The sequence below is a fragment of the Lycorma delicatula genome, chromosome 3, assembly GCF_047948215.1.
Source record: "Lycorma delicatula isolate Av1 chromosome 3, ASM4794821v1, whole genome shotgun sequence".
Lineage (NCBI taxonomy): Eukaryota > Metazoa > Arthropoda > Insecta > Hemiptera > Fulgoridae > Lycorma > Lycorma delicatula.
In genome coordinates this window covers 26,841,477-26,942,478 of record NC_134457.1, presented here as the reverse complement: position 1 = coordinate 26,942,478, position 101,002 = coordinate 26,841,477, and the positions used below count along the sequence as shown (strand labels likewise).

At 33.7% G+C, this 101,002-nt stretch overlaps 1 pseudogene; it reads left to right on the top strand.

Moving 5' to 3' along the window:
• Positions 1-6,998: 6,998 nt before the first annotated feature.
• LOC142321475 (cAMP-dependent protein kinase type I regulatory subunit-like) lies at positions 6,999-88,268 on the top strand (annotated as a pseudogene).
• The last annotated feature ends 12,734 nt before the right edge of the window (positions 88,269-101,002 follow it).

Sequence of the window (101,002 nt, the reverse complement as noted above, 5' to 3'; positions counted from 1 at the left end):
TGATGCTTGTTTTTTTTTCCTGTTTAGACTATAAACTGTTCTGGTATTACTTCAGAAAATATGTTTGAGTGTAAATGAAATGTTGCCACTTTGGCTCCCAAAAAAACTAGTTTTGTTAGTTTATTTACAGGTCTTATGTGTATATATATATTATACGAGACAGAGGAAAAAGCAACGAATGCCAGTTTTTTCAAAAAATTAATGTAAAACATTTAATTTTATTACAGCAGATTCCGTTTATTAATTAATTTTACACAATTTTTCTTTTTAAGTTGATTTATTTCAATAAACTACAGTATTATAAAAAGGACATTTCTATTTTAGTGGTGAAATTAATTAAAATTTAATGTTAATTCATTAATTAAGCTAACAAAGTGGGAATATTGAATTCTTTCAGATATTTCTCTTGATTATTGTGTTACTACAAATGAATTGAAACATGATACTTGAATACTAAATTTAATTTTTAATTAAAAATTTTAAATGAATTGTATTACAATACAACAATTGTAATATTATAATCATGATTTTTTACATACATTGCACATTTCCAGTACATTTAAATCTTCAAATAAACTTACTGCAGTCATATTTGCTAAATTTCTAGGTTAACCTAAACTTCTAAAAGATTTTACAAGATTCAGTATTGAATTTTGTTATTTATTAGAATTAATTAGATAACTTTATATCCTTCAGGATTAATGTTCTCAAAATATCTCAGGAATTTATAGCTACAGTTTAACCTTATTTAACAGTTTTTTATAGATTATAACCTACAAACAATTTTTTTTTTTTAAGAAACACACAAATATTAAAAAATAAAAAAATAAGCCGTAACAATAAAGATAAACTTTGCAGTAAAGAGCTCACAACAAACAAAGAACAAAGGAAAACTAAATATTATAGACAAGAGATTAATGCATAAACATTATTGGTTTCTTCTGCTAAAGCATGGATTTTCTAGTTTTCTTTTCGCTGCTACTTATTGAACAGGAATAATTCATAATATTTCATTCTTCTAAAACAATAAAGGAAATGTACAGAAATAAATTGCTAGATAACAAGGTAATGTCAGATTTAAAAACTTTGTAACATTCAATATTTTTTCCCTGATTTCCGTACATTACACATTAGCCTACATACTAATTAAATTATAACAAATGAGATGAAAACTATTTGCTGCATGTAATATTTCAATTAAATTTATTAATTGTAATAAAAAAAAACAAATGTTTGTTTTGTAGTATTGTTTAATAATCTCAAATCATTAATTATTTTAGGTATGATATTAAAGAATCAGTTTTAAGAAATTATGATTTGTAAAACACAACTATTTTATTAAGGATGAATATTGAGTATGAACAAAATACATTAACCAGTAAATTTATTTGTTTAGAAATGCCCAACTATGACTTATCTTTTAAAATATTTTTTTATTAACAAATTTGTAGCACCAATAAAACAATTTATGGTTACATTAGATATGTTATGAAACTAAATATAACTTGATATAAAGCACAAATACAAATTTCTAAATTTGTGATAGAATTCTGCAATAATTTGAATAGGTAGTTTATTATATTGTGAATTTACAATTAAACCGGTTAATGTAGAGTTATTAATGTAAAAGTATTTTTTTTTTTTTTAAGTACTTTTCTTGATCAGTATGTTTTTAATTATATTAAACAGTTACAAGTTGCAAATATCATTAACTGAGTTGGTGTAATTTTCAAAATATATTTAATTTTATACAAAATTAACCTAACAATACAAAACTACTAATTAACAATTTGAAAACTAACCTAATAATTTCAATGTTAATTTAAAAGTTTTTTCTTTTAAATACTTTTCTTGATCAGTGTACTGTTTTTAATTACATTAAACAGTTACAAGCTGCAAATATCATTAATTGAGTTGGTGTAATTTCCAAAATATATTTAATTTAATACAAAACTAACCTAACAATTCACAACTAACTAACAATTTGAAAACTAACCTTTTTTTTGGTCTTCAGTCATTTGACTGGTTTGATTCAGCTCTCCAACATTCCCTATCTAGTGCTAGTCGTTTAATTTCGCTATACCCCCTACATCCTACATCCCCAACAATTTGTTTTACATATTCCAAACGTGGCCTGCCTACACAATTTTTTCCTTATACCTGTTCTTCCAATATTAAAGCGATTATTCCAGGATTCCTTAATATTAGGCCTCCCTTCTTTTAACTATATTTTTCCAAATTCTTCCTTCTTCATCTATTTGCCGCAATACCTCTTCATTTGTCACTTTATCCACCCGTCTGATATTTAACATTCTCCTATAGCACCGCATTTCAAAAGCTTCTAATCTTTTCTTCTCAGATACTCCGATCGTCCAAGTTTCACTTCCATATAAAGCGACACTCCAAACATACACTTTCAAAAATCTTTTCTTGAAATTAAATTAATTATTGATGTAAACAAATTATATTTCTTACTGAAGGCTTGTTTAGCTTGTGCTATTCAGCATTTTATATCGGTCCTGCTTCGTCCATCTTTAGTAATTCTACTTCCCAAATAACAAAATTCTTCTACCTCCATAATCTTTTCTCCTCCTATTTTCACATTCTGTGGTCCATCTTATGTTCTTCAATTGTTACTGTTGCTGTTTGGTTCCTGTATATGTTAGCAATTGTTCTTCTATCTCTGTATTTGAACCCTATTTTTTTTTAAAATGCTGAACATTTTATTCCAGTGTACGTTATCGAATGCCTTTTCCAGGTCTATAAACGGCAAGTATGTAGGTTTGTTTTTCTTTAATCTTCCTTCTGTTATTAATCTGAGGCCTAAAATTGCTTACAGCTTTCAAATCCTAGTAAAGCCAGTTATTTTTACACGGATTTGAATACTAGATTGTGGGTACCGGTGTTCTTTGGTGGTTGGGTTTCAATTAACCACACATCTCAGGTATGGTCGAACTGAGAATGTACAAGACTACACTTCATTCACACTCATACATATCATCCTCATTCATCCTCTGAAGAATTATTTAAACGGTAGTTACCAGAGGCTAAACAGGAAAAAGAAAGGAAAGTTAAACAATGAAAAATCTCCATATCATATGCCTGAATATCATATGTCCAAACCATTAAATCATCTTCACCCTTAACTAATTCTCGTACTTACGTATTAACGCCACTGCAGCTATAGCTTTATTTAAAAACAAACTAGTCAATCGGATTTCGGTGGATTAACATTAATTGGATTTCAGTGCTATAACATTAAGGTTATATTATAATAAGTTGTATATATTATGTATATTTAATGTTAATTATAAGAGGTTAGCAAGCGAAGCGAGCGTAGGATATATTTAGTTAGGTTATTTTGATATACGTACGATTTGTCAGTACACGACTATTGCTGTTTGGTTCCTGTACATGTTAGCAATTGTTCTTCTATCTCTGTATTTGAACCCTAATTTTTTTAAAATGCTGAACATTTTATTCCAGTCTATGTTATCGAATGCCTTTTCTAGGTCTATAAACGCCAAGTATGTCGGTTTGTTTTTCTTTAATCTTCCTTCTACTATTAATCTGAGGCCTAAAATAACTTCCCTTGTCCCTATACATTTCCTGAAACCAAATTAGTCTTCTCCTAACACTTCTTCCACTCTCCTCTCAATTCTTCTGTATAGAATTCTAGTTAAGATTTTTGATGCATGACTAGTTACACTAATTGTTCTGTATTCTTCACATTTATCTGTCCCTGCTTTCTTTGGTATCATTACTATAACACTTTTTTTGAAGTCTGACGGAAATTCCCCTTTTTCATAAATATTACACACCAGTTTGTATAATCTATCAATCGCTTCCTCACCTGCACTGCGCAGTAATCCTACAGGTATTCCGTCTATTTTAGGAGCCTTTCTGCCATTTAAATCTTTTAATGCTCTCTTAAATTCAGATCTCAGTATTGTTTCTCCCATTTCATCCTCCTCAACTTCCTCTTCTTCCTCTATAACACCATTTTCTAATTCATTTCTTCCATATAACTCTTCAATATATTCCACCCTTCTATCGACTTTACCTTTCGTATTGTATATTGGTGTACCATCTTTGTTTAACACAAAATTAGATTTTAATTTATGTAACCGAAAATTTTCCTTAACTTTCCTGTATGTTCCGTCTATTTTTCCAATGTTCATTTCTCTTTCCACTTCTGAACACTTTTCTTTAATCCACTCTTCTTTCGCCAGTTTGCACTTCCCGTTTATAGCATTTCTTAATTGCCGATAGTTCCTTTTACATTCTTCATCACTAGCATTCTTATACTTTCTATTTTTATCCATCAACTGCAATATATCCTTTGATATTCAAGGTTTTCTACTAGTTCTCTTTATTCCGCCTAAGTTTGCTTCTGCTGATTTAAGAATTTCCTTTTTAACATTCTCCCATTCTTCTTCTACATTTTCTACCTTATCTTTTTTACTCAGACCTCTTGCGATGTCCTCCTCAATAATCTTCTTTACCTCCTCTTCCTCAAGCTTCTCTAAATTCCACCGATTCATCTGACACCTTTTCTTCAGGTTTTTAAACCCCAATCTACATTTCATTATCACCAAATTATGGTCGCTATCATTGTCTGCTCCAGGGTAAGTTTTGCAGTCAACGAGTATATTTTTAAATCTTTGCTTAACCATGATATAATCTATCTGATACCTTGCAGTATCGCCTGGCTTTTTACAAGTGTATATTCTTCTATTATGATTTTTAAACTGGGTGTTGGCGATTACTAAATTATACTTTGTGCAAAACTCTATAAGTCGGTCCCCTCTTTCATTCCTTTTTCCCAGCCCGTATTCACCCGCTATATTTACTTCCTTGTCTTTTCCAATGCTTGCATTCCAATCTCCAACTATTATTAAATTTTCATCTCCTTTTACGTGTTTAATTGCTTCCTCAATCTCTTCGTATACACATTCTACCTCATCATCATCATGGGCGCTTGTAGGCATATAGACGTTAACAATCGTTGTCGGTTAAGGTTTTGATTTTATCCTTATTACAATTATTCTATCGCTATGCGTCTTGAAATACTCCACTCTCCTCCCTATGTTCTTGTTCATCACGAAACCTACTCCTGCCTGCCCATTATTTGACGCCTAGTTAATTACAATGTTATATTATTAATAAGTTGTATATATTATGCATATTTAATGTTAATTATAAGAGGTTAGCAAGCGAAGCGAGCGTAGGTTATATTTAGTTAGGTTATTTTGATATATTTTTAACCCACCGTGTTGGTCTAGTGGTGAACGCGTCTTCCCAAATCAGCTGATTTGGAAGTCGACAGTTCCAGCGTTCAAGTCCTAGTAAAGCCAGATATTTTTACACGGACTTGAATACTGGATCGTGGATACCGGTGTTCTTTGGTGGTTGGGTTTTCAATTAACCACACATCTCAGGTATGGTCGAACTGAGAATGTACAAGACTACACTTCATTCACACTCATACATATCATCCTCATTCATCCTCTGAAGTATTATCTAAACGGTAGTTACCGGAGGCTAAACAGGAAAAAGAAAGAAAGGTTATTTTCATATACGTACGATTTGTCAGTACACGAAGTCAACATAACCTAAACAGCAGCTGTTGCTGCGGCGGCGTGAATACATAAGTACCATAATTCTATATCTTTATCTTTTTGTTGTCGGCTAAGTTTCTTTTCTTCATCATGTTCAGTAAATTTTTCTTTGTTCTCTGTGATATTAGACTGATTCATATTTTTTCTTGTTTCACAAAGAATACATTGGTATAAAAAAAGAGATATTAAATTCGTTTTGGAAAATACTGTCATAAATATTGAACTTTGCAAAGTTTTCTTTGGTTGTAATACATTTTTCTTGTACATTTAAGCTTCCATCAACGTATTCTTTTTTTTTTGAGTCTTTGTATTAGTAATGAGAATGTATTCTCAGTAACGACTTCATGTGGTTACATATTCCATCATTTACAATTTCCTCAACAGATTTCTTGATGTGCTTACCCTGTCTACTAATTTCAACTGTCCTGGTTTATGGTTTTCTTTATAGTTGTCTGAATTACTTTATTATTTATTTTAAGAGCATTCATGAAAAATAATTTACACACTTAATATTTTTATCTTTCTATGAAGGAATATGTATAATTTAACGATTTAGCACTTTCGCTTGTGGCATATCTATATTTTGGCTCAATTATTGTCATTCTTTTTGATATATGTAATCCCTTTGACGATTAGCCTTCAATAGGACTGTAATAACTACTGCCTATGTAAATGTGAAATTTTATCACTGCGAGATAACCTATGTTTAGTATGGCAAGGTGGGTGTAATGTTCTTTCTGAAATCTCTTTACACTGACGGCGAGTCAGTGTAAAGAGATTTCATTGTTGGACATGTGGGAGTTCCTCCATGAGGTTGCGAAGTTCAACCCGTCATCGTTAGAGTTTTTTAATTAATCTGGGTTATACTGATTCCTATAGCGCCGCTGTGAGAAGTTTTTCCTGAGATAATGGCTGACCACCAGCCAGATACAAGCTCCAAGTGCTTTAAATGGTGGACAGGCACTAACTGGTGTACAGCGACTGAGGCATGACAGCCTAAATTGCTGTCTTTTATTTTATTAACTTTAATGACTTTTAGTAATTAGTAACGAGGGGTACGCCTCCCTGATCTAGATTTAGTTTGAAAAGTGAGCGGTTGGGACATATAAGCGGGTGGTGAATAGCACCCTGCTTAATGTGGCAAGAGAAATGCCAGTTAACCAATTACCAGAAGCACTAACATAACGTTTTCCAGAATTTCTCCTTAATTTTTGCTACATTTTTATTCCAGTCAGAACAATTAAAATTGCGTTTTCTTGATAATTCACCTTTTCCACCTTCCTTTTGTGGTGTAATTTCAGATGATTGTGTTATAGAATTCCTATTTTCATAGAAAAATGAGTTTCTAACTTCAGTGGTTTGTGTTGTAGGAGGATTTACTACCTTCATCAGAAGATGAGTTCATAGGTTCATCTTGAATATAGTCCTTATCCATGTCTTTGTCATCGCTATCACTTGAAGAAAACAATTCGGTTTCAGCTACTACATTTTGTTCTACACAACCTAAAATAGAAAGAAAAGGTACTTACATATTAACGCCACTGCAGGTACAGCTTTATTTAAAATTGAGTATTTATTTTTTTGTTGTCTTCAGTCATTTGACTGGTTTGATGCAGCTCTCCAAGATTTTCTATCTAGTGCAAGTCGTTTCAATTCGGTATACCCCCTATATCATACATCCCTAAAAATTTGTTTTCATATTCCAAACTTGGCCTGCCTACACAATTTTTTCCTTCTACCTGTCCTGCCAATATTAAAGCGATTATTTCAGGATGCCTTAGTATGTGGCCTATAAGTCTGTCTCTTCTTTTAACTATATTTTTCCAAATGCTTCTTTCTTCATCTATTTGCTGCAATACCTCTTCATTTGTCACTTTATTCATCCATCTAATTTTTAACATTCTCCTATAGTACCGCATTTCAAAAGCTTCTTATCTTTTCTTCTCAGATGCTCTGATCTTCCAAGTTTCACTTCCATATAAAGCGACACTTCAAACATATACTTTCAAAAATCATTCCGAACATTTTAATTATATCGCTCATGCTTCGTCCATCTGTAGTAATTCTACATCCCAAATAACAAAATTCTTCTACCTCCATAGTCTTTTCTCCTCCTATTTTCACATTCAGTGGTCCATATTTGTTATTTCTACTTTCATTTTGTTCTTGTTTATTTTCTTTTGTAGGACTTCATCCATGCCATTCATTGTTTCTTCTAAATCCCTTTTACTCTCGGCTAGAATTACTATATCATCAGCAAATCGTAGCATCTTTATCTTTCACCCTGTACTGTTACTCCGAATCTAAATTGTTCTTTAACATTATTAACTGCTAATTCCATGTAAAGATTACAAAGTAACGGGGATGGAGAACCTTATTACACCTTCTTTCTTATGTTCTTCAATTATTACTGTTCCTGTAAATGTTAGCAATCATTCTTCTATTTCTTTATTTGAACCCTAATTTTTTTAAAATGCTGAACATTTTATTCGTCTACGTTATCGAATGCCTTTTCTAGGTCTATAAATGTCAAGTATGTCGGTTTGTTTTTCTTTAATCTTCCTTCTACTATTAATCTGAAGCCTACAATTGGTTCCCTTGTCCCTATACTTTTCCCGAAACCAAATTGGTCTTCTCCTAACACTTCTTCCACTCTCCTCTCAATTCTTCTGATAGAATTCTAGTTAAGATTTTTGATGCGTGACTAGTTAAACTAATTGTTCTGTATTCATCACATTTATCTGCTCCTGCTTTCTTTGGTATCATTACTATAACACTTTTTTTGAAGTCTGATGGAAATTCCCCTTTTTCATAAATATTACACACCAGTTTGTATAATTTATCAATCGTTTCCTCACCTGCACTGCGCAGTAATTCTACTGGTATTCCGTCTATTCCAGGATCTTTTCTGCAATTTAAATCTTTTAATGCTCTCTTAAATTCAGATCTCAGTATTGTTTCTCCCATTTCATTCTCTTTGACATCCTCTTCTTCCTCTATAACACCATTTTCTAATTCATTTCATCCGTATATAACTCTTCAATATATTCCACCCACCTACTGACTTTACCTTTCGTATTATAAATCGGTGTACCATCTTTGTTTAACACATTATTAGATTTTAATTTATGTACCCCAAAATTTTCCTTAACTTTCCTGTATGCTCCGTCTATTTTACCAATGTTCATTTCTCTTTCCACTTCTGAACACTTTTCTTTAATCCACTCTTCTTTCGCTAGTTTGCACTTCCTGTTTATATCATTTCTTTATTTTTTGATGGATATTAAAAATTTCTTTGTTGGTAGTAAAAATTTATTGCTTGTTTTTTTCATATAAATGTTGCGACCAGTGTAAATTGTGTGTGGTGTGTGTGCATGCCCGCGCGTCGGTTGATTTCATTATAATTTGTGTTATGTTTCATTAAGTTAGATTATGGGTGAAAACCTAGCTCTTTGCGGATAGTTAGGGTTACTACTGTAGCAAACTGAATTCTTGAAATCGTCCGCTGGAAGAACAACATATTAGCAGTCCAGGATGTCTTGTAAATTAGAATTGAAGTACTAACCAAGGCAGGTAATAGAAATAAGCAATTGATGGTGTTAAAATAGCTTGTACAGTTTAGCCTTGATCTTTCAAATATCACATGAAAAGGGAAGCAATCAATAACTCAGTTGTAACTCTTAACCCAGAAATAACTTACAGAAAATTACATTAAAAGATTTTAGATAAGGTAATAAATTACATCCCTTTACAACTAATGGTTGTATAAATCCTGGACTGTCTCAAGGAGTAGCATCCTGAAAATTGAAGGATGTGAAATAAGAATAAAATTTCAATAGCTGAAGCCTCATTTAATAATCTAGTTCCCATAGTTAAACAGACTTAAACAATGTTTAATACAGTTTCACTGCATGTTACTGGAATCTATAATTGACAAAAAACTGCTGAAATAATTAAACTGAGGATATATAAATGTAATAAAATTTAATTATTATAATCAGCGAGTTAAACTATGAGAAAGTCATAATTATTCCAATTTAATCTAAATTTTTTTTCAAGAAGTGAAAAACACCTGAAGGTAGTATGATCTCTGATAATTTTTATTATCAGAATTTGCAGTTACAGAAAAAATACTATTTTACTGTAGGAGGTACATTTAGGTTCTAGTCTAAAATAATATAATCAAATGAAATAAAATAGTTAATTTTTTATGTATAATACATTATTAAGTTCTTCTGTTACAGGTGTCTGGTGGATTCTGGTGCAATTGGAAAAGTAGAAGATCGTAAAGTGACATGTACTATAACCAATCCATCTCGGTCTCTCACAGAAAACCATATTACTTCACTTGCTGATGGAACATACCGAATCGGTTGTTATACACCATTTGAAGAAGGTATTGGTTCTACTATATTAAGTGAATTTTTTAACAGTTATAAAAATTAGTTAATGTTCAAGGTTTTCTAAAAGGGTGAAGTTAACCGAATAATATAACCAGTTTATTGTTAGGTTTGTCTACATTTAAATAATAGAATGAAATAGATAAAAAAGAGTAAATTAATGAAATTAGGTATTTAAAAAAAACTTGAGAACCGTTTCCATTAATTGGCAGTATTTTCTGTAAATGTAAGTGTTAGATTACCTTTTCGTTGGATTTCTTAGAATATATTAGTACAAGTTCAGGAATGCATTTGTTAGCATGAATTATTGTTTACTGTTTTTACTTTACTTTTGATTTCATTATCTCTTCTTTTTTTTTAAATCAAAATTTCAAATTTATTTCAGTCGCCTTTCTCTTTTTGGTTTTAATTTTTATTGTTTACATAATGCATTTAATTAGAGTAATATTCACAATATTATTTATTTAATTAACTGCATATTCTGATGTACATAATAAACATTTCTGATTGAAGCATAGGTGTGTAAAAAGGTATGCTTACATTATTTATATAATTTTAAAAATGCTGCTTGTTAATAGAAAAGATTCAAAGTTGTCATTACAACTTTTCAAAACCACCATTAAATGAGTAAAAAATTGTTTCTGAAATTTCTACTGTCATCAAGAGAAACCATAAAAATATGTAACTTTGTATACATGACAATTTTTATTTGCAAAGATTTATTTGTGTGATTGTTGAATAAGTTCCTTTCTGAAGTGTTTTTATTGCTAATTTTTATAAAATCATATTTATTCTGTCATTCATTGTAGAGGAACATAATTGTGTTTTTAAAGAGAAAAAACATCCATTAATTTTGTGTTTTAGTAACACTTTTCTTTACATGGAGAGAAAAGTCAAATTTTCTGTTGTTTTAAGTTTGTTATTTTTGAATATTTTACTTATGTTAGATAAGGCGTGCAAGGTGATTTTTATTTGCTGTGGCCATACAATTTACACATGCACAGGGACATGAGGAAGTGATCTGTGTATTTGTTACAATAATTTGATAAATTCATTTTGTTATGTGTGCTAAATCAATTTATTATATTTGTCAACTTCTTGATGTCCTTGGAAGGTCAGAAGAGTTTCTGAAAGTGTTATGATGTCCATTCAGTGTAAATTTGTCTTGGCTTGCCATTAAAATTGTTTTGTTTGGAACTACCATATTTAAAGTTATCAACTGTTTAAAATTTATCTCCTTCAAGAAAAACAATGAAAAATTTGTTGTTCTTTCCACGGATTATCTAATAAAAATAAATCTGTGGTGACTGAGCTCTTTTATAATCTAAATTCGTATGAAAAATTATGTTAGAATCTCTTTTTTTATTAGTTACTCTCACTTACCCTCCTTTGTTACTCTTTTTACTCAACTCATGTCAAAAATTTTAGATTTCCTAACTCTTCATATTTAAGTAATAACATTGGGGAATAAAAAGTATTTTTTTTTTTTGTCCCTAGGAAGAAAAATATGTATTTCTAATAGTATTTTTTCTATTGAATTTAAATCTGATATCGGTTTTTTCCCATTACACAAGGTTTCTGAGAGACAGGCATCTATAATTTCAAACATTTTAATACTTTTTGCATTCTTAATTACACAATATTCAAATATTTGACTCATCTAGAAAGTAAGAAATGATGATTTTCTGCTATATTTTGATTGTGCAGCATTCCTCTTGCTGGTCCAACAATAATCGGCCAGCATATTAGGATTCCATTTTCCTTGATACATCTTTTCCATAGCTGAAATCTGATGAAAGTGTACCTCATTCTCATTGCTCACTGTGCCAAGATTTTCTGGGAAGAAATCTAGGTGTAAGTGCAGGAAGTGTGCCTTTACGTACATAGTATAACCCAAATTTTTAAAAGATCATTGACAGTATCACGGTAATTTTCCTCCTTTCGATTTCCCAAAAAACTCTTGAGTAACATTTTTGAATGTTTGCCAATCTGTTTTCTCTGGTGGATTCAATATTTCCTCAAACTTTTCATCATGCATTAGTGGTCATATTTGTGGACCCACAAATATTCCTCCTTTAATTTTTACATCACTAATTTTAGGAAACTTCTGTTTTAAGTACATGAAACCACGAGTATTGTCCATGACCTTGACAAAATTCTTCATTAATCTTAGTTTGATGTGTAACGTAGGTAGATGCACATTTTAAAGATTACACAATGGGTCATGTTTCACATCTTTCTGTTCAGGAATGAGTGATTCGCGTTTAGGCCACTTTTTTCTAAGGAAATGGTTTTGTCTGTCCCTACTATCCCATTTACACAAAAAAACAGCAGTACTTTCTGTAACCGAGCTGCAAACCAAGAATAAGTGCAATTACCTTCAAATCACCACAAATATTCCATTCATACTCTGAATATTGAAGCTTTTCCAATATAAATTTAAAGTTTTCATATGTTTCTTTCATACTAGCAGAGTTAGCCGCAGATACTATAGGAATTTGTTGCCATTATGCAGAAACAACTTTTAAACTAACTCTAGAGTATTCGGTGAACAAGTGCCATTCTGTTTGTTTATGTTCATTACAAAGTGTCTCCATAAGAAAAGAAATGCCATTATAAAACACTAAGCCATTTTCTTCAGAAAAATAGTCTTTAAATTCAGAATAACGATTACGATAAGTACATATCTTTGTATTCTTTTGAAGAAGATTCCGTCCTTTTAGCTGGGAAGCAAGCATTTCAGACTGTTTTTTTGGATAATTTTAAATCTCGTATGAGATCGTTAAGATGATTCTCTTGAGTCAGCAAATGAGGGTCGGATGAACTGCTTTGTTCAAAAATTGTATCACCAGAATCTGTTTTTTTTCTTCCTTACTTCCATCAGACTTTGAGCTCACTTCATCTAATGTCACATGCTCTGGAGGCTTTAGTATGGGCAATTCTTTCCAGTGTGGAACTGGTCTTATTGCAGATTGCAAGTTAGGGTACACCACTGTATGTTTTGATTTTGACGTAATCCCTTTAATATTTATTAAGCAGAAATAACAGTCCGAAGAGTGATCTTTGGGTTCTCCAAGAAACAGGGGTAAAAATTTGGTTGTAATTAATTTATTGATGAAGTACAAAGAATAGCTATATCCAGGTCCTTTGCAAAATTTTGCCACTTGAACTCAACAAAATATGAATGGAATAGATAATAAGTCGGGATCTTTCCTTTTAACACAAAATGTTTAATTTTAGTAATTTAATGTTGATGCTAATATGTTTTTTATTTTAATGTAAATTACAGTCTTACATATACCTCTGCTTGCTTTGCTTGCTCCGAGTCTTATCTTTTTGTAATCTGTTTGGAAGTATAATATCGTGCCCGAATCGCTTTGTTTTCAGTCATTTGACTGGTTTGATGCAACTCTCCAAGATTCCCTATCTAGTGCTAGTCTTTTCATATCAGTATACCCCCTACATCTTGCATCCCTAACAATTTGTTTTACATATTCCAAACGTGGCCTGCCTACACAATTTTTTCCTTCTACCTGTCCTTCCAATATTAAAGCGACTATTCCAGGATGCCTTAGTATGTGGCCCATAAGTCTGTCTCTTCTTTTAGCTATATTTTTCCAAATGCTTGTTTCTTCATCTATTTGCCGCAATAGGTCTTCATTTGTCACTTTATCCAACCATCTGATTTTTAACATTCTCCTATAGCACCGCATTTCAAAAGCTTCTAATCTTTTCTTCTCAGATATTCCGATTGTCCAAGTTTCACTTCCATATAAAGCGACACTCCAAACATAGACTTTCAAAAATCTTTTCCTCACATTTAAATTAATTCTTGATGTAAACAAATATATTTCTTACTGAAGGCTCGTTTAGCTTGTGCTATTCGGCATTTTATATCGCTCCTGCTTCATCCATCTTTAGTAATTCTACTTCCCAAATAACAAAATTCTTCTACCTCCATAATCCTTTCTCCTCCTATTTTCACATTCAGGGGTCCATCTTTGTTATTTATACTACATTTAATTACTTTCGTTTTGTTCTTGTTTATTTTCATGCGATAGTTCTTGCGTAGGACTTCATCTATGTCGTTCATTGTTTCTTCGAAATCCTTTTTACTCTCGGCTAGAATTACTATATCATCAGCAAATCGTAGCATCTTTATCTTTTCACCTTGTACTGTTACTCCAAATCTAAATTGTTCTTTTACATCATTAACTGCTAGTTCCATGTAAAGATTAAAATGTAACGGGGATTAGAAACATCCTTGTCGGACTCCCTTTCTTATTACAGCTTCTTATGTTCTTCAATTATTACTGTTGTTGTTTGGTTCCTGTAAATGTTAGCAATTGTCTTCTATCTCTGTGTTTGAACCCTAATTTTTTTAAAATGCCGAACATTTTATTCCAGTCTACATTATCGAATGCCTTTTCTAGATCTATAAACGCAAAGTATGTCGGTTTGTTTTACTTTAATCTTCCTTCCACTATTAATCTGAGGCCTAAAATTGCTTCTCTTGTCCATATACTTTTACTTTTTCTGAAACCAAATTGGTCTTCTCCTAACACTTCCTCCACTCTCCTCTCAATTCTTCTGTATAGAATTCTAGTTAAGATTTTTGATGCGTGACTAGTTAAACTAATTGTTCTGTATTCTTCACATTTATCTGCCTCTGCTTTCTTTGGTTTGGGCTTCTTTCCGCTTGTCGGGAAGTGGCTTTGGTGAGGGTGCTTTTGGAGCCGGGAAGGGGTTCTGGTTCGGTCGGCGGTTGTCGGCTTCTTGATGGTTTTCGGCGGGTTGCTTCGGGGGGCTGGTTGTGGGGCGGCTCTGGGGATGCATCGATGTGAGATGTCTTTTTAGTCGAAGCCAGTATGGCTTCATGAAGGTGGATTCACCGAGGATTGCATCTTGAATGCACATGCCGAAGTGGAAGGCGCCGACTGTGGATGTGTTTGGCAATTTTTTTTGACATTGAGGCGTCATTTCCTTCTTTGTATTGGAGTTGTATCCTCTATCAGTAGGAGGACCGCAATGGTACTGTGCCCTGCAGGCCGTAGTTTGAGACTATTTGTCTAACTATTTGTCAGGCTCTGTTTGGAGATGCGCTGCTCTCTGTGGAAGGTCCTCATCGTGGGAATCCCGCAAGGTTTCGTTCTCGGTTCTCTGCTCTGTAGTTTGGTATTTGACGGATTTCTTTGGCTGACATTCCCGAAAAGGTTCGCGGCTCGTGCTTTCGCCGATGACTGTCTCCTGTTGGTTCGTGGTGGTTTGCGGCCGCGGCTTGCGGAACGGGAGCGGGCTGCTTTGACGACCGGTTAGGGCTGGATGGGTGTGTAGAATTTTGGGATTTCTGTGCCCAAAACGAAGTTTTTGGCACAGAAATCCGAAAATCTTGTAGACTGTGGTGAACCATCACTTCGGGATAGACGAAACCAGCTTTTATTATCTTATTTTGCTCGTCTCAAAGGACAGCAAAATCACCCGGCTTTTGACTCGTTCTTTAGAAATCCTAATTTAAGAAAGTACGAGGACCATCCACATTGTACTGCATCAGTAGGTGTACTGCATCACCCGACGTCTACTGCAGCATATAAATGTTGACACATCGTCATTCTTTCCAACGTATCGTTGCTCATATCCACCGCGGGGAATAAACCTTATAAATTTTACTTTTGACCTTACGACATACAATAAACAATCAACACTACCTATTGTCTTCCAGCAAATATTTCAGTGTGTTCTCTCCAAGATGAACCCAGACGCGGTGGTATACATTGATGGATGGAAACAAAACGGTACAGTTGATTGTGCATTTGTTGTCAATGAAAGAACTTATATGTGTTGGTTCTGTGTTCTGATTTTGTTATCCGAGTAGGAAGTCTTTTACACTCCCTATCGGAATTTCTCAAATTTTATTTGTTTTTTTTTTAAGTTGTAAGATTTTAGTGATATTAGTTGTAAGTAATTCTGTAAATATAATAGTTTTAAGTTTTATTTCACCGTTTTAATTTTTGCTTTTAACTCGGTTTTAATTTTTTATTATATAATTTTATATTAGTTTTAAGTTTTATTTAATTTTACTATTTTAGTTTTTAACCGAGTTCTAAGTTTTATGTTAGCGGTTTTATATTTTTTTATTTTTGTCTTTTTGTTATCCGAGAATGGGCGTTTTGCACCCATCTCGGACCTTGTTAAATTATATTTACTTTTGTGTTTACCCGTGATATTAGTTTTAAGTTTTACTACCTCCGTTAGATTAGTTTTTAATTTATTTTATTTTTTTCATAAAAAAATGATAACACATAGACGTTTTTTGCCCTCAAAAAACAAAAAAAAATTAATGCCTCTTTGAGAGGACGAAACAAGTGGTAATCAGAAGGGGCAAGATCAGGACTGTACGTAGGATGAGCCGGTACTTCAAAGTTGAGTTTCTGGAGCGTTTCATCAGTGCGGGCAGCAGTATGTGGACGGGCATTGTCGTGCAACAACACAAATACTTTCGACAGCAGTCCTCGGCGTTTGCTTCGAATCGCAGGCTTCAGCTTGACAGTAAGCATCTCACTGTAACGCGCACTGTTTATTGTCGTGCCCCTTTCCTCATAATGTTCCAGTACTGGGGTCTTGTGAGTCTCAAAAAACCGTAAGCATCAGTTTTACTGCGGGCGGTTGGGTCTTGAACTTTTTTTTTGCGGGGCGAATTTGGATGTTTCCATTCCATACTCTGCCGTTTACTCTCCGCCTCGTAACGATGTTTCCGCGTTTCGTCACCGGTGACGATTCTGTCTAAGAAGATCGTTCGTTACCGAACGAAATGTTTTTGGCAGATGTACAAGCGCGTTTGTTTATGCGACTGTGCGAGTTATTTTGGGGCCCGTCTTGCACAGACTTCATGAAACCCAAGTCTGCTGTGGACGATTTCATAGGCAGAACCGTGACTGATTTGCAGACGACGTGTCACTTCATCGATAGTTACTCGTCCGTTTAAGAAAACCGTGTCGCGTGCACGCTCAGTGTTTTCCTCATTTGTGGCGGTAAACGGTCGTCCGCTCCTTTGTCGTGCGTACCACTTGTGCGACCGTTTCACAAATTGCCCTGATGTTTGCTATGTTAGAGAACAAGATGAGGATAAAGGTTAAAGGTAGGCAAAACAAAATTAATCTTTTCTAATAACTGTTATTTAATTTGAGAGCTAGAAAATTTTGCAAATACATCTACGTAGCGATATCCCGTGTCATACTTTATAAAAGATTTGCATTCGGTAGTGTAAACGTTAATCGTGGAAAGGTGAGTTAAAAAAAGAATAACTTAAAAAAATTGTTTATTACTTTCTTAAATTATCGTATTTTAAATTACAGGTACAAACTATTGAAGCATATCTCTAAGCGAGGATGTAGAAAGTAATTTAATACAATTAATTGATCGGAATCTCTTCCTCGTGTTATTTATTTTAAAAACCTGACAAAGTAAAGTACTTCAATGAGATTTCCTGATTGCGGAAGACAATGATAATTAAGTCGTATATAATATCCGATTTCAAAATTTGTTATTCTTTTGAAGATATTACGGAATATGAAATAAGAAGACTTTTGTTTACGATTAAATAATTTAATTTGTAACAAAACCTATTTACTTAAAAAAATGTTGATATACAATGTAAAAAAATCATTATTACAAAATGATTTGTCTGTTGGCGGAGGCTGCATTAAATTTTCATATTGATTCTCTCTGCTCAGTAATTTTTTACCGGATAATTAAATAAATCTATTACACTACGCTAGTTGTGTTGTTAGTTTATCGCCCCGAGTGTTTTACCAGAATAGTTTCTTTTGCTTTGTTCGCTTCGTTCAAGCTCTTCTAACTAAATCGCTGACTTCTGACGTTCTCTTCAGTCTGCACGAATAAGTCAGCCGCTTATTCGGTTTAAGTCGTACTTGTATTAGGATTCCTCCACATACCGCACCGTACCGAGTCTGATTTTAGTACGTTCTAGTTGGAGTATTAATGTTTACGTGTATGCGTATAATTACTCTTACGTTATAAGAAAGTTCTTTATACACGAGTAAGTATATAACAAAGGGAAAATATTACTACCGATCAAAAATTCACCTTCTCCTCGAGTTTCGTATCGGCTATCCTCAATTATCCACCCTCCCAGTCTGTCCAACCTCATAAGCCCACGATTTGTATTACATTTATTGCCGCACGTATTAACAAAATTTGTAACTGAAGTTCACGTTGATTCTTGTCTCGAGTTTAGGATATTTCTAGCCAAGAAGTCGGTGCAGTTATGATTATTACGTTAGACTTTAGCAAGCGCGCTCGTACTTGTTCGATTACATCGTCGTTCTTCAGGTACTGTTATTTGGATCGTTTGGTATTTAATCTTTAAATTACATCGGCACATCGTAGTTAATCGAGCAGTGTTGTGCTACAATTGTCACCGTTGTAGTAATTACAATTCGGCTTCGTTATTAATCTTCTTGCGAACGCGTTAGAATTATTTGTTTTATCAAAAGATAAAATGAATCGTGCTTGTATGTTTCAACCGTTTTAGTATTTTACCGTAACGTAAACTTTGTAATCGGCGGCAAGACGTGCGTTAAATATTTCTAATGACAGAAACGGTAGCAGTGTAAGAGCAGGCGGTGCCGAACCTATATACAAATGCGGCCCGATACACGGTTGTAGGACTCTAACTAAGCTTTCATAAAATTTACTATTTGTTCGTGGATCTACTGAATTCTACGAGGCATTCTGGGAACACGAATTAAGTATTCATAACAACCCAGCTGTCAAATGGAGAAATTACAAGAAGTGTGCGCCGAAAAATGAAAAAATCAATTCGTGTAATCGGTGGCCCGGGTCTGACAGTACAAATCGACGAGTCTCTATTCGTAAGGAGGAAGAATAACGTCGGCAGAGTCCTTCAGAAGCAACGGGTTTTGAAGGGCTGTCCCGTGTGGCTGGGGTATATTACATTTCGCACTAGATAATCGTTCTGGAGATAGGTTATTGCAGAGTGTAGTGTACCAGATCGAATTATAATTTGTGATCGGTGGGTAGCATACAACGGGATATATATTTTGAACACGGTTAATGTGCAACCCACCGGGTCGGTCTAGCGGTTAACGCGTCTTCCCAAATCAGCTGATTTGGAAGTCGAGAGTTACAGCGTTCAAGTCCTAGTAAAGCCAGTTAATTTTACACGGATTTGAATACTAGAACGTGGATACCGGGGTTCTTTGGCGGTTGGATTTTCAATTAAACACACATCTCAGACTGGTCGAACTGAGACTGTACAATACACACTTCATTTACACTCATACATATCATCCTCTGAAGTATTATCTAAACGGTAGTTACCGGAGGCTAAACAGGAAAAGAAAGAAAGAAAGAAAGAAAGGTGAAAAATCCGCAGACCACCATCGATAAACCCGGTGTCACAAGTGTTGTATACACTCGTTCGTTGTGAATCGGCTTGTCGGTTTGCTTAGCATTTCTCCCGCCACCTCCTCATTCGGTCACCCTAAAGCATAAGACCGATTATCTGTGCCACAAACTGCTACTGAGCCGCGAAACAGTTTAGCGACCGGTGTCATAACTAGCTCGCAGAGCTAACCTAAAAGCGTGAGCGGAATAAGCGTGGTACTATACACCACTCGCTTGCGTTTCCCACCGCCCACTTGTCATACATCACTGTAGTGGGTAGGCGCACCCCGTCAACTACTAAAACATATATGACTATCAGTAATTGATTTATCTTGTTAAAGGCAGCGATTCGCTGCCACGCCTAGGTCGTTGAATGTCAGCAAGTACCTGTCCACCATTAAAGCGCATGGAGCCTTATTCTGGCTGGTAGCCAGCCGTATCTCTCGGTTAGCTTCCTACAGCAGCGCGATAGGAGTCTTTTCGCTTAGGTAAACTACTGATGTCGGTTGAATAAAGCTACCGCATCAAGGAACTCCCACACGGTCCGACAATGCGGCTCTCGCCACATTGACTTGCCGCTTGTGAGTGGCCGATTTTCCCCTTGACCTCTAAGTTCCATGGTGGCCTGAGTTCTGGCCCTCCCCAAGAGCTGGGCGATCGAATATCATGTGTTCGTTCGATCGGACCTCCCCGCAGTTGCACAGTTCATCAGCTGCCAGGTGGAGCCGAAACAAATATCGGTTTAAATTTACATTGTTGGAAAGCACTCGGGCTCCCGTCGCCCTTAAAAACGAAGGAGAGGCAAACCATCCCCCCAGATCCTGTATAAATCTATACAAGGACCTTCCTTTAGTTGTGGCGTGCCATTCTTGTTTCTATCGTGAGGCTGTAAAGCCTCCTCCGCAGGCAGGAGACGGGCAACTAATCGAAATTTAGAACCGGTGTATTGAGATCGATCCGCTCAGGTACAGGCCCGGCTCGAAACCGCATCTCAGATACCTTAGCCTCACTGCCTCTTCGCAATTTCCACGTGGCCGCCCGAACTTTCACCACTAAATCGGTTGGGAGAGCCTTTCCCGTTGCAATGGTAGCCTCGTAGGAGGTTGTTTTAAAAACACCAGTGCGTACAATTAAGGCTCTGCACTGGGCACTCCTTAAATTTTGAATAAGTGCTCGACTTCTTTCCACCTACGCGGCCAAACGGACGCGGCGTAAAAGGTCAAACCTTTGAAGACAGATCGGTACGCTATGTACAAATGACGGCCCGATAGTCCGTAATCCTTCCGAGCAATCCTCCTAAGCTTGTGCATCACAGAGACGGCGTCCGCTGCTACTTGCCTAATGTGATCGCTAAAACAGCAACTTCTCATCAAACAAAACACGTAGGTACTTATCGACTGGAACTCGACTGAGTACAAGCCTTTATACTTATACGGGGGTTACGATTGTATGGTAATTTGTCTACACCCTTGTAAGCATAAACTTCGTCTCGGGCACAGAAATCCTTAAATTTTGAATGTACATTCAGCCCTCTGCGAGTGACAAAGCCGCCTGCGCTCGGTTTTCTAGCTGCGGTCGTGAATTACCACGAACTAATAGGAGGCAGTCATCGGCGAGAGCCTGGGCCGTGACTCCTTCCGGGAATGTCAGTCCCAAAAATCGGTCGAATACCAGGTTCTACAGCAAGGGACCGAAAACGGAGCCCTGATGGCTTCCCCTGGTGACGGATTTTTCCACAACTAGGTGCGCATCCTTAAATAGAGCCGTGCGATCCGACAAGTAGTTCCGTACTACGGCCTGCAGGACTACGGGAACATTGCGGCGTTCCAACTCATAGAGGACAGAACTCCAACACAAGGAAGGAAATGCTGCCTTTACGTCGATAAAAATAGCCAAAACATATTTACAGTCGGCGTTTTCCACCTCGGCAAGAGCATATTTAAGATGTAATCCTCGATGCCAAGCCCTTTCATGAATCCATACTGGCCTCGAATTAGAAATGAGTTCATATCAATGCTTTACGGGGGACGCATATTCCAAAAATAGTACGACAATTTAGGGGGCAGCAAAAAATAAAACGTATCGTAGATTAGGCGCAGCAAAAGAATTTCTAGGCCGCTACTTAAGAATTCTTATGGCGGAAAAACGTGAAAACGGATAATCGCAATGTGTTTTAAGCAATTTACCAAGATATTGCTGTTTTTTGGCTTACGCAATAAATATTTGTGTTGTAATATATCAATATTTAATGTCTAAAATATTATCTCGATTTTAGCTGTCCATAATTTGTGTTTAATCGTTTTAATTTGTATTTTTTTATAGTTTAGAAAAAAACGTTAGGCCTTTTTTTGCACATTTATTATTAATTTCTTTAATTGTAAATTAACAATCTAAGAATTTTTTAAATATTTTCCCCAAAATGCCAGTACAGTGTTCTATAAATATTTTTAAAATGATTTATTCATTATTATACGCAATCCTGTCTTTGCGTACCGGTTTTAGAATATGTAATTTTATTAATGGCCTACTACTGGACGAAGGCTTCTTCCGCATTTCTCCGTATCTTGTTACACTTCTTTTTCTTTTCCGCTTATCTTTTTTTCTGTCTCTCCGATTTTTGTTCTTGATCTTACATTTTTATATGTAACTTCTGTTCATAGATAAAATCGGTTCTACGCAAGAATTAATAACTCAATCTGCTGTTAAATCGGAAGGTTCTTTTTCGTATATTTTAAATTCCAGACATCTTTTTACACGTTATTTATTCTTGCTTGGGTTTGTCTTAATATTTTCTGGCCGAGAAGATATTTTGGCCACGATAACTATATTTCTACGTATTCCATAAGAGAACATCTTCAGTGAGTTCCAGCTTGACATGTTCGTAGAATAGGTAGTGCAATTCTTTGTTTTTTTTCTTTTTACTTCAGTCTGTTCTTTACTTTAAGTCGATTTATAATTTCTTTCATTTCATTGAAATAGTTTGTTATATTTACATATTATTTTTAATTTTATTCAAACATTGTCTTATATGTAAAGAATAAAAAATTGTAACTGCTAGAAAAAAAAATTAAAAAAAAAAAACTGCTTCGTGAAATTCTACCGTATTTGTAACCACGACTTCACGATAGCACGAGTGGCCTCCCGTGGGTGAATTAAGAGACAATTTTAAAAAGTTACGATGTAAATTTGCCGAAGACTTAAAATGTTACTTTGGTACATAAATCTTTGAGACGGTTAAGTCTTTCGGTTTTCCAAATCCGGCGATTCGATTTTATATTAAAATCCGTATGAGATTTTTCATAATTCAGTAGTTTGTACGCATTTTGAGTAAAGTCAATCGGGATTTAAAACTTAACGTTTTCTGTTCCGTCACGTTTCCTGCGCGGTCGATTATCGCCTTTCCTTAACATTTGTGTCTTCTTCGGTTTGGCTTCTGTAAATCCAGGTAATGACCCGTTGGGTTTATGTACTCGCGCGTCGTTTGTATATCTGTTGGGTTTTGAAATGGCCTTTGGATCTTGTTCGGTGGCTGCATAGTAAACAGAACGGTACAGATATCTATAGACTGTAATGGGTTTTAAAATTCAGGTATTAATACTCGAAGATAAAATTGCGTTATAGTAATCTGTAAGAAGAGAAATAATTAATTTATTCTCTCAAACGGAAATTTGCGTGATAGGTTTTTGTAGGCTGTACGCAAACAATATTAATCTGGTCTAATGATAATTTCATTTTAACTTTTAAACTTATTTATATATACTAGCTAGATACTTAATTATTTAAGTCTTAACCGTACCCGTTATTAGAATTTATTTGCGTTTATTTAAATCGTTTAGATCTTTGGAAAATTAACATACGTTTATAATATATCAGATATTATCGTAAACTCTTTTTATAATAATGCTATTTCTTGGATCGCGTGTTTTGAATAATACAGTAAAAAATAACTAGTCATCGTGGTACGAACGAACTTCGCCTACAAGTCGAGTCAGATCGGTCAAATGAAATAATTCTGGTCGCATAACCTAACAAGACTTTTATGCTGTATAAAGTAAATCGTGGATCACAGTTACGGTAAAGAAGCAGTTACGTTAGGTAACTGACAACTGCTCTGTTCGGTAATTTTTTAGAAATGTAATTTATTTATGACGATACACGAAGCGTTGTCGCTAGATGGAAAATCAGGTTTATTATATTCGGAATCTATTTTAGTCGTATGAATAATTTCTTCGTGTATAAAAAAAAAAGAAAAAGCGTGAAATATTTTGTAACGAAGCCTTGTTTTTGTATTCAGTTGGCTGATTTTATTGTGCATAATTGATTTCAATAAATTACTGTGTGCGAGTTACTCAGGACTGCTTCGTATTTTAATATATTACTATAACTATTACATATTTTTTTGAAATAAAACGTACGTTTAATTTTTTTTTACGCTTCATTTTTGTACATTGTTATATAGAAATATTAAATATTATTTTGTTGTCGATACGTTAACAAATATAGTATTGTTATAAAAAAGTACGTACATATATTTTTTCTATCGGAAAAATTCCTAAGTAGAGATTGTAAATTAAATAGACTTAGATATATTTATTATTTAAAATACAGCTTGCGGTATCGACTCGTAAATTTTAGTACGGGCTCCTAGTCGAGATATAATCGACTAAAAATTATACTCGGTAACTATACCTAATTCAGTTAGCTTACAGAGTTCACGAGTGTTCAGGCGGCCGATTCGCAAGCTTCTCATGTAAATCCTGATGAATATAAAAGAAGCTATGCGACGTTAATATTCAGTAACGACGCGCTATTTTATTTTACAAAAAAACTATTCGTATATTTTAAAAGTAAACAAATAGACATGTTAAACGATCGATAAATATTTATTTTCTTGTAAACCCGTGAGTATTTTATTCATTGAAATTATTTATCGTTACGTAGTTTCCTTCGGTTTTTTAAGAATTATGAAATTGTCAATCGTCCACTAACAGAAAGAGTTCACTGATATTTTAGATTAAATTTCTATGATAATAAACAAATAATAAATTCAATTCGGTTTTCATCATCTGATAACGAGAAATCCATAGTGTTGTCAGTATTAAGAGAGGCTCAATTTTGTTTTCTACTATATTATCCGGTTCCCAATAATATCATTCAACAGTATCCGTTGCGTGTTTTATACAGTTTTTCCATTTCTTCTGGCCCGATAGCTTTTAAGCATAAATTTCTAACATTAAATATTTTAAAAGTATTATTTTCTAACGCTACGTAACTTTTAATTTGTCCCCAAATTAACTCATCGAGGTCATAAAGATAGGGAGGTAATCGAAGCACGATTTCGATTAGCACTGGATCTTCTGAACTCGTCGATTTTATACTCGTAAAAATTATTTTTAATTCGCGAAACCTTTTGCAGTAATAGTACCTTAACTTTATCTTCTTTCAAATTCACTCCTTTTGATTTAAGTCACATTTTTATATCGTTATTTTTTCTAAAACGCGGCTGTAATTTTTTCCTTTTTTACTTGCTTTATTTTAACTCGCAATGTTTTTAAATTTTTTTTTCATGTTTATTCCTCAAATCTTGCGTACTTAACTTAACATACTTCCTGGCAATTCAGTTACTAAGGTCGGGTGACAATACAATATTCCACCGTTACTTTTCCAAACATCCCCTGTACGGGGGTAAATTTGTAAAATGTATATAAGCGACAAAAAAAGTTTTGTTAATTTACAGTTGTCTTTCGGTAATCAAAAATTTCACCGTTTCGTTAATTTGTACAGTAAATATTTGGTTGAAAATTTGTTTGATATTTTATAAATTTCAATATATGATGATATCTTTTGAAATCCAAATTAACCTAACAATTAAAAATCGTGCAATCTATGTTAATAATTTGATTAAAGTACGACAAAAAAGTAGAAAGCAAGTATTTAAAAATTAAAAAAAAATCTTTGTAGTATTATTACGGAATGAAAAGGGGCTTTGTCTACGACAGCAAGCTAATTATCTTAATACATCGCTAAACCAGTTCCCAAAAGACTTGCCTCGTTCATCTCGTTGTGTTTGTTTCATGTAGGTGAAAAATCCGTAACCCACCGGGTTGATCTAGTGGTTAAAGCGTCTTCCCAAATCAGCTGATTTTGAAGTCGAGAGTTACAGCGTTCAAGTCCTAGTAAAGCCAGATATTTTTACACGGATTTGAATACTACAACGTGGATACCGGTGTTCTTTGGTAGTTGGGTTTCAATTAACCACACATCTCAGGAACGGTCGAACTGAGAATGTACAAGACTACACTTCATTCACACTCATACATAATCATCCTCATTCATCCTCTGAAGAATTATCTAAACGGTAGTTACCGGAGGCTAACAGGAAAAAGAAAGAAAGAAAGAAAGGTGAAAAATCTGCAGACCACCATCGATAAACCCGGTGTCACAAGTGTTGTATACACTCGTTGTGAATCGGCACACGACACGTGACTAAGAAGAATCATGACGAACACACAAAGGCAGCGTTTGTTTATTCTTTACTTGCAACCGAATACACCATACATACGTAAATAAACATAGACTGTACGATGACAGATGAATAACTCTTCAGTTTTTTCCGCGGGATAACTTCACTATGTCTGTTGTTTGAATTGGCTTTATCATTCATCAAAATGGATTTATGTATTTGCTGTACGTTTCATAGGGATATGAAATTTTAAGCGGATTGTAGGCCGATGTTTCTGCAATAGCTTCTTGTATTTTTAACGATTTCTTTTTTGAAAAATGTTACCGGGAAGTAACACCACCTCTCGCGTAATGATTCTTATTAAAATTTGCGCGCTTATATCTTTTCCAATTTATTTGTAGCGTAATCACTCGCTTCCTTATTAGGATTTATGTATCACTCGCTTCCTTATTAGGAAGCGAGTGATCTTTTTTAATGTTATTACATTAAAAAAGATCGACGGTGGTCTTACTTTATTTTTCGATCGCGTTTTGTATTAACGTAACCGATTTGATTTCACGTGTGAAAATTTTCTTAAAAACACAGAAGAAAAACGATAAATTTTACTGCACATCCTGATCGATTACTGTTCAAAACCGACTCGTTTTATAAACGTATGAAACGCGAAAAATTATTAAAAATATTCTTTAACCGTACAATAATTTATCGTTCCTGTAGCCCGATTTTAGAGTTTTTGTACCCAAGGCTTTTCACTGTTTAGACAGTTTTCCGATAGTAATTATTTCGGCGGAAATATTTTTCTTAATTAATTACGAAACTGTTACCTTCTTAAAATATAGGGTGTTCAAAATGTGACGCGATCGTTTGGAAGAATGTTTTCTTCTTTTTTTGCAGCATTAATTGACGAAAAATGGATTCCACAACGCACCAGAGAATATTCATTGCGTCCCAATACATTAGAGGTACCGTTATGCCCGGAGCCAGAATCCCTTTACAGAAAGGTACGGTGTGGATGGGCCAAACAAGTTCTGGGTGTGTTTGGTGTGCAGTGTCACGCGGGCGAATATTTATGATATTCTTTCACGGCCCGGCGAACGGTGGGCGATACATACAGAAGGTGAAACGATTTGTGAACACTACCTGCAGACCGGCTTGAGTGCACGTGGTTTCAGAAGGACAGTGTACGGCTTATACAGTCTACAACAATATGGCTTTCTTGGATCAGTGTCTTGATGGACGAGTGATTTGGGAAGGGTTGTGGCCCTCCTCGGTCTCCTGATTTATTCCCTTCTGACAATTTTTTTGCGGGTGCACCTTAGGGATGCCGCTTACAAAACACATCTTCACACCGTTCCCGAATCGCAAAGCGAAGTAGAGCGATGCGGCACTGCAATTCCTCAACAATTTGTGTTTAACAGCACGCACTGTCCTATTCAATTATGTGAATCGCATAATGAAGGCCACTTTCAACAACTATTGTAATTTACTCGTTTTCCTTTATCGTTGAGTCGCTCTTTGAACGCTATATGTAATAAATAAAGTTTTGGTCGGTTATTTCATTTAAAAATCTTCCTTGCCAAAATTTATATTTTTGTAATAGTGGCCGATAACCGGTTTGAAATGTCAGGTCCAAAGGTACGTAAACCGGGTAAGCGCAATAATCGCTTATGGGTTAATAAATTTCAGAAGAGTATTTTTAAGCGTTTCAATTCGGTTTAAAATCAGGTTAGGTTAAAAAGTCAATCGACAAACATAATTTTCTTTAACATGCTTTTTAAAGAAAAATGTCAGTTTTGTGATTAAATTACATAGGTTAACACTAAAGCGATCGGGCGGTAAAATAGGATTCTCGTGGTATTTTTACCGTTAAAATAAGATTTTAAACTTCATCCCTCGTCGGCATAGATGTAGCGCTAAAGTATAGTTTCGATTGTAACAGTATTATAGTGTTTCACAGTATTATAAAATCAAGATAAATGTGACAGATTTTTCATAGTTTTTCTTATGGGGTTAAAGGTCTTATGTATCGTAAACATGTATTTATTTAAATCTAGAATATTAACCAACCGCGTCGGTCTAGTGGTGAACGCGTCTTCCCAAATCAGCTGATTTGGAAGTCGAGAGTTCCAGCGTTCAAGTCCTAGTAAAGCCAGTTATTTTTACACGGATTTGAATACTAGATCGTGGATACCGGTGTTCTTTGGTGGGGTCGGGTTTCAATTAACCACACATCTCAGGAACGGTCGAACTGAGAATGTACAAGACTACACTTCATTTACACTCATACATATCATCCTCATTCATCCTCTGAAGTATTATCTAAACGGTAGTTACCGGAGGCTAAAACAGGAAAAAGAAAATTTTAGAATATTAAACCTTTTTTTATTCTGTTTTGAATGAAGTAAGAAATAAACCGGTTTTGTTATTTCGTACCTTTAAAAAATAAATCGTACTTATTTAGCGTTGTATTTAGATTACTCAGATGTAATAAATCGTAGGTAAAATTATTATAAGTCTTTTTAATGGAAAATTTATAACATTAAAGCTATTTCATATGATTTTACTTAGAATCACATTACATAAGGATGTTATTTAAAGTAGAATTTTATTTTTTAAGCTTCTTTCATGAGGCTATTTAAGATTTAAATTAATAAAAATATTCACGTAAAATACAAATTGCAATAAGATAGTTAGATTTAAATTATTTTTTAATTAATGAATAAATTTATATGTGTCCGCGCGTGTGTGTGTTACTTTATTTAATTTTTTTAAGCTTCCGCTTCTACGATAGACGTTGATAAAAAATGTTGATAATTTTGAAGTAATATATATTTTAATAAGCTTATAAGGTAAAATATCGTGAACGATCTTATTTTCTTTTCCAGTCGGTTTCTGTTAACGGATGTAATATTTATACCGTTAATAAAATGAAAAATGCCATCCCTAACCGGTGTTCGAACCCGGGATCTTCCGGATGAAAGGATGAGACTCTACCACCTCGCCGCGGAAGTCGGACAGTTAACAGGGCATATTAAAAACAAAGTACTTGGCGATTCAAGCCGGTGAAAATTTGTGTTCCGCTAAAAGTTTTTCAGATCAGGATAATTTTCCTTTGTTTTACCGAAGAAATGTGGAAGTTCTCAATTTATTATATTTTTTTAAGGCAAATTTTCAGTAATGAAATGAAATGAAATTTCATCCGTTATCAGAATAAGAAAGACTACCTCGATTTTTGAGTTATTATAAAATGCGTTTTTGTTTTCATATCGATCGAACAGGCATAACGGTACTAGTATAGAGATTTTTGTCTTAAATATTATTTAAGACTTATAATTTTTTATAGTCGGGAGAAAGGTTTACCGTAATATTTTATAGTTTTAGAAAATGTTATATCTGGCGCTTACTCCTAAGGATAACCTGTAAAGAAACATTTAAAATAAGAATGAAATATATTTATTACTTGTAAATTTCATATATTTTGTAGCGTTTCCTAGAAGAACGGTTTTTTAATTTACGTTTTGCTAATATTAGTTTTTGATTAATCATCTAGAATTAAAAATAAAATTGTAAGACGACTTCTATTATAAATTAGAAACGTAAGAAATATATTTTCTACTTTTTGGCTAGTGCCGCTAGGTTATTATTGTTCTTATTTTATTATTTTCTGATTTTTGTAATCGTTGGATTTCAGTAATTAGCAATAACAATTTCGTCGATGATAAATAATAGTAAATGAAATACTCCGTTTTGCTGATTTGTCAAAAATATATATATGATTTGTCAATAAAAGAATTTTTTTTTAGTATTTCAGTTTCAACATTTTCCTTTTTTAATATGAGGTACATAAGTTCTTATGAATCTACCGGAATAAAAAATTGAAACAATTTTTTATTTATTTTTGTCGATGAGAACAAACTATAGGAACTTTTTACGACTTGGGAATCGAACCCGGTATTAGTTAAAGCATATTACAGCAATTTATTTAATTTTTTTCGAAATAGTGCGATGAAATAAAATTAAAAAAAATACCATAAGGTATTTAACAAACTTGCCGTGCAATTTTGTAGAAATTTTAATATTCCGCCTTTTATATTTAATATAAAAGAAAAAATTTGATCGGTCTGTTATTATTATTATATATTTGAATTTTTTTTTCTAGAAACAATTTTTAATATTTAACACAAATATAATTTTAATTAGTCGATAACTAGACTTTTGTATATATGCACTCATATGTTGTATATTTGCATGTAGCATGAATTTATTTTTAATAAAGATTGTATAGGATACATTTTAAAAAATATATATATATATATATATACAAATAATAAAAAATTTTATCGTTGTATAGTATTATTTTATTTTATAATGAGAGCTTAAAAAATAAAATAAAATAAAAAAGTAATATATAAAGAAAGAGAGAATATTAAAAGAAGCCGATAGCGAGGAACAAAGTCTTGTTATTGAAGACAAGATTTACATGTTATTAATATGAGCGACTTTAATATATGAAGGATGGAAGAGCTGATAAGAAGAGAAAAATACGGGTGATACTCTTCTGACTTAAGGAATTTACGATATAAGAATGAAAAGAGAGAAAGGTTTTTGATAAAAAAATTTAAAAAAGAAGAGGATAGTAAAAGACTGAATCGACAGTAGAATTAAAAAAAAGCGGTAAGGTCCATTATTCACGGCTGAAACAGATACAGAACCTTGTACTATGAAACTGCAAAGAAGAATGTCCGCTAAAGAGTGCTCGTATTCTAAGATTCTTAACTTCCTTTCTTCTCGTGTGTTTCTGTCTTTTTTCTTGCTAGTAGACCGGGTTTATAACAACCATTATCCGTAATGTACGGATGGAACTCGTATTCTGACTTATCGCGTACACACAGTGCTATAGATTTTCTTTTCTTTTGAATAATTTTATTGTTTCTAAATTTACGATAATGATGTACACGTATACGTTGTTAAAACACGGTATCTTTATCTTTTTTTTTGTTTGTAATATTTTAAGGGTGCTTTTTATATGTATTTGTGCGCGCGCGCGTGTGTGTGTGTGTCCCTCTCTCTTTTTAATATATGTACACTTTAAGCACCTTGAAGATTACTTGAACATTTTTCTTTTCCTCTTTTTAGTCAGAAATGATAAATCCTTTCCTATCATGTAATCCGGATCAAACAGAGTAGATTTTTTTTGACGTAATAGCATAGATTAAAACAAAATCTCTTTCTAATATAATTTTTTTTTCATTTAATTTTACGTATTGCGTATACGTTTCTGTTGCAGGCTTTAAATACTATGTATGATTTTTAATTAAAATTTTTATTTCAAATACGTTGTAAAGATTTTTTAATATAAATATTAATAACTTAACTAGAAAAAAGGAGGGTCTATGGCCAGCCGCGAAAATGTTACACGGTTTATGTTTCATTAAACATGATTTTGTTATATGTTTTTGCCGATTGTAAGTAAATAACGTGAGCGGTTGGGACACGAACCCTGTAGCGTATGGCACCGCGCTTAGTTCGCTCGTGCTGTTAGGAAAGCTCTAGGTGCTATTAGGACAACACAGGTCGCTAAACTGTTTCGAGGCTCAGTAGCCGTTTGCGGCACAGACATTCGGGCTTATGCTTTAGGGGGACCGAACGGGATGGTGGTGGAAGAAATCCCAAGCAAACCGATACCCTAATAAAACGTCTAAAAAAGTTATTAAACTGAAAATCAACATCATAATTATCAAGAATTTCACTACAGTCGTGTTCATATAAATGTGACCTCGATTCATCGTAATCCAGAATCTCTTTAAAATCCTTTACCAAATTATTTTGAGTTTTGTCCTTAGGAATAGCTACAGTAACATCCCAAGATCATTAACGCGTCAGAATGACAGCGCTAGAAACATTGTCTTTATATAAAATTGATTTAAAAAATGTCATCGATACATGACGGTCTATCGTCTTTAACTAAGGAGCTGTACCCGTTTATACTAAGAATTTTTAGATATTTTTCACCGTTGTTATGTATTCTTTCATTAATATTTATATTAATATCGCCCGTTAAAACAGTATCGCTAGTAGGAAGAAGGTCTTCAAGTACTTTCAAAGTCAACTCGTGTCGGCTATATCCCAGATAGAACAGAAATGTCTGGTTTACTCTTCCACCGACTTATCGACACAAGAAAGTATCGAAATTGTTATCTAAACCCTTAATATTTTGGCGAATGATTATTCTGATTCGTTAAGAAATGACCGGCTCTCGTACGACAGCGTATTATAACTCTCCACCATTATCTTAGCAGAATTAAAAACACACATCCGTGGCCGTTAAAACTGACTCGACGTAGCGGTACGAGTATTTGTTATTTTTATCACAAGCGTCCTTTTTTCACACGCACTCACAGGTACATCACTCATGTACCCGCAATCAGTCGAGTACAGACAGACAAAATAACTCTCTCACGCCCACATATTACACTCGCATTCACAAAATCAAAAAGAAAAATCATCGATCTACCTATTCTGAGAAAAAAGTACCCGTATGAAGTCACTAATAAGTCGTAGGTTAACACTTCATTAATTACCGGTGGCGTATGAAAATGCTTAATTTGAAATATTACAGAAACATTTATCCAAATTCAGTAAGTTATACGTATGAATAATTTTAGAAAAACATTTTTTGCCCGCCTCTAAAAAGTGTTTTTGTTTTTTTTGTTTTTTGGCTCTAACACCTTTCATAAATTGCCAGATTTTTTCTTAGTTTCTCATCTTTGTATATGAAAATAATGCAACGTGACGCTTTTCAAAGAATTTTCTATTACTTTATAACAGATAGGAACAGTTTTGTCCGGTAACAGTCTCTTATCAGTAATAATTTTGTTCTGAGTTTCTCCAAGTGTTTACAGAATTCCGTGTATGTAGTAGAAGATGATATAAGTGTAGCCTGAATTTATTTTGTAAGAGCAGGAGTGTAATTTTCTGCCCGTCAGCGTTTATCTTCGTTGTTTAATCTAGCGTAAAATCAATTTAAATTTTTAATTACATTCATAGGTTCTTCACCGTTATAATTTTACGAGCTTGAATACTTTATGAGCTATTTGAATACTTTTTCCTTTTTAATGTAATTATATCGTACAGGAATATGTTATCTTGATCAACCGGCAGAAGAGTTTAACGTTTAGACGGTACATTGATTTACCCCATTATAACCGGTAGCATTTTCACCGTTTATACAACATAAATATAAAACTGTTCATCTCAGTAGCGCGAATTTAAAAATACGACAAAAAATTATAATATAAGTTTATTTTCAATCGTAAATTTCACCTTTCACATAGACAGAAAAAACTATTCAGTTTGTTCTGTTGGACCGGCTTATCTTGTCATGCAGACTTTTTAAAAGTAATTTCAAAGTACGGAATTATAAATTCAGACAATTAATATCGAAATCAACACTATCTTTCGGCTCGTTTTGTAACCTAACGTTATGACAGACAGGTGATTTTTTAAAATCGCGTTTATATCTTGGACTCGATAAGAAAATAATAATTGTTTTTTAAGTTTTTCTGAAATAATCGTCTTAATTTTTGCACTAGGATTGAGGTCGAGTGTTCTTCCTGAGTATTCTGTTTTTTTATCAAAGTCCATTTAAAGTTGGCATAAAGTATGTCAAGCGGCATAAAAAAATATTGATTTGATAGTTATTTATCGATTTCAATAAAACAGTAATTTTTTTTCATTTCAGCCTTAAGCTTCCGAAAAAAACAATTCACACATCTAATGTAGAGGTCGCTATTGCCGATCGGCTTATGCATTTGTGCACCGGCCAACCGTCATGAAAATGAAATAAATAATCTTGAAATCTTATAGGTCGGTTGCATTTTCCTTAGCCGATCGGTTTCTATAAATTTTCCACCTACGCTATCGGTGGTCCGCCATCTTGAAATCTTAGAATCGTAAATTTAACCTCCGGCTTTAACTTTTGAAAACATTTTTAGATTGCGGTATCGATCGCTTTTTATAAAAGTTATGTACTCGTATTTTCCATTCGTATTTTCTGAATTAAATACAAGGGCGAAAAATAAAAATTTTGCAATTTAAACCGGGTCCCCACTGATAGTCGGATGGTGCGTCGACAATCTACGAGGGCGGTCTACAAAGTAGTGAGACTGATTTTCGCAGGGAAATTTAAATCCGACCAAAGAAGGCAGTGTACAACTATCCGAATACACTGTTTACTTCCTGTGTCAATTTCAAGTCGGATTGTTGAAGTGATCGTTTGCGTAATGTCGGGTAATCGCTTACGGTGGGAAAAGATTATCGATCAACGTTATGCGATTCGGTTTGTGTCCATTAAAAAAAAATCAGCTTCCGAAACCTACGAAATGTTGAAAGAATCATTCAGCGATATTTCCTTGGCATGCCGCTTTTTTGGCCGGACAAGAGAGCGTAGAAGACTCGGCGAGAGAGGGTTGATTAATGACGTTATATTGATAAAAGCGAACGTCAATACGCAGCGCCGGTAAAGTCATTAGATGATCTTTTTTGATTGTGTAGGATTCGTTTACCGACATCACGTACCTAGACGGAACTCTGTAAATGCTCGCTGTTGCACCGATGTGATACGTTGATGTATTAAGATATGTTGACACGCTTAAAAAATAAAACGTCTTGGGGAAAAATTCAACTTATGTTTTATCACTATAATGCGCGCCGCCCCCGTGTTCTCAGATAGTCTGAGGTTTTTAATGGAAAAAAAAGATAGAATTTCGTGTTTGATATTGCGCTGGAAGCAGTGTGTTGCGCTGAACGGAGACTAGGAGGAACATGTAAATGCAGATTGAGAATAGTTTTTTCAAACTACATGTACATCTGTTAATTTTATTTACTATTTGGACTACCCTCGTGTATTATGAAGATGAAAAATATAATCTTGAAATGTTATTGGCCGATTAAATTCATAACCGGTAATTTATTCGAATTTGATTAGCGTTAGGTATTTTCCCGTAGGTTTGAAAAAAGAGTTCTTTGTCTATGTAATCGACAGTTTCGTATTGTATGAAATCATAAATTTCGGTTATCGGTTTGTTTCGTTTATTGAAACGATAGGAAAAAAAATTATTTGCAATATTTTATCACTTTCTCAGAAAATTTTTTTTTTTGTTTCTTAATTAAATTAAAAAGTACGAAAGTACAAATTCAACTTGTAACACAGGGATTCCAAGGTGTGCGCGTTTAGAGCCGCAAATTCCTCAAAGTAATGTAAAATTTGTTTTATTTATCTTTAGCCGGTACGAGTACTGTAATACTAAATCGGAAAGATCATATATTTATTTTTAAAACCATCAAAAATATGTTTTAGGATTAATTTTAAGACTATTTGTCGCCTAATTTTAACAATTTCCTATAATTTTGTAGATTTTTGGCAAATGATTTTTTTTTTTAATACTTTCTCGTCTAGTTAGCGCTATAGCTCTAGAAGGCAAAGTATTGTAATCGGTCCAATTTGGACGTACGCGGTTTTCACCGGATCTTGGCGTTTTGATGCTTAAGGAACCCAAAAAACCGGTTGGAAATTTACCGGATGTTAATGTTCGTATATAGGTGTGCGCGTGCGTGTGTCTGTTTGTATGGGTCCGGTGTTAGCCTCTAAATCACTTTATATCTCCAGAATTACGGGATCGATTTTGACCAAGCTTTGTCAGATTACTTCTATAAACGGGCCGTTGATGCCATTTAATTTTCAACTTTAAAGGTCAAGGAGGTGAGGCTGAAGAGAGGTGACGCTCTCAGTATTTCGAGATTTCGCTAAATTAAGATCGCATTTTTCTTAGGCGCATTTATTAACGATTAAATAATAATAATAATATTTACAAAAAAATATTTTTGCAAAATCGCACTCCCCCCCGACAAAATAATGCTGTTGTAGTCATATGCTACGTTGTGACGTTAAAGTGAGCGGTTGAATTAAATAAGTATTTTGGTGTACGTAAAAAAGTATTTTGGTCTGACCGGGTCTCGAACTCGATCGCCCGGTCGTATCGGTATTTGGTGCGTTAAGCCTCGCGGCTACATCAGTGTATCGACCGTACAAGCGAAATTTGTTCTATTTAAGTTATAAAATTACATTACTTAGTGCCGACCGTCGCCGCTAGTACCGCCACACCGCGCGAACTAAATACGGCATTGTGCGCGCGCTTTATTTACAATCATTGAATTAAATAAACGAAAAAATATTATATTTAAATAAAACGATAAATATCTTAAATTTAGTTGCGCGTGTAAATCGTGCATCAGAAACAAGCCGCAGTTGTAGGACTTTTCCGGAACGCGGCTTTTAGCTGCGCGTCAGGAAAGTCCTACACTGTGTTGTCAGCTTTAGAGTTAAGGTAGATTAGCCTCTACGCCTGTTAACTGTTGTCGACATTTTGTTATACGTTATTGTCGAACCGTAAATTTGTGTTATCACTTAAAAATTCCATTTAGTTTTCTATATTCTTATTTTTTTCTATTTCTTTTTTTGTTTTTTAAGTAAAAAAAATAATATTTGCATACATATGTATTACTTTATAAATAACATATACACAACGAAATAATAAATTCACAGAGCTAACTCAGATGTCGCAACTGACAGCCGGTTCGCAAATGCACACCACGCAATACGTGAGACATGCATCGCTATATCTCTGCGCCGAGAATATTAAATGTAATGCATTCTTAAAATCTTATCGGTTGAATTTTTGATTCGAAGGTTTTCACAAGCTTATTTGATGAAAACCGTTAGGTTCCTGTAATTTTTCATTTTTTTTTTATAGGGATGGATTATAGAGAAAATGTTTTTTCTCAGTAGGACAGAGACGTAACCAAGGGTACCTGTATATTTGGGGGTCTCCGATCGGTTATATTATTTGTAATAATATTTTTTAATAAATATAAATAAATCTGTTTTTCTAATTATTATTTATGATTTACCGCATTCTGTGTATTTTACGGGAAAGACCGACTCTTTTTAATTAAAAATGAGTTGAATATATCGTGTTTTATCTAAGAACTAGACTTTCAACAAAAGTTTATATTGCGAGCGCGATCGAGTTTATTTGGATAACTAGCGGCGGAATACTTTCCGAATTTTTTTAGTTTTGATTTTACGAGTTTCTTTTTTGATCTATTTACACAAAAGTATAAGAGCGGCTTTATTTATAAAGTATAAATGTAAGATAATTAAATTACGTAATTAAAACGCATTACGGTTTGTATTAACATTCAGAAAATATTACGAGGACGGTTGCGACTTCATCGCTTGGCAGGCGAAGCTCTTCCTGCGTGTTAAAAACAAAAGTTTACAATAAAAAGCAAAAAAAACCAGACATTATATTAATAACTTTAATGTAGTACATATAGGTGTTTTGAACTGCCGTTTTACGGAACTATAAATATTTTTTAATTTGTTTTTGACCGTTATGAAATTCTTAATATAAATAAAATTTGAATGTAATGTAGGAGATATTAGTGAATATTTATTAAAGGTGTTACGACTGATATTTGAATACAAATACAAGTAATTATTTTTAATTATATAAAATAAAGCAGAAACAAAATGAATATTGAGAAAAAAATAATGATTAGTTAAAGAAAATATTTTTTTTTTAAGCGACCATTAGCGCTACATTAATTAAACGTTGTTAAAATTAATAATTTTATCGTTAAAATTATCATTATAATTTTTAATATTAATTATATATTTATAATTTAATTATCTTATTCGTAAAACTTTTCTTCTTTTTTCGTTTCGTTAGAATCCCGACTAAAATTGTCGTAAAATGAAAGATGTGATCTTTTTCTTTCTTAGTGGAGTCCTTTACTCGTAGATTCACTGATAGCTGATGGAGTCGATTGTAATCTTTCAATATTTTCTGGGTCTTAAGATAGGTCTTCTTCGGGGAACAATATTCCAGTCGTATTTGAAACGAGTCTTATAATATACTTCTACATCTGAGCTGTATTTTAGTTTGCACATTTCACGGGCGGTTACGTCACCCGATTTAGTTTTTTTCTGATCGATTTAAAGTGAGAATCTAGTCTATTTATAGTGTGCCGGTGCTTGTTTCTTGTCATAGGTATTAGCGTGATGTAGAAAGATGTGCGGTACTTTGCGGCTCGAAAAAATGTTCTAAATTACTACGTACACACTGCCACCATCATCGCGTGTCATATTTGTAAAAATAAAACGATCTTATTACACCGTTCATTTTTAATCGAATGGCTTATAGGAAACATAACTTAAAGCGCCTGCCAAGGTTTTTTTTTCTCTTTGATAGATTCACCCGACGTCATCATGAACGGGACCGTTCATAAGGCGAATCGTGGCCCGATACGTCAGAATTACCTTCGCTCCATGCGAACAGATTTTCATCATTGTCAGTCCGTTCATCATTGTCAAGTCACTTCATCATCGTATGAAGTCTATTTATTGAAAATTGTGGGCTTACAATCTTCGGCTACATTATATCGGTGGCGCCAAAGTAACCGAATAGATCGTAGCGCTTGACAGATTCATCGTTAAAGTTAATAAGCGATACGTCAGAATTGTTCTTGGATTTCTTTGATGTTATTTTTCTGTACTCGATTTTCTTCTGGCAATGAAAATGGAAAATATTTTCCATTTTTAAAACACTTCTAAACATGTTTTCGTGGGGATGCGTTTCTGGTTTCTCTTCACGCAATTCTGTAATAGCTTTAAAGGTACGCGCTAACGATAGAAAAATGTATATTACGATCGAACGTGTAGACTCTATTATGATTTTCTGTAGCAGTGACTTCGCACTTTTGGTAGACCATTGAGCCGCTCTTTTATTTCATTTTAGGTAAACTATTTTTATTGTTTGTCTGTTAGGATTATTAGTCGGCACATTTTCTTTATCATCGTAGGCTTTATTTTTTTCACTTTTTATATCTTAAGATATCTTTACCTTTCTCCTCCCATATCTAATGTAACGAGGAGAAATTTTTGAGAAACCCTCACTTCTTCGTTTTACTTTTATCCGGAAAAGTTTCGTGGTGTTCCTTTGTTACAGATCGTTGTTTATTCCTCCGGCTTGTTCATCTTCATCGTTATCACTATTTTCACGTTTTATTTACCTCCTAATTGTACAAGCGGCCGGTCACAACAATTTTTTATCCCCGACGGGGAGTCTTATTCTTTAAAACTTCGGGGAGATTTTTTGTAATTAACATCCTGTCGGTCAATCTTCAGCGACTAATACGGCTGTTTTTCACGTTGATGTCGTTTGTAAGATACGGTTGATAATTGAACTTTATTTCGACTATGTCAAAATATCGTCGTTCTCTCTGATTTGAAAATATATAAACAAGTAATATTAAATCTTACTCGTCAAAGGTTTCTAATCGCGTCACGAATAGGTTGATGTGCTTCACCGCGGGTAAAAGAAGAAACAACTGTAAGGATGAAATATGTAATAACCTTTAAATTTTAAATTTTTAAAAATCGTTTGTTTTTTTTTTAAATTTCAATCGTAATATTAAACGGTTATCGCCCTTAAAATTTGTTCGCGGGAGGGGTATATCTCTTCGATCTGTTAATATTCATGCTATTTTTATCTCTGTTTTAGGCAAATGTTTATATTACCCGACCTAAACGTGATGTGTAAATTAAGTCAACGGTTTGGATGTTTTTTAAGCTTTCTATTGGAATCGCCTAAAACAACATCGGTTACTTGTACTGTTACTGCTCATTATGAAACGTTGTTAAAAATACATGTTTCGTAGCGATTATGCTGTTCATCGGTCGATTAGATGTATTATTTACTGTTTTCGTTTACCTATTTTTATTTATATTTTCTTATACGTATTTTTCCCATAGTGTTACGATGATGAAAGGATCGCTTAACGATAGAAGTTCTCTTTATTTTTTATAAATTTGTTTACGGCGTATCACGTTTTTCAGTTTACGTTATTAACTGTTTACATTAGCTTATTCATTTTTTACAAATTATTTCATTTTATTAATTTCTTTTAGGATTACTGTTAGAAGGATACTCGATAATACTGTGCTGTTCAACCGATAGGCGCAAAAGTCGATTTCAAAAAAAAATTGTATGAAAAGAAAGAATTGCAAAAGGAGAAATTTACAAAAAATGAATTTGAAAAAAGAGAATCTTTATTAGCAAAAAAATGCTAATGAAGGGTAATTAAAATTCAAGACAAAACGGAATTATAAATTTAAGAAATCGAGAAAGAAAATATCGTATAAAATAATAATATATTTATTTAAAAATTTGTTTAATTTCAAAAGAAAAAGAATAATAAACACGGTAAACCGTAACGATAATTGTGGGGTGGGAATAGTAAGGTGAGGGTTGGACTTCCGAGCTCGATGATTTTTGCTTCCTTGTAGAAAGTAAAGGAAGTATTGTAATCGCGAAAAATTTCGGTTTTCATATTTCAACGGAAATATCCATTTTGACTAGTTTCGGCGTGACCTTTGTAAGTACGTATGTGCGTATCTAACTAAAAAACGATTAGCAGTAGGATGTTGGAATTTTGGATTTAGGACTCTTGTAACATCCAGTTGTGCAGCTCCCTTTTTGATTGCAATCGATTGGACCAAAAGTATCCAAATAAGCCCAAAATCCAACAAAATTTGTATTTTGGACTTTTTCTTAACTACAGTAATAAGCCCTCGAGAGCTTTTCAACTATATATCGTAAGCGGTACTTATTTTCATCGGTTCCAGCATTATACCCAAATAAAAGTCTAATTAATGAAATATTTGGATCTTACAAGCGGAAGGCACATCGGTTCGAATCATACTTCATATTTTTTTTTTTTTAACTTTTTATTTTATTTAAATATATAGATTTATTATAATTATTAACCTTTGACTGTAAAAGAATTATTACGATAATAATTCAATAATAACAATAAAAAAAAAATATGAAAAAATATCAGAAGTTATTAATGAAATAGAATTTTATGTACTTTCCATTTTTTTAAATGTGTACATGTAATTGTACATGTAATGATATATTTTTTCATCCATCCTTGTCTAATTCATTAATTTTTTATCGGGTCCCTTTGCAATCCGTATTACTTTTTCTGTTTGCTGTACAAAGTGTAATTCTGTTTTTTTTTTGTAATCGTATCGTGGCACCTTTCTTAATTTTTGTCCATATGCGTACGTGTTGTATGTTTTCTGAATTGTGTTCGATATATGTACCGTTCGTTGCCCTGCACGTCTAGACGGTAATCCAGCTCTTTCCACGTATTCGCCAACGTGTCACGTGTAATGGATGCTATTGTCGCAACAATATTCTTCGAGATAAGCGTAATCACGAAACTGTAATCTGTAGATAATCTACAGTATATGGTATTCCGTAATATTGTGCTTTACCGTCCGATAAATAAATCCGTTAGTTTTTTTGATCCTTCAAAAAAAAAAAAGATTTTGTTATTTTTCAGTAATCTACTCGATTAGGTATTTGTATATTTTAAATAGCTTGTTCACCTCCAGTCTCCCGACTAATCGGTTGGCATCCACTAACGAAAATTTAAAGCGCTAGACGTTTAGGTCTGTGCCCTATACTGCTGTTTGTTTTAGGCATTCCTGTTTGTCTACTAGCATTCCCCCATATGCACACGCGCGCGCACGATACCGTAGTTGGTAGACTGAAAATATTGATCCCCGACATGCGTTAGCATTAGCGATAGGAAAATGTTTTCAGCTTACATTTTCCTGCATCTAAGTATGAAGAAAGCATTCTGTTTCAGATTTGCTGTTGTAGACTACGCGAGATAAATTTTTTTTTTGACTGTTTAAACTGAATATGATTATTTGTGTACCGCAAATATAAAAAATTAAAATGGGAAAAAATAAGGGAATAAGTAATTCTAACTACACTTTCAAATTCTATTGTAATACGATCAAAGACAGACTTTTTTCATTTTTTTTTTCAAACCAAACAAGCTATATATATTTCCAGTATATTTTAAATCGGTTTAATTAAAGTTAAGTTTGACAAAAGCTTTATAATGAATTTTTTTAATTACGATAGAAATCGATTTAATATTTTTTGTAGCTTATTGTTCATTATTAAGTTTGAATAAATTTAATTAAACTTTGACAATTATAAACTTAGTTAATTTGAATCTTAAACTGTATGAAGGTTTTTTAGGTCGATTATTTTGGTTGTTGTAACGGCTTATTAAAAGTAGTATATTAACGTGCTTTTTTATATATCACAAAGCATTTAATACATTTTTTTCTTTTATTATTAAAATCTAAGTACAGAAACGAATTTTTTTGTCTGATGTGACGTGATCTTGTCTTTCATTATTTCTATCTTAGCGGACTTACTTTAATCTTGTGCGTTGACTGATAAAAAAGATGTGAGTTTTTGGAATGAAGAAACAAAAAAGAGTAATGGAAACTGTCGGCTTAATCCGAACGAAGATGTCACAGAAAGTAATTGATTATCATTATTTCATATAACATTAGTTAGCGTTGCCAACTTTGAGTTCCAAAAAATCGTTTATATAAATGCTTCGTTATTTTATTAAAAAAAAAAAAAATTACGATGTAAAATATAATTACGTTGTAACAACATAATTGTTATATAATACAATATAAATTGATATTAATGAATGTATGCTACTACGTGTATAATAAGCTGTGATTTTAGGTAATAATTTCACATTGAATGTTACTGAAATAAAATAGCGTAATTCATGACATTACATAAATCATATTTTGGTGTAGTACATTAATTATCGTCTTTTGCTAAGATTTCATGAAATACATTTTAACTTAGTTGTAAAATATACCTCATTTTAATTGTGAACGGATGAAAATCTTCATGAAGCTGTAAACTTTTAAACCTTATAATTGAAAAAGGTTACAAGAATTCGGAGTAAAGTAATAGATATATCGCACAGATGTACCACTTTTAGGCGAATTTGTGTTTTTGTTATTTATTCATTAAGGAGGGATTTTGAAAAAAAAATCAAGAAATAGTAATCGAATCGTGTAAAACTTTAAATTACTTCTGAGAGATTTGTTTCAAACAAAGTTATTTCAAACAGAGGGAACGTTTTTTATTTGTTATCCTGTGGCAGAATAAGTTTATTGTACACTTTTGTAAGATTTTGTACAGAATATCTCAGGATACAAGTAAGTAAATAGGAACTAAAAAAAAAACTTACGTAGAAATAGTTTTCCAATATATTGATCAAAGTAAAAAGTATATATATTAAAGTTTACCTATTTTTTTAAACTGGTTTTTGGTAATGAGGAAAATAGTCTTTATAAGAGAGATAATTAAGCGTCTCAACATTATTGAAAATAGTCTTCCTATATATATATATATTAATTTTAATTTTAAAATAATTCTATTAATTTTAATAATTCTATTAAGACTGCTCTGATGTAGATAGAATAAATTGTGAAATTTCCAGAATAAATTTCACGAATTGTTATCTTTTCGGCTAAAAATGATCAACCTTCAATTAACCGTAATTGCTGTGTGAGAATTCGGGTTAATTCATAAGAGGCGCGGAAGTTGCTTAATAAAATTTACTAATATTTCTTTTTGATGAAATGATTGTAGATATTGTAAAAATGCTGAGAATGTAAAATGTAAAACTAAAAATAAGTTTTTTTTTAAAGTGTGAACTACCGTAATCCGATTACTACGTCGCATCTTTTATATCGGTTAGGTTTTGTAATTACATCTTTCCAAAGAGCGACCGACTTCCGAAATCCTTCTAGAATAAATTATTTTCCCTTTCTCTGAAAATTATATTAAGCAGGGTGGAACCGTACATTTTTTTATAGAACTAAATACTTTAAAAAGTTAAATTTTGTCTATCAGAGATAAGTAAGTTGATTTTTTTTATCGTTTTCGATGAGTTTTTAACAACATATTTAAAATTTATTTTATTTTTTATTTTCATTATTTTGACTGGGAACATCCTTTTGCGTGAATTTTTTTGAAGAAGATTAGATGAACGTAACGGTTAATGAAGGTTACTAGATGCGTAATGGGATTAGAACCCTACGTGGATTCGAACACAATAATTTTAATGTAATAGAGAAGTGAGGGGTCACAGAGAAGAGAACGGTTGAACGGGTGGATGAGAGAAAAGGAGTGCGGCTAGAATATGCTTTATATAGAGAAATCGATATATTTAGGAGAGACTTTTGCTTTGCTGCGGGACTTTAACGATTAATAATATTGAATGTTAAAAGGGAAATTCTTAAATCAGCAGAAGCAAACGTAGACGGAATAAAGAGAACCGGTAGAAAACTTTGGATTTCAGACGATATATTGCAGCTGATGGATGAACGTAGAAAATATAAGAATCTAGTGACGAAGAAACTGTCGACAATTAAGAAATACTATAAACAGAAAGTGTAAACTAGCGAAAGAAGAGTGGATTACAGAAAAGTGTTCAGAAGTGGAAAGAGAAATGAACATTGGTAAAATAGACACAGCAAACAGGAAAGTTAAGAAACATTTTGGAATTCATAAAATAAAATCTAATAACGTGTTATTCGATTTATAATACGAAAGGCAAAGTCGATAGGTAGATGGAATACATTGAAGAGTTTTACGGAGGAAATGAATTAGAAACCGGTGTTATAGAGGAAGAAGAGGAAGTTGAAAAGGATGAAAGAAAAGAAAAAATATTGAGATCTGAATTTAAGAGAGGATTAAAAGATTTTAATTGCAGAAAGGCTCCTGGAATAGACGGAATACCTGTAGAATTACTGCGCAGTGCAGGTGAGGAAGCGATTGATAGATTATACAAACTGGTGTGTAATATTTATGAAAAAGGGAAAGTTCCGTCAGACTTCTAAAAGGGTGTTATAGTCATGATACCAAAGAAAGCAGGAGCAAATAAATGTGAAGAATACAGAACAGTTAGCTTACGTAGCCATACATCAAAAATCTTAACTAGAATTCTGTACAGAAGAATTGAGAGGAGAGTGGAAGAAGTGTTAGGAGAAGACCGATTTGGTTTCAGAAAAAGTATAGGGACAAGGGAAGAAATTTTAGGCGTCAGATTAATAGTAGAAGGAAGATTAAAGAAAAACAAACCAACGTACTTGTCATTTGTAGACCTAGAAAAGGCGTTCGATAACGTAGACTAGAATAAAATGTTCAGCATTTAAAAAAAAATAAGAGTTCAAATACAGAGATAGAAGAACGATTGCTAACATTTATAGGAACCAAACAGCAACAGTAATAATTGAAGGACATAAATAAAGAAGCCGTAATAAGAAAGGGAATCCGACAAGGATGTTCCCTATCCCCGTTACTTTTTAATCTTTACATAGAGCTAGCAGTTAATGATATTAAAGAACAATTTAGATCCGGAGTTAACAGTACAATGGGAAAAGATAAAAATGCTACGATTTGCTGATGATAATAGTAATTCTAGCCGAGAGTAAAAAGGATTTACAAGGAACAGTGAACGGCATGGATGAAGTCCTACGCAAGAACTATCGCTTGAAAGTAAACTAGAACAAAACGAAAGTAATGAAATGTAGTAGAAATAACAAAGATGGACCACTGAATGTGAAAATAGGAGGAGAAAAGATTATGGAGGTAGAAGAATTTTGTTATTTGCGAAGTAGAATTACTAAAGATGGACGAAGCAGGAGCGATATAAAATGCCGAATAGCACAAGCGAAACGAGCCTTCAGTAAGAAATGTAATTTATTTACATCAAAAATTACTTTAAATGTCAGGAAAAAAAATTTGGAGCGTCGCTTTATATGGAAGTGAAACTGGACGATCGGAGTACCTGAGAAGAAAAGAAAAGAAGCTTTTGAAATGCGGTGCTATAGGAGAATGTTAAAAATTTGATGGGTGGATAAAGTGAAAAATGAAGAAGTGTCACGGCAAATAAATGAAGAAAGAAGCATTTGGAAAAATATAGCTAAAAGAAGAGACAGACTTATAGGCCACGTATTAAGCATCCTGGAATAGTCGCTTTAATATTGGAGAGACAGGTAGAAGGAAAAAATTGTGCAGGCAGACAACGTTTGGAATATGTAAAACAAATTGTTAGGGATGTAGGATGTAGGGGGTATACCGAAATGAAACGACTAGCACTAGATAGGGAATCTTGGAGAGCTGCATCAAACCAGTCAAATGACTGAAGACAAAAAATATATTGAAGTTGTACCGTCTGTTTTATATTTAAAAATATTAAAACTGTCTCTTATTAGTAATTTACAGCACAATTATGTTACGTAAATACAATTTAATTTTAATATTGGTCGATTGATTCGTATGTTATTCAAGAAGCCTCCGGTTATCTTGCAGCTTTCTTGATTCAGGACTTGTTGCAGTAGGCTGCATCTCGTGTTCACGTATTGAATAATGTAGCTTTTTAAGATCCACGGATAACCCGGCCAAAGTGCTTTGCTAATTAGAACTTACGATAGAATAGTGGCTGCAGATATTAGCATTAAAACTTATAACCGGCTCGGCCAAGCTCAAAACTATCGACCTTCCTCACTGGATTTTGGAATTCAATATTAACCGATGTTATAAGTGCTGTTTTGGTGTTTTACGGTACTCTGACTCACATTTTTATTGTAATTCACATAATTGTCATTTTAATGACGAGTATGAAGTTTACATATATGGAATTTATACAGTTTATCATTTATTTATAACATTTTTATATTTCTTTAATTATAGAATCGAGTAAATAGGAACAAATTATCTAAAATCGATAGAAAGGTTCCATTGCAACTTACTTGTTCGGATGTTTATTTCCTCGCAAAAATTTATTAATATTATTTTTTACGGTCATAATCTTATCAGTACTGCTTTTAATAACAAAATCTGTTTATATTTTTGTATTAAGACAATTAAATTTTGTTTGAAAGATTTATTAAAAAAAAAACATATTTTTTATCTTTTCTGTTGCGTAAAAAAACCACCACCAAAGTCTTTGAAGGATTTCAATGCAGCTAACCTGGTTCACATTCGTTAAGTTTATCGTCAAAAGTTGATTCCATAAGCGGTTTCTTCATTTGCGGATCGACAAATATACCCTCCTTGAGGTTACCGTCTCTCGATTTGAGAAAAGTTGAAATGATTTAACTCCTGATCCATTTTTACCTTGTGCCTTTACAGAATTTTTCACGAGTACGAATTTTACGTGAAGCGCCGGCAGTATGATTTTACCACTCTCAAGTAATGATAAATGCCTTACATGTTTTAATTGGCCACAACGTTCCGATGCAACGGCCAGTTCTTTACCGGGTAATGATTGTGTGTATCTAAAAGACAAAGAAAACAGTATTTCGTAAACTTCCACCTTGTAAACTAAGAAGTAACGCAACAACTTTCAGATCGCTGCAAACTTACCACGTGTGCTGTTTGTATTTTATCGTTTATAATATTGATGCCGTAGTCATACGTTTTTTCATGTCGACTGCCTGAGCTAACAGAACGGACGGCTATTTGTTACCATTACACAATAAAACTGCTTTCATGTGCTAACTTTAGAAGATTCAATAAAAAGATGTTATATTTTAGGAATATGCTAAATTCCAAGCTCTTTAATCAGGCTATCGACATCAGTACAAACGCACAATAAATTTTTCATACTAAAATAAGGAGATTTCTCACCAGATGCAGGAAGAAATTCTTCAACATCCTCTACATCATCCGTTTCATTTTCAGATTGTACTTCTAACAGTGTCGGATTAGGTAGGTAGGCGATACAGGTACAGGTGCGGTATCGGCCTTTTAGCTAAGAATACACCTTAACCCACGGGGTTGGTCTAGTGGTGAACGCGTCTTCCCAAATCAGCTGATTTGGAAGCCGAGAGTTCCAGCGTTCAAGTCCTAGTAAAGCCTAGTAATTTTTACACGGATTTGAATACTAGATCGTGGATACCGGTGTTCTTTGGTGGTTGGGTTTCAATTAACCACACATCTCAGGAACGGTTGACCTGAGAATGTACAAGACTACACTTCATTTACACTCATACATATCATCCTCATTCATCCTCTAAAGTATTATCTAAACGGTAGTTACCGGAGGCTGAACAGGAAAGAGAGAGCTAAGCATACACCTGGATATTTTATGAACTTTCTATTTTCGAATGAAAATCCAAATATATTTATCATACAAAAATAGCAGTCGGAGAAGCGGTCCTTCGGTTCACGCCAAACCATCGGTACGACAAAGGACACGGCTCTTCGTTCCCCGCATTTCAACCATTCAGTTAGAGTTACATGAGGCGCCCGGATTTTATCTTGATCCCCGAGTGCACAATAAAAATTTAATTTTTAAGGTGAAAATTTAAATAGTCTTTCTTTGAGATTCCTGCTGCATTTAGGATTAGTGTTAATTAAGCCAAGATCGCATTCGGTTGATATTTTTCATTTATTTGATCATTTTTCTTTTTACAAGGTCGTAAAATGTTTTCATATTACATTATTGGTAATGAAATCATTCATAAATACAGAAATAAATTTATATATATATTTTTTTTTATAAGATTTTCTCTATCGAATGACTGTGTGTATTATTGAACGGTATAATTCATTATTTCTTTACGAAAGGGGTAAATTAATTTCCTGTTTGAATTAACCATCCTACTCTTTTTACCCGGTGACACATGTAAAGGACTCGAGAGTTACAAGAGGTACTAGTCGCTATAGAGAGCCATTCTCTGCGGTGAACAGAGAGTGAAAGTGTAAGTTGTAAGCTGAATTTCAGCGGGCTCGGTATCCTGATAGGCAACAGTATATTCAGTTCATTAGAGAAGACAACCGAGAATCACTTCAGTGCTTATTTCCTCTTTAACCCTATTGTAAGATGCTTGTTACTCTTGAGTGTGGTTAAACGATTATCAAGACGGCTGTTTCTCACAACAGGTCGCTTTGTAATGGCAACACGTGGATTGTAATGTATAAACAAGAGTTCAGTATTTGTAATCGGAGTTAAAAATTATTCCGTCGTAATAATATTATTTAGTTTCCTCGTCATTTTTACTGCAACTCATCATCCCGTATTTCTGATTTGGGATTTGTTTTGTTCTTTAAAACATATTAAATGTAAACACTTCTTTCAAGCGATTTAAATTGATTTTTCGTTGTTAACTTTAATATTTTGATGATATGAAAACATACTAAAAAATACATATTTTATCGGTTCTGATATTTCGGACTTTGTAATGGGAACTACAATTAGTCGAGATTACTTTGAGTTTCCTTATCCGGTGCTTCCTTCGGGCCGGTCGCTGATGTTGTCATTGTACTGCGCGACTAATAAAAATAAAAATCACCGCTAATGATTTCTTTCGTGGATTAAGTAAATAATTATATTTTGCATAAAACGGCTTTCACGGGAATTTTTAATGTATTTTACCGCATCTGAGTAACATCAGAATTGAATTCTTATGAACTGTACGGTTACAACTTCAGTTTATAAAAAAAAAATCCGGCTAATTTTGTATGTAGCAGTTATATAGCTGTTTTTTCTGCGTGCAGTTGTAGGGTATTTGAATTATGTTAATAATTACCGGTGTATGTTCGATAGATCATCGTGAATGTCGATGCACGATCGCTGTTAGCGGTTATTATATGCCGTGGAAATGGAGAAAGAAAACTGGCATTATATTCTGTAGTACCGGTCTATGCTTTGTATTTCGGCTGATATTGGAAATTTTTAGTTTCGATAGATCAAATACTGAACGGGTATACTTCTGAGAAGGAAATGTAGTCAGCCGTTACATCTGCTCCGCCGATGATACATATATAAGGCTATCTAACATTCGCGTATGCATGTATTTTCGAACCAACATAGTATATATTACCGAGATGTAGTCGAATTCCCTTTAATTTTTTTCAGAGCTGCGCGTACAAAAATCAATTGTGGCATAAAAAGTTATTCAAAAATCAATTCTTGCAAAACTTTTTATCGTTATTATATACATTTGTATCGGTTATACAATATGTCGATAAATATATATACGTATTTAAACTGAAACGATTAGGTAACTTTTTTTATTATAGATCAACATTTTTCTTAACTTTTTAAAATGTTGTCTTCTGTCTTTCATAGAAATCCATTCTTTGTAAACTTCATTTGTATTTACTCCTGACCGTTAACTAAACGTAATTTAATTCTCATAAGTTCATCCGAGTGTTAATTTTCAAGTCTGTTTCGTATTTTGTTTTTATGGAATTCATAACAGAAAATCCATGTTCGCAGTCTGCGCTGGATTTTTCAAAAGTTCCCGTAATGTTTTATAGAAAGGAAAGGTTAGATATTTCAGGATTAGTTTGGACAAAGGTTAATGTATCGCCAAAAATCTTGAACGATCCTAGTTTAGGATTCTCTGAATCGTTCCGTAGTTTATCTACATCAACGTTTTTGTTTGCCGTAAATTCTGAATATTTTTTTTTGGAAAGCTGTATTATGCTTTGCTTTCCGAAATCAAAATTGATTTCTGAATTTACGGTAATCTCATTATCAAATGTTTGCCGTTTTTTTAATTCTTCGACTGGAAATCTGCTCTATAAGTGAACATACACGTTCGGTAAATCGAATTATAGCCGATTTATTGATATGATTTTGGCGTTCTGATAATATTTCTCTTACAGTGTCGGTCCAAAAGATTTCGTGTCCTAAATATTGAGTTTTTAGTTTGTTAACTGTAATTTTTAAATACCGATGAGCATCGGTAATCGTTAAGTAACTTTTTTGTAGATATTTGCATAAGGATGTAAGCTCGTCTAATACATCTTTGAGAGCAAATATTGCTACCCGAAATAGTGAGCGAGTCGAATTTTTTTCATAATATTTACAAACGGGTTCATCGCATTCTGTTTTCTGACTTATACAATAATCAATTAATGCGGTGTATCGGTATTTTTTGCTGAAGCACCGACTGAAAAATACCTGGATAACCACGTTAACTTCATTTAACGGTTTAAATGGTATAACATTCGAGCTAGTTCTTCAAAATTTCTCTTATGCTAGATCGGTGAAACATTGTATACACTGTTCTAATTAAATTTTCTTTATCCTGCGTAGTAGATACATTTTTCCGCCGATCATTTAATCTTAAATCTTCTCTACGCGCTACACAGTGTTGTTCAGTTAAATATGATATTTCTCTTATCACAATTGGCGCTACCCCATTTTTCTTCCCGAGGATAACACTGGCTACGTCACTGGTAAACATTACAATTTTTTGTACGATGAATAGAATGTTTTTTTTTCAATAGTAGTTATAAACTCCCGTAAGAAAGTTACGGTGTATATTAATCCGTAGTCTCAACTAAACGTATCATCGAGTTTACCTTACATATTTACAATAGCTGATTGTAGATGCGCAGGAAATATGGTTTCTGTATAATTTTGTCGCAATTCTTCTAAAATCATTGCGCGGCCGCGCACCCGCGCAGCTTTCAGGGAACTATGGTTGCAGTATAAAACAAAACTTAATAACTTTTTTTTTTTTTCAATAATAAAACTTTTGTATCAAATTTTTGAATCGATTTTATTTTTATTTTTTGTTCCTCTGTATTATTATTATTATTATTATTATTATTATTATTATTATTAACGACATATTTTCTGAGTTAAAAATATGCATTTCTAGCATTATTTCGTCGTAATTATTTTAAAACATGATTTTTATCGTGAAGGTTGAATAAAAATAATGTTGATTAATTTATGCCGGGTTTTAAGTCCTTTATGTTCTGATTTGTTGAAGTTTTAGTATATTGTATTTTAGGTATTACGTGAAACTCGTACAATTAATTTTTATCTCTGATTATGTTCGATTGATATGTATTATTATCTGGCGATTTGTAATTATCGATATTACAATTTACGATAAGATAACACGGTTCAGTTAATTATCGGTATTATAGACGAGCTATTTTGTTGTACTTTAGTCAGTGTTCTTTGCAAAAATTTTTTAAATGTGGACCAAAATACTTGTTACACAGTTGTTAGCTCTTCCTTTGATTTGGTGGTATTTGGATTCATCATTATTTGACAGTTTTAATATATTTATTCGTATACGTTTTGAAATGTGTAAGATGTTTTAAATCGATTAAGTTGTGGTATAGTAGTAGTAGTAAATATGATTGCAGCAATTAGCGTATTTATTTTAATTAATCGTTTTTCAGAAATGTTTATGTAAACATTTTTTACGCTTTTACTGTTATTTTATCGATCGGTGTTCGTTACGGGTAAAATATTCCGTGTGTATCCTTTTTAATTACGCTGTTGAATTATAAGGAAATTGTATTTCCTTACATTGTTTTACAACAGAAAGATGTGTACTAATATATCGTTTAACGCTAACTGCCCTAGATTATTTTACGGCTGTTAAAGTGAAGGAGACGCTGATATCTGTTTTCTCTGAAAGTAAGTACGTTCATCGTACATTCAGTCCCTGAAGTGAAGAGAATAACGGTATTACTTGCAGTCTGCGTTTTCGTAGCCTCTGAGTGTTGATGTACGATGTACAATAATAGTACGTTCGGCTCGATAAAGCAGACTGTGTGAAACATATTCTTTTCACCTCGCTTTCATTAGTAAGCCAGGCGTGAGATTTTGTTCTTTTATAGATTGGCTACACCATTTTTGGGAATGACGATTTCTGGCGTGTAAACTACAAACCTTAGAGTAACTAACAAATGCAGTTTTTTATATTTTTTATTTCTGTAAGAATTTACTCTATAATTTGCTGTTGTTATATATTTTTTTCTTATATTACTTCTTAGATGTTACTTATATATCGAGCGACCACTAAAAAGCTGAATTGTAAATTTATTTCGATAGATGTTTACATTATATTTGCATCTTTCCCTATTTTCTGTATTCCTTTGAGTTTGCATATCTGTTCTGCACAGTTATTTAATAAAATTTATACGCCTGTTACCTCTTACAGCTCGGTTTGAAAACTCTTACAAGTTTTTTTCTTAAAATGAACACTTTAGAACGCACATATTGCCTGAAATTTATCCTTTTGATAGGTTTTTTTTAGTTTAAACTGTCTCGGTCTCTTTTCCCATTTATTTCACATTTTAAGTCGATATATTATTTACGAAATCTGCCGAAATAAATTTCACTTAGCTAAACTTTCATTGAATTTCATCAGAAAAATTTAGGGAAGATCTTCCCGATTTTCTCTCAGAGATTAGGACAAACGTAAAATTAATTATCCCGTTTTCCCGACTTTGTGGCGTAATGTTAGCGTCTTCATTTCTTATCTGCAAGGTTCTGACTTTGAAACCCGGTAAGACTTGACATTTATAAAATGTTTTATATAGATTAGCAAATTATAAGCTCGAGGATGATAAATTATCTAAAAAACAAAATTATAAAATAACGAAGAAGATATTTTCGCGTATTTTTTATTTGTAAAATTGTCTTTATTTAATTTTTGTGTTTGTGAAAATAAACAAATTATCGTTTCACCGATCTTCGTAATCGCGGAATAATTCTCCTTTTCTGGAAGTTTGTGAGCTCGTCTGAAGTAATCGTCTAAAAAAATATAATTGTAGATCTTTTTCTCTTGCGGTGGTAATAATTATTTTTATTAATTTTAAGTTAAAAATACTGTGAATTTGATTTTAAGTAGAGAACGATCAAGTTTAACAAAAAGGAAACTGTACTGACGTTAGGGAATCTTAACTAACTAAACCAAGGAAAAATAAAGTTTGTAATCCTTCACTTTTGAAAGTAAAGTTTTAAAAGTTTCAAACGTAATTTAAGATTCGGAAACTAAAAGAAAGTAATTATTATTATTTTTTTTATTTTATTTTGTTTGAAGATTTGTTATAAGTTGAATTATTTTAAAGAAAAGTTAACTCCGGGGTGTACGTACCTTAAATCCTAATAGAAATTCTGAGCGTCGGTTGAAAGTTTTTACTTAATTCTATTTTGTACACACATATATATATATATATATATACTTGCTGTTATATTATAATAAATAACATTACTTAAATTGCAAATATTATGGTTTTTTCCTTATAGAATGGATATTCATTTATTTTACATACATAAAAAATATAGTGTGACTTAAGCTGTAATATATTTAGTAAAAGGCATGACTATTTGCTTTTATTTTTATAAAAACTCGGCTCGGGTGCTTTGGTAATCCTATCTTAACGCAGTTGGGAATTTGTGTTAACACTGGCGTTAGAATTTTTCCTGCATGGAATACATTTATTTTTCAGCCAAAGTGAATTTATTTTCTTGCTGTACCTTATTTACGAGTATATTTGTATAATATACAAATTCCTTAGATTTAATTATATTTGAGAGCGTTTTAAGTCCTTAAATAGGTTAAAAAAATAACAGAAAATAATAGAAAAACTATTTTTTTTTTCAGCTATAGAGACCCGGCCAGACCAAGTTATTTTTTTACACAAAAAAAAAGTTCATTTATTTATTCATTTATTAGCAGCTAGGCCCTCCGGGCGGATTGCCCTGGTGGGTGGCGTCTCTGAGTGCTATTATTAGGTGTTCAAAATTGATTACCTCTTCTGTAATTTTTTTTTTTTTTGTTTAACCTTCGGGTCTGCAGTTAAGCATTGCTGCAGAGGATGAGATTAATGATTTGTAGCGTGTTTTAAGATCTGCTACGATATTGAATGAATGAATTACGGTAGTAAAATTTATTAATTTATTTTATAAATATTACAAGATTGACTACAATAGACAATTAGACAAATTCATTTAAATAGAGTAATAACTAAAATGAAAAATTTTTATTTTTACAAATAAAAAAAGGAAATGAAAAATTTGTCTTAACATAAATAATAGATTTTATGAAGAAAAACTCACATAAATAAAAAAATATATTATTAGTATGTATTTCGCATATATATCGATATGTTATTATATATATATTATATAAATATAAACCTGACAACCACGTGACATGTACTAAAATCAGGATTTTCCGCTAGTGATCGGTACATTCCGGTGTTAAGCTAAGTGGGGCGTACTCAGACAGTCATACATACAAATGCCGTTCAGTAGGGTAGGATTTAATTCTACCGCTTTCCTGTGACGTCAAAACATAGCGAGCGACTACGACTACAACACCATTTTCTGGGGTGGAAGAGCGGATTTGTAAAAAAGATTTTTTCTTTAATTCTGTTGTTTTTTATTTAACAAATGCGCCTAAGAAAAGTACGACTTTAAGGTCGTACTATTCTTAGGCGCACTTTTCGGGCCTAATTAATTAGGCCCGAAATACTGAGGGTGACCTTGTTTTATAGCCTCATTCCATCGATCTTATAAGTTGAAAATTTAACGGCATCGATGCCGTATATATAGAAGTAATCTGACCGAGCTTTGGTCGAAATCGGTCCGGTAGTTCTAGAGATATAAGGTGATTTAGAAGCCGACACTGAACACTTACGTACATACGAACTTTAACACCCGGAAAATTTCCATCCGGTTTTTTGGGTTCGTTAGGTGTCAAGATCCGGTGAAACCCGCATATGTCCAAATACCGGACCGATTACAATAGTTTCCCTTCTAGAGCCATCATTTTATTTGAATATAATATTTTTTCGTTTATTTAATTCAATGATTCTAACTAAAGGGCGCGCGCATACCGCTTTCTATTCGCGCGGGTGTGGTGGTACTAAGCGACGATGGTCGCTAATAATAGGAAATGCAAAAGTATGCCGAAGAAAAAGATTACTTTTGATGTAAAGGAGGAGAGGTTATTTCCTAACGAGTACGTTGCAATTTGTTCAATTAGTGAACGATAAGCGACTTCTCCCGCGGCCCGAAGAAATGAGAATGATATTTACGGCATGCTAATGAGTTATAATCTTGTACAGACTCAGGCCGCCATTCCTGAGTCGTGCGGTTAATTGAACCCCGACCGTCATACTACACCGGCATCCATCGTCTAGTATTCAAATCCGTGTATAAGCGACTAACGTTTACTAGGATTTGAACCTTTGACTTCGAAAATCAGCTGTTAAACGAGACATCTGCGACGACGAGTTTGCCGATAGATCAGCAGTTACAGTAATTTTAACTTTACTGATTTTTTTCATCTTAAAAATAATTTTTATATTATATATTTGTTGTAACATGGCTGCTTCCAGCTGTTTTTCTTTTTTTACCGTTTTCATATAGTAAAAACGCGTATCGATTGCATAACCGGTTTAAGAAAAGCTTACCGTTTGTGTTAGTAACGGTGGGTCGAATTTGGTACCGGTTTTACCGCTCGGTAAATCAAGCGATACTACTAATAATCAAACTAACTAATCCTTACTGCTAATAATAATCACGATAATTAAAACTTGATCGTCCAAAATCATTACGATAATGAATTTAAATTATACGCCGGATCGTCTGCGCTGCGTTTAAGGTTTATAGCGTTTAAATTTTCCTTTTGGGGGCTTTTGTTTTATATTCGGGGTTTTTAAACAGCCAGAGTTAAATCAGGATCCTTCGGGAATATTTCCAACCCTCTGGTCGTGTCGTGCCAAGGAGCACCTACCCTTCGTTACGGTGTCTCCCTTTTTTTTGAACAAGCTTTACAAACGTTTTTATTATTTTATGTTAATCGTTTAACCGATTAAGAACTTAAACCCTTACAAATGCAATAAATTTAAAAAGTATATATTTTTAAAATATACAGAAAATAAATTCATCGAGAAAATAAACTCGCTTGGCCGAAACAAAAAATGTGTTCCGTGCACAACTAAGCCACTGTTAACGTAAATTCTCAAGTAATTTTTATTATTATTATCTTTTATGACCGTGTAGGATCACTTTAGTCAGTCCGTTGTCCAAGTCTCTTCGATGGGACTGTATGGGCCTTGCGCTCCTCCCAGTATTTTTTCATACGTTCCAATTTTTATGCCCTTTCTAGTGTTGAAAATGTTCGTGTTACTAGTGTGAAGCGAGTGTTTTTTCTTTTTCTTGTTTAAATTTATCTTATCTGCGGTGTCTTCTGGTGTAAGGCCGATTTCCTTCAGATCCTTTCCTATTTCTTTGATCCATCTGCATCTTGTTTTGGTGTTTTTCAAGTCGAAATTGTAGCGTACTAGCTGTTTCAGAAGTCTCAAATCTTGTCTAATCATGATGCGTCCAAAGAATCGTAGTCTCCTTTTACGCGCGGTATCAGTTACGGGTTTTAACTCGTTGTACACGATTTTTTCGTGCACAGTCCACCATTGTCCGTCGTTTTGGTCTTCTTATTGATGCAGCTTGGATTTTGTGGTGTCTGTTTGTCATCGATTGTTCGTTCAGATGGAAGAGTGTTTCTACCGCATAAATGGCTTCCGGTTTTATAACTACGTTGTAGTGACTTATTTCTGCGTTTATTAATAGAGATTTTTTATTGCAAGTGTACCAAGTTAATTTTTGATCTTTAGCTAGTTTGTTTTTTCTTATTTGGATCGAGGTTTTTTCGTTTAGGTTGTTTGTTACTGTTTCTCCGAGGTATTTAGATCGGGTTACTATTTCGATTTTATTTCGGTTTACGTTTACTTTTTTTTAATAGTGTTGGTTTTTGGGATATAATTTCTGTCTTTTCCGATGATATTTTTAGGCCGATCTTATTTGCAATGTTTTGAAGTTCTAATATCTGTGATTTAGCTTGGTCGACGTCGTTTGCTAGCGGTGTCAAGTCGTCGGCGAAACCGAGACTGTTTGTTTTGATCTTCGGCCTATTTTTACTTTTGGGAGAATTTTTTGAGCCGCTTCCTCGTTACAATTTCTAGAGTGCAGTTGAATAATAGCGATGAGAGCCCATCGCCTTGGCGCAGACCTGTTTAGTGACGGTCAGTTTTATCACGTTTGTAGTCTGAGGTGTCTTACAAATTCTAGTAGGAATTCTCTGAGAATGCAGTCATAAGCTTTCTTGAAATCTGCAGATGTAATCACCATGTCTGTTTCTTTTCCCGTTGTAATCCATTAATAACTTGACTCATGATCTGGTCTGGGCGGCTCCTTTGGAGTTTGAAACCTCCCTGGGATTCTCCTAGTTCTTTCTCGAGTTGTAAACCGGATCGGTTAGACCGGTTAGATCCTCAATAGGATCTATTGACGATGATTCCTGGAAGAATTTTGTACGTAGTGTATTGGAGTGAGATTCCCCTGTAATTGTTACGTTCTGTTTTGTCCCCTTTTTGTATAGCGGAGGGATGAGGGCTGTCGTCCTATGTTTAGTAGTTGTTTGATCCAGATGTTGATGAAGGGCAAAGTCTGATGTTCTCCCACCGCTTTATATTTCTTCATCTCGCCCCGTGCTTGGCGGACTTCTTTTATCGTAGGAGGGTCGACGTTTTCTGGTGGTGTTGTTGTTGTTGGGTGTTAGGGTAAGCAAATTAAATTTCCTTCTAGTACACTGTATCCTGTCCATTTACAGACTCTTTTTTTTAACAGGCGATATCGCTTATTAAAAACGCTAATCGCTAAAATGCTTGATCGAATTTAATTTTATTTTCTTTTAATAAAAGCAAAAATTACCAAAAAAATTAAAGGTAATATAAATGTAAACGGTGTTTTTGATAGACCTGTTATTAAATATATAGATTGTTATGTATTTATGTAATATCTCTTAATCGGTTGATTTGGTGCACGATTGATATCGTCAGTCAGCCGTCGTGATAGCTGTTTTGTGATCTGTGCGATCAGGGTTTACAGATATTTAATAGTAACTTTTGGGGAATTAATAAATTTATGTAAAAATATAAGATTTAGCGTAAAACCCTTATAATTTATAAATCTTATTACCTTTTTGTTATTCAGTAACATATGCCAATTCCTTTTCTGACAAACTAGCAAAAGAATGTAGCTGTACTTTTAATTTATTTTCAAAGTATATATATATATATATATATATATATATATATGGTTATTTATTGTTTAATTATACGAGGTTGTACAGACATAGTAAACATTAGCAGTTTGTATTTGAATGTTTATAAGTATATTACATCTTTTAGCGTGTATTTTAAATAAATGTGAGTTATTTATTTTCTTATGTCGTTGAAGTTATTGATCGAAGTTAACATCAAGCAGATCGTAATATATTATGCTAGTGTATTTTATTTAATAGTAGTCGAGTGACAGTTTCTAGTTTGCCCTTAAATAATTATTATAATTTAGTACGGTTGTAAGCGATAGCAACAACAGTGTGTAAGTGTACATTCACGTACTTGTGAACGGTAGATTTGAAAACCGGTTTTTGTACGTCTGTTAAGCTGACGTTTGTTTGTATGCACGGTAGCGACGCGTAATATTTGAAGTAATTTTTTTTTGTAGATATCGACCGTATTTGTTAATTTTTTATTTCTATTAGATAGGCCTATCGATTTAGCGTTACTGATTTGCGTATTATGTGATTTCAACCGTTTATCTTTCTTTATAATTTCTATTATTATTACGTAATAAAATCGATTACTATTTTGTGTCCTAGACCGAACGAAATAATTTGCATTCGCTATAATTCATCAGATGCAGGCCGACACACTCGGACCGGTTGTTTCATCGTGATTTCGGTTTGAAAGACGGGTGTGTAATCGTCAACATGATATAAAGTCTTAATTCTAGTTTACATTTGGGTACTTAGACCGAGATACGGTGGTCGGGTTGCGTTACAGCATCTGATGATGATCCGGGTTCTTTCTAGCTTTTATCGGTTTATACTGATGCGACGAGATTAATTTGGCTGCTTGGTCTTCTGATTAGTAATTATTTATTCATTCTTTTAATTACGCGCAGATTACGAGCGAAAAATTAGCCTTTTTCTTACAAAAAAGGTAACCTACAGTATTTAACAATACCTAAATAATCATTTACTCGTGAATCTATAAAAAAAGTACAACGATTCGTAAAATAAATTTTAAATATACTTGCGAACTCGATCTACGTGGTGGTCTTTAAAAATTCCACCAAAACTATAAAATGTTCTTTTCTTTTTCAGCAGGATTTGTGTACGAATCGGTTTTAAATGTTTTAGAAGTATAAATTAAATGTATGCAGAATTTATCGAGAATTAAATTAACCTTCGGTTTCTTCTCAAAGAGCTGAAGTCTATGATTTTGTATAGAAAGGTTCTTCGTATCTCGTGTATTATCGGAAGAAATTTACAGTTTTTCAAATTTATCTGTCTTAAAACAACGAATACTGTTGATAACTTAAAATAACGGGTATTTCAAAAAGGATGTGACCCCTTTGTTTGACGACGTGAATTTAATACAAAAACATTGACGATAAAATACTTATACGAAAATGTTCAAATTACCTTTAACTATACGATAGATGTTGAAAATGATTTCCTGTGATCCTGATGCAGGTTCGTACACGTTTCATAACATTTGCAGCCGCGTCAGGTGTAAGAGGATTGTTTTTAAAAACTAAACTTTTTAAATACCCCGAAGGAAAATCTGGTGGTGTAAGATCTGAGAATCTTGGAGACCACACCCCTTTTGATATCAAACGATGGCCGAAAATTCCCGTAACATATACAACGTTTCATTAGCGGTATGACGCGTTGCGTTATCCTGCTGTAACCGGCATTCTCGTTCGTATAAATCTAACGTGGCAATAAACGGTTCGATTAAGCTGCGATAAACCACACCATCTACAGATTTGTCAAAAAATAAAGGCCCTATTACACGACCCCGCGAGATCGCACACCAAAACCAATTTTACGTGCGTGTAATGGTCGTCCGTGAAACGCGTGATTATTTTCAGCACTCCATATTCGGAATTTTTGGCTGTTAATGTAGCCGGCTATATTAACAGCCAAAAACCGATCCAAAATCGAGGACGGAGGCACGGAGGCAGCGGAGCAGCGGAGGCACGGAGTGAAATCGTGCCTCGTCGCTGAAATAAACACGATCCAAAATTTCAATACCGTTGTCATCAACAAGAGAACAAAATCGATGACGATACTGTAAACGTTTTCCGCGGTCTAATTCTTTCAGTTTTTGAACGCCACCGATGCGATAGGCGTGCGATTGTAATTTTGTAGTAACCGTGAAAAGCTGTATATAGTGAAAGTCTGGCCTGTAAAGATAACTTTTCGAGCGATTTTCTGGGCGAGCAAATCAAATGTTCTTTGACAGCCTCCAGAACTTCTACTGTTAGCAGTGACGGTCGACCTGGGCTTTTCCGTTCATGTACACTCCCGGTATCACGAAATTTATCGGCTATATGCGATATTGTCGACTTAATAGAAAGTGAAGAATTGGGAAATTTTATCCGAAATTCGTCTTTCACTCTTTTGTAAGATTTATACTCGCAGTAAGTCTCAATTATAAACACGCTTTCGTTCTTGGAAGACGATATAGTTAACACGGTAGAGAAGAATTTATACCGGCATAACAGTAGTGCCTAAAGAAGGACATATCAACTGTTACAAGCTGCTAACCTTGAGTACAGTGTTGCCAACTGACATGTAGAGTGAAATAAAATTTACGTATGCGTGACTTCTACCTTCTAGCGATAATAACGTGTAAGAAGGAGGGTCATTTGAAAAAGTGAGACGGTGGTGTCGAAGGGAACGGAAGTGAGGTGTGATGGAGAGTTTTGTACTTCCAAATTTATAATAGCATGATATAAGCCGTACTCACTAGTACAAAAAAGTTTCTTGAACATCTTCAGTTACGAACGATAAAATTGTTGAATTTTGGGTTTAATTTTTGCGATAAATATTTTCTAAACCGATAATCCCTGACTGCAATTTTTGTTTAAAAGATAATGGTTTCAAAGATAAAAACAATTGTCTTTCGTGAAGTTTTAATTTAGTTAAACAAAATAAATTATTAAAAGAATTATATAAAAATCTATCATTTATTCCTGCGAGTGACCTGCTATTATGTGCTGGAAAAATTTTAAATTCATTTTTCTTACAGACAGAGGTCGGTCAAATTTAATTTTTTTTTTATTACAATGCGGTGCAGATGGTATTTTCTAAATATATTTCGCCGATGTCATTTTACAGTAACGGTAATGAACACCAGCCGGTCAAGGTTAGCTTTCTAGGTATGTCGTTTGACCAACGACTAATATGGGTAACACATTTGAAGCAGCTGTAGATAAAATGTCTAAAAATGTTAGACATGCTGAGAGTTCTAATAACAGTCGGGGAGCCGATCGTGTTTGCTTGTTGCGTTTCTGCCGAGCTCTGGTTCGTTCCCGCTTGGACTACGGCTGCACAGCTTATTCGTCGGCGCGGGCCACAGCGCTAAAGATGCTCGATGCAGTTCTTCATTCGTTCATCCGTCTTGCCGCAAATCCGGTTCTCTTGAAAGAACGAATTTTACAATATTGTAAGTAGCTTGAAACCCGATGTTACAGTTTATTCGGACTAATCTCTAGAAACGTTAATTCTGTCGGTTGCAGCATTGTTTTTGGTAACAGATATATTTGGCCTTCCGAACATCACTAGTATTTTCGTTGCTGAACTTTATGCCATCAAGAAAGCCTTACATATAAAAATATCAAAATATTGACTTTTTCTTGTTTGCTCAGATTTCACGAGTACTTACAGGCGATTAATGACGTGTACTCTAGACACGTTGTTTGTTTGTGAGATTCAGTGTGTCATTTCGCAAATGACTAACCGTTATACGACAGTGAGGTTCCGCTGGATCCCCAGCCATATAGGAATTTCAGGCGATGAGCGCGCAGACAGTACGGAAAATCGGGTTTGTCTTCAGCGTCCTTTTACCAGGTGCGTGTCTTCTAACGATCTTGTCTGTTTCCTGAAGAGAGTAGTTCATGATGTCGATATTTTGGGCTAATTATATGTAAGACCTTCTTGATGGCATACAGTTCAGCAACGAAAATACCGGTGATGTTGAGAAGGCCAATCGTATATGTTCTGTTGCTAACAAAAAAGCCACAACCAACAGAACGTTTCTAGAGCCGTCCGTATAAATTGTATTCTCTTTCAAAAGCCGATCTACACCGATTTATTTCTGCAGCCCTATTTAAATCATTCTTCCAACGTTTCTTCTATTTCCTTTTCCCATAGAAAGGTTTCCAAAACGTAACTTTTGTCCACCTCCTATCTTCCGATTTTGTCAGACGGTCAGGTCATTTTCCCTTTAATTTCTTAATTACTTTAACCACATCTGCGCTCTAGTGTGTCGCCTTATCTTTTCACAATTTATTCTGTCTTTCCTTTTCATATCGACTGTGCTTATCTTCACCAGTCGTCATAATTTGAATGAATTTCTTCGGCGAAGTCCAAGTTGTGAACCGGAGGCGAGACAAGATGTGTCACACGACGATCTAATAAGTTACCTTTCTGTATATTTTTTAGCCGGTTTTTTTTTTAATGAATTAAAGGGCCCGTTATTTTCTCCAAGTAGCTCGTATCCTTTTGTGAGTCTCCTTTCATGTTGTGTCCTCAAATCTCATCGGCTGCCCTGAGTAGATTGTTTCATTTGACCGATGTAGTTTCTTTTCTAGCGGTTGTAATTCTTTCCTACCTCCATTTGTTAGAAGAGTAGCCTTATTTTCATTAATTATTAAACCGGCTTCCCGGCCTTGCTTTTCCAATTCATTCAAAACCACCACTTTGCAGGGAATTTCAAGGGCTACAAGGCATGTAAAGTTCAGATTCATTGAGATCTTTGTTTTTGAAATTTTTGAGTTTAAAGGGCTCGGGGAAGGTGGTCCTCGCACTTAAATGCAAATGCAAATTTCTGACGGTGATATTTCAATCGATTTTTATTCTGCGGAAATAATAAAAAAAACTAAATTTTCAGTAAAACGAAAAACTAAATCTTTGTACTCTAACATTTTTTACGTATTTTCTTCAGTTTTTGAATTATTGTGAAAAAAAGAAACTTTTTTAAGAAATTTCAAAGTATTTTTCAAATTTGAATCGACCTTTTTTTCAAATCTAGGCGTTCCAAACCGTTCAAACTTCTAGAACATATTGTTAATACATAAATAAAGTAAATTGTAATAAGATTACGTTCAATTCCAATTCTTTCGGAAAAGTTTTTTGTTTCATTACTGATTTTGTTCTCCGAAAAAGCGAGAAACCATTTTATTTTCATCATAACTCCGTTAGTTTTATGCTAATGACTTTTACCAAAGCTAATTTTAAAGGTCTTTCAAGTATTTTAAAGATATTCTATACGTTTTCCTCTAAAAATTTTCCGTTTTTCCGTTATTTAACGTTGAAAGGTTCGACTTCAGTTTTCGGTGAAAAAAAAGTTACCTTCAACGGGGCATAACTCGGTTCGTATGGTATCCACAGAAATAAAAAAAAAATAATAATCTCTTCGTTATTTTATCAGCTTCGTTTTTGCTAATATTAATTTTTTCGATATAAAGTACGGTTTTTGAGTTATTCGTAAAAAATCGTTCAACGGATGGATGAAAAATAAGATTTTCAATCACGAATAAGTCAAAAAGTATTGACTTTACAAAACATTTTTTTTAGAATTTATTTCTCCATCGATTTCTGTGGTTATTTTGAACGTAATAATTTCCACCCTCGAGAAGAGGTGGCATCCACCCCCAGGGTAAAAGCACACATCGGCACTATGCAATTTTTGTTCGTTGAGATTTTCTATAATTACTGTCCAAATTTCACGTCAATCGGTTTTGTCCAAAAGAATTCTGAGCGAAAAACCTTCAAACACTTTTTTTTTCTTTTTTTTGTTTTCAGTCATTTGACAGGTTTGATGCAGCTCCCCAAGATTCCCTATCTAGTGCTAGTCATTTCATTTCGGTATACCCCCTACATCCTACATCCCTAACAATATGTTTTACATATTCCGAACGAGGCCTGCCTACACAATTTTTCCCTTCTACCTGTCCTTCCAATATTAAATTAGTATGTGGCATATAAGTCTGTCTCTTCTTTTAACTATATTTTTCCAAATGCTTCTTTCTTCATCTATTTGCCGCAATACCTCTTCATTTGTCACTTTATCCACCCGTCTGATTTTTAACATTCTCCTATAGCACCGCATTTCAGAAGCTTCTAATCTTTTTTCTCAGATAATCCGATCGTCAAAGTTTCACTTCCATATAAAGCGACGCTCCAAACATATACTTTCAAAAATCTTTTCCTGACATTTAAATTAATTTTTGATGTAAACAAATTATATTTCTTACTGAAGGCTCGTTTCGCTTGTGCTATTCGGCATTTTATATCGCTCCTGCTTCGTCCATCTTTAGTAATTCTACTTCCCAAATAACAAAATTCTTCTACCTCCATAATCTTTTCTCCTCCTATTTTCACATTCAGTGGTCCATCTTTGTTATTTCTACTACATTTCATTACTTTTGATTTGTGCTTGTTTATTTTCATGCGATAGTTCTTGCGTAGGACTTCATCTATGCCGTTCATTGTTTCTTCTAAATCCTTTTTACTCTCGGCTAGAATTTCTATATCATCAGCAAATCGTAGCATCTTTATCTTTTCACCTTGTACTGTTACTCCGAATCTAAATTGTTCTTTAACATCATTAACTGCTAGTTCCATGTAAAGATTAAAAAGTAACGGGGTTAGGGAACATCCTTGTCGGACTCCCTTTCTTATTACGGCTTCTTTCTTATGTTCTTCAATTATTACTTTTGCTGTTTGGTTCCTGTACATATAAGCAATTGTTCTTCTATCTCTGTATTTGAACCCTAATTTTTTTTAAATACTGAACATTTTATTCCAGTCTACGTTATCGAAAGCCTTTTCTAGGTCTATAAACGCCAAGTATGTTGGTTTGTTTTTCTTTAATCGTCCTTCTACTATTAATCTGAGGCCTAAAATTGCTTCCCTTGTCCCTATAATTTTCCTGAAACCAAATCGGTCTTCTTCTAACACTTCTTCCACTCTTCTCTCAATTCTTCTTTATAGAATTCTAGTTAAGATTTTTGATGCACGACTAGTTAAACTAATTGTTCTGTATTCTTCACATTTATCTGTCCCATGTTTCTTTGGTATCATTACTATAACACTTTTTTTAAATTTGACGGAACTTCCCATTTTTCATAAATATTACACACAAGTTTGTATAATCTATCAATCGCTTCCTCACCTGCACTGCGCAGTAATTCTACAGGTATTCCGTCTATTCCAGGAGCCTTTCTGCCATTTAAATCTTTTAATGCTCTCTTAAATTCAGATCTCAGTATTGTTTCTCCCATTTCATTTTCCTCAACTTCCTCTTCTTCCTCTATAACACTAGTTTCTAATTCATTTCCTCCGTATAACTTTACAATATATTCCACCCATCTATCGACTTTACCTTTCGTATTATATATTGGTGTTTTGGGTTATTCTGATTAGACACGTTCGTAACTTTAGGTAGCCGTTTGTACAGTTTATTTATTTTCTGTTTGAGTGAAAAATTTTCATTCTTTGTTATTAAAGAGAGAAAGAAACTTAGTTTTTACTTTTTATTGAGTTTTTGTAGTTTTAATTCTATTTAAACTAATATTTATGAAATCTTTTTTACGTTTAATTTTGTTTTGTTTATTAATCGACGATGAATTAGTTTTGATAATATTGCTTTATTTTAATTAAATTTTTATTAACATTTTATGGTATATGACGAAGCGGTGTAGTTGTAAACGCGGTTAATTTAAGTCGTTTCCGTTATATGACTGGAACATTATGGACTGTAGCGTACAGTACAGTGGTTACATACGGTCTTACTAGTTTTGATTTCATGTTATACTGTACGAGAACAAATTAGCGATAGAATATTGTATCTACTTAAATTAATTTACCGAGTATAATTTCATGCTAATTTTTCACTCTTTTATTTGCTTTTTTCCTTTTTCTGTATCGCATTCTATTATAGTAATAATATCTATTCACTTTGCATCTCCTCTTTATGCTGCGTATATTTATCTCTTTCTTTTGTCTATTTAATTTTTAACGTTTATGTTATCTTTACTGTTGCATTATTTTACACCGATACACCATCCGTCTCTACAATTTACATAACTATTATGTTGATTACGGTACAAATTTGAGTGTCATGATTTATTTATAATACATTTTATTGACAATTAACGAGTATCGGTCGTCATTTTATTCTTCGTAATGTATATCGACTAGTAAGTATTCTCTAATAAAAAAATTATCTATCTGTGTTGAAAGATTTTTTTGTAAATTACTTAATAATCGAAGAAAAGTATTGCGATCGTGAAAACCAGTAACTTTTTGAAGCTATCGCAATTTTTGGCGTTTCATTCTCTATCTTTCTTCCTTAAACAACCATTCCTTTTTTTCTTGACTCCTTTCCTCTAAACTCTAGATAAATATTAAACCAACATTTAATATTTATATAAAACGGTGAAAAAGTGTATTATCCCTAATCGCAAAATTATAATATAAATATTTATATTATGCGATAATAAATTCTAATTTTGCAAAAAAAATTCCTTTGTTTGGAATAAAAACACTTTTTTTTAACCGTATACTCGCAAACCTTGTCCAAATGTCTACTCGTTAAAATGAAACCTATAAATAGAAGAGATCGAGCAACCTCATCATTTCTGTCGGAGCTTTCTCATCAAGCGATGTATTTAAGAATTTATACGGATCCAAATCAGACAAGGCGATGCTCTCTAAAGTTATAACTCTACTAAGAATGATAAATCTGCTCCTTGGCAAAATTTTTCTTACGAGGTCTATCACTGCCCTGTCATGAGTTGTACCTTGCGGTTTGTGAACGGTTACTGCCCGGCTTAATATTAGAGTTAGCATTCTGCGCTCGACATCTCCGTACCCCATTGTCGCCTGAAATGTTGAACGAGCTGGTGAAATGGCTACGCAACCGTCAACATCTTTCATTTTAGGACCGATAGTCTGGTCGATAAATTTTATGGGTACAGCTTCCAGTAAATATCCTTCCTCGTATATCAAACCGAAGCGGTGAGAAAGTTGCTCTTGCATTTCGTTTGACAAACGTGTTTGTGTAGTAAATATCACTTTCAAACATTTTAAAATGGCGACCATCTTATATTTATTATTATTAATCTTCTATTATTATTTATTTTTAGTAATTTTTATTATATTTAGTGGAGGAAAATTATCAGCTTGCATAACGGTGCGCAAGCGTACTGCCGGATTAATTGTCTGCAATAACTCGATTGTTTGTCAATGGATTTTTACAAATGAAGTGTCATTTTGTTCAAAATAAAACGCTTAATAAATTTTGTAAAAATAAAAATTTAATCGAATAAATAATTACAAAGATAATGAAGATTTAAAAAATTTGAAATTTTTGAAGGTGACGTTTTCAAAATTCTGTTTTTTTGTATAATATGACAGTAGTCGTAGATTTGTCAAACTTAATTAAAGTAGGTTGTTTACCCGATCCTGAAAAATAATTTTTTTTTGTTGAAAATCACAAAACGGCCTTCCGAATAAAAACAAAGCAAAATAGGACTTATGTCTCGATATGAACTTTTTTGCTCATTTTGGTATCCAGAATCAGTTCCTGAAGTTTGGTTAATGCGTCCCGGAACACCCGTATAATGCAAACCCTACTTCAAACAATGCAAAATCGGCAATAGACGTTTTAGTACAATAAAATGAGTTCTACAAAAATATAATATAACAATAAAATGCGACGTAAAAAAATATGATATAAGAATACTTTATAGATGCTTAGGTACATATATTATCATCAAGTACATATGCCCTAGCGAACTCAAGATGAGTTATGATGATGAGACGCTCTTGAGATCTCATTTTACTTGTGAGAATCCCGTTTAGTCGCCTAGCGATCGGTTGAGGTACTACTAATTTTACAAAATTTGTGTTGGCTGGCACTGACTTCAAAAATAGCTATTTGTTGTAAATACTTCTACTTTTTTTTTTGTCTTCAGTCATTTGACTGGTTTGATGCAGCTCTCCAAGATTCCCTATCTAGTGCTATTCGTATCATTTCAGTATACCCTCTACATCCTACATCCCTAAAAATTTGTTTTACATATTACAAACGTGGTCTGCCTACACAATTTTTCCCTTCTACCTGTCCTTCCAATATTAAAGCGACTATTCCAGGATGCCTTAGTATGTGGCATATAAGTCTGTCTCTTCTTTTAACTATATTTTTCCAAATGCTTCTTTCTTCATCTATTTGCCGCAATACCTCTTCATTTGTCACTTTATCCACCCGTCTGATTTTTAACATTCTCCTATAGCACCGCATTTCAGAAGCTTCTAATCTTTTTTCTCAGATAATCCGATCGTCAAAGTTTCACTTCCATATAAAGCGACGCTCCAAACATATACTTTCAAAAATCTTTTCCTGACATTTAAATTAATTTTTGATGTAAACAAATTATATTTCTTACTGAAGGCTCGTTTAGCTTCTGCTATGCGGCATTTTATATCGCTCCTGCTTCGTCCATCTTTAGTAATTCTACCTCCCAAATAACAAAATTCTTCTACCTCCATAATCTTTTCTCCTCCTATTTTCACATTCAGTGGTCCATCTTTGTTATTTCTACTACATTTCATTACTTTTGATTTGTGCTTGTTTATTTTCATGCGATAGTTCTTGCGTAGGACTTCATCTATGCCGTTCATTTTTTCTTCTAAATCCTTTTTACTCTCGGCTAGAATTACTATATCATCAGCAAATCGTAGCATCTACGATTTAATTAATAAATAAAAATATTCTTTGTAACTTTTTAATACTATTATTTTTTGATATCGGTTTTTATTTTTAAAATTATTTTATAATCTAAATGTATTTACATTAAATGGGTATTATAGTAATCGCTAGGCTCTGTGTTTTGAAAGCGCTTCTCGATTAAAACTTTGTTTTTTATATTTGTATATTTATAAAATTATACGAAATGAACTATCGGTGACTAATGATCATTGTAAGTAAACTTTATTTTTGATATTTTATTGAAAGTAAAACGCATTATTTTATTCAGTGCGTGTTTTTTTTTAAGCATATCACTTTGATCTTGCAAAATTTTATAAACTAAATAAATGTCCAACTGTATTAACTATATCTTTATTAGAGTGTTTGTATTTACTTTAACATTTTCTATTTTACTCATTTTTCCATCTCTTCATGTAATATGACTTCCTGGTTTCTAGATCGTATGATCTCAGGTTCGATTTCTAGCAAAGGTCTGCCGTTTATTCACGTATCTTTTCATACTATTTTCACCATTACATTTTACGTTTCATTTTCATCATTGAAATGCTAGTATTTGCAAACGCTTGTTCCAGGTTGTAGCGATTCATTCTATTTACTGAAGATTTGGTTAGATCTATCTGCTAAGATAAATTGATAGAACATTTTGCGTTGTAATCTTACTTGTATTTTACATAATTCTTACTTAATGACACGCATGAAGTATCATTCTGTGAACGTCTGAGAAGCTGTTTGAATTTATTGCAGAAAATAAGTTAATTATTTTAATAATTACTGGATTTGAAATAAATTTAACCGATAATTTATGAAGACCGTGTTTCTGAAGACGCGATTGTTTCTTTAATTTTGAATTTATGTTTCACAGGTATAATTTATATTTTAATTTTTTTCTAGGAGCAAGCGCATGATGCAAAACAACAAGCTCAATCTCCTGAAGATACAGAAGATCTTTCTCCCCTACCGTCTCAGGCCCAAAGACCAGCTCAGCGGCGAGGTGGCATCTCAGCTGAACCTGTCACGGAGGAGGATGCCACCAGCTATGTTAAGAAGGTATACAAAAGTAAAGAATTAGCTATAAATATTATAAGGGAACGGTGTAAAAATAATTACTATTTATTATTTTAAACCCTTTAAAATGATGATTCATTTATAAAAATCTGTCGAGTAGAAATATCTTATTAATTTTCCACTCTTTCTGATTTCTTGAAATTCACAAACATCACCGTGCAAGAATGTAAAATCCATATGACCACGTAAAATCCAACAACAACACTGATTTTTACTTACCTGCTGAAATTATGGTTTTCATAAAGCCTTTATTTCGAGAACTTTGTAGTATGCAACTTATAGAAAGTGTTTCACAGGTGAAACACAGAATCGTAACGAATCGTTCAATAATATGTTGTCACTGTTATCATAGATAAACTTTAGTTGTATTAAATACCCTAGCGGTTACAATTTTTAATGAAGACGGTGCCAGGAAATGTTTACGCTTTGAGAATTCAGTTTAGAACCAAAGTTACACGTAAATTGCACTCGACTTCGATTTCATATGGCGATAAACTTAGGCGAGAAAAAGTAGCGAGTAAAAAGAAATTAGAGGTCTTGTATACAAAAGGGTATGCTGATAACCCTTTTAGAGATTTATTGAAAGCGATAACTTTCTAAAAAATTAACCTCTCTGCAGCCTATTAACAGTCAATACTTGAGACAAACAGGTAACGTTTTATGAACTTTCTTTGGTGGTGTAAACAAATCCATCTCTATTAAAACAGAAAAAAGAACCATTTTTTTTTTTTTTTGCCAATCTGTGCAGGAAAGTGTGGCACGTCTGCTTTTCATCTAGAAGGTTTGAGGGTTCAAATTCTGATCAGTCTTGAAATTTTTTTTAACAATACTACAAAATTCATTTGTTATCAAAAAAGAAAGAAGTAAGGTAGCTGTAATTGGTGTAGGCATCTATTTACCAGACAGGGAATAAATAAGTAACAGTCCACCAGAATAGAACTTGTTTTAATGTTTGTAATAAAATACCAACTTTCAAAAAATGTTTCAACCGATTGTTTCAGATTTACAAAATCAATATTACCCTTTCATGAATTAAGTAGTTAATACTAAGCAAAAATTAATGTTTTCAAATAGTATCGATTAACATCTTAGAAATTATTTTGTTTTATTTATGTATTTGCTTTACTATTATGTCAGTTATTTTGTTTGTTTTCACATAGACCATAATCAATTTTTATGAATGCTGTGATCTGTCTTTTTCTATAGATTCCTTTAATATTTTCCTGTTAATTTTCGGGAAATTTTTGTTTTTATTGATGGAGAGCATTTCTTACTCATTTCTAATGGGTTCTTTAATATTGCATAATTATGTACAGATTTGAAAAATATATTTATTATTGCATATTTTTTTATATCCAATAAAAAAATTTTATTTGTAAATTAGATTGGCTTCTCTTTCTTTTCTGTAACTATAAACTGACTTTCATTTTGTAGACCTTATATCAATCTATTCATTTGTAGACTATATTATTAGAAATTTGAATATCGGTGTGAATTTATGCATAAAAATAGGAATACTACCCATCATTTCTTAAATTCATGGGCCTAAGAAATTTTCTTAAGTATTACTTTCACCAGTGGAATTTTTTTACTCTATATTGTCATCTTACATTTTATGATGCTGCTATTTAAACACCTGTTTGCATCAACTTTTTCATTTTAATGAAAAAATTAGGTTAGAAGTTAATTACTTTCTCTAAAATTAAATCCATATGTTTGTTTGTTTGTTTGTTTGTTTGTTTGTTTGTTTGTTTGTTTGTTTGTTGATCTATTACTAATGCATTGTATTACTATAATATTACAATCGCTATGAAAAACCATCAATCAATTTTGATATTACTTGAACCGCTAAGGAATTATCTTCAAAGTATTAAACTGTAAACACCTTAATGGTTAATTAACTTGCCGATTAGTACAGTAAACTTTTATTATTAAAATAATAAAGATTTAAAGATTATTATTTAAATTTCTAAAATGCTGTTTAAAATGTAATGTATCTATTGTATTATGTTTAGGTACTACTGCCTGCAAGATGGATATGCTGTCTGTAGCATTAATTAAAGTGTATAGATAAAAGTATAATGTAATGTACCTTTTTCAATCTTCTAAACTCCCTTTGTAACTTCTATATTCTTTTTTTGGAGTTGTCGATTGTATTAATTCTATTTTGGGATTTTTTTATCTATCGATGATAAAATTATATTAATTTGCTTGTAATTTGAATTTATTCTAGGTGGTTCCAAAAGACTACAAAACCATGGCTGCATTATCAAAAGCGATTGCCAAAAATGTACTATTTTCTCATTTAGATGAAAATGAGACGTCTGACATATTTGATGCTATGTTTCCAGTTAATTTTCTTCCAGGGGAAGCTATCATTCAGCAGGGCGATGAAGGAGATAATTTTTATGTCATCGATCAGGGTGAAGTCGAGGTAAGTTTATGTTGTTTAAATGACGATTGTCTGGTTATTAATATGTAGCATTAAGAAGTTCTGATTATGAAACTTTTGCGAAACTTCTTTTGCAAACTTCTTTTTGTTGTTTTATTTCTAAACATTTCCCTTTCCTGTATTTTTAGTATTTTTCAGTTTTTTTATATATGAGATATCCTCATAAATTGCTGCCAAAATAATTTTATTTTTTGTATGTGCTACTTTTTCTTTGTTTACTATTTTATTTATACAGAATTATCATAAAAGAATGGTTCGGTTTTGAACACGGTTTAAATTAAAACAGAATTACTTACAGTTTATGTTTTTTATTTTTCAAATTTGTCATCTCAAACACTTTTTTACATAATTAATAAATTTCAATATGTGTGCCCTTAGTCGCTCGACAAATGTCCAAACGATACTCAACTTCTCTCCAAACATTAGTTAACATTTCTTCGTTAACGGTTGTCATTGCTTCATTAATCCTGTTTTTTAAGCGGTTTAGGTCGTGAATTTTTTGTGTATAAACAACGCTTTTGATGTACCCCCACAAGAAAAAATCGCAAGGTGTCAGGTCTGGACTCCTTTGAGGTGAAAGTATGGGTCCTTGCCGGCCTATCCATCGATCTCCAAATTTTTTGTTCAAAGTGTCCGTGACCGATGCACTGAAGTGCGGGGGAGCACCATCTTGTTGGAAATGAAGTTGCTGAGGAAAGCAATAATTGGTTAACATGTCAAGATACACAACTCCATTAATTGTTTTTTCAGCAAATAAGAAACGCCCTGTTACACGATTTTTCATCACGCCACACCAAACATTAACTTTAGGCAAATCGCGTTTTTCTCAATAATTGCGTGTGGGTTTTCAGAGCCCCATATTTGTGAATTGTGTCTGTTAACACATCCATTCACATGGAATGTAGCTTTGTCTGTAAAAATTATATCATCTAAAAATGATTTGTTTTCACTTATTCTGTCCAACAGTTCAATAGCGAAATTGTAATGTTTTACACCATCATCGGGTTTCAATTCCTGCAGTATCTGGATTTTATAAATGTGTAATCTCAGTTTTTTATGTAAAACTTTGTGAACTGTTGATTTGGAATACCTAATTCGACGATTCAACGACGCTCTGGGATGGACCTCCCAGAACTTCTAATTGCCGATCGTCTAATTAGTTCAACTGTTTCTTCTGGTACACTTGCTCTGCCGGTTGATTTCTGTTTCTTAACTGATCCAGTTTCTTTGAATCGTTTGAACCAACGTGTTATGTTATTTTTGTGTGTTGGATCTCTCCGAATTCACGTCGAAATGCACGTTGAACTAAAATTATGGATTTTAATTCAGCCATAAATAAAACACACTCTGCTTTGTCTTTATCCGAGAACATAGTAACTCACTAAACTCACCGCAACAATACAAGAACTGACGTTGTGGTTACAACTGCTGATAAACAAACTTTTGGGTTGGAGGCTTTCAGGGATACCAATATAAGTTCTAGAAATTTCCCTACAATCTTCCTATGAATTACTGAAACCGCACCATTCTTTTATGGTAACCTTGTATTTTGTTTTATTGAAACTTAGTTGTTTAAACCCAAATGAATTACGGTTATTTTATTACAGGTTTATGTGAATTCTGACCGGTTACAACAATCGGTGAAGGTGGAAGTTTTGGAGAATTGGCTCTTATTTATGGAACACCCAGGGCAGCTACTGTTCGTGCAAAAACAGATGTTAAATTGTGAGGCATTGATAGAGATTCTTACCGTCGTATCCTTATGGGCTCAACAATACGGAAACGCAAGATGTATGAAGAATTTTTGTCTCGTGTCTCCATACTCGGTTTGTACAAATTCTGTCTTTTTATTTTATTTACTTGTGTTTACCTTGTATTTTAATGTCTGTAGTAATTCATTATTTTAGTAGTTGCTATCTACATATCCAATATTCTAAGATGTGGTGTAGAAAAAGATGATATTTTTACTTTTTTATAGTAACCTGCATTACATTTTCAAGATTCATAAATTCGTATGATTAAATCATTGCCACCAGTTTGAACTGGATTTGTAAAAGCCAATGAGCGCACACTTTGTGCTCAGTTTTTCCAGTTGGTAATTAAGATAATAGATATACCTAACTCTTCTTTGTTGTAAAATTTTATGGTATCATACTCAATTCATCAACAGTAAATGAAGCCCAAGGTACTTTTTCCAAAGGGATTTCACTTCCTACCAGCCAAATACAATTTCATAGTTTTTCACAGTAGCTTGATCAGTTGCTACACAATATACCCTTTTTATTCCTTAAAGTGAGCACATTTTTGTGTTCATTGTGACACTCATACCATTGGTTCCTTCAAGATATGCTTCCTCAGAAAAAATGCAATTTCTTATTCTTTTTTGCTAACTTCATAAAATACAAATAATGATAAACTCATTTACATGAAGTACAAATTTGCAAACGAACTGGACACATGCTAACCTTGAATTAAGAAATTAATTGAATTAATGTTACATAAATAAGATTTAATGTTTGTATTATTGATATGATAAAGCTGCAGAATATCAATAACGGTAGCCAATTACTAGTAATCTAAATTTTACATAAATCTGTAAACAAATTAAAGCTAAAATATGTTCAAATTTAAAATTATAAATCTATTAATAATAATTTATTTAGAAATAATGTTTTAGATTATTTAAATTATCAAGGTTTGGACTGAGTATTGCAGTTACGTCCAGAATGTTTGTCAAAAATATTCTGTTTCCTACCATGGAACCAGTCTGGTTTAAGGGTAACAGGGTTGTTTCACAACAATGGTTATACATTTGGCCCCTGAATTCTTTAAAATAAAGAAAGAAAATATAAAAACAGTGTGGAAAAAACTTGGGGCAAGGTAAAATAAATTATTGAACTTTTTTAAATCAAATTTACGTGACATATTCTGTTAACGAATTAAGTATAAATAAATAATTATTTTTCATTTTATTTATGAAAGTTTATTTTACTTGTTAAAGATATTTAAAATTATTTAGTATTATTTATAAGAATGAGAAAATAAAAATTTCATCAAAATTGTATAAACCATTGTATCAAAATGGTTCAACTTTGAAATTTCTGAAAACAGTATTGCGACTATTAGTGTTGTGGCTAAAATTATAGTTTTTATTAATTCCACTTTTTACTGGATTTTTCCTGTTTGTAATTACATAAATTGCAGATTAAATTTTGATGAAAATTTATCTATCTTCGATCTGCTTTGAAAATTGTTTACATTGTGTCTTATTTTGGTAAGAATTGTTGTATGCATTTCTGTATTAGTTAAGAATGACAGTATTTTATACTCTTTTTAATATTATTGTTTAAAAAAGGGTTACTCTAACATTTCTTAAATTTCTTTATTTAATTTTTATACTGTTTTTTTTTTTTACTCTTTATCTTTGTTTATTTTTATATTTTTTTGTTTTTTACCAAAGTCATCGCATCACACTTGTGTGATAATTTGTCTAATTTTATTTTTTGATATTAATAGATAGACAGCCTGCTAGTCTGTTTATGCTTTAGAAAAGTAATACAGTAAATTTTATTTTACAGAGAGTTTAGATAAGTGGGAGAGATTAACAGTAGCAGATGCCTTAGAGCCAGTTTCATTTGAAGATCGTGAGACAATAGTACGACAAGGTGAGCCTGGAGATGACTTTTATATCATTGTTGAAGGTACAGCACTCGTCTTACAGTATAGAGCAGAGGGAGAAGAACCAACGGAAGTCGGACGATTAGGACCTTCAGATTATTTTGGTATATCTTTTTTCACATTGTGCTTTATCACTTACACTTCATCATGAAGTTACATATAGTTATACGTAGATATGTACTAAGTGTCAATATTAATTTGAAATTCATCAAGTCAAAATATTTTAATAACTCTGAAAAATCTTCTTTTTTTTTAATAATTGTTGTGTAACTTTGTTCTGAATGTAATTAATTGTTCTTATGTACAATTCATAAATTGTTCGTGTTCTGTTCTCAAATACGTATAGATAATTCATTCACAGTTATTGCGTAGTTGAAAGGTTTTTTTTAAATTTTTACTTAACATATGTGATTCAGCACTATTCATCATGTAATTGTTTTGAGTTGTAAGAGTTCTATGTTGACTAATCAACTTACCTATAGCAATGTGCGTTATTAAGATACATTTATCAGGCATGAATACATCAAATTATTTATTCAAAATATAATGTTGAGAACAGTTTTGTTCTCCAATTTTGATAAATGAAGTGCCAAAATAAAGAATAGTCAGTTTTTATTTTTTTAATATGTGAGACCAGTATCTCTTTCAGAACGTAATTTAGTCAAGGTCACAAAATTATAAATATCATTAAAATACTGTACTCAGTTTAAGCCTTACTACTCTCCCCATAATGGAATTATTGAACAAATTTATATCCAAAACTGTTTTCAAAGTTCAATAAAAACATTGGTAAAAGAATCATTCTCATCGGCTCGTGAGTTTTATAAACAAATATCTGTACACATACAACATAAAGACAAACTACATATTCAATTGACGTATAAAGAATTAGATAGATGCAGAAGATTAAATTAACTTATTTATTTGTGCAATTTTACTAAAAAAAAGGTGGCTAAATAAGAAGTAAAAGATTTCTTACTGAATAAAAAAAAAAACATTTAAAAGAAAAAAAAAACCATATAATATAATAATTTATTAGTTGCTAATCTACAGATTTGTTTTCTGAATTAATTACCATTTATTTAATCTGTCTTTCCAAATGTGTGGCAGTTTTAGCAAACCATCAGTGGTGATCTATTCTTGATAGCATGACTGCCTCTTTTGAAAATATGTGTTGAATGTTTAATTGGGAGTTATGAGGTGGATTTTTGTATGCTATTCGTCTAGCATTGTTTATGGAATATGTGAATAGTTTTATTATTCTGAAATATAATCGGTTCTTTTAATTTCTGAACTTGAGAAATATATTCTCATCATTGTTTCCACATAAACAGTAAGGTAAGGTAGGTTTCTGCTTGGAAACAGAATATCTTCGTAGATGGATTTGGAACTTTCATTTGAGGTTATCATTTATAATGATAATGTTAACAGTGGTAATTGCAATAATGGTTCCATGAATGTTGATAATATCGGTGATATATTTTTTATGATGATTAATAAATTACTGCTCTTTTTTTCTCTGGGAGTTGTTAATACACCTAACTCCCATCACTGTTCACAATATAGAAAAGGCATTCTTCCTCTTCTATACGGCTTCTTATTTTTTATATAATTTTGCATTTATTTATACTTTATATACTTTTATACATTTATGCTTCAAGAGTTCACAATATTTAATTGCTTTTTGATTTTCTTCAACAAAACTTATGATACTTACTGTGATCAAATCAACCTGGTGATTGAGCTGATTAATATGATTATGATCGACTTGTTCTGTTGAAATTCTAATCTTGCCTGCAATGCATCTTCGAGTGATGTATTTGTTTAATTAGTATATCAACTTTAATATGAATTATAAATTCATATTGCTGTTTTAATCCTTTTTGTTATTTATATGTAGTAAAACAAGATTACCAAATATTTTATTTTGTATATCTTTACAAAAAATATTTGGTATGACAAAATTGTTAATTTATGTTCATAAATGTAAATCAGGCTGATTGACTTGGATATTTGTTTAAACAATTGTAACGTGTTTATTGATTCACCGATTTGTATTATATAAGTTAGTTTACGAAACGGAAACCATTAAAAAAAATTGAGTTATGTATTTGATTTTTCCCCCATTTTTTTACATTTACTGTAATACACTGTAGGTATTTTTTAAAATAATATAATGTACTTTTTTCTGTAGGTGAAATAGCTTTGCTGTTGGACCGTCCAAGAGCTGCAACTGTTGTGGCAAAAGGACCTCTCAAATGTGTTAAATTAGATAGAGCAAGGTATGATTCATTTTAAATCAGTTTTATTATATTATTTTTTATTATATATTCAAGATATAATCAGGCAAACATTACTTTCTCTTCAACATGTTTTCAGCCATTTAACAATGAAGGTATTGATTTGACAGTGAAATAAATTACGTGGTATAAGATTCTAGGTTTTGGTCAATCTTTTGAAAGTTTTATTACATTAAGAATTGAATGTCATTAATGTCTTTCATAAATATTTGATCTCTCCAAATCCCCTAATAACCTATTGCGCAACACATTTGATTAGCCTGTATCTTTCCTTGTTAGCTACATCCCATTTGGAGTGCTATCACTGTATCTAGAAGAAAAATCTAAGACGATGCCTTATATCCCCTCCTGGTAACAGTCGTCCCTAAACTTTGGCAGCTACTCGTGATAATGAACACTGCATCAGAGGAGACAGTTTTATAACTCAAACAGACTCATAGAAACATCCTTTTCTGGATCTGCTTAAGGTCAGTCTGTTATACTGTCCTTGATATAGACAATGACCCTTCTATCTGTCCTGCCACAGAAAGAAACATCAGTCCTTGCTACACGGAATCAGATATTCCGCCACCTTAGCCTCACCTCTCAGATGGATGTGGATCACATTTTATTTGTCCTTCTCCTAAGGGAGAGAATCTCGCTCATTTCCAGAGGGAGGTGATATCAGCTCCCTCCCTAACTCAGTGAGTGTGGCTGGCCCTTTGCTCTCTGCTGAATTTACAACTACGTAAGTAGAACAATGATCTAAACTGAGGTCATCATCCATCAGGACCCATTGTTGTTCTTCCTAATGAGGTGTCCCCCTGACTTAACCTTCCCTATTTTGAGGAGCTGGGATATAATTAACCTATTTTGAGGGGTGTCAAGGTATTGGGACTTCTCCTTGACCCTCTTGGCATACCTGGTGTCACCAATTGCTAAATGATGGATCAGAACAATGTTTCCGTCATTGACAGAGAACATAGACGCTTTTAATTTCAGTGGTCACGACAAATAGCTCCAAGGGCCATCTCCTTGACACTAGCTGAGCAACCTCATCATCAGGAACTCCCTTGAGCAGAGTACTAACATCTGAAACATCAACCTTTTTTCATTCTTGTAACGTACATGGACGTGATCTATTCACACGGCCGGTATCTCCCAGATTCCTCTTAAGTGGAGCTAGCTGAGTCATGAGCCTTCCCAGTTCCACATCAGCCTGCTTCAGTTCTCACTTAGCATTCTTACCGATGTGACCATGGATTATTATATTAATGTCCATGATCCTGATGAAAAGCTTGTCAAATAAAAGGGATGCAGTACCCTGTCTCCCAGCCTCTCCTATCCCAGTGACAGTAATACAATGGTCTTGGACGGTGTGGACAAACATAAATTGAAAGGATCATCCTTTTCATATTAAAAAAAAACTGTTCAAAGTCGTCCCCCGTAACTCCAGGGTGTTGGGACTTAGCACCAAGAAAGTCCAAAGTAGCTCTCTCTCGTTCAGTAACGCGAGAGAACTATGGTTGCATATCAGCTGAAAACAAGTTTGTTGCGAACTTGTTTAATTATATCTGTTTATAATATTTCACTATATCAATCATATATATTGCTGTTTATATTTTGGTACCATTTGAAAGGAAGGATCTATGTCCTCTTTTTTTTTACAGTAAATTTTTTAAAAATTATGTTTTGTATATATTGTAATTTATTTTTTTTTAATTATATTAGAACAATTATTATTTGACATAATGGGATCAAGGAAAAAATAATAGTCCATAGTTCAATCTTTTTCATTACATTTGAAGACTTTTGTATCTAAAGTTTTTTTTGCAATGATATAACTTACCTAATCTAATGATGTGTTAGTGTAATTTGCTTTTGTGCTGATTTAAAAAATAGTAATGTGTATCATGAATGGTATGATGAAGGCATAAAAATTTATATGTAGATAGGTAACAACAAGCTTCTATCAAGTTGTTCACCATTTATATTTACTTGGTAAAAAATAGTAATGTGTATCATGAATGGTATGATGAAGGCAAAAAAATTTATATGTAGATAGGTAACAACAAGCTTCTATCAAGTTGTTCACCATTTATATTTACTTGGTTGTTTATACTGTATATTTTTTTATATGTATTGTTTTTCTGTAGGTAATTGTTAGACAAATTTTACACGAAAGATTATAGCAAATGTTTATGTCTTTTTATTTTTACATTTATTGTTTTCAGTTTTAAGTATTCATATTGGAGCATGTATTATTTATTCAGCTTTCTTGGGTGTATCCAGAGGGGGGAAAAAAAAATTTATAAATAAATTTTTGAAAAATTTATAAATAAATTTTTGAAAAATTTAAAATTAAACTAAGTTGAAAAAACTAATTACACAATAGGGACACTCTCACCACCTATGAGAAGATTTAAGAACTACTGTTACACATTAGCACCATCTAACTTGTGGCAACAAAAGTTTTCTAAAATAGTCTCATCACTCTAGTTTCATTTCACAACACGACAGGAATATTACTGAAGCAATTACCAATTATATAAGAGCTCATGCATTTTTGGTTAGTCGGTGCAGTTGTTACTGCCACACAGGTGTATAAGTAGTAAAAAAGCTGCAATTTTTTACGGCTGTAAAGTCTTTTTTATTTGTGTCGGCCTCCTGCCAGCCACTTAATTATAATGAATGAATATTAGCATTTTTTAGTAAGTAGCATACTGTGACATGTATTATGTGCTTTTATTTAACTTACAATGTATGTACCATAAATTTACATAAGCGCGACTTGCTTTAAAAGCATATAACGTAGAATCTGTTATTCTTAATTTTTTGATTATCTTTCTATGCTTGCAAGTATTATGCCACTAGGGATTCTTTAGATCTTTCAACATAAAATAGAGTTTTGTATTTCAGTTTATAATATTTGTCAAGTTCTTCTAAATAATCAATACTATTGATGAACAATTAAAAGTAATTCAAAATGTGGCTTAATTACCAATATTGCTTTTTGGCAATTGCTCGATTATTATATCTGTAAAATCAGCTCGTTTCTAGTTTATCTTGAAGTTGTTAGTAAAGAAAGGAAAATATTTAATTAACTTGTGACAAATTTATAATTATGATATGAGTATATGGAAATATCTGTTTTGGGGTCCCTGAGTCCAAAAAAGTGGTTTTTAAAAAAATGTCTATGTCTGATAAATCTTCTATTGATGATTCTTCCATAAGTTATTAATTTTATAATAAGAGTAATATTTTTGAATTAAGTTCAACTAGTATAGTCATATACTTTATAAATATCAATTTTGACAAAAATGTCAGTTGGAACCTTCCTTGTCAAACCAATGCAGTGAGATGTCACATCTGCATCCTCATCAATGTCTGGTCAAAAAATTAAATTAATTTTTTTGTAGTAAATTTAAAATAAAAAAAAAAAAGCAGCAGCAGCAATGAGAATGAGGATTAAGGAAGTACCAACCACCTTCTGAGTCAAACACTGCAACTGTGGGGCCTTCTACAGTTCAAACCAATGTGCAACACAGTGAAAGTGAAATTAAAGACAATGGTTGTCACGTAGATGATATTGGAGAATTTGTCGACTGGGTGAGCACTAACCGGTTGATAAGAAAAAACATCTCTTGGAAAATGTTGGGTACCTTTAAAGAACTACATTTTTGTGGCAGATGCCAAACAGAGGAAATAAGTACTATCAAGCATTCATTTAGCACTCTTCGTCAAATTAAAACATGGCTAAGAAGCACCATTGGTGATTACTGGTTAAATGAGTTAGTTATGTTAAGCATTCATCAACAGTGGGTTTTTGCTAACAAGGAGCAATTAGTTGAAGCTGTGGTTAGGCAATCTTTATATAATTCTCACAAACTATTGTTATAAAATTAAATTTTTTTAAAATAAATATTTCGTTCTTCCTTTTTTGATTGTGTTTTTGTGTAACTCTTCCCCCATAAAAGAAAGTAAATTCAGAAAGCTGAATTTTTCTGTTTTGAGCTGGATACGCCTCTGTGAGCTTTCATAGGTTCCCTGAGAGGGGTTAAGAGATGGTGTATTCCATTTCGTATACTTTATGTCACAAAAAAATAAAGAGCAGACGGGTCTTTTATATTAATACCTTTCATGGAAGATTATTTACTTTGTTCGTATGAAAATCCTCACATCATTTCTGAAGTTTCACATTAATTACTCATACATTGTAGTGTTTTTCATACTTTTTTAATAAACACAAAGTTATGTACCTTGTTATAGTTAATATATTTTGTGCAATCTAAAATGATTGTGTTTTTTAAAGCAACATATGTTCAATATTTTCATTGTAAAGAATGTAAGTATTAAATTTAACTGTAGTTTATGATTGAATCATTGTTTGTGACCATTATAATTTTTACATATGTTAAATATATCACAAGCTTGTTTTTATGAAAAATCCTTTTGTAAAAAGGATTTTTATGAAAAATGCAAAAATGCATTTTCTCTTTACTTGAACCAGAAAAATTAGGTGCCAACTGCTAGCAGGTTATTCTCATTAAGCCTCGAACCAAGCAATTCTGAATTTTCTTTGGTTAGATGTAAGTCTTGAACCAAATCGTTTAGTTCAGACTGTGAATAAAGATCTGATGCACAGATATCTCTGGGTTCATGCTCCTTGATGTTAAATTCATTTAAATCACTTATGGAACTGTCTATTTCAGGTAAATTTTCTGGTGGAATTGGTACTGGTACACGCTTATTCCGTTCACGTTTTTAGGTTAGCTCTAGGAGCTAGTTAGGACACTGGTCGCTAAACTGTTTCGAGGCTCAGTAGCCATTTGTGGCCCAGACATTCATTCGGTCTTATGCTTTAGGGCGACCAAATAGGGTGGTGGCAGGAGAAATGCCAAGCAAACCAATTGCCTTTCCACTATGTTCACCACAAATGTAACAAAAAGAATTTGCAGAATTTTTATAGCCTGTTGAAGCCATTTTGAAAATGGAAAGTTTGCTTTATGGTCTGAAAATATATTCTCCACCAAAAAAATGCATTTGATCACCAGAGGACAGAAAAAAAATTAGTTTACACACACTGATGGTTGAAGCAGCACTGATAGTAGTTGCATGGTGCATGAGCGGTGCGGATGGCTGCCAATAAACATGTTACATCTTGTTAAGTCTTGTCACAACCTGTCGGACAAGCTCTTACACTGTCTAGTCATCTTCAACCCAAACCCTCCCGTCCTCCTCTTCAAACCACTCGGCTGTTTAGCTATAAGAATGTATAGTATAAGCTAAAAAAGTGAAGATATATTAATTTATTACAAAAAAAATAAAAATCTTTATGTCTGTTTTATTGTATCACATTTTCACAATCTTTCAACTTTTTACAAATTTTGATATTTGCAGTTTGTGAAAAGTCTTGACGTGATGGAAAAATGAAGGTTATTTCCAGATTCAGCACTAAAAAATACATAGGAATTAATTATCAAACATTAAAAAACATTCCAGAACCCAAATTTTGATATATATTATTATTGTCATTATTTGATATATATTATTATATTTTATTTGTGATATTGATGTATTGAACTCTTCTATTTCAGATTTGAACGTGTTCTTGGTCCTTGCGCAGATATATTAAAACGCAATATCACTCAATATAACAGTTTTGTTTCACTCTCAGTTTGGTTAACATAACAGTTGGTAAGTTATTATATAATGATATTAAACGAGATAGAATTATAAAAGTTTATCTGAAACTAGAATTGAATGATAGCGAGTGAAAGTTAAACAAGAACAAACTAAAGTTAAATAACAAAGTTTACCAAGAGGTGGAAAGATTGAGAAGGATTTTTCCCATCACAAGTACATAGTACGTCCAAAAATTATCATGAAATAAATGTTGAATGATTCATTAATTCATATGATGAATTAATGAATGAATCATTCAACATTTATTTCATGATATTTAAAAATCTGCACATATGAATTCATCAGTGCAGATTACAGATGTTGAAATTTGTTGAAACTCAAAGAAGAGAACTAAATTGTAAAATATTGGTCCACAACATTTTTGTTCATTCTATATATAAAGTCATTGTTCACCAAATATGATTGTTGATTTCAAATTTTATCGCTTTGGGCTGTTTGCTCTTCTTTCATTCATTCAAATCCATTTCCTAACTGTATTTCACAGTACATTTTCACAAATCTGTCAAATTTTATTACACTGCTTATTCCTAGCGTTTTGAAGAAGGCTTGTTTTGTTTGCAGGCTTGTTTTCATAACTGACAGACTGTTTGATTGATACTTGATAACAATTGTGTATCTTGTTGCTGAGTGGCTTCTATGGCACATGGCACTTTAAAACCCAGCCCTGAAAAGGGTTATTGTCACTGAATGGCTTCGACGGCTCATGGCAATTTAAAACCTTATGGCTGTTCTGAGAAGTGCATCGTTGTCGCCAAATGGTTTCGAAGGCATGTTGTAATATAAAACCTAGTGGTAGCCCTGAAAAGGGCTGTTTGAAATTTATGGAGTGGTGGCCCTGAAAAGAAGGGGTGTTTTTGCGTTAGCTCTGAGAAGACCTGTTGGATCTGGAAGCTGGTCTCCAGTGAAGTTGACTCGGCGTAGTCGGGGATTTGCGGCTTGTCCATTGAAATCAGACTGAGCTTCCCCTCTTTGGTAGTTGGATCCCCCACTACAGCATGGCAGTAGTAGCCGCCAGCAATTTTGGGTCAGCATCTTCCGCCAGCACGGCCAAGGCGGTTGTCCCCAAGCAGTCCCATGCTGGCCCAAATCCTGCTGCTGAGTCCACCAGCCAGGGTGATTGAAGCTCGGCGAGCTGAAGTGGGAAGATAGCGTCTGCGTCCAGCAGCCGACCAGGCCTGCTGCTCTGGTGGGGATGTTGGCATCTGTTGGAAGGTCCCATATTGAGCCGGCCAGGGAACTTTTTCCTTCGTCTTCTTCTTGGACTTCTCCAGGCAGTGGTCGATAAAAAATTGAAAATTCACTCTCGTGTATGCTCTTTTATTGAAGCCTGTGAGTGGTGGGGCTGCAGCACTGCTGTAGTGGGATATCTGCACAGTCAGCTATATGGTGGGACGCTTGTGCAAGTGTATATGTATACTGTGCTCCTGCTGACATCTGAGTTGCTAGTGATGCATCCATCAATATTAAGCTAGCTGTATGTGGTGGTAACAATCTAAACAAATTTCTGTATAATGGCATCTGTGACTCCAATGTACATAGGAACACCTTCCAAATGCTGATTAGCAACGTTTGAAATAAATTAGATGTAAGTTTGACTAGAATTTACTTTACAAAATAACCCTCCTTTAATATTTTCTGGATAATCCTACATCGCATAAGAAGTACATTGTAGTATTGTTACATTACATGAAATATGATTTCTTCTGTTTCCTGTAATACAACCCACATTATCATAAACAACTCGCAGCACAAAATTAAATTACTAATTTTTTCTTATGTAGTATTTATTTACTTGGAATTCTAACTGTTGTAAGCCACTTTAATTATATTTGGTCATTTTTCTTGCCAAGAAAGCATCATATAAAAAAAAATTTAAAACATTTAGATTTAAATAAAAATATTCACATTTCACTAGGACTTTAATTTTAAACATTTTTTCTGGTTGTACGTATTATTAAAATGGCTGTTTAAAAATTGCATTAGCTTTAATGTTTCTCATTTATTCCTTCTTAATAATATATAACAAGAAGCAAGTAAATGTTAAAAAGAAATTTTTTTCCACTTTGTGAGGACTCGTGTAAATTCCATCTGAGCCATGGACTTGTTTATTTTTTTTTTTTTGCAAAAGTTGTAGTAAATTGTATGAGTTGTAATTTTTGCTGTTAAGAAATTTTGATAGAAATAAATAAGCAAGATAATTGTAGGAAAGAGCTTTAACCATTCTAATGGTAAGACTTCCAGTTGAAATTACAAAAAATGTTCTAGAAAGAAGTTGTTGAAAATTACTTGTGCTTTTATTTTTGTCTACAACATTTTTTTATATTCAAAAAAAATGATAGAAAAACATTTGTTACCAAGAGCCAGAGTCCCTACCCTAGACTCTAAACAAAAGAAGTTACAAATTGTAGACAGTTAAATTTTTATTCCTAAAAGTTTTTTGTATAATATAAATCAATTAAAGCCTTTAATAATTGAGAAGAGATAATGAGCAAGAATGCTAATTACCCTGATCAGAAGGAGTTGCTCAACAGGTTGGTTGATCCTTCTTCTTTCATTTCATTTCCTTATTCTTTGTTCCTTCTTCCTTGATCAAGTGCAATGTGAATCGGGTAAGTTGCTGCCAGTTCCATCTTTAGAATTATCCTGACATTTTTATGTAGCTGGCATGGCAGCTGATTTTTATTGAAGTTCACACTGGTAGGTTATTCTTTGTGTGTCTCAGCATCCTCTGCATCCAAAGACTTTCATAGAAAGTCTTTGCAATGAAAGGGAAGCTAGCAGTTGAGGATCCTACTAAATAAAGCTGAGCCTCTTAGTCTTCATAAAATTTACTGTAATGTTTTCATAAATTTTTCTTAAATTGTTAAAAAAAACATGTAACAAAGCTAATTATAAATTAGCAATCTTGTTTATAAATAATTTTTTTTTTTTACATTCTAGTTCTCACTGAATGAAATACAGATTCTAGAGTGAAAAAAAAAACTGATGTAGATAAAAATTGGGAGGTTAGTTTTAATAAAAAAAAATAAATTAAATAAAAAGAAATGGTAACTTTCTTAATGGAAGTTTGATATTTTGGAATGAAATGAAAGACTAGACACTTTATCTATGTCTGAGCTCTGATTCTTGATTTCAGCTGTTTTCTAAAAAAAAAATTTGGACGTACTTTGAACAAATTGAAAATATGCAGAATTAAGAGATATGGAGGATATATAATGTGTACTTTGATTATCTTTTATTGGATAATAATAATAATAGTAATAATAAAGCATCAGATTGGCAAAATTATTAATTTTGTTTTTCATTTATTTTTGTAGATGTGCTCTTCAATGAGTTATGTCACTGTGTGAATGGACAGCTAATGTGCAGTGTGCATATAAATGTAATTTACATATTTAAATATGGGTGCAACGTGTATGCAGCTGTGCCAATTGTATAGTATCTTCCATTCGGCACAATCGCAGACCTTAGCACCATCGTTCATTTATCTAATAATAAATAAAAGAAAGAATTAACAGCAGCTTTTTCGACTGATTGTAGTGCTGCATTCATTATAAGCAAATAACATAAATAAAAAGCAAATGTAATTATTTAATTTTTATTATTGCTATTTCTAATTATATATATATATATATATATATATATATATATAATCTTTTTGCTTTAAACAAATTAGAAAGTACTTTATATGAACTGTTATTACATTATTATCTTTAACAGAGTAGTAATTTATGTTTAACTTGTAGTAGTGCAACATTTTTTAAAAGTTATTGTTTTGGTTTATGATTGAAACCAGTAAATACTTATCCTTGGTTGTTAATTTTTTTAATGTGTTTTTTTTTATATAATATATATATATATATATATATATACACACACATAAAATATATTTTATATATATAGTATATAAATTGCCATTCTTTATGTATATAAATTACAAAGTAAATTATAAAGTAATTAATGGCTTAAGGTCATTAAAATTATAACAGAAATGCTGGTATTGTTACTATAGTAAATGAATGATCTATAAGAAGATTCCTGTAAAATAAAATTTATAACAATAAATGTATTTGGTTTATTATTATTTTATTTTATTATATTACTGTAAAAAAGCCATTACCTCGTATAAACAATTTATTGATTTTTAACCTCTGAACTACTCTATAAACAGCTTTTGGCAGCTAGGACCCTTATATTATTATATAATATATTAATTCTATATATTAATATATAATTAATTTATTATATAATATATTAATTATATAATAATATAATTCAAAATGTAAATTCTGTAATCTATTTTTTAAAATATGTCTATTAACACCACTCATTCTCTGATAATAATCTCTAATAATAATTTTTGATTTCATAAACATAAATTAAAACATTTCTACCATACTTGGTTTTGATATATATATCCTACTACGGAGTTGGATATATTAACTTAAAAAGGGATAGTCAAGAGTTTATTGTACATGTTTGGTAAGAAATGTTTTCTGATTCTATTTGAAACATGTGAAATTATAAAAAAAGTTTGGAATGAATCGCATAATTTTCCCGAATATACGAAATTTTATGTTTTTATAAAATATAATTTTATAAAAACATAATTTTTAGTTTTTGAAATTTTTGAAAAAACTTAATGGCTTCAATCATTTTAAGCTCAATTTGTATTTTTTTGATAAAATAATCCCATTTTATTGAAAAACAATAATATCAAAATTACAGTGTACGAGCGTGTTACAAAATATCAACCAAAATCTTGAATTAGCCAACTTCAGTTATTTTCTCATGGACAGATTAAAAAAATTATGCATCATATAAATTTTGACATTATTGATTAAAAAATTTTGTTTTTTAAAATATAAATTACTTGTTAGATTATATTAAAAATTTTTTTTGAAACCTAGACCCTCAACAAAATAAAGCAGTAAACAAAATTTTTAATATTGTATCAAAAATTCTGAAAAATATATTTTTTACTTTTTGAAAATTTGTCGGCTTGTGCATCAGCGGGCTTTTTTTAATGAAATCAAAATTTTACAAAAAGAATTTCGAATTTTTAAAACATTTGACAGCTTCTCATCAGTGGAGGAGTATTACATTATTTTAATAACCTTGTTATTTATATTTAACAAAATACATTTTGTAAATATAAATTTTGTAATATGTCTATTGAAATATAATCTATTAGATATAATTTACATTGCATCATCAAAATAAAAAAAAATATATATATATATATAGTGATTCAGGATTAAAGGAAGATATTTTATGGGAACTGATTGTAGAGCTTGAAATAATGAAATAAAGTATGTACTAACTTATGTCTGAAAATGCTTTGTTATTGAGTTACAGCTAGCAGAAAATTTCTCCCAGATTTCATTTCCTTGGTGAAATGAGGTCATAAGAAATTTTTAAGGAGTTGCATAAGAGGATAAAATGTTTATGAGGTTTCTTATGTTTTTTTTTTACCTGAAAAATTGGATAAAATAAGGTCCAGAATTGTATCTCCTGTAGTTTTAGTGATATTCAATGTAAAACAGAAAAATTCAGTGATGAAAAACAATTTTTTTTAGATTTGAAGTACAGTAATTTTGTTAATGATTAATAAATGCATAAATTTTATTGTCAAAATATGTAGAGAATTTAATTATGAGAAAATTGATTTAATAAAGTCTATGGCAAACAAACAAAAAATCACTTTATTTATTAAAAACAGAACTTAACAGAAAAATATTATGAATTTGTAAAAATTAAAAATTGATTTTAGTTCAATTAATTTAGACCGTTGAAAAATTAAAATGTTTTTAATTTACTTTTAAAAAAATGTTACCTCTGGTTTATAATGTATTCATTTACAATAAATTTTCAAAAATTCCACTGTTGATATCGATGATGACTTTTCAACTCATTTCCTTGGTTTTTGTCACAAACCTAATGACATCTTAACGTTGCTTTATAAGGTCAGCAGCATTGTGAAAGCGAGCGATCAGATCATGTGTCTACCTTTTGCTAGTATACCTCACATTTCTTCCAGCATTTCATAAACAGTAATCTAAGGGAGTAAGGTCTGGTGATTTAGGTGGCCAATTTACTGGCCCACCATTATTTATAAATTTTTGGAAAAAATTTGATTATTAAAAATTATATTGGTGAAGAATTTTTTCTAATTGAATTGCTATACTAGAATATAATTTACTCTTTATCTATTATTGTGATATTTTAGTCTTCAGTTACTTTTCTTTTACTGATAAAAGACTTTTAATTTAAATTCATTTTTTTAATATTTCAGCTTACGGAAGGTTAAGATGGACCAAAGAAAACTTATGGACAATGCTAATACTATTACAGGTATGGCAAAAGTAAGTAATTTTCTATTTTTCTCCAGAAACTACAGACTAAAACCAAATTACAATTACCCTCTTCCTATTTTATTTAGTTACTTTTTATTTATAAAAATAAATGAATTTTGTAGCATTTGGAGATATTAAGCTACGTGGATTTAAATCCCAAACCTTTTAGAGGAAAGGCAGAGATGTTATCACTCCACCATGAAGATCGACATGTTGTCATAAGAATAATTACCATAAGTGGCCACCATATTTCACTTAATAGAATCATTTTCATCAGTTATTATTTTAACGGTTAGCTTTAAAATCCAAACATAATCGATTAACTCAAAAGAATAGCTGGTAACTGATGTCAGTTAAGTAAAATCAAACAACGTGAATAGTACAGGTTAAACTCCTTTTGTTTTAATATATTCTTGTAAAAAGAATAATTAGAATTTAACATGAGAAAGAAGTATATTCTAAGTTTAGTTTTACACCAATATCTCCTAAGTGTAAATATAATGGTTCTCTGCTTAAAAGATGGTGTTGTTTTCATTAGACAAAACCAGCTACCATTATCTACTATCAGCTATTTTAAGAAGCCTCCATAGGATTAGTGAAGCACATTCACAAAGAATAATGAGACTATCTCGTTCCCCTCAAAAGTTTACACATGATGTTGACATTTTTTATGTTAATTGAATTTTAGCAGAAGTTTTATAGAGAACAATTAGCAGGGAGCAGGGTCAATACTTTTCTAGTAAAGGCAGATACTTTTATACAGATTTGAATACTAGATCATGGATACTGGTGTTCTTTGTTGGTTGGGTTTCAATTAACCACACATCTCAGGAATGGTTGACCTGAGACTGTACAAGACTATACTTTACTTACATTCATACCATCCATCCTCATTCTTCCTCTGAAGTAATACCTTATGGTAGTTCTGGAGGCTAAGCAGAGAAAGAAAGGTAAAATATTAAAAAAAAAAAAAATATGCATACACAGAAGTGCTTTTGATATAATCATAATTATTCACAGCCAAAAACGTATTATTGTATAATTAGTGAATAGATTTTAAACCATTAAACAACAATTATTATATTACTAAATACTATATCAAATTACATATAAATAAATTAATCATAAATATTTATAATTTATTTCAAATAGTGTTATAAACACTTTAGTAGCTATGCTTATACTATTGTATAAAGAGAAAGAGGGTTTTTGTTTGTTCAGGATAAACAAAAACACTACCCCATCTTTTACGACTAAATTTTTGTCAATGTTTCTTGACATAACTGAGAAGTTTTTTGGATATATTTCATCTTGAAAAATCTCATCTCTAAAATATATATATATATATATATATATATATATATATATATATGTAGTAGTGGAGAATTGCTGGTTGAAGCAGAAACTTTAATGATTTGTGAACTGTGAGTGGCTGTCACTGTGTGATCTGGGTTTGAACTGATTGATTATGAATATCTAAAATTCAATTTCTAAATTTTTTGAATTTCATTCCTAGTTTCAAGGGTTAAAATTGATTTTTGATTTTTTTTTGAAATCCTGTTATATTTTTAATTTCTTGGTAACAAATGAAGAAATAAATTTGATTTTTGGTGAGTGTAATCTTCATGTCAATAAACCAATTTCTAGATTTTTGAAATTCAACCTTGAAAGGGGATGAAGAAAGGTAAAAAAATGTTTGAACAATGATTGTAAATTTTCCCAATCATGACTATAGTAAACAAGATTTTCAGTAGATCTGGGTTTGCAAATACTCATCAGATATATATTTAAAAATCATTTTCGGGTTTTTTTAATTCTGATATTCTTAAGGGGTGCGAAGGGGTTGAAGGTGTGGCTCAACCACCAAAGCCACTACCACCATTACTGTATGTAGAACTGGCTGCACCTGCCTCCTGTTACTTGACTATTAAACATAAAATAAAAAGATAGACTGCTACGGGAAATGTAAGTAATAAATAGCGCATGTGAAGCTACGATGGGGAGCTAGTATATGTATATATCCACAATATTTACTATGTATATTCTGGCTGCCAAAATTAATTAACATGCCTTTTTCTATTAACATGTAATTTTTGTTATTTCATTTTTGTACTCTATTCTAAATGTTTGTTAAAAATGAATTGTTACTATTGTAAGAAATTAACTGAACTTGACCTTATAATAACCAATATTTATCTATATATGTTAACCCATATTTTTAAAATAGAACTTATTTTCTCACAAAAAAAAAATTAATAATAAATAAATAAGTTATATATATATATATATATGTATAAATAATATGTGCATACTATCACATAAGAATGTATTCTCAGACTACAACACATGGGCACTAAGTAAAAAGAAAATTTCAAGGGAAGCAATTGTTTGGTTGGTAATTAGTAGGTCTGATTAGTAGGTATGACTGGCAACTAGCTCCTTCATCTTCTGGAATCTGCTCAGGCTGAAGCAGCCAGAGCCTGAGCAGATTTCATAATTATTTTCATAGAACTTTACAAAATATTAGCCAGCAGAAACTGTTCACATAATAAATAAAACTTGTGCTTAAACTGTTCATATAATAATTCTTTGATCATCACCTTGTCATAAAATAGGACACAATTTTTGCATATAGTTGTCATTATTAGTGTCTATCTTATTACACTAAACATCTTTCTATTATTTAAAAATGTTTTTGTTCATATTTTCTGTTTAAATACATAAATTTAATTGTTTAATTGTTCCTTAAAATTCCTTGGCATTTATATTTGTCTGAAGTAATATTATCATTTACATTTTCATATATAAAAAAGTATCGCTGAAAGAAAAGCTCTAAATATACTGTTCTCAAATATTTGTATGTCAAACAGCCCTATGTTCTCAATTACATGTTCAAATTATTTGTAAATAACTTTTACTTGTTATTACAAGTAGGTTTTTCCAGTGAAATTGTTTACAGATTTATTAACAGGAAACAAAAATAAAAAAATTAATTAAAAATATAAAATAAATAATTATTTTATATAATAGAATACATAATGTGCTAATGATTAGTTATTTTTATTCAAAAATCTCCCACCACAGATTAAAATCCAGTTGTAATAAACAATTACCTTTCCTTCTGGTATTTAAAGTTTATAAAGGCCTAAAAATTGACAAAATAAGATATACATTCTACATTGAACAGTAGTTTGTACTAAGTTACATCTACTACAGCTTACAATATTGCAACTTTAAGAATTTTTATCATGTTCATTTTTAAAAGATATGCTACGAGTCCTTAGCAACATCAAGCGGGGAGCTGACTGATTATGTACTTCCGTTTTTATTATTCTTTAGTTCAGTCCCATTTGGATTATGGTTGCATCCCCTACTCTTCAGCGTGTCATACTGCGCTTAAGATGTTGAATGCTGTACATCACGCTTTTCTTCACCTTGCTACAGGCACCTTTAGATCAAGCCATGTTGCAAGCATACTTGTTGATTGTGGTGAGTCATCACTTTGGGATGAGATGAGATAGATGGTACTAGCATCTTACTCTGCCCATCTTAAAGGACAATCAAATCACCTGTCTTTTAAAGCAATCCTCACAAACCCTCATTTACAACGATATGAAAACCATCCATGTTATACAGCACCAACGGGTGTTAGTTAGTACCCAGCATTTACTGTAACTTTTAAATTTTAACACCTATTTTCCCAGCCTATCCCTGTTCATATCTTTCATGGAGACTCGATCCCATAAATTTTAATTATGACCTCACCATATATAATAAAAAATCCCTTACTCCTATTGTCATTCATCAAATTATTTAACAATTTCTATCCAAGATAAACCCAGACCCAGTAGTATACATAGATGGGTTGAAACAGAATGATACCATTGGATGTACTTTTGTTATAAATGGCAGAACCTATATGTTCGGTCTATCTGGTAGTACAAGTGTCTACAATGCTGAATTGTTGCCATCAGTAAGCCTTTGAATATCATAACCCAAAATACTGTCACATCCTTATTTGTAGCGATTCATGTAGAGCATTCCAAGCTTTAGAAGATTTGTATTTTAGACATTTTGTCATCACAAAAATTCATAAAGCAATCACAAGTTGAACTGTCATAACACTCAAGTGAGTTTCTGCTGGATCCCTAGCCATGTAGGAATCCCGGATAATGAACGTGTGGATTCCATTGCTAAAGAGGTTACACACCTCTTGGTGTGTAACCTCACCTGAAAGATGGTTGGCTACACGCCAACCATCTTTCATTACTCATGTTACTACTACCAATTTTATTAATTCTGTTAAATACACTCTTTGAGAAAGTGGCAGGGTGATGGACTGCTGCAGTAGATAATAAACTCCAACACATCAAGGATACTATGCTTCCATGAAACTCTTCATGCAGGAATAGCCATCAAGAGGAGGTTATTATTTGCTGTTTGCAAGGAGGAGACATAAACCTTACTCATGGGCACCTAATGAATCAGACCAATGCACCCATTTATGATTGCTGCAACTGCCAATTAACGATATACCACTTCCTTGTGGACCGTGTGTGTAATGCACATACACACACACACATTGAACATTTAAATTAGGAACTAACATCCAAGTTATTCTAGGAAATAATATGATGATGTGATCTAATATTTTGTTGTTTCTTAACACTGTGCGACTGAACTTGGCTATTTAATAAATTGTAATTTTTTATTTTTGAATATTATATTACATTTGTTCCATGGCACTGATAGTGTGAAAGCATTTTTTGCCCTCCCAAAAAAAAAAAAAACAATAAAAAACACTACCGCTACATATCTGCATATACTTTTTAGCAGTCACGTGAATTTTAATTTAAAAATGTTTAAATTTGAACTCGGTTAGTTCTAATTATTCATAGACATTTATTTATTTAATTTAGATTATGCAGAAATCTTTTAACGGTTTAATTTTTGTTGTAGATGGAATTTTTTTTTTTTTTTTTTTTTTTTTCTTAAACACCCCCAACATCCCCGGCCACCGCCGTTAGGCTATGCGCAGGAATGTCGGAGTGTCGTGGCAGTCGACTGCCCCCCTGTCTTGCCTTTTCTTTGGCGTCCCATCGGGGTCCTCTCAGTTTCATCAAGATGCAGCAGCCCTCCCTTCTGGACGACCACTACATCCCTCCACTTAGAGGCTGCCCTTCCCGTCCCTACACTAGGTTGCCGGCTACGCATTGCGCGAAGCCGGCAAACCGCCGCGTCCCCCTCTCACACCTGAGGGTCCCAAATGCATCATCGGAGCACCCCCAACTGACCTTCATTCTTGCATATGAAGGAGCCAAAGCGTCCTCTGCATCCAGGCTGCCTCCCTGGCCCTGCACGGCGACCACGATTCGCCCCCTGTATTTTATTTATTTATTTATTTTTCCTCCCTTCAGTTGCAGCCCATCACGTTGGCGTCTGAACTTATTCCTCCTTCCGCAATCCGAGGGCACGTTCGCTGTGAGTGCCCTCGTAACCGTTAGAAGGAACACAATCAATAAAATAAAATAATACCACAATCATACAATACAAGGAAAATACATAATAAATGAAACCCACTTCATGTTGTCTCTTCGGCGATGTCACCTCTAGCCGTGGCCCTCCTGCACACGGTCGAAGCGATCGTGCTTGTCATCTCGAGCCGGCCGTAGAGTACCAACCACAGTGACAATGGAGACAATGAATTCACAATGCAATACAACACAAAAAATATATATAGTAGAAGAAACACACAGTATACTTGCTAGGGACATTGCTGCTTACCCGCGCCTAGAAGTTTTCTCCCCACTCTCTTCCATGTACCTCCTTCGTCTTCAGGATGCTAGCCACCATGCTCTGTACCGCATCCCATTCTCTCTTCCCTTTCAGCTACAGTTGTGAGCTACAGTTGTTTCTGGAGTGAGGCCATCTGTGCCATGCCTATGCCGGACCACAGCCCACCTTTCGCACTCGTAAAAGGTGTGCTCCGGCGTGTCATCCTGACCGCAGTAGAAGCACCTCGGTGTCCGTCTTCTCTTGAACCGATGTAGGTAGACCCCGAACTCCCCGTGTCCAGACAGGAACTGCGTGAGGAAGTAATCTACCTCCCCATGCCTCCGCCTGACCCACGGTCCCAAGTCCGGGATCAGTCTCCTGGTCCATGCCCCAGCCGTAGCCGTTCTCCACATCTCCTGCCAGTTGACCATCAGCTGCCTCCCGGCTAGCGCCTTCGGCGTTCCTTCGTATGTGGAGACCAGCTGCGTGGCCCGCAGCTCGATGGGAGGCACCCCTGCGATGACTGCCACTGCGCATCCAGATACGGTGCGGTACGCCGATGTTATGCGTATCGCCGCTCTTCTGGTAAGGGAGGCTAGCATCCGTACGTTCTTCTTTCTCGAAAGTGCGTCCTTCCAGGCCGGGACCGCGTACAGCAAGACGGAGGAAACCACTGAAAGGATCAGCCGTCGCTTGCTCGCCCGTGGTCCGCTCTTGTTGCCCATTAGTTTTTGTAGAGCGTCTTGTATCTTCTCGGCCCTCTTAGTGACCTCTCTGAGGTGGGTGTTAGACAGCCCATTCTTGTCAATCCACACGCCCAGGTACTTAGCGCAACCGGACGTGTGGACCCGTACGTCGTCTACCATGAAGGACATTCCTCTCAGTCTTCTTCTGCCGGTGATCGGGACAGCTGCCGTCTTGTGCGGTGCCAGTCGTAGTCCTCTCTCCCCCAGCCATCTGCTAACGACTGCCACCGCCAAGTTTGCCTTATCTTCTACCTCCTCCTCCGTCCGTCCCGACACCATCAGCGCGAGGTCATCTGCGTACGCGACCGACTGGCATCCTTCCGGGAGTTCTTCCCGCAGAAGGCCGTCGTACGCGATGTTCCAAAGAAGAGGCCCAAGCACCGACCCCTGCGGAACGCCTCCAAACATGTTGAAGTCATCTTCTCCTTCCTCTGTGCGTACCCGCAGAGATCTCTCATGCAGATATTCATTTATTACGGCGAGCAAGAAGCCGCTGATCCCTCTCTCCCGGAGTATTCCCATGATCACTCCCCATGGCACGCTGTTAAATGCATTCCTGATGTCTAGGAGAATGATCAATGGGATTTTCCTTCGTCGCCACGTGCCTGCCGACTGAACTCTGGCCCACTCTAGCACCCGTCGGATGGCGTCGACGGTCGATCTTCCCCGAACGAAGCCGTACTGGTCTGGGGAAAGACCTCCGCCCGCCTCAATCTCCGACCGCAGTCTTTCAGCGATCAGTCTCTCGTACAGCTTTCCCATCGTGTTGATGAGGCAGATCGGCCGGTATTTCCTGGTTTCTTCGGCTCCCGGTTTCGGGAGGAGGACCAACCTGGCCTCCTTCCAACAGCCGGGAAAACTCCCCGTGGACAATGCCCCACTGAACATGTCTAACACCGTCCACGGGTGCCTATCCACCAACACCTTCACGATGGACCCAGGGATGTTATCTGGGCCCGGGCTCTTCCGCAGGCTCATCTTCTTGGACGCCCACTGTAGTTCTTCTACAGTGAAGCGCCTTTGTTGATCACCAGCTATCGGTTCCCATTCCTCCTCTTCGACGTGGAAGAGCTCCGTTATCGCTGTGAGAGACTGTTCCCTTGTCAATGGGGTCAGGCGCCTACCAAACTTCTTGGTGACGATCTGGTAGGCCCTGCCCCACGGATCTTGCTCCAGGTCTTCCACGAGGTTTTGCCACGCCTCTTGTTTGGCAGCCTTAATGGCTCTACAAAGGCTTCTTCGTGCCGCGTGGAACACCTCCGTTTCCTCCTGTAGGCGCTCAGAGTCCCTCCGTCGTGCGCGCTGCATCCTCCGCCTTGCTGTTTTGGTTTCACCACGCAGTCTCGCAATGTCCCTGTTCCACCAGTAAACATTCTTTACGCGTCTTCCAGGCTGTGGCCGCTGTTTCACACATTCCCCCTGTAGGATGGCCATGAATTCCTCGGGGGTGTGAACACGCCTACGGGCCACCTCTGCCGCCGTCCTATCCGCTACCGTCGCAGCCTGCTGTTCCGACGGCCTCCAGATAGGGTCCTGTTCCTCTAGACCCCTTCCGCCTCCTTGTATTTCAAAAATTATGGCCTTGTGGTCGCTGGCAAAATCATCTTCTACTACCTGCCAGCCCACTATCCTTCTTGCCACCCTATCTGAGGCCGCTGTCAGATCCAACACCGATCCATCACCCCTTGCGTCGTATGTAGGCACCCTAGGCGTGTTCATGACCACCAGTCCCGCGGCCCCAAGCATTGTAGCTAGGGTGTAGCCTCTCCGCGTGGACCGGCACCCTCCGAGTTCAATGCATTCGGAGTTGAAGTCCCCGGTCAAAAGTACCGGGAACCCGGCCCTTCGTATGCATTCCTCCAGGTTTCCGATGAATTCTTCATGTCGATCCATTCCGCTGTTGGGAGAGATGTACCCATTGATCACCGTGAGTTGATGGATGTCTACAGCCACGAACCCTCTACCTCTAACTACCTTCGTGACTGCAAACCTGACGGTGACATTCCGTATAGCAGCATCGCCATCCTGGTCAACATACCAGTGGCCTGAGTTAACCAGTCGCTGATTAGGTTCCACGACCAGCAGTAGGTCGTATCCTCCAACCAGCGCTGCCGCCCATGCCAAGTCATGGGCAGCCACGGCTCTGTTTACGTTGAGCTGTAAACACTTCATTTCCGAACGTGTTTACAGTCCCTGCTACCCAGTCTATGCCCAATCACTCCACACCCCACGCATTTGGTGGGTTCCCGGCACTCTGCCCTCTTGTGCCCCGTCGCCCCGCAATTGTAACAACAGGCTCTCCTATCGGGACCCGTGCAGTGTGCCGCAACATGACCCGTCTCCCAACAGTGAAAGCAGTTAACATCTGGTCTTCGTATCTCCGCTCGACACGATTGCCACCCTACAAGGAGCCTCCCGGTGGACGTAAGCCTCTTCGCCTCTTCCAACGGCAGCACCGCAGCACCACAAACGCGTTCTGCGTTTGTCCATATGCTTGGCGGACCGACGTGATCCTAGCAGACGTCTTTCCCTCCAGCGCGCGTTGTACCGCCGCCATCACCTCCTCCTTAGTCACTTCAGCGTCAAGGTCTCTAATGTGGACAACCTCTTTTCTGTCCAACTGCCCTTTCCCACCAATCTTCACCTCTGGCGCCTTCTGTGCCATTTTCTCTCGTAGGGATTGGGCAGAGTTGGTCCCCGCCCGCACCCGTACCTCGACATCCTCGCCCCTGCCTTTACGAACTGAGAGTATGTTAGGAGCCAGTTCCTCTCCCACTGTTACCTTCACTTGGCGTAGTAGCTCTGCATAGGACTTGCCCGTCTGCCGTAGGACCACGGTCTCGGTCTGCCTCTCACGCCGTTCCTCGGTCGGGTCCCCTGAGTGAAATATAGTAACCTTCCTTTTATGCTTTCTTGCCCAGAATTCCAGGGTGTTTTTAACTATGCTACCCAGTTTACCCCCTGGCGCCGCAACAGTCACCGGGTGTACCTCGTACGTTGAAACGGTTTCCAGAGCAGATAGCAACCAGTCGACAGCAGTTATGTCTTCCCCTTTAACTGGTATCACGTACAGGTTTCCCGACGGGTCGATCTCCTCTTTTTCCCCAATAACGTCTGTGGCCGCGACATGTCGCACCACAGTGCCTGGGAGCATAGCGCCACTGTTCAGCTTCCTCTTTATACCGGGTGCCAGGTCGCAGACCCGGCAAGCTATTTTTGACTTCTTGTCGCCCTCAAGGTCCAGCACATAGACACATGCACGCTCGTCATCCGCCTTGGGTAAGCCCCGCACCTCCCCGACTAGCTCGAAGGCCTGTTGGGGCCACCTTTTTTCAGCAAGCTCCTTCAGGTCTTGGACCTCCCCGTAG